The sequence below is a fragment of the Carcharodon carcharias genome, chromosome 18 (assembly GCF_017639515.1).
Source record: "Carcharodon carcharias isolate sCarCar2 chromosome 18, sCarCar2.pri, whole genome shotgun sequence".
Lineage (NCBI taxonomy): Eukaryota > Metazoa > Chordata > Chondrichthyes > Lamniformes > Lamnidae > Carcharodon > Carcharodon carcharias.
In genome coordinates, this window is record NC_054484.1 from 29,218,145 (window position 1) to 29,355,772 (window position 137,628).

At 43.2% G+C, this 137,628-nt stretch overlaps 2 protein-coding genes and 1 pseudogene across 7 annotated transcripts; all 3 read right to left on the bottom strand.

Moving 5' to 3' along the window:
- Positions 1–1,378: 1,378 nt before the first annotated feature.
- Positions 1,379–63,342, bottom strand: LOC121290731 (interleukin-10 receptor subunit beta-like). Of its 3 annotated transcripts, none has more exons than XM_041211574.1 (9): positions 63,178–63,342; positions 30,089–30,206; positions 26,278–26,441; positions 21,832–21,943; positions 12,721–12,908; positions 10,842–11,005; positions 4,592–4,739; positions 3,670–3,827; positions 1,379–1,799 (listed from the first exon to the last, which is right to left on the bottom strand). In XM_041211574.1, exons 1-9 carry the CDS (start codon positions 63,227–63,229, stop codon positions 1,488–1,490), a joined length of 1,416 nt encoding a protein of 471 aa, XP_041067508.1. In that variant the 5' UTR covers positions 63,230–63,342; the 3' UTR covers positions 1,379–1,487. The 3 variants fall into 3 exon arrangements, with proteins under 3 accessions (XP_041067508.1, XP_041067509.1, XP_041067510.1); XM_041211575.1 differs by lacking the exon at positions 63,178–63,342 and adding an exon at positions 41,036–41,066; XM_041211576.1 differs by lacking the exon at positions 3,670–3,827 and having other exon boundaries at positions 1,656–1,799.
- Positions 63,343–106,743: 43,401 nt separating this feature from the next.
- LOC121290422 lies at positions 106,744–108,249 on the bottom strand (annotated as a pseudogene).
- A 4,665-nt stretch (positions 108,250–112,914) lies between these two features.
- On the bottom strand, positions 112,915–136,919 carry LOC121290403 (interleukin-10 receptor subunit beta-like). Of its 4 annotated transcripts, none has more exons than XM_041210824.1 (8): positions 136,693–136,915; positions 130,166–130,289; positions 126,692–126,736; positions 125,116–125,291; positions 122,576–122,739; positions 117,180–117,315; positions 115,704–115,861; positions 112,915–114,431 (listed from the first exon to the last, which is right to left on the bottom strand). In XM_041210824.1, exons 1-8 carry the CDS (start codon positions 136,736–136,738, stop codon positions 114,147–114,149), a joined length of 1,134 nt encoding a protein of 377 aa, XP_041066758.1. In that variant the 5' UTR covers positions 136,739–136,915; the 3' UTR covers positions 112,915–114,146. The 4 variants fall into 4 exon arrangements, with proteins under 4 accessions (XP_041066758.1, XP_041066760.1, XP_041066759.1 ...); XM_041210826.1 differs by lacking the exon at positions 136,693–136,915 and adding an exon at positions 136,372–136,504; XM_041210825.1 differs by lacking the exon at positions 136,693–136,915 and adding an exon at positions 135,174–136,152.
- Positions 136,920–137,628: the final 709 nt, after the last annotated feature.

Below are 137,628 nucleotides of genomic sequence, written 5' to 3' on the forward strand. Positions count from 1 at the left end.
AGAAAATCAGAGTAGAGTCACCTGAGTTTTCTCTTGTTTACTAACAGCTGTAACCAATATGTCAATTTTGGCAGAGGGCTTGGAGGTCCAGCTTGACCTCAATGTAACTTAATCTGAAACAGATGGAAACATGTTTGTACTCAGAAGAGTTACACCTAGTACAAAGTTTGGGTTGGCCTAAATAGCCAAGTGGTTATGGTACTGGGTTTGTAACCCCAAGATCAAGAGTTCAAATCTCACAATGGCAAACTGTGAAACATGTAACTTCATCTGAAACAGATGGAAACAGGTTTGTACTCGAAAGAGTATCAAGAGTTCAAATCTCACAATGGCAAACTATGAAACAATGTAACTTCATCAAGAGTTCAAATCTCACAATGGCAAACTATAGAACAATGTAACTTCATCTGAAACAGATTGACCTCTTCGCTTAGAATATGGGAAGACTCGGGAGGGGATTGTGGAAAAGGAAACAAAGTTGTTGAGAAAAATGTATTTGGCTGAGTCTGTTCACTGAGATAAACACATCTTGGACTGGACGTTATTTTTAAAATCCCAATCGTGACAACCCGCACTGTTGTTGAAAATAAACAATTAGGCAGGAATTGCCTCAGGAGATCTTGGATAGATGTGGAAATGAGGGCTCATATTTTGTGGAAGCTGTAAATATCCTACCACCAAGGCTGCAAACGGGAGGCAATCTCACTTCAGTGAGCGGGGGACCCGGGACCACATTCTGCCGTTGGCAGCCAATTAAATGGCTGCTGCCCTATTAAGGGCCCTATCAGAGGGCCAGCAGCTCAGCTGCAGTACCACTAGTGGTTGCAACTATTGGGGCTGCACCAGGAGGATAAGGGTGCGCTGATGACCAGCACCCTCGAAGACATCTATGTGGGCAGTGGGGGTGGGTGCAGGCAGGCCTTCGCAATTGTGATTGGGGGGGAGGGGATGGTTCACTGAGGGCAGACAGCATGGTGGACTTCCTGCCACTTCCTCCGAGGAGGTGCCTCTGTGGCCAAAGTGCCCTAAATTGCAGAACCCCCAACCCCAGAGCCCACTGGAAATCTGCCAGGTTTTACATTAACAGGGGTGGTGTTCTCACCTTAACTACTATACTATTTACCAACTCCTGTCTGAAAAAGAATATCTAGGAGAGGGGATCTTCTGGTAAGTATTCCTCTCCAGTACAAAATGTTAGATCCAATTATTTAAGTTTTCCAATTACTTTGAGTTTTAAGATTCGTCTGTGGAATTGCTTTGTACCTTCCTCAATAGTCCTATCATTCAAAATGTTAGCAGCCTGAAGGTAGTTATGTTTTCTGGTTAATTCCTAAATGCTCTTTGTTGAGCAGTGAAAATAATGTAGATGACAGAGATACTCAGTTTCTTTTTCTTTAGTGAAAATGATTGCATCAGTACTGAGTATACCACAACTTCAGGAGGCAGACAGGAGGTCAGTGTTAATCCACCAAATCCATGCTGTCTTTTCATTCCAATGTCCTCGGTGCATCTTCTAGATTCTGTAAAGTTTTATGGGAAGCATTTTCCGTACTATTGGAATAATGTCCAGAATCTACACTTGATTGACTGCTTTGCAGATCATCCTCTTCATTATGGATCTTCCCATCAGACTTGGTTGTGTCTTTGTCTGACTTTGAACCATCAGTTTTAGTCGAATCTAGTAGTACTGAAGGAATTTCTGATTGAGAGACAATGGAGAGTTTGTCCCAATGGTCTTCATGCAGGTCGTCTTTATTCAGCGTTTCAAATATAGGTTGTTGGGATGGTTCAGTCAAGTACTGAAAAATGTAAAATTCAACTATTAACATTTATTTAGGTTAACATATTGATAATTTTAACTGAAAATGTGGGATTAATGTCATTCTGGTTCTTATAAAATTCGATAAAAAATCCCAAAAAAACAAAGTCCGCTCCCTAAAGGTTTTATTTGTCGTTTTGCGCTGACCTAACCAGCATCCATAATTTGTAACTTTGTTCCCCAATTTGTCTCCCACCCCCTCCACTGCCCATCATTCCTCAGCTAAAAGTCTGGGCAGATAATCTTCTCCTAAGCCATGGTCTGACAGTGGAAGCTTCAGAAGAGCAGCGTAATTCACATAATTGCATATGAAGATGGCTATCTACTCCACTCAGAACCTGCTTCCATGAGACATGTTACAGACAAGTGGAACAACAAAAGCCTGAATATACAGAGTGCCTGTAAAATAACAAACGTGCCAAGGTGCTTCATAAAGGCAAGACGGAACAAAATATGACACCAAGCCACATGACAGTTAGGGTTATGGGACAGTTGATCAAAAAGGTGGTCAATGAGGTGGGTTCAAACAGTGTCCTAAAGGAGGAAAATGAGGTTGAGAGGTGGAGAGGTTTAGGGTCAGAATTCCAGATGCTAGGCTCTAAGCAGCTGAAGATATGGCCACTGAGAGTGAAGAAATTAAAATCAGGGATGCTCAAGAGGCTGGAATTAGAGGACTGCAGATACCTCAGAGGAAATTATAGAGATAGGGAGGGGCCAGGCTGTGCAGGGATTTGAAAACAAGGATGAGAATTTTAAAGTCAAGACACTGTTTACTCAGGAACCAGTACAGACCAGCACAAGGTGATGGGTGGACAGAATTCGGTGCGAGTTAGGGTAAGGACAAAAGAGTTTTGGATGACCTCAAGTTTATGGAGGACAGGATGTGGGAGGCCAGTCAGGAGTGCACTGGAATAATCAAGTATAAATGTACTCAGGATTTTCCACCTAGGAAGTTCATGGTCTTAACCAAGTCAACAGGGCAAGAAGTAGAGCTGATGTCAAGATGAAAGAAAATAATTCTAATCTCTTATTGTTGCATGAATTACTAAATAGTATCTCTGTCATTCATACTTACTATGTGAGTACAGTGGAGCATGAATGCATGATTGACTGATGATCCAACATCCAAACTGTTGTAATGTAATATTCCACTCTCCCTAATTCCATATCTTTATGTATCATTTATAAAAACAAAATTATTTTATTTGTGAACCCAACTCTAAAAATTGACAAAACTGTAATAATGCCAATCTCCCCAAAATATGATTTCACTGCCTGGGTCACCAGTTACAAATAATGTTGTTAAACAACAGGAAATGGAGCTGAAGGATAAGGTAAATGTACAGCAATTTAAGCATGTTCCGGTTTATTAATAAATAACGTATTTACTGCTAACTGTAACTGCCTTATGATATTTAATACCATTGGAGTACTTTCACTTCTTGCTTTCAGGCAATTAGAGCCATGACCAAAGTCACTATCAAAAATATCTCCAGAGGAACAGAATTTCCAGATTCTTTTAAGGGGAGAAAGTAAAACCTCCCATTTCTTATTTGGTTTTCTTCTTTTCTTTAGATTTCCCCATGCCACAATGTCCATTTCCCATCTATGTTCACAGAAAGTTGACAGGCAAGCAATGTTAGGTCGAGATGATTCTCCATTTTCTGTTTTCTTGTTGAAAATGCTTCTGGACAATGTGCCCTGATGGCATGGCTAAGACCATATGTTTCCTATTAAGGAAATGTTGGGTATTTTTCTGTAATGCTATGCGGTCAAACATTAATCACTCAACCTTAAGATCTTTTAGCTGTACTGAAGTATAAATCACTGAGATAAAAGGGTAGCCATACCTCTCTTATATGTACTGGGAGACTGTAGGAAGGATACATTAGGTACTTGATGGCTTTGCGTGCATAGATCACAAAGAAGAAACAGCCCAACGTTACCACCAAAACAGCAACCAATGTTATGAAAAGGGCCTGGGCTGCTGCTATAGCTCTTCTCTTAGCTGCAGATAAAAGAAAAACAGGGTCTGGCGTTATGTGGACCAGCAACACAAGACATCAGCACTGCACAATACTCCATATGCCACCTGGAGCTGGGCTGCTAATTTTAATGTCTTGCAACTCCCTGTAATTTGAGTTCTGACCTCAAAGATAGCTAAACGAAATCAGGATTACCTCAAAGCTACTTCTGTCCCTGAAACAGAGTGCAGCCATCAGCCTGAAGTTATCGTACATTCTTTTTAAATTGAAGTCATCTTTAATTCACTTGTTCAATGTCTAGCTTCACCACTGAACATCATACTTTCAGCTGCTAAGACTCCAAAGCTCTGGAATTCCCTCTTCAAACCTCTTTGCTTCGCTATCGCTCTTTCCTCCCTAAAACCCATCTATTTGTTCAAGCTTTTGATCATCTGTTCAACTATTCTTTATGTGGCTCATTCCCAAAATTTAATCAATAATGCTGTGAAGCGCCTTGGGACATTTTACAATGTTGAAGGTGCTACATAAATGCAAGCTGTTGTTGCTGTACAGTAAACACGAGGATTAAGAGACAACAACAGCACCAACAAAGCATCGTAGAGATATGCATAACAGCGTGATTTGCCCATTCACCATGTTACTTAATAAAATTTGAAGTTTTGTGGTCAATGGAGCATATTTGCTCTCCAGCAGGAATATAATTCTGCCAAGAACATCAATAACAAAAACAACTTGCATTTATATATTAAAATTAAAATATAACTAAGAGTGAATGTAAAAATCTTACTATCAGCAGTGACATATTCACAAATCACTGGGCTGAGCTGTCCTGGCTTAGATATCTCCTGAGAATAGGCCTGTACTTTCAAGCAGTAGTTGGTCCATGGTTGGAGATCAAGCAAAACAGTTGATGTAGAAACAGTTTTATTATATTCCTAAAAGGAAATAGGGACAAGCCAATTGATTAGCATTTCTTTAACTGTTAGTTTGTGTAATAGTTGCTAGGTTGTTAGCACAACTTTGATGCACAAAATCAAAACCCGTCAACATTCCTTCATTGGAATCATCCATTCTAATATGTAATGGCAGACCAGGGGCAATAGAATTTGATATGGCTAAAGGATAAAATACTGTAAACTAAAAAAAGTATGGGCATATTTAGTTTGTGAACATTGTCAAAGTTGCTAAAGGTGAAGCTGGCAAAGATCTAGAGATACTAGAAGGCTTAGCACTTAGCATGGCGAAGTCACCGTAGAGCAGTAATCAAAAGCGTAAATGGAATCAAACTGTGCCAAACTATGTGGTCAAATTAGTAGAGTGTGAATTAGAGAAAATCATTCTAAAAGAGTATTGCTCTGGTGAGACTGCACCTCAAAAATTGTGTTCAGTATTGGTCACCAAGACTCAAAAGAGGACATTGAAGAGCGGAAGGATATGCAGAGAAAAGCCTTGAGGTGGACCTCTAGATTGGAGAACTGAGTTATGAGGAAAGACTGGAGAAACCTGGGCTTTTCAGTCTCAAAAGGCTTCTGACTTAGAGGGGGTATAATAGAGGTATATGATCATAAGCCACATGAAAAAGGAAAACCTCGAATAATATTACAAGTTAAACTATGGCAGGAAGACAAGAAAAGCATAGATCTTTGCCAGTTTGTACGGACGCCAAGAAATTCTTCACTCAAACAATGATCAACATACAGAACATAGGGTAGTGATGCAAAAACTCTGGAATAATTTAAGAAACAATTAGGTTCAGTGAGGGGCTAGATTAGACTTGTCCTGGATGGTAAACCAGAATGGATCAAATGTCCTTAAAAAAAGACTTGCATTTATATAATTATTTTCACAACCATCAAATGTCTCAAACCACTTTACAGCTAATGAAGTACTTTTGAAGTGTAATCACTGTTATAATGTAGGAAACACAGCAGCCAATTTGCGCACAGCAAGCTCTCCCAAATTGCAATGTGATAATGACCAGTTAACCTGTTTTTGTGATATCTATTGAGGGATAAATATTGGCCAGGGCACCAGAGATAACTCTCCTGCTCTTCTTCAAAATAGCACCATGGGATCTTTTAATCCACCCGAGCAGGCGTTGATTTACTGTTTCATCCAAAAGACACCTCTGAGTGCAACACTCCCATAATAGTACATTGGAGTGTCAGCCATTTGTGTGGCACCTTATTGAATGCCCTTTGAAGATGCATATAAATTACATCCATTGATTTTCCCTTATCTACCTTGCTCGCTAGACCCTGAAAAATCTCAACAGATTTGACAAATACAATTTCCCTTTCATAAAGCTGTGTTGATTCTGCCTAATTATATTGTGATCTTGGCTGGATGGTGCATGCCTTCATATCCAGGTGCCATATTTAAAAGGCACCCAGACATTTGCAATGTGAAATCGAAAACTGAGATGTCTGGAAGGGAATCTGCAGTTCCAGCTCCAAAGTTCAGTAATGCCCCCCTGCACATCTTCCTGGGCCATGTATATGTGGGAAGGCATGTACCCTACCTGCCTGATAGGAGGGGGAGGCCAAGCAGGGAAACCAATGCTGCGTGGGCATAGGTGGCCGATGCCGTCAGTGTCCAGGCGGTGCACAGGAGATCAGCCATACAGTGTCGGAAAAGGATGAACGACCTAATTTGCTCTGCCAGGATAAGTTTCTTCAGATGGTCGCATAAACCACAAAGACTCCAAAATGTCAGAGTGCAAATGCCAGTGGCAACAGCATGTCCTTCCTCACAGCCCCACTGCAATGCATCCACACTGTGGTGGAGTGCCCACTGTGCCTCCTTCACCCGTCAACAGACATGGAACAATGTATGAAAGGGGGATGGGGTGTGGGGTAAGGAGGGGAGAATGGGCTTAGGCGCACAGGGAGCCAACAAATCAGATGCCTGTCTGAGCATTCCAATTACATATGAATAGGCTCAGTGCTCTGGAGGGAACTGGTCCACAACCCTTCTGCACAATTTGCACCAGTGATGACCTGCCACACAGAACTGAGGAATGATAAATAAACCAAATTCCACTGTTCCACTCCATGCAAGATGCAACTCCTCTCAAACATGTTCTCTTCTTTGAGCAGGAGAAGCTCTGTCCCAATCGCAGAGAACGTGAGAGCAGGGGGTGGCTGGGGGGGGGGGGGGCGGCGTCGACCCAGTAAGGATTCATCCATTCAATGCAAACCTGAGGGTCAAATGTGCCTCCATGTTAGAGGCAGCTGATGATGTCACGTTCACTCTTCTATCTCACTTACAGGTGCCTCCAGGAAGAGACCAAGGCCCGAGGAGGAGGAGGTCTCCCTGTCTGGCCTCAGCACCAGCCCCAGCCCTGAGATGAGCCAGGAGAGAGAAGAGGAGAGCTCCATACCTGTTGAGGCATCACAGCAGTTACTTGCACCCTCCACCAGCTCAGGAACACACACCATGGTGGGTATTAGTGCTATTTTAGGAAGGGCCTCACAATCTGTGGTCACTGCACGGACATGCGTCCGCAGCAGGTGATGGCAGCTTCAGCCCAGCTCCCCGGCTCTTGGAGGACTGCTGGGGAAGAGACATCTGTGAGGTCAAATTCAGATGACGAGCCTCTGGAATCAGCCTTTCAACTCATGGTGGAAAGTCAGCAAGAGGTGGGGGAACATCACGCAGAGCATGCGAGTTGGAGGAGTTCGTCTGCCTGGTCTCTGATTAAGTGGTGCCCACATGTGCGAGCATGGAGGTCTTCATAGGGATGATGATGGAGACCCTAGTCCAGCAGAATGCCCATCTTCTGCCAGAGATGCACGCACACTTGCACTCCATCATGGTAGCCATGGATGATTTCATGCAGTGGCACTGTGAGATGGGAACAGGACACGTCGATGTCCCTCCAGGTGCTCTTTCCCCTCAAGGGGTCAGGCGGGGCCCTCGGGCACCCAAACGGAGGAGGAGCGACAACTGGACACCCCTGGGTCATCCGCTCAGGAATCTCAGAGGTTGTCTGCTCCCTCTGAATCCTCTTTGCCTGTGACCCCTTCAACTTTGTCCCTTGTCACCGCTGAGGGAGCAGCTGGCCACAAGGGGCCAGCCAAAGGAAGCCAGGCTCTCCAAGCCTTGGCTCTCCAGAGCATGGCCATCAAAGTCATCAAAGGAAACAAGGCAAACAGCTCCACTGGCTGTCTCCACCCCTGCTCTGGATGTCAGAGCAGCACCTAGAAGTAGTAGTAGGCCATGGAAAATCAATAAATTTTGATCACAAGTGGTTGCACCAGTGAACACAATATTGTCACAGATCATTCTGCAAATATATTCATTTTCACTCCAAAATGTCGACTGTTTTCCTCCAGCATCATTATATAGGCTTTGCGATCAACGCCCCCCTCTCCCCACCACCACTAGCAATTCTGCTGCACTCAGCCGGACCATGAGTGATTCTAGAGGGGGAAGTGCCTGTGGCAGGGCCTTTCTGGGCCTCGTGCACGCACTCTCCCGCGTATGTGGAGCCTTCATCCATCACATTCATTTCACTGGTCCTGAGCATTTTCAATGCTGTCTGCTGGGGTTCCCTTTCATGTGTCCATCTGAGCTGCCCTGCATCTCCGCCCACCCACTGATTGAACTCCCATGCTGCACCTACGCCCGTTCAGTACCAGACTCCGGTCACTTTGGCATTCACCAACATGGTAATCATTATGTTCTTTATGAGCTCCCACACCATTTTCCCTCCCCCAGTCATCCATGTCCTTTCCCTCATTATTATTGACACCCCTGGCATCACCTTCAACCTCCTTCCCATCAACTTCCAGTCTGAATCCTTCTCTTCCTGGAACGTCCAGGTAATTGCACATGCTCCCTTCCTCCCAGAGAATCCTACCCCCATCCACACTGACTTGCCCAACATCCCCCTTCCCATCCCACCGTGTGTGTGTGTACCTCCGTGCCCCCACCAACAACCCTCGCTGCCCCTTCTACCGATACCGTTGCACCCTCACCCTCCCAACCTACCAGCTCCCACTGCCCCCTGTTACCCTAACCATCCCCTCCTAACACACCCACCCTGAGTTCGCTCCCCAGGAGTCAGCTATTGACTCCACCAACCCCTCACTGTGAGCATGCTCACCTGGAGATTCTCCCCAGTTCAGATCTAGATATTCCCCCCACCAAATTGCCGCCCATCTGTAGCCCCCCCCATGGCGATGTCCCTGGAAGAATGTAGGAGTCCAACCTAAAGTCCCCGGAAGTTCGAAGCCTCAGTGAGGTTGAAGTTGCAGCGTGGATACCTCTCACCTTCTGAAAGCCACTTCGCAGATAAGACATGTGGATGAGGCTCCCCCCACCATGTGATGCACGTGTTCCTCCAGGGCCCGGCAGTGGTAGGCCTCCATCGTCATTTTCTCCTTGGTTGCCCGCAAGCTGATCAAGGAAATGGGATGCAAATCGGTTTCACACCAGCCTCCAGTGGGATTCCTGCTCGTCATGGCGGGCAGCATTGGAAGATCCCACTGCAATTTCACGCCGGCATGAAATTTTTGGACCTCCCCCTGAATTGCCCTGTTCCCCACTTGGTATTGATCCCGCTGGGGGAGGCATGGGAAAATTCCACCCTACATTCTTGCAGAAACTCTTACCTTTATTTATCTTTCTTGCTACTTTACTCTCAAATTCTACTTTCTTCCTCTTTATCAATTTTGCAATCATCCTTTGCTGATTTCTAAAGCTTTCCCAATCCTCAGGCTTATTACTCTTTTTGGCAATACTGTTAGCCTTTTCTTTTAATTTAATACTATTGTAACTTTTCTAGTTAACTATGGTTGGACCACTTTTCTCATGAAGCTTTTATTCCTCTTGGGGATGTATGCTGGTTGAGAATTATGAATTATTTCTTTAATGGAACTATATTGCTGTCCTCGACTGTTGCTGTGTCAAAATCCAGGAACTCCCTCCTTAACAGCACTGTGGGTGTACCTACATGACATGGACTGCAGCAGCTCAAGAAGGCAGCTCATCATCACCATCTCAAGGGCAATTAGGGATGGGCAATAAAAATGCTGGCCTAGCCAGCGACGCCCATGTTCCGTGAAAGAATTTTAAAAAAGTTTGCCGTTGCCTATCTACCATCATACCATTGATTCTAATTTCCTAATGTAACTCGACCAACTTGTCCCTTGTACCTACATAATTGGCTCTGTTTAAATTTAAGAGCCTAGGCCAGGATTTTTCAGTCGGCACGTGGGGCAGGCCCGATGCATCAGTGCGTAGAATGACGTGGGATAATGTCGGGGCACCGATGTTTTGGTCGGTGGGCACACAACGGAGTCGGCTGCGCGCCCACCGATAATTGATAGGCCTATTAAGGCCATTAACGAAGTAATTAATTTGAAGTTTACACTGCCGTCCAACCTAACGGTTGGCGGGCAGGTGAAAAGGCCAAGCGGCCTTTACATTTTTCCGGAAACCTCATCTACAAGCGAGATGAGGTTTCCTAAAGCATTTACGAATTAAATTTTAAAAAAAAATTCTGACAAATTAAAACATGTCCCATCTCATGTTTCATTAAATTTTTATTCCATTTATTTAATTTTTTAAAAAGCGCTTCAATCTCCCTGAGGCAGCTCGGTGCCTCAGGGAGATTGAAGCGCTTTTTCGCACGCATGTGTGAAAGAGCGCTGGACCCGACTCTCCCTCCTCCCCCCCACCCACACAGGTGGCACTGTACCGCTTGCATATTACACTGGGAGGGCTCAACCGCGTAAAATGATGGTGCAGAGCCGATCGCGGGCAACGGTCAGCTCCGCGACTGCCCCTGTCCGCACCCACCCGATGCGGGGAAAATTCAGACCCTAGTTTTGGAAGCTAGATAAGTACATGAAGGGGGGATTACAAGAAGAATATGCAGGTAGGATGAGATGAAGTAAGGCGGAAGGAGGCTAGTGTGGAGCATAGAAACCAGCCATTTAGCCCGACAGTTTTATGTAAGATTCTTTATAATTTTGTGAATCAACGTCTCTCCCCACCAGCCACAAGGGAACATTCTATAAACAACTTACCTTTAAATTTCCTTCTTCACTTTTTATCCAATAAAATACACGGTAATCAAGATCCGCATAATTGTTGCGCAGGGTAAGTCCATCTTTACTGACTGGATCCCCAATACTGACGTGTAGTTCACCTGCCTGTGAGACCACTCTGACTGTTGGAGGCCCAATCACAGCTAGAGTTTAAAAAGAGAGCAAATTGTTAGAGATCCAGTGTTTAATTTTCAGCAACATTCAGCGTATAATGTACACTGTGTTAAAAACTGTTCAATTTTCTTCTTAAAGGTTCTAACTTAAAGCTTAATTGTTTTCTTTTCCCTTTCACCCTATATTTTGCTGCTCCGGTCCTGAAGATACCGACCCATTTGAGGTTGCAAGCTCTCCAGTACCCCAGCAAAGTAGCCAAACTTTTTTTATTCTTTCACGGGATGTGGGTGTCGCTGGGGAAGGCCAGCATTTGTTGCCCATCCCTAATTGCCCTTGAACTGAGTGACTTGTCAGGGCAGTTAAGAGTCAACCATTTTGCTGTGGGTCTGGAGTCACATGCAGGCCAGACCAGGTAAGGACAGCAGATTTCCCTCCCTAAAGGACATTAGCAAACCAGATGGTTTTTTACAACAAAAAATTACAGTTTCATGGTCAGCATTACTGAGACTAGCTTTTATATCCAGATTTATTAATTGATTTTGATTAACCAGCTGCTGTGGTGGCATTTGAACCAGTGTCCCTAGAGTATTAGCTGGGTCTCTGGATTATTAGTCCAGTGACATTACCACTATGTCACCATCTCCCCTTAATGTATAAACTTGACAATGAGTTTCATCAGGCTATTTGTTTGTACAGAACAACTCCCTCTGCATACTTTCCAGATGAAGCTATTGGGATAGGGACGTGGAGCCTGAATCCAGGCCTTTGAGGCTAATGGTAGCACCTCTAGTGATGCCGTGGCAGAGATCAGCTAACTCAGCAGAGAATCTTCATGTTGACAACCATGTGGAGACATGTACCAGGCACCTTTAGGTTTGCCGTGTGCAGATACCACCCACTTTGAACAGTTAGGCCTCCAATCATGTCAGGCAAAACGGATATGTACCAAATCAGGCCATCTGGAATTGGACCAGGAATAAAAATGTTGCTGTGGCTCCAAAGACTGAAATGAGCATTTCTACCACTGTTTTGAGATGGCGGGGTCAATCCAAAGTTGGGACATCCACCTTTAGCTCTTTTTAATTAAATAACAAATGGGTTCAGTCAGTCACTTCAGTTTTCGTGGGTTCAGAGGGTTGTGGTTCATGTCCAATTCCAGACAGCTGAGCAGAGAAGGGTCTCTGGGAGAAAACTTTGTAAAATTACATCTATCATTATATTTACAATGTTGCCTTTTTTAAAAAAAAACCTAAACTGACAATCTAGTGCAGCACTGAAGGAGTGCTGCATTCTTGTCAGTGCCATCTTGCAGGTTAGAGGTTTTTTCTGTCCTCTTGGGCAGTTGTAAAAGAACCCATGATATTTTTTGAAGAAGGGCAGGGAGATTTCCATGGTGTCTTGGCCGATATGTATGCTTCAATGAACACTAAATCAGATTATCTCGTCATTGTCGCATGGCTGTCCGTGGGATGTTGCTGTGTTAAATTGGTTGCCACATTTCCCACATTACAGCGGTGACTGTATTTCCAAAATCCTTCATTAGCTGTTAAGTCATCCTGAAATCATGAAAGGCACTATATAAATGCATGCCATTTTTTAATAATAAATGATTACCACAGCTTTGCAGATCCAATCAAATACCTGTCAGAACAAATCAGCTATTCATTTGGGTATGTTAAGAAGTTAACGGTATGGAAGGTAGAAGTATTCAAGAAAACATCCCCAGTGTATGCAAAGTTCTTACTGTCTTTATATGGAGAAAACGGCTCTGTTTCAACCCAGCATGACGTTGTACTTCCACGCTCTGCTCTCACTCTTATGTAGTACTTTGCGTAGAAAGCGAAACTGTCTTGCAAATCACATTCTGTCCCATTGATACCTGTACAGTACAGTACTTCTGTCCAATTGTCATTGTTTGTTCTTTCAAAATTTCTGGAGAAAGTAAAAGATTACATGGAGAAAATTAATTAACAAGGTGATGCCTTAACAAGCTAAAATATTCTAAAGAGGTATCTAATCTTCTGTAGAATGCAGCTACATCAGAAGTGCTGCCTGGCTCAAGGACACATTGGGCTGGATTTTGCAGTTAGTTTAAAAAATCTGATAAATCACGCCAAAAGGTCATAGCTTTTACTTTTTAATAAGATGTACTGATTTGTTTGAAAAGGGATTCACATTAAAACACTGAAAGACTATGATAAATCTGAAGTAAAGTCTTACGGACTTGAAACGTTAACTCTGCTTCTCTCTCCACAGATGCTGCCAGACCTGCTGAGTTTTTTCCAGCATTTTCTGTTTTTACTATGATAAATCTTAAAACTTCCAAAAGGTCTGATTATATTAATGTTCTTAAAAGTCTATTCATTTTAACATTTAAGACAGCCTTCCTGCTGTGAGCCTCCTCAAAAAGTATTTGCGAAATGAGAGCAGGCCCCTTAATGCCTGGAAATGCCAGGTTTAAAATTTCTACATGAAAATAATTCATAATTAGTGGGCAATTAGCCCAAATTTCAAACTGATTCCGTACAGCTGTTGGAAATAGTGAACATTCAGGAACAGAGTTGGTTGGTGCACCGCAACTTGCGGATTTACACGTCTTGGTGAACATACTATGAAGTTGCTGAAACTTTCTGGTGTCTATTAGGGGCACCATAAAGTCCAAGCCTTTTAGTGCATATCAGATGATCCACTCCACATGTTAGTTGTTATTGTAACCTGGAATATATTGTGAGAGATGTTACTGTATGTCTGCTTAAGCACTTGAGCAATAATGTTCCATTTAATAATTAAAAGAAAATAGTTAATTATCTGCAAAGACTGGAGAAAGGAACTTGATGTGGACAAGATGGTCAATGGTGCAATAACATCCATCATTTCTAGGTCAATCTCTTTATAAAAACAGTTAAGACTTTTCCCCTCTGCCTTTCCTTACCATCAATAATTTAATGTTAGTCTGGACCATTGAAGGCCTTTCAGATAACTTCTAGACATTAGCAAAAATACTGCAGAACATAATCTGGCTAGCATAGATGTTCAAGATCTGCGTCATCTGTCAATACCTACACTAGGATAGATATTATTTTGTTCAGTCAGTAACACACATAATATCCACCATGCATATTTCTTGCATTCTGCTTAGTATTGAACTCTGACAGCTATTACATGATGAATCTTCCAGTCAATGAGGACCATAAAGTACTTTTAAAAGTTCAGCATTACATGGGTTATAAATATGTTCTGCTAATAATTTGATAAACACTTATAAATTTATAGCCACCACGGTTCCAAGGCTGTTTTAATGGTGTCGGGCTGTGGGGAATGGATATAATCACAATTTTCCTGTTAAGAAACCAGCATATAATTTTCTTTTATAAAAAGGCAAGATTGTAAATATAATGATAGATGTAATTTTACAAAGTTTTCTCCCGTTAATTTGGACCCTTCTCTTCTGCTCTTTACTTTAACTTCACTGAAAAAGACCTTGTTCAGATTTCTGTTTTTCCCCCTTGACTTCACTGTCTTCCTGGGACTTTTCTCCTGTTCCACTCCTTGGCTTTGGGACTTTCTGCTTTTCTTTTGGGACCTGTTTCATGCAGTTTCCTCTCCCATGTCCAGTTTCTCCTGGCACCTACTTCCAACTGAACCAAAAATGCTGATCTTGTCTCTGTGGGCCCCTCTGTTGCTAGGCAACAGGATAGTTCTTCCTACTTCAAGAGTCCTAAAACCTCATTAGAATTCAGGTATACAAACAAATCCCCTCAGAGTTGCAGGCATCAGTTTAAAATAAAACTAAAACCCAGGTTCCCTTAACACAAATACAGAAATATAAATTAAACTCAAACTTAAAGCTAAAACTTGTTCCTAACACCCACAAATGTAAACACAACTTACTTAAAACTATGATAAAAACAAAAAACTGCTGATGCTGGAAATCCAAAACAAAAACAGAATTACCTGAAAAAACTCAGCAGGTCTGGCAGCATTGGCAGAGAAGAACAAAGTTGATGTTTCGAGTCCTCATGACCCTTCGACAGAACTGTTGAAGGGTCATGAGGACTCGAAACATCAACTTTTTTCTTCTCCGCCGATGCTGCCAGACCTGCTGAGTTTTTCCAGGTAATTCTGTTTTTACTTAAAACTATCTCTAGTTCCTAACAAAAAGCAATACATTTTTAAAAAATTCATTCACGGGATGTGGGCTTCGCTGGCTAGGCCAGCATTTATTGCATTTCCCTAGTTGCCCTTGAGAAGGTGGTGGTGAGCTGCCTTCTTGAACTGCTGCAGTCCATGTGGTGTAGGTACATCCACTGTGCTGTTAGGAAGGACGTTCCAGGGTTTTGACCCAGCGACAGTGAAGGAACGGTGATATGTTTCCAAGTCAGGGTGGTGAGTGACTTGGAGAGGAACTTCCAGGTGATGGTGTTCCCATCTATCTGCTGCCCATGTCCTTCTAGATGGTAGTGGTCGTGGGTTTGGAAGGTGCTATTGAAGGAGCCTTGGTGAATTCCTGCACTGCATCTTGTATCTTTTGTGTCAATGGTGGAGGGAGTGAATGTTTGTGGATGTAGTGCCAATCAAGCGGGCTGCTTTATTCTGGACAGTGTCAAGCTTCTTGAGTGTTGTGGGAGCTGCCCTCATTCAGGCAAGTGGAGGGTATTCCATCATATTCCTTACTTGTGCCTTGTAGATGGTGGACAGGCTTTGGGGCGTCAGGAGGTGAGTTACTCGTCACAGGACTCCTAGCCTCTGACCCACTCTTGTAGCCACAGTATTTATATGGCTCGTCCAGTTCAGTTTCTGGTCAATGGTAACCCCCAGGATGTTGATAGTGGGGGATTCAGTGATGGTAATGCCATTGAATGTCAAGGGGCAATGGTTAGATTCTCTCTAGTTGGAGATGGTCATTGCCTGGCACTAGTGTGGTGCAAATGTTACTTCCCACTTGTCAGCCCAAGGCAGGATATTGTCCAGGTCTTGCTGCATTTGGACATTGACTGTTTCCAAATGCAAAAGCGTGTTCAAAGAAGGATAACTGCATTGGATACAAATGTAAACTGAAGATTGCAAGCAAAATATAAAGAAGCAATTGCAATTAAAAATAAAGAGACAACAAAGGTGTAACATAATAAATAGGTTTATCTAATATTATGTATATATATGTATAATTCCACAGGAAATAAATAAGGATAACAAAGAGTGAGTAATTGTAAGGCAGTCAATCAGACTGGGGAAATTCCATCCAGCAGGCAGTTATGAAAATTCCTGTAACTCTGTGACTGTGAGAAAATTCTTCAACTAGCACAAAACAGGCCTGATGAGGTTACTGATGATGTGAAAAATTACGCTCTGCAGACAATTTACTTGTGAATCACAAAAGAAATGGTTGGAGATCTTGCTGCCTGGAAATTTTGATGGTAATAGTCCAAGAAGCAGGCAACAACAAATACAGCTAGATAACATGGTGGAATAGGCTGGTGCTATGTCAAAGGCTAATGCAGTGCAGTGTTACAGTGTTGCAGAGACAAGAGTATTCTATACACTCCCTATATGGTGATCTATATCTCATCAACAACTCCCCTACTATCTACATTTCTACAAAAGCATGAAATCTATCATCTTTGTAATTCTGTTGAAAGGTCAGGGTACTGAAACGTTAACTCTGTTTCTCTCTCCACAGGTGTTGCCAGATCTGCTGAGTATCTCCCGTACTTTCTGATTTTATTTCATTTTTCCACTATCCCCAGTATTTTGGTTTGTTCGTAATCTGCTTGTCAGACAACAATCAGCACTGTTAACAGTACCTGATTCCTGGGTTAGCATTTCTTTAGAAACATTGGGCTGGATTTAACGCTCCCCCCACTGGTGGGTTTGAAGGCAGGTGAGGGCTTGTTAAATCCTGTGGGCAGACTGCTCACTGCCTACCTGCCCGCCCTTGCCCCTGTTGCAATTATATCAGTAGTGGGGATGGCATCAGGCAGCCTGCCCACTAGTGGGCCAATTGAGCCCCTTAAGTGGTCAATTAATTCCCACTCAAGGGCTTCATCCCGCTGCCACTGAGACTTAGCCAGCGGTGGGCAAGGCCCACTGCAAGCGCCCAGCCCAGTAGGTTATCCTATGTGCGCAGCTGGTGGGCCACCTAGGGCCATCAGAGAGTCCAGTCACATGGTTTTGTGCCCCTCCAAATTTGCCCTCGACACTACCCCCTCACCAGGGCCTGCCAGTTTGCACCCAGCGAGACCCCTGTACACTTACCCAAATCCCAATCCAAAGCCCCACGCCTGTCCCAAAGTGCTGGAGAGCTGCCAGGCTCTGACTGGCCAACAGTTCTCTGAGGCGGGACTTCATGTCCCTGAGGGGTAGAAATCCCACCTCCAATGTATTAATGGACAATTGGCTGTTAAATGACTGTGGGGCAGCTAATGTTCTCTTGGCAGGCTCCCCTATGACTTTTTTACTCAGGGGTGGGTGGTGGTGAGGGGGGTGTTGGGGAATCTGGTGCTTCAAATAATTCGACCCATAGGATCAGAAGCTTACAGTACTGAAGGAGACCATTTGGCCCATTGTGTCTGCGTTGGTTTAAAAAGAACTACCCTGTCTAATCCTACTTTTCAACTCATGGTTCATATGCTACGGCACCTCAACTGCATTTCCAAGCATTTTTTAACACAGTGAGGCTTTCTGTCCCTACCACCCTTTCAGGCAGTGAGTGCAAGACCCCCATCTCCGTCTGGGTGAAAAAAGTTCTCCTCCACTTTCCTCTAATCCTTCTATCGATTACTTAAATCCTTGTCCCTGGTTATTGCTACCTCCCTGCTAAGAGAAATAGTTCCTCCCTATTCATTTTATCTAGGCCCCTCCTGATGTTATATACTGAATTAAATTATTCCTCAGCCTCCTCTGTTCCGAAGAAAACAACCCCAGCCTATTCAATCTTTCCTCATAGCTAAAAGCTTCTATTCCTGGCAACATCTTAGTAAATCTTCTCTGTATTGTCCCTGGTGTGATCCTTGCTGTAATGTGTTGACCAGAACTGCACATAGTGCTCTAGCTGTACCCTAAATAGTGATTTATATAGTTTTAGTATGATTCCTTGTTCTTATGCCTCAAATGAAAAAGGAAAGTATTCTACTTGCCTTCTTAACCACCTTATCTACTTGTCCTGCCACCTTCAGAGATCTGTGAACATGTCACTCCAAGGTTCATCTGTTCCTCTACTATTTATTGTTAATTCCCTCGTCTTATTTGCCCTCCCCAAATGCATTACCTCACACTTCTCCAGATTGAACTTGGGTATAAAGTTTGCAGATGACATAAAACTTGGAAGCATATCAGTGGGGAGAATGGTAAGAGACTTTAGAAGGTCAGAGACAGACTGGTGAAATGAGTAGACACATGGCAGAAGAAATTTAACCCAGGGAAGAGTGAAGTAGGAAGAATGAGGAGGGACAATATAAACTAAATAGTACAATGCAGGAGCAGAGAGAGCTGGGGCTATGTGTCCACAAATCTTTGAAGGTGATAACTTGAAGGATAACTTGAGACATCTGTTAAAGGATGGGATCCTGGGCTTGATTAATAGAAGAATAAAGTATAAAAGTAAGGGAGTTATGCTAAGCCTCTGTAAAACACAGGTTAAGCCTCAGCTAAAGTATTGTATTCAATTCTAGATACCACGCCAAGATTTAGAGAGAGTGCAGAAGAGATTTACTAGAATTTTACCAGGGGACATAGAGAGAATGGAGAAGCTGGGCTTGGTCTCCTTGGAGCTTGGGGGGTTAAAAGGATATTTCATAGAGGTGTTAATAATTATAAATGGTTTTGATCGAGTATAAAAGGGAAACTGTTCCCAGTGGCAGATAGATCTGTAACTGGAGGATACAGATTTAAGGTAATTGGCAAAAGAACCAGAAGCAACTGCAGGAAACATTTTTGTATTACAAAGAGAGTTGTGATATGTAATCCACCGCCCAGAAGGATGGTGGGACAGATTCAATTGTAATATTCAATAGAGAATTGGATAAATATTTGAAGAGAACGAATATGCAGTTAAAGCACATTCGTAGTAGTCAAAATGGGATAACTAAATCCAAAGTGAAGATATTCGCTGATGATTCCACAGATTCCAGTTCCATTCTCCACCACCTAGGAGAACAAGGGCAGCAGGCGCATGGGAATGTCGACACGTCCAAGTCACACGCCATCCTGACTTGGAAATATAAACTTCATCATTGCTGGGTCAAAATCCTGAAACTATGGGAGTGCCTCCACCACACAAAATGCAGCTCTACCAAAAAACCAGCAGAAATAATATGGGTCAAAAGGCCTCCTCTTTGTTGTATCATTCTACGATTTCATGGTTAAACAAGAAGTGGAAATTTACATTCGGCTGGAACTGTGGCCAGGTTTTGAGCTCTGGGCATAGTACTGTCCTCCAGAACTATCCATTCCTCTAGCCAAGCTGTGCCTTTACAGCTACAACACTGACATCTATCTGACAAATCAGAAAATTTCCAGTTATATCCTGTCCATAAGATGCAAGACATATCTAACCAAGCAATTACTGCCCCATCTGTCCAGTCTCAATCATCAGTAAAGTGATAGATTTCATAAACAGTGTTATCAAGCTTGTTCACCAATACTCTGGTAACTGATGCTCAGGACACATTACAGCCTTGGACCAAACACGTACAGAAGAGTTGAATTCCAGAGGTGTGGTGAGGGTAACTGTCAAAAACTGCCTTGATGCCAAGAGCGGATTGTGGCAAAAGAAGCCCTAATAAAAATGAAGTCAATGGAAATCAGGAAGAAAACTCTCCACTAACTGGAGTCATATCTAACTCAAAAGAAGATGGCTGTGGGAAGGTAGTCATATCAGCCAGGACGTCACTGCAGGAGTCTTTCAGGGCAGTGTCCTGAACCCAAACATCTCAACCTACTTCATCAATGGTCTTCCCTCCATCAAAAGATCCAAAGTGAAGATAGTCACTGATCATTCCACAGAGTCTGGTTCCATTCATAACTCATGATCTCCACCACCTAGAAGAAGTGCAAGGGAACGCCAACACGTCCAAGTTCTGCTCTAAGTCACACATTAGAGATCCAAAGACACTTAAGGGTCCACGTGCATAGATCATTAAAGTATCATGGACAGGTTTGAGAATGTAATCATGAAGGCAAACGGAATGCTGGGCTTTATATCTAAAGGGTTAGAATACAAGAGATAGAAGCTATGCTCCAATTGGGACCTAGTTAGACCACACCTGGAGTACTGTGGCCTGAATTTTGTGCTCGTTGGGCACATGCTATCGGTGGACCTGGGAGTAGATGGGAAACAGTGCCCTCCCCACCGCGATTGACCCCCGGCTCAATTTCACGCTGTCCAATTATTGGCTAGCCAGCGTGAAATGCTGAGAAAGGCTCAGCAGTGCTGTTTCCCTGGTGGTGGCGGGAAGAGGGTGGGTGTCGACGTCACCGCGGGTGCTGATGAGCACTTCCACTGAGCTCCCTGAAGGCAGACAGATCCCCCAGGGAGCTGCAGACCTCCAAATAATAAAAGAAAGCACAAAAATGCTGCAAAAAATGTCCATGCAGCACAATCAAGCACCTGAAAGCATACCTCATTATTTATTTATTTTAATTTTATATCCTAACGGAGATTTCATCCCACCCTTGGATGAGGTTTCATCAAAAACGTAAAGCCTGCCTGGCTATTTGGCCCATCCGCTAACATTACGGTTGGATGGGCTATGAAAAATCGCTTACAATTGGGCTGTTAAAGAGCTTAATTGCCTGTTTAATTGGCGGCGGGCGCTCTTCCGACTTTTGCGCACGCCTGCCAAGTGAAATATTGTGCGACGGTGGGACACTTGCCCGATGTCATCTCGCAAGATTTTACACCCATTCGGGTCGGGTGCGCTTCCACGCATGGGACGTAAAATTCTGGCCTGTGTTCAGTTCTGGCCACTATACATTCGGAAGAATATATTGGTGTTGGAGTGAGCACAATGTAGATTCACCAGAACAATACCAGGATTCCAAAGGTTAATTTATGAGGAGAGATGGTGATGAGAGTATTTTTTGAAACTTAGGAGGTGAAGGGATGACTTGATTGAAGCTTTCTAAATATTAAGAAAAACTGATAGGGTCGAAAGAGAGAAACTTTTCTGTTGGTCAGGAAGTCTAGAACTATGGGATATGGCCTAAAAATTAGATCCAGATTTTCAGGACTGAAGTTAGATACAATTCTACATGTAAAGAGAGGTATAGAAGATTGGAACTCTCTTTCACAAATGGCACTGATGCTAGGCCAATTGTTAATTTAAACCAGAGATGGATCGATTTTTGTCAACCACAAGTATTAAAGGACAATGGACAGAGGCAGGGTACATGGAGTGCAGAATAGTCCAAACTGATTGTAACACCTTTAGACCTCCACTAATGTGGCTCTTTAAGTGGCTGCTTAGAGCTGTACTGCATTGACTTCCCTCCCTTCTACAGGAGAAGTACAAAGTGAAACCTTGGCTTTAGAGAAGGTACAGAAAAAATCAGCATGATCTCAGTGAATGGCAGAGCAGGCCTTAAGGGGCTGAACGGCCTACTCTTGTTCCTATGTAACATGACTTCTGGGACTCACAGTCACCCCACAGTGTCTGGTGCAAAAGGCATGGGAAGAGGTGGATGAAAGTAAGCAGCATTAGTTGTCCATTAGTTGGGGAGCTGGGAAATGGGTGTAACTGATTGCCACACCACACTTCAATATTGTTCACCACTACTGCACATTTGCCATTGGTGTTAAACTTAATTGTAACAGCAATTTCCAAGTTATAATCCTTTAAGTTGAAGTCCATTCTCTTACCCTTGGAACTGGACGGAATAGGTCACCGGGCCAAGTTGGTAAATATCTGGATCCCACTTCACGATATGTCTTATATTGAAAGAATCAACTATCACATTTTTTGGTTCGGACACTACAAACAGAAAGGGCAAACAATGGAAGTTATTAGTTTGAGAAAATAAGAACATTTTTAACATTTAAAAGTATAAATAATTTACACTGAGTCATATAAAATGTCATGGTGCAATGCAGGATAGTTTGAGTTGAAATAAATGCCTCTCTAGGTAGCAGGTCCACGCACCCCCTGGGCTTTACCAATTCTAGATGCAGCCAGTACGTTACTTGCTCGGACTGAGAAATATCACACATATATCATTTTAAAAGAGTGTAGGATTGCACCATAGTTAGGAAATGCAATTTCTCACTGATAAGATCAAGACTCCCTCCCTTGCTAGAAATAAACATGAGATTATATTTTTGGAATGGCAAAGTTAATTATGGTTCTATAAGCAACTAATTTAGATGGTAACGATATAACACATTAGTGGCTCCATTTAGAACAATAGGATGATTACAGCACACAGGAGGCCATTTGACCCGTCAAGCTAATGCCAACTCTCTGCAAGAGCAATTTAGCTAGTCCCACCCGCCTGCCCTTTAATCCTGAAAATGTTTTCCCTTCATATGTTTATCCAATTCCCTTTTGAAAGCCACTATTGAATCTACCTCCACCAATCTTTCAGACAGTGCATTCCAGATCCTAACCACCTGCTGCATAAAGAAGTTTCTCCTCATGTCACCTTTGGTCCTTTTGCCAATCAGCTTAAGTTGGTCGTCTGTTTCTCAACCCTTCTGCCAACAGGAACAGTCTATCTCTATCTACTGTCCAGATCTCATGATTTTGAACACCTCCATTAAATCCTCTCTCAGCCTTTTCTTCTCTAAAAAGAACAACCTCAGCTTCTCCAATCTATCCATGTAGCTGAAGTCTCTCACCCTGGAACCATTCTCATAATTTTTTTTGGCACCTTTTCTAAAGCCAAGGTTCCACTTCATACTTCCTCTGCAGGAGGGAGGGAAGTCGATGCAGTACAGCTCTCAGCAGTCACTTACTGGGCCACATTAACGGATGTCTAAAGATGATACAATTAGTTTGGGATATTGTGTACTACACTCTGTAATTGAGCTTACGGTAACAACAGCAGCAACTTCAGCAGTAACTTAATTTAGATGAGCTTCTGGCAATGTAGAAGCATCCCTTCCAGTCAGTAGCACAGCAACTGGCTCACAGCAAAGAAGAGGCTTCCTAACAAGTTAGGTTTATCCAAGTTAGTCATAGAGCCAGATATTACAGGCCGCTGCAGTCCCTGCACTCCCCCAATCCCGGTTAAAAAGTCAGGGGAGACGGCCCAGCAGAATGATGGCTGCCCCACTGAGATTGTAGGCCTGGTTGCCAATTAAGAGAGGTGAGGCAGCCCCTCAGGAACAGAAGGTCCCATCTCAGAGAACCGATGGCCAAATAAGCACCAGCAGCTCTCCAGTACCGGCAGCGTCACCAAGAGCAGAGGCCACCGCCATTACCGAAACAAAGCTGACAGGAGGCAAGCTGCACTGGATCCAGCCCAGCAAGTGAGTCAGGAGCCTCCCCAGGTGCGAGGTCAGCAAGCCCTGCCGAGAGGGTTTGGGGTGAGCAGAGGGAAAACCCAGGGAGGGGAACATTGGGGGGGTGGGGTTAACAGCTTGGAGGGAGGTGGGGGGCCTTCCATGGGTCTAGAAGATTGATAAAGGAGGGACCCTCCTCCGCCAGCAACCTGCACAGGGAAACCTGGGTGCTTGGTGTCATCCTCCCGCACAACCAGTTAAATCCCTTTGATAGCGAGATGAGGCCCTTAAGTGGGGATTAATTGCCAATTTACGGGCCTCAGTTGACACACTGACAGGTGGGCTGTCTGATACCAACCCTACTGCTGGTAAGATTGTGGTGGGGCCAGGAGTGAGCAGGTAGGGGGCAGGCAAGTCGCCCGCTGGATTCTACATGCCTCCTGCCGTCAAACCCGCTGGCGGGGGAGTGCAAAATCCAGCCCAGTCTTCAAACTCACTGTTCCACCTATTCACCAGAGCTACTGCCTCAGCTACAGGAGCACTTCATAGTAGGACATAACATGCAAGATGCTCATAAGGTAGAAGAAGCTCATAACATACGAGGTGCAAAGTCACCAGCAAACATAGTCACCATTAGCACTGAAAACCTTAATAAAAATAACTCTTAATATAGCTCGAGGGAAATTGGTCAGATATTCAAGGAGACATGATGCTCTCTGTGAGAAACTGTAAGCCCTGTTGCATAAAAATGATGGCAATTTGTGATCTAGATTGATGCTAGTAGTGTCTGGCAGTTAGCTGATTATCCTTCAGTTTTCTGTCTGACTGCACAGCCGCTCAATACCACTCAAGCTCATCATTAATTATCTTAACAAGGTGAATCAGCTTCCTCTTCTTTGTTAATCTATCTGCTTTTTTGGAAGGGAAGATATCTTCAGAGGAAGTTAGGAACACAGTCAGATAGTCTGCTAGTGCTTTCTTAGCACTAGTTATCACTCTTAACTACAATGCTATGTGACACATATTTAATATTTAATAGAACATTTGAAAAAGGTGGAGTGCCAGAGGACTGGTGGATAGTTAGTTACACTTAGACATAAGATGAGAGATAATACATGTCTGGGGAACTATAGACCAGTCAGCTTGACATCAGTGGTAGGAAAAATAATGGAATCCCATCTAAAGAAGAAAACAGAATAACATCTAGAAAGCAAAAAACATAATAATGAATAATCAGCGTGGATTAAAAAGGAAAAGCTTTGCTTTATCAACCTCATTGGATTCTTTGAAGAGGTAAGAGAGAAAATAGACAAGGGTCAGGATAATGTGGTAGATGTAATTTATTCAGATTTTCAAAAGGCCTTTGATAAGGTGCCACATAATAGACTAGCAAATAAAGTCAAAGCAGGCAGAGGTAAGGGACAAGTGGCAGAATGGATAGCTAGCTGGCTGCAAGGTAGAAAGCAGAAAGTAGGGGTAATGGGGAGCTAATCAGAGTGGCAAAGAGGGAAAGTGAAGTCCTGTAAGAATCAGTGCTGGGATCACTGTGGTTCACAATTTATATTAAATATTTAGACTTAGGAATTAAAAAAAACTTGCGCCTACACTAGCTTGGGGAAAATAATAAATACCGAGGAGGACTGCAAGAACTTAATAAGGACATTAATAAACTTGTAGAATGGGCATATAAATGGAAAATGATATTTTTTATTCTTTCATGGGATGTGATATTGCCCCATTTTCAACATAGAAAAGTGTGAAGTATCACATTTTGGTAAGAGATAAAGGTCGCTCATTACTTGGAAAATAATTGTTTAAATGGGGTAGAGGGCAAAGAGATCTGGGAGAACAAATAGACAAATCGCTAAAAGTAGCATTGCAGATTAATAGAGCAATTTTTAAAAAGGGCTTATTTCTAGAAGAATAGAATTGAAAAGTACAGAGTTTATGCAAAGCTTGTATCCAAACTTGACTGGATCACATTTGAAGTACTGACAATAGTTCTGGTCACCATATTGTGAAAAGGATATCAAGGCACTGGAGCAGGTGCTAAAAAGATTTACATGGATGATACCAGAAATGTGAGATTATGCTTATTAGGATGAATAGGCTGGGTCTTTTTCCTCTTGTACAAAAGAAGACTAAGGGTTGACCTAATGGAGTCTTTAAAATTATGAAAGATTTTAATAGGAAGAGCTTCAATATAAGATGTCACCAAGAAATCAAAGGGGAAATTCAGAAGAAGCTTCTTACTCAGGCAATAGTGAGAATGTAAAACTCAATACTAAAGGGAGTGGTTGAAGTGAATAGTATAGATGCATTCAAGGGGAGGCAAGACAAATATAAGAGGGGAAGGGAATGGAGCTTTATGCAGATAGAAAAAGATTAGGAAAGATGAATGGAAAGAGGCTCGAGAAGAGCATAAATACCAGCATCAACTGTTTGAGCTGTATATTCAAAGTAATTCTGTGCAACGCTTGCTGATGTACAGTTCCAATAATGCTGACAAACTTCTGGTACTTGGTCCAATGACTATTCACTATCTGTGACTTTAGATAGTAACTTATTATACCATGGAAGGCATGTTAATGGAGTCTGATTCCATCCACACATAGCAATACTTTAGCAGAAGAAATCTGGCTGAATGTTTCCCTTCTCCATTAGCACCCTCCCAAGTCAGCAGGAATCGAGGATTGAACCTAGGACCTTTAGAGTCTGTATGGCACTTTAACACAGATCCAATCAAATGCTGGTCTAATTGAGCATTAGGAATTTCTCCACTCAATGTTAAGTCTTGCTGTCTGAAAAGCAGAACTATTCAAGAAACAACTTACACATATGTCAGCGATGTTTTCTATCTCTTACCTGCTTCAACCCAGTTTGATGTTTCATTTCTATGTTCTGCCCTCACTCTTAGGTTGTACATTCCATTCAAAGAGATATTGTCCAACAATTCACATTTTGTTTCAGTGATGTGCGTACAGTTCTGTACATTCGTCCAACTCCAATTGTCATTACTTTTGAAAGTTCTGGACAAGGAAAATGCAACAAGAATGACATTTAATCAAGTGATGTCCTAAAAATTGCATCTCAATCTGATCTAAAGAAAAGGTTAATCGCCTGAAGGAAAAATATCAACTCAGAAGCTGCAGTTTACACTACTGCTCTGCACAAGATCACATTTAGTTAGGGTGCAACTTTTCAGTTTTTGATGCCCTACTTTAGGCAGGATGTCAAGGCCGTGTGGAGGGTGCACAAAGGATTCACTGAACAGATATCAAGATCAGAAGCTTTAGTTATAAGGACAGTTTAGCAGAGCAACTGCTCCATCCACTAAAGCAGAAAAGGTTAAGAGTTCTGCTACAGGTATTCAACATTATTAGGCTTTTCATAAAGTAAGTAGAGAAAAATAATGGTCAGTGAGTTGATAGCTAGCAGGCGTAACTTTATTGATTTTACCAGAAGGAAGAGTTAGGCAAATTTGTTTTTACATACAGAGGCCTGTTAGAGTAAGGAATTGCCTTCCAGAAATACTGGTGAAGGTAGAATCCAAAATAGCTTTTACAAGGGAAATAGGTAAATATTTGTAAAATGGATGTTTAAAAGGGTACTGCTGAAGGGCAGGGGAAAGGAACTATGTGACTATCTCTTTCACAGAGTTGGTGAGAGTGAAATGAGCTGAGGTACCTATTGTGCTGCAAACTTCTGTAAGACGCCCTGGTTTAGTTTGTGTATCATTTCTATTTTCTTTTCAAATGATTCCTCCTCCCTGTATCAAGGCTGAGAAGGTTGAGCAGCAAAAGTTTCTCCAGCCAACGTTTCTTTGATAAAGCGCAAACTTCCCCAGAACGTCAGCCAAGTTAGCAGAAAACCTCAAAGGGCTGCCATCAAGGGCAGGATGCCAGGTGGGAGGTTTACAGTCAGAAGTTGTATACCTGCTGGGTGATCTCATCCCATAGAGGGAAATGAAATTCTGGGAATTACCTACACAAGCCACATACATGAGAGATACACAAATTTTAGGCATGAAATCAGAAAATCCCACACAAGACTGCAGCCCAACACAACTCCAACTTCCTTCCCCTTTTGCTCCTTTCAATGTCTCATTTCCAATTCATTCTTCTGTCTGGAAAGCACTAGTTTTCTTGGAAAACTCCACCCCCTGTTCATGTTGAAAGACCCATTCTCCATGAAACCAATATTCTATAATCTGTGAAAGACCTACTCCACATTCACTGTATAATCTCATACCTCATTCTCTCCAAGAACTCTGCTCTCCATTCTCTGATTAAGCTCTCCACATGATCTCTGCACACGCCCTGTTCTCCATTCTCTCTGAGAGCCACAATCCCTATTCTTTTTGAAAGCTAGGCTCCATATTCCCACTGGGAGTCTCACTTCTTGGTTTCTTCCACATATTCTGCTCTTTTGCTCTCCCAAGTCCCCATAAGATCTTTCGAAGGTCCTACTCACTGGCTGATTGAAAAGCTACCAGCTGTAAACAGTGTAAAGGGAAAACTTTTAAAGAGACATTGTGGGAGCACAGGCCCCGCAAGTACCACAACAGTTCAAGAAGGAGGGCCAGTATCACCTTCTCAGGGCAACTAAGGATGGGTGCTGAATGCAGTCTTGCCAGTGTTAACCACATCCTGGGTACACATGACAAAGGAAAAATAAGTAAAGAGACAATTTTGAAGTCTTCTTTGTCATAATCCTAGTTTGGAGACACCAATGAACCAATCTGCCCCTAAAATGACCTGAGCACTGGTTTCCTGTTGACATCCAAGTCACAGGCTGGAAAGGAGGCAGCAGTCAGGAGAATGAAGAAATCTTGGCTGGCCCTGTCTCCATGTTCTGTCAGAGCCAATGTCTGAGGCATATGTATGTTCCTCCTGCCTCGAGCCCCCTCAGGAACTGGTTATAGATTCCGTTCGGGGCAGAGACCAGGTCCCATTTGACTTTACACTACTACAGGACTTATTGCACCTACTGTACCCCTCTCCCATTATGCCTCAAGTGTCAAAGAAATTCAGGATCAAATCATATAATCAAACAATGAATTTGTACATTCAGAGAGTACCATGTATAATGAAATATACCCATGTCCCAGAAATTCTGATTCATATTTGACATTAGAACTGTATAGAAAGGTAACTATCTGTCACATTAAAGCTGTCCAAAATAAATGAGCAATAACTCCCCATCAGCTGATTCCATAATGCAAATGCATAAAAGATTCAACATCACTGGGGTCACTTGTACACTTTCTGCACTAATAACTTAGACCGATAGTTAAACAGCACCTCCCTCCCCATGATCTCTTCCACCAAGAAGTTCAAGAACAGTAAGGTCATGGGAACACTTAGCACCGCTGAGTCACACATTGCCCTAACTTGGACATTCACAGTGGGTCCTTCATCATTGCTGGTCAGAATTCACTACCTAATAATATTGTGAGGGGGACATTAGCACCAGAAACACAGCAGCACAATAAGGCCTACCATCATGTTCTCACGGCAACTAGGTTTGGACAACAAATATGCAGCTTTACCAAAAACCATTGTGATTCCAAGACAATCATCCCTGAAGCACAAACAAACCCTGCACTGGCATCCTTCACCCTGCGTACAAAATTCATCCAAATTGGGAAAAGGATTAACTGATTTTAACTGTGTCTTTTCCTTTGCAATTGACTTGAAACAGTTTCTTCAGCTCCAAATCTGTTATCCATCCCTGACTGCAATAACATGTCTTAACTTGATTTATTTTCATGGAATGTTACTTCATAAGTCTGCAGTACTTCTTTCACAATGAATTACTTTCTGAACTGTACAGAATATTATGGAGGAAATACAGAATGATGCATCATTTTTCTTGGAATCAGTCAAATAAGGATTAATTTTATACGCATACAAATTCTCAATGTTCAGCTGGTGATTGCAACTGTCTAAGCTGAACATATGTGCTTTATGACTAGTCAAATCCCTTACTTGAAATATTCCTGGAAATCATTCCTTACTGATGTGCTACTGCACATTTATATACACAATACACTGACTGACCCAATAACTCACTACTGCAGTACCCTTCTGCATGTTGTTATCTGAGTGTTAATTGCCACTTAATAAAATTGCTTCTCCTGTTGTTTATTAGAGTGTCTTTTCAAAAGAAAAACGTAGGTAGAAAGTCATTATATACACACACACAAAACAGCAAATGGTAAATGATTCTAAGACAGTAGCTCAGGGCTGAGCATGTAGCATACATTAAAACTGGTGTAGGGGATGAATTATGAAACTAATTTAAATTTCTTGTTTGTGAAATTGTTTTACACTTTTTTATAGCTATACACTGTTACCAACCATAACAGATCTGAACCCCTGGTGGGTAATGGAAACTGGATGATTGAGAGTCAGCAAATTAAGATCTTGCACTTAGGGAACATCAATACCTTAAGCTAGGAAATGAAAAGATAATTTAATTTTTGAGGTCTGTGCAATTGATTTTTATCAGGAAGGATGACAGTAAGGGTGTTACTGTGCTCAGCAATGTGGCACCACTGCATATAAGGCCCTGTGTAAGAATTATTCCTGGATAATTGGGAAAGTTGAATAAAGGGGCGATGGATAATGTAGCCTCCTCTGTAGCTGTTCTAAGTTAGAACACAATCTCTTACCTTTGAACAGAGTATGTCACTGAATCAACTTGAGAAAAAACAGAATCCCACTTGAGGATACGCTTCCATCTGTCAGAATCAATGCGTAGGTTTTCTGGTTCCAGGATCTCTCCAAGCACTGTGTAAGCAGAAAGAATGACATTAAAAGATGTTTTAATCCGAAAAAATGAAACATTTTTTGAAAAAAGAGAAAGAAAGCTAGACATGGGTTCAGCCAACTTGGAAACAGAAATTTCTAAGTTGGCACAATTCCCTGTGTTTAGATCTGGCGATAATTTTACACATTAACACAGCCAGCAGGGAGTCTTGTGGGCACCACAGGCTTAAAGTTGTCCCTCAGTCCATCAAAGGCAACACTTGAGCGCTGGTCTTGGGGGTACAGACCCAATTAAATGCAGGTCATCTTAGCATCTAAACATCAAAACATAGTTTTTCCAAGCATATTTTATTGAAGAGGAAATCCACAGAGGGTCCATTAATATTTCATATAAGGGTGGTCCTTAAGTTTAAGTTTTAATTAAATAATGTGAGGTTTGAACTGCACGTACATAGATGGTCGTCTATATTTGAAAAGCACTACATGTTAATAGGGACAAGACTGTTCTTGGGTTAGAGGACTAGAGGAGTTGGGTGGAGATATCCACACCACACTATGGGCAGAATTTTCTGTGCCTGCTGGCGGCGGGCGTGATAGGTGGTGTGAGTGGACAATATGGCACGATTGGTTTCATGACAGCAGGAAGGCAGGCCGTGATTGCCCGCTCAGCGCCACGTTTCCCGCCATCAGTCATCGGGTACCTCATTGTAATACATCAGCATATCATTATCAGGCCATTCCGCCAGACTTTTGCTAGATCGTCCATACACATCGGCAGGAAAGCATGCTGACATAAAAACAAAAAAGCCGCGGATGCTGGAAATCCAAAAACAAAAACAAAAACAGAATTACCTGGAAAAACTCAGCAGGTCTGGCAGCATCGGCGGAGAAGAAAAGAGTTGACGTTTCGAGTCCTCATGACCCTTCGACAGAACTTGAGTTCGAGTCCAAGAAAGAGTTGAAATATAAGCTGGTTTAAGGTGTGTGTGTGGGGGGTGGAGAGAGAGACAGAGAGAGAGGAGTGGGGGTGTGGTTGTGGTACCACACCCCCACTCCTCTCTCTCTCTCTCTCTCTCTCCGCCCCCCCACACACACACCTTAAACCAGCTTATATTTCAACTCTTTCTTGGACTCGAACTCAAGTTCTGTCGAAGGGTCATGAGGACTCGAAACGTCAACTCTTTTCTTCTCTGCCGGTGCTGCCAGACCTGCTGAGTTTTTCCAAGCACGCTGACATGTTTCACAACAGCACATAAGTGCTTGTTGGCCTGCACTTTGGGTGAATTGGGGATGAGTGCACAGCAACGTTCTGCAGAGCTCGCCAGAGATGCCTGTTGGTTTGCAGGCTTCAAGCATGCTGGGGGTAGGGGGGGTGGGGGGTTCGTGGTTAAGTACCACCCTGCCCTGGAAGCGACTTTTGAGGGTGAGGGGGAGCGGGGAGGAAGTGCAGCCTTGCCACTGAGGTGACTGGTGGTCGGGGGGGGGATTGGTGGTTAAGGGCAGTCCTGCAGTTGAAAATGGCACACAAGCATTCGGGGTAGGGGCTAGGGAAGTGGCCACACATTCAGGAAACCTTTAGAAAGTGACCATTCCTCTACAACTGAGTTAGTTCAGGTGCAGCCACGTTGATATGATTGGGGTCAGGGTCCTAGGTTATCTGCCCACTCAAGCAATGCAGAGGCATCAAAGTGTCACCAAGTTCTCCAGAGCTTTCCCCACATAACCCCCCAACCACATGTTGGATGTTGCATTGTTGGATCCTCACTTGGTACAGCAGCGCCGACCTCACCATCAGCACAAAACCGGTCCAGATCCTCGCCAGCCAGCTGGATGGCTCTGTTTTCAAAGTCTATGTGGACCTTGATTTTGGGCATTCTGCCTCTGGTCTGTGACCTCTCTCTCTCTTGTTGTGTACCAGCTTGTCCTGCATGGATAGAGATGAAGAAAGTGTATGCAGGATGCCTGCCAGGCCAGATGACAAGTTTATGGCCTGTGTGGGTGTTGAGTGGTTCCATGGACAGGATGAGGACAATGACGGTGTGAGAGAGTGAATGGTGATGCCCCTTGAACCGGCAGTGAGCGCGGGCCCTATGGATGTTGATGGGTTTGTGATTGTGTGAGTTGAGAGTGATGAAAAGAGTGACTTAACCTGGCGGAATGAAGGAGATCATTCATCCTCTTGCGGCACTGGATGGCTGTCCTCTTTTGCAGGGCACTGGTGCTGACCACTGATGCCACGGCCTCCCAAGCTGGACAAGTGCTGTTGTTGCTCATCCAGACCGGGGGCAGAGGGCATCCCGGCGGGCCTCCATGGCATCCAAAAGTCCGTCCAGGGACCCGTCGCTGAACCTGGGGGCTGCAGTCTTTTTCAGTTTCAGGGCCATGTCTTCTGTGCAGCAGTGGTGAACTGGAAGCACTGAGATGTGCGCTTGCGGCTGAACTTTAAATATGGCACCCAGTGCGATGCAGGGGCGGGGTGATGGCTGGCAGGCGAATGTGAGCCTGCCTGCCATGGAAAGGGGTGTTTCCCGGGAGTGCATAAATAATGAGGCGGGTTCGGCACGATACGGTGTAAAAACCCGCCATTGCGGCCGGCGGGTCAAACAATGTTTGACCCGCCCGCTACCGCACTTTGTGCAAATTTGGGAAAATTCCGCCCTATGTGTGGGTTTGTACATTCGCGTGATTACGTATTAGAGGATCCCAATTTGAAGCCCCTCACTTTCAAAACATCCTGACATGAATAATTCCTTTGAACATGAAACTCACCTTGAATGCATTCCAGTTTATGCTGCTAATAAATGACATGAGCACTGCTGTCACCTGACTGCCATAACTCCATGCTCCTTTAAGCAACAGAAAGGTAATGCGTAAAGGTTGGCTGTGAATGCCTTGATAGTATGGAGACTATTTATGGATATGTGACTAACCAAAGGGCTGGTTAGGTCAGTTGGCTAGATGGATAGTGTGAGGTTTAGATTAACACCAGGAGCACAGGGTTTGATTCCCATTCTAGCTGAGGTAGATTTGAGACCTGCCTTCTCACCCTGCCCTGTAGTAGAATCACAGCATAAGCTGTGGTATGACGACCTTCGGATAGACGAGGATACTACATGGAGAAGAAAATTAGGCTGGTCATGATGCTTTTCTTCTCCAAGTTTCCTTCTAGTAGGGGAGTGGGGAACATTCCTTTTGAAAGAGAAACTACCGCAGCTTTTGGGTGATGTAATGGTATCACATTTACTTCTGTATTTTCCCTGTAGTTTGAACTGATGTTTTGCTTCAGTTGGTGGAGAGAAAGTTCAGAGGGTGCCCTCCCACCACAGAATACCATAAGGAAAATTACTAGTGGGCATCAGCCTTGAATCAGTGATAATATTCTCATCTCTGAGTCAGAAGGTGGTATGTTCAAGTCCCACTCCAGAGATTTGAGTACATAATCCTTGCTACTACTTCAGTGCAGTACAGAAGGAGTGTTACATTGTCAGAGGAGCAGCCTTTTGGATTTGGCAAACTGAGGCCTTGTCAGCCCTCTCAGGTGGATGTAAAGGATTGAAGAGCAGCACGAGAGTTTTCCTGATGTCCTGGCCAATATTTATCCCTCAAATAACTTCACTCAAACAGCTCATCCAGTCATATATCTCACAGATGATAGGGCCTTGCTGCACACAAATTGCCTGCCAAGTTCCTCTACATTAGGGAAGTGAATATAATTCAAAAGTTGATTGGCTATAAAACCCTTTTGGGCCAAGGTTGTGAATGGCACTATATGAATGCAAATCTTTTGCTGCCAGCATGTAGGCAAGGGCCTAAAGACTTGGGGGAGCAGCCAGGTCTCTTGCACTGATGACTGAACATTGAGGTTGTTAACCTCCATGTTCAGGTTCAGAGTGTCTTCGTGCAGGTTGGTCTTACGCACGGGAATGGCGAGCAATTAAGGTGAGTGAACAGGTGTGGCATATAGGTATCAGTACACACTTTCATTCTCATAGTGGAGATTAGCTGCCCCCACCCCACTTTTTAAAAAGTCAGCTGATCTCCTTATTGGCTCTGAAGTGGACAATTCAATTTTGGGGTTGGCTGCCCAATAATTTTGACAATTAAAAAAAAGTCAGTAAATATCTATTTTTCAAATTGTGAAATTTGAACCAGGAAAATCAATCACACAACTTCTTAAAGAAATACTCTTTCCCCTTTTTTCTAGGCTGGGCAACAGGTTTTAGGCAGGATTTTAGAAAGACTCCTGCAAAACATTTCCAATACATTTATTTCATGATACTACATTCGCCTGTGTACAGTGTAACGAACAGAGGCCCGAACAATCCCCATCCACCACTACTCTCCTCCGTCTGGCTGAACTTGTTCTCACACTGAACAATTTCTCCTTCAACTCCTCTCACTTCCTCCAAATAAAAGGTGTGGCTATGGGTACCCGCATGGGCCCCAGCTATGCCTGTCTCTTTTTGGGGTATGTGGAACATTCCTTGTTGCAGTCCTACTCCGGCCCCCTTCCACAACTCTTTCTCCGGTACATCGATGATTACTTCGGTGCCGCTTCATGCTCTCGTCAGGACTTGGAAAAATTTATTAATTTTGCTTCCAATCTCCACCCCTCCATCATTTTCATGTGGTCCATCTCTGACACTTCCCTTCCCTTCCTTGACCTCTCTGTCTCAATCTCTGGTGATAGACTGTCCACCAATATCCATTACAAACCCACCGACTCCCACAGCTATCTCGACTACAGCTCCTCACACCCCGCTTCCTGTAAGGACTCCATCCCATTCTCTCAGTTCCTTCGCCTCCGTCGCATCTGTTCCGATGATGCTACATTCAAAAACAGTTCCTCTGACATGTCCTCCTTCTTCCTTAACCGAGGTTTTCCACCCACGGTCGTTGACAGGGCCCTCAACCGTGTCCGGCCCATCTCCCGCGCGTCCGCCCTCACGCCTTCTCCTCCCTCCCAGAAACATGATAGGGTCCCCCTTGTCCTCACTTATCACTCCACCAGCCTCTGCATTCAAAGGATCATCCTCCGCCATTTCCGCCAACTCCAGCATGATGCCACCACCAAACACATCTTCCCTTCACCCCCCTTATCGGCATTCCGTAGGGATCGCTCCCTCCGGGACACCCTGGTCCACTCCTCCATCACCCCCTACTCCTCAACCCCCTCCTATGGCACCACCCCATGCCCACGCAAAAGATGTAACACCTGCCCCTTCACCTCCTCTCTCCTCACCGTCCAAGGACCCAAACACTCCTTTCAAGTGAAGCAGCATTTCACTTGCATTTCCCCCAACTTAGTCTACTGCATTCGTTGCTCCCAATGTGGTCTCCTCTACATTGGAGAGACCAAATGTAAACTGGGCGACCGCTTTGCAGAACACCTGCGGTCTGTCCGCAAGAATGACACAAACCTCCCTGTCGCTTGCCATTTCAACACTCCACCCTTCTCTCTTGCCCACATGTCTGTCCTTGGCTTGCTGCATTGTTCCAGTGAAGCCCAACGCAAACTGGAGGAACAACACCTCATCTTCCGACTAGGGACTTTACAGCCTTCCGGACTGAATATTGAATTCAACAACTTTAGGTCGTAAGCTCCCTCCCCCATCCCCACCCCCTTTCTGTTTCCCCCTTCCCTTTTTTTTCCAATAAATTATAAAGATTTTCCTTTTCCCACCTATTTCCATTATATAAAAAAAAACCCCACTAGAGCTATACCTTGAGTGCCCTACCATCCATTCTTAATTAGCACATTCGTTTAGATAATATCACCAACTTTAATTTTAACACCTATGTGTTCTATTGTACTATTGTCGTTGACATCTTTTGATGATCTGCTTCTATCACTGCTTGTTTGTCCCTACAACCACACCCCCCCCCTCCACCTCTTTGTCTCTCTATCTCTCCGCCCTCCACACACACACCTTAAACCAGCTTATATTTCAACTCTTTCTTGGACTCGAACGCAAGTTCTGTCGAAGGGTCATGAGGACTCGAAACGTCAACTCTTTTCTTCTCCGCCGATGCTGCCAGACTTGCTGAGTTTTTCCAGGTAATTCTGTTTTTGTTTTGGATTTCCAGCATCCGCAGTTTTTTGTTTTTGTTTTTAACATTTATGTTCTTCATTATACAGGTTTATTAGCATTTGATTAAGCGCCAGATAGACATAAGTCCTTTCAAAAACAGCCAATGATTGTAGGTCTTATGCTAAAGCTAGGCCTGAGGAGAGACTGTAGCTTGCTTGTCCGATTCTGATAGGCTGCTGACACTCACTGTCAAAGCTGAAGTATCAGAGGCTGAGCTATATTCCTTGTGCATGTTCTTGTTCGGAAAGGTTAGTAGAAAATGGGAATGGAGATGTAAGAAAAGTAAACAAATTACTGTAAATAAGTATGGAAACCTTATTATACAGTAAAGTTACAATATGACAGATACATTTGTTTTGGACAGTAGTTCTTATTACAGGATTCATTTTCACCGAGCTTTACTTCCTCTTTCGACTTTACTCTCAGTCCCTGGCCTGCAGGCTGTTCAGGTGACCTGAACTTTTTTTTTAGTACATTTTGACCTTGGAATCATGCTGTGAAATATTGGTAAGGCAGATATTAATATGTTCGTGTGAAACTCATTCTCTGCTATTGTAAACAGAAGTGAAAGCTTTGAATTTCCCACTTAATGAACAATGCCTTCTTGTAGGCCTGAACTTGATTTGTACTGGTGGGATGAGGTCACATAAAAGGGTTGTTAAAGCATGCAGGTAAAGTTTCTTATGAAGAACTTTACTGTTTATGACCTGTGAGGACACAGTCATTCACTAGCTGCATCTGTTGCTGCATGTTGTAATAGATTTGACTGAAAAACTTATCAAAATTCTAAACACCACATTGTAAACATTTGCTGACATGTAGTGCCTGCAGCAGTGGGAGGACCAAAAAGAGCAAGAACATATTGCAGAAGAATTCTTTCAGAAGCAGGTCTTGTGCTCTTCATCCATGTGACTGTGCTAGAGCTATCTACTCAAATACATTTATACAATTCACTTCAAGGATTAAAGGGGAAGCCAAATAAATATAAGAAGAAAGAAAGACATAGACATATCTATTGATGGTGCTGGCAGGAGGGTGGGATGAGGCTTGTGTGGAGGGTGAATATTCAACCATGGACTTAGTGGGCTGAATGGTCTGTTTCTGTGCTGTAAATACTGTGTAGTAATCCCATCTCACTCTTTTGTCACTTCTTTCCACACTCTTCTTTTTCAAAAGCTTATGCAATTCCATTTTAAATGACACTACATTTATCAGCCTCAATAAATAGCCACAATGTCCTCAATAACATTCCAGCCATGATGCAAAAGTGGGAGAATCTAGAATTAGGGGTCATGGTTTAAAAATAAAGGGTCGTCCATTTAAGACAGAGATGAGGAGAAATTTCTTCTCTCAGAGGGTCTTGAGTCTTTGGAACTCAAAAGGCGGTGAAGCAGAGTCTTTGAATGTTTTAATGGTAGAGCTAGATAGACTTTTGATAAGCAAGGGGGTGAGAGGTTGTCGGGGATAGGTGGGAATGTGGAGTTGAGGTTACACTCAAATCAGCCATGATCTTACTGAATGGTGGAGTAGGCTCGAGGGGCCGAGTGGCCTACTCCCACTCCTAATCCATATGTTTGTATGTTCTTTTAACTCCCCCTTTTGATCTTGTAGTTTTCATCCTCATCTACCTTCCTTTGTATCAATTCACCAACCAGTTAAAAGAAAGATTACATTTATGTAGCACCTTTTACAACCTCAAGATGCCCCAAAGCACTTTACAGCCAATCAAGTACCTGTGAAGTGTAGTCGCTGTTGTAACACAGGAGACATGGCACCAGTTTGCGGATAGCAAGGTTCCACAAACAACAATGAGAAAATGACCATATGATCTGTCCTCTACTTGTTGACTGAGGAATAAATGTTGACAAGGACAGCGGGTAGAGCCATGAGAGCTCCCTTGCTCTTCTATGAAATAGTGCCATAGCACCTTTTATGTTCAGCTGAGAGAACTGATGGAGCTTCATGTCTCATCTGAATGGTGCTACCTCCAACAGTGCAGCACTCCCTCAACATGCACGAGAGTGTCAGCCTAGATTTTCTGTACTCAAGTCTCTGGATTGGGGCCTGAACTCACAACATTCTGACTCAGAGACAAAAGTACCACTAACTGAGCTGAACCAAACTTTCATCATTGAACCTTAAAAGAACATTGAAAATAGCATGAACAGGCCTGAACGGTGTATATAAAACTGACCAAGGGAAAATACACCAGAAATAATAAATAATTCAACAAAAGGTAACATGAAAAATAAAGCAAAGCATCAGTAATGAAAACACAACAGTAGTCTGAAAGATAAAGAGCAAGACATTCCTAAGTGGAAGGGAAAGCAGAGAGGCTAGGGAAAAAGAATGTAAACTTAAATAGTGGCTTTCACCTCCTCATGACATCCCAAATAACTTCACAGTCAATGAATTACTATTTGAAGTGTAGTCACTGCTGTAACATAGGCAATTACGATAGTCAATTTTTAGACAGGCATGGATAGAGGGAGTAAAAGTTGTCAGAGGTAGATAGATAGAAAGGATTATTCAGTAAGCATTTTGTTTAAAATGTTAACCAAATGGGTTTAAAGAGAGAGTAAAAAAGTAAAAAGCTGAAAATTTTGGAAAATTGAAAACACTGGAAATACAAAACAGGTCCATTTGTATCTGAAAATAAGCATGAGAAAGGTCAGTGTTTTGTATATAGAAATGGAAACTGGAGGGCAAGTTAGCTGCTGTATAGGACTGAACAAAACAGAGAGGGAGAGGCAGGCAAGAGACTAAGGTCAAGACTCAGGTATACAGACAACAGCTGCGGAGGTATTTAATAAAATTGAAAAATAAATTTAAAATGGTATTCAGACTCAAGCTCACTCTCATTCTGTACCTCTTGTGGCTCTTCAGTTGAACACTCTCCCATTCCTAATATTTTGTCTTGCATTGTTCCATCAAATTTAACACAAGCTTCAGGAGTATTGGAGCAAACTCATTGAGGCCATGGTCCTGCCATAATAACTAGTAGGATGAAATAGCAGTTTAGAGAATTGGGGAATGTTAGAGTAATGGCCTTGTCTCTGACCAGCACTTTCACTCAGTGAGGATGTGTGCAAGGCTTGCAGTATCACCGAACTTAGCCTAGTGGTGCTCCTTACTGCCTAAAACCCTGCACCCTGCAATCCTCGGGCCAGGTTTTCAACTGCCCTTAAGGATGAGAAGGGGAGCAGGTGCACTTTGAAAATAGTGCTCTTGGATGACATTTCAGTATCCTGAAACCTCCGGGACATGCTGGGATCTGGGGGATTCTACTCCGGATCAGCTGCAGTGCTGCCTGTTCTGCAAATTGTATGGCGATACTAACTGGATGCCGAGCTTATCTCCGGCCCAGTCAGGGCATTGACGATAGCGTTGCATGAGTAACACACAGATGTTGTAGGATAAGGAACTGGAAATTATCCAGGCATCAGATTCTCAAGCCTTGAGTGAAATTCAAGCCTACGTCTTAAATTAAATTAAATTTCGAGACCTCAATCCATTTTCTGTCATCCTCCTTATTCCTCTCCATTTTAGAAGATTCATTTTTGTTTCCCTCTAATTTTTTCACCATCATGTTCCGTTATTTTCATGTTATTTTTGTCCTTTAAAAGCTTTTCACTTGAATGAACTAACATGGGTTCAATAAATTTTAAGTTATCTTTTCATATTACAGGCATTGATAAGTATGCAACTTGACCTTGACCAAAACACAGAAATTGTTGCCAGGGTTGCCTTCAGCAAAGCTGTCAAAAGAGACAGCAACATTGTTACATCAGACATTCAAAAAGAAGCTGAACATTTCTAGAGATGTTAATATGCACAGACACACAAACAGTATTGTAAAGCAAAGCTTCAACTTCATCTGTAAAGAACGCAGGCTACATTTGCCTGCAAAAATAGAGCTACATTTCAGGCATAGATAGCAAAGGAATCACCAGCCACAGGATAAGCTCACTGAACGAGAATTTCAACATTTCTTAATCCGTTTATTCATGGGATGTGGGTGTCTCTGGCAAGGCTAAAATTTAATGCTCATCCCTAACTGCCCTCGGGGAGATAGTGATGAGCCAGCTTCTTGAACCGCTGTAGTCCATGTGACATGGCTACACCCACAGTGCTGTTAGGAAGGGAGTTCCAGGATTTTGACCCAGCGATAGTGAAGGAACGGCAAAATATTTAAAAGTCAGAATGGTGAGTTGGAGGGGAACTTTCAGGTTCTTATGATTCTGCTGCCCTTGTCCTTCTAGTTAGTACAGGCCACAAGTTTGGAAGGCTAAAAGAACAAAAATAACATGAAAATAATAGAATATGGTGGTGAAAAATAAGAGGAAACAAAAAATGAATCTTCCAAAATGGAAAGGAATAAGGAGGAAGACAGAAAACACCTTCCAAGAAGGAAGGAAGCCTTAGCAAGTTGCTGCAGTGCGTCTTGTAGATTGTACCCATAAGCCTGGATTTTGTGGTGCTAACAGTAAAGCTGTCATCTTTCGCCACTGAAACTGACAGCAAATTTGAGAGTTCACACATGCATAAAGTAATGCAAAAGTCCATGCAATAGTCAGTGCAACAGAAGTTGCTGTCAGTGATTCTACTCTCCTTCAGAAAACGTACAGTTGAGGCCCCCTCTAAGTGCAATCCCTAAGCAATCAGTGAACGGTTGAGGACTTCCACATTTATATCATCAGTCTTGTTTTTAAACACCCTTGAAAAAGTTACACTTTACTGAAAAAGGTTTTTTCTTACAGTGTATGAATATCATAACTGGAGGCCCAGTTAGCTCAGTTGGCTAGCATATAGTGCAGGTTCAATTCCTGCTCTGGCTGAGATAGACTTGGGACCTGCATCCTCACCCTGCACCTGAGAGTGGAAGACAATGGCAAACCATCACTTTAAAAAAAAGGCTCAGGATAAAGCATCAGCAGGCAATGAGCACACATGACAGGAAATAAATTCATAATTACTTTTAAACATATGCAGTGGACCCGAAAAGCTAATTTTATATCTGTGGAATGTTAAATTTCTCCATTAAAAGAATATCCACAAGGATAAAAGAATGCCCACATTATTAAAAATAATGTTTCACAAAGTTTGTCATTTTAGCTTCTATCTCAATCCAGTCATAATCATTTATTTTGTTATCCAAAAATTTAACTTAAAAGTGATGGATAATCAGTGCTTTTAACTTCTTGATCTGCCGCCTGAGAGAATACTTCAATGAGATTACCTGGATACCTTCCTTGTTGCTGACATCACTGCAGCTGGGTGTCTGAAGATCCCCTTGGCTTGGCTCCATAGGGAGGGGATGTCTGTGCCACAGAGATTGCTACATCTTTGTGGGCAGCAGCGTTCCTTTGCAAAATCCAGCTAATTACAATACATGAGGGGAATTTTCTCACCTTAATCCCTGGCCAAAAGTCAGGACTGCAGCGGGTCAGGAACCCAGTGCAGGAACAGGTTTTGCCGAGGCTCTTTAACTGAGCCACGGCATGATCATCCAGCTTCCAGGTTCCTGGCCAATCAAAGAGGACAGGCAGGATGAGACACTGAATCTGTCAAAGGGAGGATATCTAATCAAAGGGACCATGCCATGGTTAGAATGGCTCAACAGCATTTGGATTTCTGAGGCTTCAACAACCACAGGAAACAACCATAGGAATGGAGAGAAGATGGGAAGGCTGCTCCCTGGGTTTCTCAATCTCACTTGGAGGTCCTTTTTTCATTCATTCATGGGATGTGGGCATCGCTGGCTAGGCCAGCATTTATTGCCCATCCCTGCCTTCTTGAGCCGCTACAGTCCATGTGTTGTAGAAACACCCACAGTGCTGTTAGGAAGGGAGATCCAGGATTCGGACCCAGCAACAGTGAAGGAACGGCAAGATAGTTAGGATGGTGTGTTACTTGTAAGGGAGCTTGCAGGTCGTGGTATTCCCATGCATCTGCTGCCCTTATATTTCTAGGTGGTAGAGGTCGCAGGTTTGGAAATTGCTGTTGATGGAGCCTTGGTGAGTTGCTGCACTGCATCTTGTAGACGGTACACACTGTTGCCACTGTGCATCGGTACTGGAGGGAGTGAATGTTGAAGGTGGTAGATGGGGTGCCAATCAAACGGATTGCTTTGTCCTGGATGGTATCAAGCTTCTTGAGTGTTATGAGAGCTGCACTCATCCAGGCAAGTGGAGAGTATTCCATCACACTCCTGACTTGCGCTCTGTAGATGATGGACAGGCTTTGGGGAGTTAGAAGGTGAGTTACTCTGCACAGAATTCCCAACCACTGACTTGCTCTTGTGGCCACAGTATTTATATGGCTAGCCCAGTTCAGTTTCTGCTCAATGGTATCTCCCAGGATGTTGATAGTGGGGGATTCAGCAATGGTAATGCCATTGAACGTCAAGGGGAGATGGTTAGATTCTCTCTTGTTGGAGATGGTCATTGCCTGGCACTTGTGTGGTATGACTGTCACTTGTCACTTGTCAGCCCAAGCCTGGATATTGTCCAGGTCTTGCTGTGTTTGTACGTGGGCTGCTTCAATATCTGAGGAGTCGCAAATGGTGCTGAACATTGTGCAATTAACTGCGAAGATCCCTACTTCTGACCATATGATGGAAGGAAGGTCATTGATGAAGCAGCTGAAGATGGTTGGCCCTAGGACAATATCGTGAGGAACTCCTGCAGTCTGTCCTGGAGCTGAGATGATTGACCTTCAACAACCACAATCATCTTCCTTTGTGCTATGTATGACTCGAACCAGCAGAAAGCTTTCCCCTGATTTCCACTAACTTCAGTTTTGCTAGGGCTCCTTGATGCCACACTCAGTCAAATGCTGCACCTCTGGTTTTCAGCTCTTTTGTCCATGCTTGGGCCAAGGCTGTCATGAGGTCAGGAGCTGAGTGGCCTTGGTGGAACCCAAACTGTGCATCAGTGAGCGGGCTATTGCTGAATAAGTGCCTCTTGATAGCACTGTCATCAACATTTTCCACCACTTTGCTGATGATCGAGAGACGGCTGATAGGGCAGTAATTGACCAGGTTGTATTTGTCCTGCTTTTTTGTGGACATACCTGAGCAATTTTCCACATTGCCAGATAGATGCCAGTGTTGTAGTTGTACTGAAACAACTTGGCTAGGGTCGTTGCAAATTCTGGCACACAAGTCTTCAGTGCTTTTGCTGGAGTGTTGTCAGGGCCCCTAGCCTTCACAACATCCGATGCCTTCAACCATTTCTAGATATCGTGTGCAGTGAATCCTGCCATGGTATCTGAGGGACTGCAGTGAGGTGAGCTCTCCCAAGACTGGGAGGAAGCAGACAACCTCTCCATCAAGCAGACGTGGACGGAAATAGCCAAGGAAGTCAGCAGATGTGAGGTCCCTTCAATCTAGAGATGGTGGACGAAGGTGCACTCTCCTCAGTGTGGCATGATAATGAAAGGCATAATACTTTCAGGTGTCAAGTCCCAAACTCTGACTTTCACAGCCTTCTCCTGCACAGCACTCTTCAGAAAGACACACCTTGCAGCTCCACTGATTCCTCTCTCCTCAGGAACCTCACCAGCTTATCTCAGCCTACACTTATCCATATCCTATTGCCTTCTTCTACCCCTGCCTCATAGTCATCCTCTTCAAATCCATACAAGCCATTAAGACCTTGAACTTGAATAGTGGCTTTCACCTCCCCATGATATCCCAAAGAACCTTACAGACAAAGAATTACTGCTCAAAGTGTGGTCACTGCTGTTACATAAGCAATTACAAGTGTCTGCTTTCTCTCCTTGCAGGAAAAGGGCATTACAACCTCAGCGAGAGTCAGAGACCTGAGATGGGGCTGCCTTCCAGTGAAGGCACCTTATTAGTCATTGACAATGCATGCCTGCCTGCTTCACTGGGAAGGTGTCTTTTTCCAGCAGGCCACAGATTTCAGCAGTGACCTGCTGTGAGGACCTGACTCTCCTGAGGCACTGGTACTCAGCAGAACTGATCCTCTGCCTGGAGACCCTGTGTTGAGTGTCTCGCCTCCATTCCAGTGGGCCTTGGGTCCATCCCTTCTCCCCTGTTGAGGTGCATATGGCCGAGGGAAAAGCAGCTGGTGGTGATGCTGGTGTTGCCCCTGGGGCTACTGGTGATGGTGTTGCTGCTTCTCTTGCCCTCATCAGAGGTGCAAGGTGAAGTTGCATAAGCTGCTCCCATACTATGGTGAAGGCTGACAGCAGGGAAGTGCAGCTGGAGGTGAATGAAATGCCAGACAGGTGAAATGCCTTCCAAGAAATTGGCAATTACCTATCGAGCAGTGATAGCACAGTCTAAGAGAACGAGTGCTTTGAATGACAGCCTCTCACCTGGCCATGGCTGAAGCTCTTCAGTATAACCAACCAAAGCCTTCCCAGCTGGTCACTTTCACTGAAGTAGCATTCCCCACTGTGCAGTCAGCTGATGAGTTGCTGACAGGTCGGGAAACAGGTGCCCTGGCAGTTAGAACAGAATTGAAGGTTTAAAAAATACTTAATTACCTATTATAATATTTAAATACTTCACCAGACAGCTACACAAGGCATCCTCGATCATCTTCACCCTCACCCCTGTGACCAGAAGTGGAGTGATGACAGGATCCTGACCGGACGTCACTCTTAGGGGATTTTACTCCTTGCACACATCCAAACGCCCCTCCCCTTTGCCTGGGGAAATTTCTCCCTACATTTCTGTCTGGGATTCCCCCACTTTGGAGGTTTTACTTGCTGAGCATTCCCATTTTTCTCCCCGGTCTCATGCCAATCTTTATTTACCCCAGCAACTACACCCCATTCCCATCCTCATCAAAACGTGCCACTGTCTGTACCACAAATTCATGCTAAAACTAAAATAAAGGAATTATCTGTGAGGTGAGCTTGACACAAAATAAGCACAACTGTAGTTCCCAAATTTCTCATCACAGAAACTCAGAAAAAAAACCCAATGCCAAAGGTTTCCAAAAAAGAACAAATTTGCAGAACAGATATTTCACATCTTTCACAGAAACTCCCCATCTTGGTTTAATTGATCAAAAGAATAAAAATCCAAGTATTTTGAAGTGCATGTTCAGAGTTTGTTATGCAGCCACAATGGAAAGAGAAAAATCAACAACTTCATAAGGAATTAGTGTTTATTTTCCCACAATTTTAAACATGTTGGGGGCACTCTGACACAACTACACCGGCCTCCCACTCTTGTTCCTTTTGTGCTCAGAGGTTCCCCTCCACCTGTCTATGTGGTATATTTTCTAATCAGCACTATTCTCATACAACCTAGGAACATTGGAGCAGGAGTAGGCGATTTGGCACTTCAAGTAGGCTCCACCATTCAAAAAGATCATGGCTGATCTGGTTGTGATCTCAGTTCCACTTTCCTGTCAGGGCCCCATAACCCTAGACTGCCTTGTCTAACAAAAATCTGTCTAACTCTGCCTTGAATAAATTCAATGTCCCAGCTTCCACTACTTTCTGGGGAAGATAATTCCACACACCAATGACCCTTTGGGAGAAATATATTCTCCTCATCTCTGTCTTAAAAGGGAGACTTCTTATTTTTAACTATGCCACTAGTTTTAGTCTCACTCACAGGAGGAAACATCCACAGGTATCCACCCTATCAAGTCCCCTTGCATTTAATGGGGGGAAAAATACATTCACGCAATGCCGCTAACCAGACTGATGTTGACCCCCCAGCAGAGTGCGGGGTACTGCTTGAGTAGCATTCTTTAATGAGATCAATGAAGATTATCTGCATTCAAAACTGCGAATAGAAATCTAGCACAAGAACATTAAGCTCTTGGTTAGGGACAGGCTGGTCAGGAAAAACAATGGTCCTGTGATTCTCCTGATCACTCATTGTATCTTCAGCACAAAATCCTGGAGGTAATGACATTACTGACCATTTTTTTGTCATTTAGATCACTTCCCCTGGGTTCCACCAATCTCTCCCATTGCACAATCCTGTAAAAATTCCAGGCACAGGCATAAAAGTTTCCCTTAGCACAGATTCCTCCTGTTTCCAAGACTCAAACTGCAGCCCCTCCCCCAAAGATCAATCCTCCCCAGTCTCTGCAATCTCTGAGATCTTGCTACCCAATGTCTTTGAGACAAGCTCTCTATCCGCCCTATATTTCCAAGATTTCCCCCTCTTTAAGAGAATAAGAAGCTTAAAAGATTTATAAATGTTGTTACTTAAATTCACTCAGTCACATCCCTACAGCAAATCTACACCATACCATTTAATTGTATTTTGAGTGTCCCTCCTGTGTTTGCCTTCACTTTGCTTGGCATCTTTTAAGAAGACAAATCTTTGATTAAAGAAGTTAATCATTCCTCTCAAGCTGCCTTGCCTCTTTAACTCTCCCACCCTTTGGAAGGCCCCTTCGAATTCCTTTGAAGTCGCTCCTTCTCCATATTCATTGTTCCACAATAAGCTATCTGTACTTTATCATGACCCACTGAACGCCTCTCTTAATTAAAACAAAAACAGAATTACCTGGAAAAACTCAGCAGGTCTGGCAGCATCGGCGGAGAAGAAAAGAGTTGACGTTTCGAGTCCTCATGACCCTTCGACAGAACTTGAGTTTGAGTCCAAGAAAGAGTTGAAATATAAGCTGATTACCAATGATTACCAATCCCTTTTCATTCATTTTCCAAGTCTAAAATGCAATGCCACAACAATACCTTGTATTTATATAGTATGTTTAACATTGAAGCACCCCAGGATGCTTCAGAAAGGGGAAAAAACTGAACACCATGCTAAAGAATGAAATGTCAATGAAACTGAGGATGGAAGAGTGTTGAAGAAGTTTATAATTGGTAGTGAAGAAACGCCGAGGTTAAGTTTGCTCTCTAAGATGAATCTGGAGTGGCGAGTGCTTTTGGTAGAGGTGACTAAGGTACAATAGCACTTGATGTGGCCCAGCCAAATCTGATGTTGGATGGCCAATCTAACAATGCATCTTACATGCTCATGTCATATGAGGAAGCAAAGATGGGGTGGACCATCTCAAGGGAAACAGTCACAATGAGAAAGAATAAAGGTTTTTCTGCAGACAAGGGTTTCAAAGGTAGCAGTGAAGGAATAGTTCGCTAAATTGATAACTACATAAGTATAATGGAAAACGGCTGGCTGATGTAGGATTTTGAAAGTGCAACTGTCAGCAGCTTGAATGAAAGTTATTCCAGAGGCAACTGCAGATGAAAGTGGGGTTGGAAGGGGTTAAGGAGTCACAGGCAGTGGGGGATAAAAGGAAGTGGTCAGAGAGGCCCTTGTTAGTGATCAAGACCATGGGAACAAAGATCCCACAGGACCTGACAAGGTCAAGGGAGTGAACGAATGTGGTTTGAAGAGGAAAATACTACATAGCGTTCCACAGTATAGAAACAGGCCATTTGACCCAAGAGGTTTATGCCACTCACAACAAAAACAAAAACAGAATTACCTGGAAAAACTCAGCAGGTCTGGCAGCATCGGCGGAGAAGAAAAGAGTTGACATTTCGAGTCCTCATGACCCTTCGACAGAACTTGAGTTTGAGTCCAAGAAAGAGTTGAAATATAAGCTGGTTTAAGGTGTGTGTGTGGGGGGCGGAGAGAGAGAGAGAGAGAGAGAAGTGGAGTGGGGGTGTGGTTGTAGGGACAAACAAGCAGTGATAGAAGCAGATCATCAAAAGATGTCAACAACAATAGAACAAAAGAACACATAGGTGTTAAAGTTGGTGATATTATCTAAACGAATGTGCTAATTAAGAATGGATGGTAGGGCACTCAAGGTATAGCTCTAGTAGGGTGGGGAGAGCATAAAAGATTTTTAAAAATTTTTTAAAAATAATGAAAATAGGTGGGAAAAGGAAAATCTATATAATTTATTGGAAAAAAAAGGAAGGGGGAAACAGAAAGGGGGTGGGGATGGGGGAGGGAGCTCTCGACCTAAAGTTGTTGAATTCAATATTCAGTCCGGAAGGCTGTAAAGTGCCTAGTCGGAAGATGAGGTGTTGTTCCTCCAGTTTGCGTTGGGCTTCACTGGAACAATGCAGCAAGCCAAGGACAGACATGTGGACAAGAGAGCAAGGTGGAGTGTTAAAATGGCAAGCGACAGGGAGGTTTGGGTCATTCTTGCGGACAGACCGCAGGTGTTCTGCAAAGCGGTCGCCCAGTTTACGTTTGGTCTCTCCAATGTAGAGGAGACCACATTGGGAGCAACGAATGCAGTAGACTAAGTTGGGGGAAATGCAAGTGAAATGCTGCTTCACTTGAAAGGAGTGTTTGGGGTCCTTGGACGGTGAGAGAGGAAGTGAAGGGGCAGGTGTTGCATCTTTTGCGTGGGCATGGGGTGGTGCCATAGGAGGGGGTTGAAGAGTAGGGGGTGATGGAGGAGTGGACCAGGGTGTCCCAGAGGGAGCGATCCCTACGGAATGCCGATAGGGGGGTGAAGGGAAGATGTGTTTGGTGGTGGCATCATGCTGGAGTTGGCGGAAATGGCGGAGGATGATCCTTTGAATGCGGAGGCTGGTGGGGTGATAGGTGAGGACAAGGGGGACCCTATCATGTTTCTGGGAGGGAGGAGAAGGTGTGAGGGCGGATGCGCGGGAGATGGGCCGGACACGGTTGAGGGCCCTGTCAACGACCGTGGGTGGAAAACCTCGGTTAAGGAAGAAGGAGGACATGTCAGAGGAACTGTTTTTGAAGGTAGCATTATTGGAACAGATGCGACCGAGGCAAAGGAACTGAAAGAATGGGACGGAGTCCTTACAGGAAGCGGGGTGTGAGAAACTGTAGTCGAGATAGCTGTGGGAGTCGGTGGGTTTGTAATGGATATTGGTGGACAGTCTATCACCAGAGATTGAGACAGAGAGGTCAAGGAAGGGAAGGGAAGTGTCAGAGATGGACCACGTGAAAATGATGGAGGGGTGGAGATTGGAAGCAAAATTAATAAATTTTTCCAAGTCCCGACGAGAGCATGAAGCGGCACCGAAGTAATCATCGATGTACCGGAGAAAGAGTTGTGGAAGGGGGCCGGAGTAGAACTGCAACAAGGAATGTTCTTTATGGGGTATGTGGAACATTCCTTGTTGCAGTCCTACTCCGGCCCCCTTCCACAACTCTTTCTCCGGTACATCGATGATTACTTCGGTGCCGCTTCATGCTCTCGTCGGGACTTGGAAAAATTTATTAATTTTGCTTCCAATCTCCACCCCTCCATCATTTTCACGTGGTCCATCTCTGACACTTCCCTTCCCTTCCTTGACCTCTCTGTCTCAATCTCTGGTGATAGACTGTCCACCAATATCCATTACAAACCCACTGACTCCCACAGCTATCTCGACTACAGCTCCTCACACCCCGCTTCCTGTAAGGACTCCATCCCATTCTCTCAGTTCCTTCGCCTCCGTCGCATCTGTTCCGATGATGCTACATTCAAAAACAGCTCCTCTGACATGTCCTCCTTCTTCCTTAACCGAGGTTTTCCACCCACGGTCGTTGATAGGGCCCTCAACCGTGTACGGCCCATCTCCCACGCATCCGCCCTCACGCCTTCTCCTCCCTCCCAGAAACATGATAGGGTCCCCCTTGTCCTCACTTATCACCCCACCAGCCTCCGCATTCAAAAGATCATCCTCCACCATTTCCGCCAACTCCAGCATGATGCCACTACCAAACACATCTTCCCTTCACCCCCCCTATCGGCATTCCGTAGGGATCGCTCCCTCCGGGACACCCTGGTCCACTCCTCCATCACCCCCTACTCCTCAACCCCCTCCTATGGCACCACCCCATGCCCACGCAAAAGAAGCAACACCTGCCCCTTCACTTCCTCTCTCCTCACCGTCCAAGGACCCAAACACTCCTTTCAAGTGAAGCAGCATTTCACTTGCATTTCCCCCAACTTAGTCTACTGCATTCGTTGCTCCCAATGTGGTCTCCTCTACATTGGAGAGACCAAACGTAAACTGGGCGACCGCTTTGCAGAACACCTGCGGTCTGTCCGCAAGAATGACCCAAACCTCCCTGTCGCTTGCCATTTTAACACTCCACCTTGCTCTCTTGTCCACATGTCTGTCCTTGGCTTGTTGCATTGTTCCAGTGAAGCCCAACGCAAACTGGAGGAACAACACCTCATCTTCCGACTAGGCACTTTACAGCCTTCCGGACTGAATATTGAATTCAACAACTTTAGGTCGTGAGCTCCCTCCCCCATCCCCACCCCCTTTCTGTTTCCCCCTTCCTTTTTTTTCCAATAAATTATATAGATTTTCCTTTTCCCACCTATTTCCATTATTTTTTTAAAAATTTTTTAAATCTTTTATGCTCTCCCCACCCCCACTAGAGCTATACCTTGAGTGCCCTACCATCCATTCTTAATTAGCACATTCGTTTAGATAATATCACCAACTTTAACACCTATGTGTTCTTTTGTTCTATTGTTGTTGACATCTTTTGATGATCTGCTTCTATCACTGCTTGTTTGTCCCTACAACCACACCCCTCCTCCACTTCTCTCTCTCTCTCTCCGCCCCCCACACACACACCTTAAACCAGCTTATATTTCAACTCTTTCTTGGACTCAAACTCAAGTTCTGTCGAAGGGTCATGAGGACTCGAAATATCAACTCTTTTCTTCTCTGCCGATGCTGCCAGACCTGCTGAGTTTTTCCAGGTAATTCTGTTTTTGTTTTTGTTTTGGATTTCCAGCATCCGCAGTTTTTTTGTTTTTATCTCAGGTTTATGTACATTAGCTTCCTCCCACCTTAATTCATCTCACCCTATCAACTTATTTTTTCTTTTCTCCTTCGTGTACTTATCTAGCTTCCTTTTAAATGCACCAATGCTATTCCACTCAACCACTCAATGTGATTGTATGTTCTATATTTCTACCATCTTGAATTCCTTATCGGGTTTAATCGTGACTATTTTATATTTTTGGTCCCTAGTTCTTTCTACCCCACCAGTAGAAGCATCTTCTGTACTTTTATCTTATTGAACTCCCATATAATTTTTTAAAATGTTATCAGTTACATCTCAGTGTCTACATTCTTTCTTGATTGCTGTATCCTTCAATTCTGGTGTCATCCTTTCCCCAGCATCTTTTTTGTAATATGGAGTCCAGAACTGTGCGCAATACTCTAAGTGTAGTCTCTCCAAGACCCAAGATAACCTTGGGAACAAAAACAGAGAGTGCTGGAAACACTCAGCATCTATTGGAAGAATTGCTTTAGGAACATATTGGGGAAGGTTCTTCCACCAGATGGGGCTTTACTTGTTATTTAAAATTTTAATCAATCAAATATAAGTTGTCTTGATTGAGTAAATGTTGTTTTGAATATTGCTGAAAAAAGAGACATGTCTAACCTTTTCATCTTGCACTCATCAGGAAACTCACAAGAATACCAATATAAGGGAGAAAACAACAGTTTATACTGTATGTGAAGAGAGTGTACTGGAAGCTACAAATATTAATATACAGGTTCCCGTTCTTTGCAGAGAGAAAGATATGTATATACATTGCATTGCGCCTGTTTCAGCTAAACAAATTAAGTAACAACCATTCACTGACTCATTCCTCAGGGCAATGCCTTGACCAATCAGGGTCAAACTGCCTGGTTTAAATTTCAAACAATGCTTAGCAGTTAATTGTCAGTCACCATCAGTGGTGCATTCTCCATGGCAACACCACTTGCCAACCAATCAGCACCCTCTTCATATACAGAATAAATTGTTGTTTCCACCCCTTATATTGGTATTCTTGCGAATGTCCTGATGAGTGCAAAATGCAAAGCTTAGACATTTCTCTTTTTTTCAGCAATACTCAAGTTCTGTACTACCAAATGACTAAATGTTGATTTGAGACATTTCCTGTTTTCATTTCTTCAGATGTGAAAAGTACATCAGTTGGGATTAAACACGTTCATAGTATAGGATAACTTTGTCTTATTCCTGAAAATTAATAGAATGTCAGAATTTCCTCATGGACATTCTGGGAATTAACAACTGGTAATAATTTGGACATGAAGTAAAAGGATCTCAAGCATATTATCTTGAGACAGCTAGCCAAATTACACAATGTGAGTGGATCCAACAGTTTAGAAGTTAACTGATGCAACTTATTCTGTATCTCAATTTATGTCACTCCTAGCCATGACCCCTTGACACTAGGTGAAATGTGGATAAACAGAATATTGATTAAAAAGCCAAGATTCCATTTGTCATTCTTGCTGGTCAGGCAGATACATGTTAAAGTATAGGCCAGGATATAGGTTTGGAGTTTCATTCTGTTTTCTTTGTGAAATAATGAGGAAGTACAAAGTGAGTTTGCTCTCATTTGTTGACTCTTTAATCTCAGCTATGGTGCCATGGAAAGGATTAAATGGAGGCCAAATATTTCTCTCTAGAAAAGTTTAATACACAGGAGATCATCCCGGCCTGCTATTATGTACTTTATAGTTTCAGAGCATCACTGATAGAGGTTTATGAGGTCTATAACTAAATTATCCACCTCGAGAATTATTCTGGTACCATTACAGTGTAGAATATTACAAAACTCATCCTTGTATACGGAGGGATAAATTAAATGGGTACGGGCAAGAATGTTTTCATTTTTTATCCGGGGAGGGGTCATTTAGGAGTCAGTAACCTTTCAGTCTATTTTCCACTGGGCATAAAATTCTCTTTGTGGGCGAGAAACTGGATTTTGGGCAAATTCCAATATTTAACCTGAGTGGAAGATTGTCTGCAGGCAGTACTCAAAGCTGTCCAACTGAAAAGGACTGGCCAGGTCATCCGTCAATGTTAAAGCTATTGCCGTTAGCAGAATTTAGCTGTATTCTGAGTGGATTTAACAATATCGCATATGAGGCAAATAACTGTTCCCCAAGATATATCATTTTATTGATAATGAAAAGCATTGTCAAGCTACTTTTCACCCATTGCAAATACATATACAGATTAATCATTGATTCCAGTACATATTGCTGAATGCTGGTTTTCCATAACATATAAGGTAGGCCCATACCCTGAAGGCTCCCAACCTCCAAGTCAGTCAATAACCATTAGGATCAAATGGTCTAAATCAGGGCACTTCAGCCCCAACAATGTGTGAGGGCATGTAATATAGGTGGTGGGTGGGGGGATAATTTTGGGTGGAATTTTTTCCCTAAAACATACTCATAAAATTTGTAAAAGTACATTACAAAACATTTCAATTTGAAAATTACAGGAAGTGCAACGCAATTCAACTTATTTCTATACAGCATGTTCTACTCTTAGCTGCCTCTATACAATTGTAATGCTCTTAAAAATTACAATATAGCTTCCCTGTTAGGCATACTGCCGCAGGCAAAACATTTCAAATTGAAAAATTACAGAAAGTGCAATGAAGTTCAACTTTTCTCCATGCAGCATGTTTCATTCTTAGATGCCTCAATACAATTTCAATACTCTTGATATTTACAATGTACATTCCATGTCATTTTTACAGCTGAGAGGTTCCACACATTTTCTAGCGCTGTGTATTCTGGCAGAAAGGTCTTAAACAGTAACCTCTCCCCATCGTGCCTCCTCGAAGCCTAAGTTTCCCTCCATGCTATGGAATTCTAACTCCACAATGTGCAAATTCTTCCCTTGGAAGATTCTCCACTCAGTCAGTCCAACTGACATTCTTCTTGGCTCCCAGGTTGGTTGGGCAGCACTCTGGAGTAGGCTGCAGCCTCAGCCTCGGGTAGTAGACCAGCAGGAGCATGGCCGGGAGATAGGGTATGATCATTAAAAAACGGTTTCTTTTTCTAGAGAAAAGAGCCCCAGCCTATTCAATCTTTTCTGACAGGTATAACCTCTCAGTTCTGGTATTATTCCAGTAAATCTTATTCACATCTTCTCCAGTTTCTCTGTAAGCTTTTTATAAATCAGAGGCTGAAAGTGTCCACAGCACTTGAGGTGCAATTATCCAAGATTCTACACAAGTTTTGCATAGCTTTTAATGATCTGTGTATCTAGACCTACAAATTCCTTAGTTCCCCTATCCCATTTTGACACCTATTCTCTTTATTTTCCCTATCAAAGTGTATTACCTCTTATCTAGAATAAGGTTCAAATTTGCTAATTACCCTCCCCTTCTTCAACCTTCCTGCATTTTGTGACAGTCCTCCTCTGGTGATATCTGCAAATTTTGAAATTGGATTTCTGATTCCGGCGTCCAAATTATTTGTGTAAATGCTGAACAGTGGCCCCAGCATCGACCCTTGCAAAACATCACCTCCCACCATTTGCAATCTGAGTAATACAATCTTTAATCTCTGTTTTGCTACTTGGTCCTCTGACAGCCCCCTGAGTTTAGTTATGAGTCTACTGTGTGGTACCTTATCAAAGGTTTTTTTTGGAAATATTATATCTGCTGGATTCATAAAAGAAAACTGACCAATTGCAAGGGTCTTGGTCTCTATTTTTAATCACCTTTTGGAAGACTTGCTAAACCAGTCCTGCCAAGTACCTCGAGCCAAGAATTATCTGCCACAATAGAAATGCTGCATATTAGGAGGTCAGCCAAATCACTTAATTACTATTTAGTCTTTACAGAAAGTATTTCAAAGCATAGCTCACTGGTATTTTAATCACCTGTTGTCTCATGGACCTTTCTGAAATTTGTACGGATACACTTTGCATCCAAGAATCAACATTTAAAAGTAACTCAAAAATGTCAAAATGTAACAAGTGGAAAATTTTAGGATTGTACCATCATTAAAGTTTGGGTGGATGTTCTGAATAAAGGTCCTGATTTAAACATCAGGATTTAAAGAGAACATTTCAGGTACATTAGCCACTGTTGGGGACATACGAATAAAGAAAAATATACTTATTTTAATTATTTAAGTTTTACATCTTTTCCCCATTCAGTATCCACACTCTAAACACGAAAAGCAAAAAGCTATTCTCGCCGAACTACATGTTGGTTTATTTGTGTGTAAGGAAAAAAACTATTTATTTTCCAGAAATCAATTAAAAACCCCTTACTGCACCCTCTGCATAGACAATCCTTTTCAAATGTTTTCACTGGTGATGCACACTTTCTATCTGTACACCTTAAGCATTTGCTCTCATACAAATGTATCCTGTAAGTGACCATATGTAAAGCTCCAGGAAATTCACCAATGTTTGGCCTGTTTTCAGCACACATTAGATACTACACTCCAATGCATCGCAGCAGTCACTTCCCACTGGTTTATTCTGGGAGACGCAGATTTGAAAACTTTTGCCAATTTACAGGGAAACCTTCTCAGTAAGTAATCACAATATGATCTCAAGCTATGCCTACTTGCAGGAGGTAAAATTAAGATTTATGACTTTAAAGAAGAAACAGCACTGTTCCACGTTTGCAACACAATACTAAACTGGATAATGACCATAAGACCATAAGACATAGGAGCAGAAATTAGGCCATTCGGCCCATCGAGTCTGCTCTGCCATTCAATCATGGCTGATAAGTTTGTCAACCCCATTCTCCCGCCTTCTCCCCGTTATCTTTGATCCCCTTACCAATCAAGAACATATCTCAGTCTTAAATACACTCAATGACCTGGCCTCCACAGCCTTCTGTGGCAATGAATTCCATAGATTCACCACTCTCTGGCTAAAGAAGTTTCTCCTCATCTTTGTTCTAAAAAGTCTTCCCTTTACTCTGAGGCTGTGCCCTCGGGTCCTAGTCTCTCCTACTAATGGAAACATCTTCCCCACGTCCGCTCTATCCAGGCCTTTCAGTATTCTGTAAGTTTCAATCAGATCCCCCCTCATCCTTCTAAACTCCATCGAGTATAGACCCAGAATCCTCAAACTTCCTCATATGTTAAGCCTTTCATTCCTGGGATCGTTCTCGTGAACCTCCTCTGGACCCTCTCCAGGGCCAGCACATCCTTCCTGAGATACGGGGCCCAAAATTGCTTCCAATATTCTAAATGTGGTCTGACCAGAGCCTTATAAAGCCTCAGCAGCACATCCCTGCTTTAATATTCTAGTCCTCTCCAAATAAATGCCAACATTGCATTTGCCTTCCTAACTACTGACTCAACCTGCAAGTTAACCTTAAGAGAATCCTGGACTAGGACTCCCAAGACCCTTTGCACTCCAGATTTCTGAATTTTTTTCCCATTTAGAAAATAGTCTATGCCTCTATTCTTCCTACCAAAGTGCATGACCTCACACTTGCCCACGTTGTATTCCATCTGCCACTTCTTTGCCCATTCTCCTAACCTGTCCAAATCCTTTTGCAGCCTCCCCGTCTCCTCAATATTACCTGTCCCTCCACCTATCTTTGTATCATCTGCAAACTTAGCCAGGATGCCCTCAGTTCCTTCAGCTAGATCATTAATGTATAAAGTGAAAAGTTGTGGTCCCAACATTGATCCCTGCAGAACTCCACACCAGCCGCCAACCGGAGAAGGACCCCCTTATCCCCACTCTCTGCCTCCTGCCAAACAGCCAATCTTCTATCCATGCCAGTACCTTGCCTCTAACACCATGGGCTCTTATCTTATTGAGCAGCCTCCTGTGCGGCACCTTGTCAAAGGCCTTCTGGAAGTCCAAGTAGATAACATCCATTGGCTCTCCTTTGTCTAACCTACTTGTTACCTCCTCAAAGAATTCTAACAGATTTGTCAGGCATGACCTCCCCTTGATGAAACCATGCTGACTTTGCCTGATTTTACCATGCATTTCCAAGTATTCTGAAATCTCATCCTTAATAATGGACTCTAAAATCTTACCAACAACCGAGGTCAGGCTAATTGGCCTGTAATTTCCTGTATTTTGCCTCACTCCCTTCTTAAACAGGGGGGTTACATTAGCGATTTTCCAGTCCTCTGGGACCCTCCCTAACTCCAGTGATTCCTGAAAGATCACCACTAACTCCTCCACTATCTCTTCAGCTATCTCCTTCAGAACTCTGGGGTGTAATCCATCTGGTCCAGGTGATTTATCCACCTTCAGAACTTTCAGTTTTCCTAGCACCTTCTCCTTTGTAATGGCCACCATACTCACCTTTGCCCCCTGACTCTCTTGAACTTTGGGGATGTCACTCGTGTCTGCCACTGTGGAGACTGATGCCAAGTACCTATTCAGTTCCTCCGCCATTTCTTTGTTCCCCACTACTACTTGTCTAGCATCATTTTCCAGCAGCCCAATGTCCACTTTTGCCTCTCTCTTACCCTTTATATATCTAAAAAACACTCTTGCAATCTTCTTTTATATTACTGGCTAGTTTACCCTCATATTTAATCATCTCCCTCCTTATTTATTTTTTAGTTGTCCTCTGTTGGTCTTTGTAGGCTTCCCAATCCCCTGGTTTCCCACTGCTCTTCCCCGCATTGTATGCTTTCTCTCTAGCTTTTATGCTGTCCCTGACTTTCCTTGTCAGCCATGGTTGCCTCGTCCTCCCTTTAGTATGCTTCTTCTTCCTAGGGATGAATTTTTGCTGTGTCTCCCAAATTACTCCCAGAAACTCCTGCCATTGCTGTTCCACTGTCTTTCCTGCTAGGCTCATCTCCCAGTCAATTCTGGCCAGCTCCTCCCTCATGCCTCTGTAGTTGCCTTTATTCAACTGTAATACCGCTACATCTGGTTCCAGCTTTTTCCTCTCAAATTGCAGGGTAAATTCTATCATATTATGGTCACTTCCTCCTAAGGGTTCCTTCACCTTAAGCTCCCTTATCAAATCTGCCTCATTACACATCACTAAATCTAGAATCGCCTGTTCCCTAGTGGGCTCTACCACAAGCTACTCCAAAAAGCCATCTCTTAGGTATTCCACAAATTCCTTTTCTTGGGATGCACTACCAACCTCATTTTCCCAGTCTACCTGCATATTGAAATCCCCCATGATCACTGATAATGCATAATGCTCCTTGTTCTAATGAAACAAGTTATCATCCAAGTTACGATGAACAATACCATGGGAGGCTTACTCAAAAAAGAACTTCTTGTGGCACTAATGTGAATTTCGCTTTCCAAACCAACAATCGTTACACCCTATCAGGTTGATTTTGTCAACCCACTGCCAATTAGTGTTCAGCTATGGCATTGAAGGTCCTTCTAGGGCAAGCATGCCAAGCATTCTAGAGCTAACAAAGCAAAGAAGGTTTTGCTAGCCTGCGTTTGTGCACAGGATGTAAGAATGTTGCATTGCCAAGGATATTCTATACGGGGAGGTAGCATGTGCCAACAGACCAGCAGGCCACCGCAAGCTCTGATTCAAGAAAGCTGTCAAAAGTGACATGAAAGCGCCCAACACCAATCACATCGTGGGAACTCTAGCTGACAACTGATACAAATGGCGACACCAGCTGTGGACAGGAGTTTGCCACCACAACGGAGCACCAAAGCAGATGGCACCTGTGCAAACAAGGTGTCAGCACAATTCATCCCACGCCACTAGCAAGGGACAGCTTCATGTGTAGCACGCCTTGCCTTTCCAGAAACAGCTTGCTCAGCATCAAAAGAAATGTGGCAGATGACTCCATCTGACCTCAAGGCTGCATTCCCATCATCTTTCGCAAATGGAAGGATGCCAACCGATTGTGGGCTCATGCTAGTCAAAAGATGAATTTGTACTGCTTAAACTCATTTCCCTCGGATCGATCAAGGTCATCAGAAAACTAAGATTTTCCTGCCACTGAATCTCAGTTAGATTTAAACAAAAGTCTCAGGAGGTGAAAGATCAATCTTTTAAAACGTTGCACCACCCAGTCCCTTGTGGTTTAGTACTCTTGACATCTTTGACAGCTGTATTATACATTCCATATCTATAGTACTTGCAGCTAAAGAGGAAGTCTCAAAATCAGGGCACGAATATCAATGTGAGGATAGTAAACTGACACCCATAGTTAAATCATAAGATTACTGAAATGTGCTAGATCAAACAAGTTTCTGCTTGTAGGGCATCTCCCATCCTTCACCTGGCTTGGTCCTCCATCGCAGATTTATTAATAATATTGTTGTTCACTAAAAGAACATTACTTAAAAACATCCACCATAAGATAATAGAAGAAACCAAAAGTATAAATGACCAAAACTAGATATGCAAACAACATACCCTTTTTAAATGCATGGCATTAGTTAAAGGAGGAACCACAAAAGGAAACAAAGGCCAAGTTTTTAAACATAATTATATCTTCTAAGTCAATGTAACATGTGAAGACTTTGCCTTACACCAAATAATAAATAAATATGCAGACAATCTAAACAAATTAAAGTCTCAGCATGCCTGCTACGTCAACAACATGCTGTATTCACATATTAATCTGTGTTCAATTTTATAGCAAACTATACATCCTCAGCTTTATATCAAGTCACATCTTAAAAGAGCACGTTGGAAACATTTCCAACTAAACAGTACTTGTAACAAGTTACACTGTCACATAACATCATATATAAAAGCGCTGGGCAATGACCATCTCCACAAGAAAAAAAACCAGTCTTTGACTTGCAACTGCACAACCAAATGCAAGGGTTGGGGAGGGGGCAGGGGAGGGGAGATGGGGGAAGGGGGGATGGGGGGAGAGGAGGAGGGCGGAGAGGAGGAGGGGAGGGGGGGAGGAGGGAGGGAGGGGAGGCGGGAAGGGAGCCGGGAGGAGGGGTGGAGATGGTAAGGGGGTGGGAAGGGGTGACGGGAAGAGGGAAGTGGTGATACGGTAGGAGGGAAGGGGGGATGGGAAACAGGAGATGGGAAGGGGAAGAGGGAAGGGGGAAGGGGTAGAGGGGACAGGTAAAGGGGAATGGGGAAAGGGGGAGGAGAAAGGGGGAAAGGGAGGGAGTGGGGGAAGGGAAAGGGGAAGGGGGAGACAGGGAAAAGGGAAGGGGGAACGGGGAAAAGGGAAGGGGAAATGGGGAGGGGGAAGGGGAAATGGAGAGGGGGAAGGGGAAATGGGGAGGGGGAGGGGGAGGGGGAAATGGGGGAATAGGGGAAATGGGGTAACGGGGGGAAGGGGAAAGGGGGGAGTGGGGGAAGGGAAAGGGGGGAGTGGGGGAAGGGAAAGGGGGAGTGGGGGAAGGGAAAGGGGGAGTGGGGGAAGGGAGGACGGGAAAAAGGGAAGGGAGGACGGGGGGACGGGGAAAAGGGAAGGGGAAGAGGGAAGGGGAAAAGAGAAGGGAGGAGGTGGAAAGGGAAGGGGGAAGATGGGAGGAGGACTGTGGGGAGCTGGATCGTGGGGAGGTGGAGCAGTTGGATGGAGTGTGTGTGGAGGGGGAGTGTGGGACAGGGAGGGGGGAGTGTGGGACGGGAAGCAGGAGGAGTATGGGACGGGCCGGGGGGAGTGTGGGACGGGGTGGGGGGAGTGTGGGACGGGCCGGGGGGAGTGTGGGGAGAGGGGAGGGGAGTGTGGGGAGAGGGGAGGGGAGTGTGAGGAGGGAGTGTGAGGAGGGGGGGAATGTGGGGAGGGGAGGAGGGAGTGTGGGGGAGGGGCAGAGTGTGGGGGGAGCGTGTGGGGAAGGTGGGGAGTGTAGGGAAGGGGGAGTTGTGTGGGAATGGGGGGAGTGTGGGGGTGATTGTGGGAGGGGGGAGTGTGGGGAGGGAGGGAGTGTGGGGAGGCGGGAGGTGTGGGGAGGAGTGGGGGGAAGTGCGAGGTGGGGAGGGGGTATTGTGGGAAGGGGAGGGGGGAGTGTTGGGAGGGGAGGGGGAGTGTGGGGAGAGGAGGGGGCAGGGGAGGGGGGAGTGTGGGGGACGGTGAGGAGGGGGGATAGTGTGGGGAGGGGGGAGTGGGGGGAGGAGAGTGTGGGGAGGGGAGGGAAGTGGGAGTGAGTGCGGGGAGGGGAGGAATGTGGGGAGGGGGAAGTGTGGGGAAGGGAGGGAGGGGAGGGGGTGAGGGAGTGTGGGGAGGGGAATGGGGAGGGAGCGTGGGGAGGGGGGAGTGTGGGGAGGGGAGAGAGTGCGGGGAGGAGGGGGAGTGCGGGACTGTGGGGAGGGTGGGACTGTGGGGAGAGGGAGTTGGGGAAGGGGGCGAGAGGAGAGGAGGGGGAAGGGGGCGAGAGGAGAGGAGGGGCAAGGGGCGAGAGGAGAGGAGGGGCAAGGGGGCGACAGGAGAGGAGGGGCAAGGGGGCGAGAGGAGAGGAGGGGGAAGGGGGAGAGGAGGGGGAAGGGGGCGAGAGGAGAGGAGGGGGAAGGGGGCGAGAGGAGAGGAGGGGGAAGGGGGTGAGAGAGAGGAGGGGGAAGGGGGAGAGGAGAGGAGGGGGAAGGGGGAGAGGAGAGGAGGGGGAAGGGGGGAGAGGAGAGGAGGGGGAAGGGGGGAGAGGAGAGGAGGGGGAAGGGGGAGAGGAGGGGTAAGGGGGGAGAGGTTGGGGGAAGAGAGGAGGGGAAGAGAGGGAGAGGAGGAGGTGCGTGAGAGGAGGAGGGGAGGGAGAGGAGGAGAGGGCAGAGTGGGAGAGGAGGAGGGGAGGGAGAGGAGGAGGGGTGAGGGAGGGAGAGGAGAAGGAGGGTGCAGTGAGGGAGAGGAGAAGGAGGGGAGGGAGGGAGAGGAGGAGTGGGAGAGAGGGGGGAGGGGTAGGGAGGGAGAGGATGAGGGTGAAGAAAGGAGAGGAGGAAGGGAGAGGAGGAGGGAGGGAGAGGAGGAGGGGGAAGTGAGGGTTGGGGGGCTGTGGGTTTGGTGAGGTGAAGTGAAGAGGGGAGTTGTGGGGATGGAGAGGGGTCATGTGGGGGGTGGAGAGGGGGCATGTGGGGGGGTGGAGAGGGGGCATGTGGGGGGGGTGGAGAGGGGGGATGTGGGGGGGTGGAGAGGGGGGATGTGGGGGGGGTGGAGAGGGGCGATGTGGGGGTCTAGAGAGGGGCGATGTGGGGGGTGGAGAGGGGCGATGGGGGGGGGATTTTTGAGGGTGTAGGAGGAAAAGGGTGTGGGGATGAGATGGAGTGATGGTGTGGGGAGGGGGTGGAGGGTTGGGGGAGAGCGGGTGGAGATGGGAGGAGGGAGGTGTGGGGACAGGGGAGGGGTTGTGGGGATGCAAAGGAGGGATTTGGGATGGGTTGGGGATGTGGGGAGGGTGGAGAGGATGTGATGATGGCAAAGTGGTGTGGGGAGGGGGCATGGGGAGGGTTAGGTGGTGTGGGGAGGACGCTGAGGGGTTGGGGTGGGGGGCGAGGGGTTGGGGAGGAGGTAATTTGTGAGGGTGTAAGAGGGAGTGGGTGTGCGGATGGGGAGGGGTGGAGGATGTCGGGATGGTGAGGTGTTGTGGGGAGGGGTGTGGAGATGGGAGGAGGGGAGGGGTGGGGACAGGGATGGGGGTGTGGGGAGGGGAGAGTTTGGGGATGGTGAGGTGGTAGGGGCAGGAATGGGGAGGGGGGAATGAGTGAGGGTGTAAGAGGGAGAGGGTGTGAAGATGGGGAGGGAGAATGAGGGGGATAATTTGGGGAAAGATTAGGGTCTATGAACAAAGAGAGCCTCCTGGGGTGATTTATATCTTTAGGTGAGGAAGGGAAAGAGAAACAAGGCTGAGGGGGTTGGGAGGTAGCAGTGAGATGTTTGACATGAAAGCCGGGCCCAGCTCCCATTGTCTCGGTCTGGATCTGAAATCCTCCGGCGGTATTTGCGAGAACTCAGGCTTTGAGTGTTAACAATCTCCAGCTCGACACTGCGGCGGATCAGCGGCCCAGTCCCAGCGTCTCCTGGCCCCGGGGAGCAGGGATTCCGGGGTCGCCCACTCGGCTCACCCTCACCCAGAGCCCCGAGCTGAGCCGCCCTGTCTAGCCTTCAGCCCCACCGGAGCATCGCCCGGACTGGGGTTGGACTCCGGAGCCGGGCAGATTCCTGCCCCCATTTCCACTCAGAGAGAGAAAAAAAAACCCCCTCTCCATTCCCAGAAGACAGAAGCAGGAAAAGGTCCATTAGGTACAGGCTACCAAAGATCAAACTCTGCTTACCGATCGCCCACAGAAAGCCGAAGAAGGAGATTCTGTACTTCAGAGCGATCATGTTGTCAGCTCTCGGTGGATCTATTCAGTCTCCGCCCCGGGTGTTTGTCCTTTACAGAGTCGGCTGGTGGGGAGTGTCAAACCTTCACTACCCCCTCGCTGCTTTCCTAAAGTGACGAAGCGCAACTGGGACCGGAGCCAAAATACAGGCTTCAACAAAAACAACATCCTCTTGGTGAAAGATCCCCTGAGTTTCTCATGCAAAAAGAAACTACGTTTCTTAAACAGTGAAATGCCAGCCAAAGATAAATACGCTCATTCTTCAACCTTCAGCTGCAAACAGATTTAGATTTATATTATAAAGAGGTCATTTGAGACACTGGAGGATGGGACCAGTAATGGTTATACCTATCAAGCGCGGATGAACAAGCTGGGGCTCTTTTTCTCTTGAGGCTGAGGGGCGACCAAATAGACGTCTTTAAAATTCTGAAAGGGATAGAATGAGCAGGAAGAGTGCTTCCAGTTGTGGGGAAGAGCAAAGTTAAAGGCCATCAATATAAGATAGTCAGCAAGAAACCAAATAGGGAACTCCGAACTCGAACTGGCCTCGGGAGCCAAGGTAAATCGTGAGAAGACCGCAGCCATGTTCTTTGGGAACTGGGCTGATCGATCATTTGTCCCCTTAGTCGTCAGGGCTGACGGCCTGAAGGTGCTGGGGATATGGTTCAGAGGGATCGGGGCATGCGTTAGAAATGTCCATGGTGCAAAGAAAACTGGGCATGTGGGATCAACGCTCCTTCTCCATTGCGGGTAAGAACCTGGTCATCAGGTGTGAGGCACTCTCACTGTTGCTGTATGTGGCGAAGGTCTGGCCCATTCCAGACTCCTGCACGATGGCGATCACCCGAGCCATCTTTCGCTTTATCTGGAGGTCGAAAATGGATCATGTCCGCAGGGACACAATGTACAAGCCTCTAGATAAGGGGGGAAAAAACGTGCCCAACATTGCCCTCATACTTGTGGTCAAAGGTGTTTCTCTGCATAAGTTTTTGATGCAGCTGCATCAAGATGTGCGTAGACCCTCGGTACGCAAACACTAAGTGTCACTATGTGCTGAGATTCTACCTTTCCCCGGTGTTGCGAAGGATGGGTCTGGCCACGTTGCCGCAGAACACTCCAAATAGTTGGACCGTGCCACACCACCTGTCCCTCGTGGAAAAATTTATGCAGAGAAACACCTTTGACCACAAGTCCACCAGGCAGTGGTCGGCATGTAACGTCTTAGAGGCCCGGTGGGAAAAAGGAGAGGGTGGATCCTGTGGGATGGTTCCCCAAGCAGACTGTCAAAGTCATTTGGCAGAACGCCTCATCGCCAGAACTCTCCAACAAGCACCAAGACGTAGCTTGGCTGGTGGTGAGAAAGGCCCTCCCTGTCAGATCCTTCCAACATGCCAGGAGTCTCACCCCCTCAGCACGTTGCCCTTGAAGTGGCTGTGGTGGGGATGAGACCGTTGTTCACCTCCTTGTGGATTGTGCCTTTACAAAGAAGGTCTGGAGAGAGATGCAGTGGTTTCTGTCGTGGTTCATCCCGAGCAGTTCTGTGACACAGGACTCTGTGCTCTACCGGCTGTTCCCAGCGACACACATCGAGACAAACATTAACTGCAGCTGGAGGATCATCAACTCGGTGAAAGACGCTCTTTGGTCTGCCCGAAACTTGTTGGTCTTCCAGCGCAAAGAGTTGTCCCCGACTGACTGTTGCAGATTGGCACATTCCAAAGTCCAGGACTACACGCTGAGGGACGCACTAAAGCTTGGGACGGCCTCCACAAAGGCGCAATGGGGAAAAGTCGTTGTCTAAGACATTCATGCTGCACTCTGAGGTGCTTCAATACAATTATAATACAATTAGAATTCAATGCATATATTCATTGTGAGCTGTACAGCACCGAGGGCCTGGGAACTATTGAGAACCCCTCGGGCTGTACAGCTCACAATGAATGTATGCATTGAATTCTAATTGTATTATAATTGTATTGAAGCACCTCAGGGTGCAGCATGACATATGTTGATAACTCCAATACCATTGTCTGATTGTCTGTAATGACCATCTTGAAATGATTGTAATATTCACTGATTGTATTGAAGCACCTCGTGATCCATGTGTAAAAGTTGAAGCTGATTGCACTTTTTGTGATGGCCATTTAGAAATGTTTTGTAATGTTCTTCCAGATATTTTATGAATAAAGTATATATATATTTTTTAAAACTACCCAGAGAGTGGTGAAAATGCAGAACGTTACAGCATGGGGTGTTGCTGACAAGACAGGATTTATTGCCCAGAACAAATTGTCCTTGAGGAGGTGATGGTTCACTGTCTTCCTGAACCACTGCAGTCTCCCTGGTGAGGGTACATCCCAGCGCTGTTAAGTAGGGAGTTCTAAGATTTTCAAACAGCAACAATGAAGGAAGGGCACGATATTTCCAAGCCAGGATGGTGTGTGGCTTTGAGAGGAATTTGGAGACTTTGATGTTCCCATGTGCCTCAGCCCTTGACCTTCCAGGTGGTCCAGGTCACATGTTTTGATGCCGTTGAAGGAGCCCTGGTGAGTTGCTGCAGTGCATCTGGTAAATGGTACATATGTCTGCAACAGTGGTGGAGGGAGTGAATGTTTAAGGGGTGGATGGGTGTTGATCAAGCATCTACTTTGTCCTGGGTGATGTTGCCCTTCATGAATGCTTTTGGAACTACACTCATCCAGGCAAATGGAGTCCATTACGCTAAGCTTCAAGTACATATCCGAGTGCTTTTTAAAAGTAATTAGTCAGTGAGTTCAAGGTCCCACCATCCTTGGGATGAAAAATTTTTACTCCCCTCTAATCCTTCTATCAATCAGTTTAAATCTATACCCGCTAGTAATTGGACTCTCTGCTAAAGAAAATAGACCCTTCCTATCCACCCTAGCTGAGCCGTTCATAATCTCATACATCTTAATTAAAAATCTCTACTCAGTCTTCCTGCTCCCATCCACACTTTCCTCACAGATAAGATTCTCCTGTTCTGGCATCATCCTCATAAGTTTCCTCTGTACCCCCTCTGTGTTTCTTTGTTTTGTTTGCCCTCTCCAATTGCATTATGTCAGACTTTTCCAGATTGAATTCCATTTGTCACTTTTCAACCACTTGACTAATCCATTGATATCTTCCTGCATTCTACAACTTTCATCCTCACTATCTTCAACAACCATCCTTGTTACCTCCTCAAAAAATTCAATCAAGTTAGTCAGACACAACCTTCCCTTAAATCCATGTTGACTGGCCTTGATTAACCGGTTGCTTTCTAAATGATTAATACTATCCCTCAGATTTTTTTCCAATAATTCGGTCACCACTGAGCCTACTGGCCTGTAATTACTCAGTCTATCCTTTTTTCTCTTTCTAAATGACCAGATATGGCAGGATTACAGAACTTTGATCTGATCTGTTGATTGCGGGATCTCTTAGTTCTGCCTATAGCATGTTGCTTCTAATATTTAGCATGCACATGTGTTGTAGCTTCACCAGCTTGGCATCTTATTTTTCAATATGCCTGGTGCTGCTCCTGGCATGCTCTTCTACACTCTTCTTTGAACCAAGGTTGGGCCCTTAGTTTGATAGTATTTCTGGATTGAAGGATATCCAGGCCATCAGGTTACAGGTTATGGTGGAATGCAATTCTGCTGCTGTCTCACAGAGCCTCATGGATATCCATGCAGCTGTGAGCAGCAGAACCTGTTCTGAATCTATCTCATTTATCACACGATAGTGCCACAAAACACAATGGATGGTGTTATTAGTGTGAAGATGAGACTTCATCACTAGAAGGACTGTGCAGTGGTTACTCCCACCATTACTGTCATGGACTTGATCTGCAGCCAGTATGTTAGTTATTTTTTGCCCTCTTGGTTTCTCACCACTCACCAGGCCCATTCTAGCAGTTATGTTCTTCAGTTTGGTCAGTAGTGGTGTTCCGGAACCACTCTTGATGATGGACATTGCAGTTGTCAAAACTTGAATAGCGTGATGGTGGAGGATAGATAATGAAGTCAAGTCTTTAATCACATGGGTTAGCTTTTATTTACAGAAATACATATGCTGTGCACATCCAATTGTACAGCCCTCTTTCAGCCGTTTCTATATATATGGAAACAGGTGAGTCCTCAATGAATACCCTCCACTTTTTTTAGTTCTTTCATGGAATGTGAGCGCAAGGCAAGCATTTGTTGCTCATTCATAATTGCCCTTGAGAAGGTAGTGGTGCGCCACCTTCTTGAACTGCTCCAATCTATCTGGTGTAGATACACCCACCATGCTGTTTGGATGGAGGTTCCAGGATTTTGACCCAGTAGCAGTAAAGGAACGGTGATGGATTTCCACGTCAGGATGGCATGTCGCCTGGAGGGGAGCTTGCAGGTGGTGGTGTTCCCATGCTTCTGCTTCCCTTGTCTTTCTGGGTAGTAGAGGTCATGATTTGGAAGGTGCTGTCAAAGGAACCTTGGTGAGTTTCTGCAGTGCATCATGTATATGGTACACACTGCTGTATTTGATCTGATGCCTTGAGACTTCATGAAGTTCAGAGTCAATGTGCACTGGTGTTGGTGAAAGTGAATGTTTAAAGTGGTGGATGGAATGCCAAACAAGTGGGCTGCTTTGTCCTGGATTGTATCAAGCTTCTTGTTTGCTGTGGAGCTGGCCTCATGCAGGAAAGTGGAGAGTACTCTCGCCACAGAATTCCCAGCCTTTGATCTGCTCTGGCAGCCACAGTATTTATATGGCTAGCCCAGTTAAGTTTCAGGTCAATGGTAACCCCCTTGGAAGCTGATAGAATTTGAATTCAATTAATAAATCTAGAATTAAAAAGCTAGTCTCAGTAATGGTAATCATGAAACTACTGGATTGTCAGAAGAGCCCATCTTGTTTACTAATGTCCTTTAGGGAAGAAAATCTGCCATCTTTACTTGGTCTGTCCTATATGTAACTCCAGCCCCACACAATGTGGTTGACTCTTAATTGCCCTCTGAAATGGCCTAGCAAGCAACTCATCTGTACCAAACCACTACAGAAAAAGTCCACCTGAATACAATCAACAGACAACTGATATAAAACTAACAGTGGTTCCCCACCCAGAGTACATTCTGTGCCCTTGTTGCCCTCAATGCTTCTTCCAAGTGCTATTCAAGAGGGAGGAGTCCTGATTCATCAGCTGAGGGAGGGCAGTAAATGGTATCAGCAAGAGGTTTCCTTGCCTGTTTTTGATCTGATGCCTTGAGACTTCATGAATTTCAGAGTCAATGTTGAGGACTCCCAGGGCCATTACCTCCCAACAGTATACCACTGTGCTGGCACCTTTGATGGACCTGTCAAGCCGGTGGGACAGGACGTACCTTTGGATGGTGATATTGGTTGTAAAATATGATGCAGTAAGTATGACTATTTCAAGCTGTTTCTTGATTAGTCTGTGGGACAACTCTCCCAATTTTGGCACTAGTTCCCAGATGTTACTGGGGAGGGCTTTGTAGGGCTGGCTGGTCTGAGCATGCCTTGGTCATGTTCTTCAGAACTGAAGAAAAGTGTCATGACAGTGGATCACAGCCCCAAATTACTTATGGACATATTGAACTTTTTCAGTACGTGTTTTTTCCAAAAAAAAGACATACAAGCAAAAGATGGCTGAGAATGTGAAGTAACCACTTCCTGGAAAATTCCTATGTGGATTAAACGTAACTGACTAGTCCAGACAGCATGGAATGTTGCACCTAAAAAGGTCTCAAGGCCTACTTTTGACAGAGACACTTGAAAGGGAGAGATGCAATGCAAAAGGATGAACTGTAATCTGTGTTGAGGAGACAATGGAGACTGACCACCATCTCAGCAGAAACCATCTCCTAATAACTAATAAACTTACGCTTCCTTTGACTCAAGAAAGCCTAGTTAAATTGGCTCCTTCCAAAACATAAATGGACCTGGGCTGGGAAAAGGTATCCATGGGGGAAGGGATCCTTTTTAAATTAACCTTGTTGCGGCCAACAGAGGGGGTTGAATAAAGAAGGGGAGCTAGCTCATTCATCCTCACCCAGAAGCATAACAAAATTGGGGTCCAATTTGGAAAGTTAACAATTTGGCATATCTTGTTCAGCATCATAATGAATTGGGGGATCTCACCCGAGGACCAGTTGCAAAAAGAGTCAAATTAAGCCTGAAATGTTATCTCTGTTTTTCTCTCCACAGACACTGCCAGACCTGCTGAGTATTCCCAGCCCTTTCTATTTTTATTTTTTATCATACTTAATTTTCCTGAAGCTCTAGGTTCAAGTCCCGTTCAGGACTTGACGGCCAAGGAAGATGTGTTCATAATGCATACAGGTTGAGTATCTACTTGTATCAGCTTGTCAATCCTTGCAATATATACCAATGGCAGGTGATAAGAGCAGGAGAGATTTCTGGTCAGCCAGATGGTGAAAATAAAATTGGAGCTTCTAACATCACTACTTATAGTGCTGGGCTACCAGATGCATGTTGCCACAGCAACCTGGACTCCTTGGGGAGCTGGTTGGCTCAGTTGGCTGAATGGCTGGAGTGGACCAGATAGGTGTTAACACCAAAGGATTCAATCCCCATTTCAGCTGGGATAGATTCAGGACTTACCTCCCTGCCCTACCCATGGTGGAGGTCGAGGTACAGTTGGTTGGACCTGCCTTCAGCAGAGGATGGAAGCAGAATGTATCATTTTAGTGCTTGGTACAAGCGACTTAACCACATTTCTATGGGCTGGAGTCACATGTAGGCTAGATCAGATAAGAATGGCAAATTTCCTTCCCTAAAGATAGGATTTTATCATGGTCACCATTATTGATGCTAGTTTTAATCCTAGATTTATTTAATTAACTGCATTTAAATTCCCCAACTGTCATGGTGCAATTTGAAGTCGTGTCTCCAGATCATTAGTCTAGGCATCTGAATTACTAATACCAGTAATATAGCCACATTCGTATCTGACATCTCAATCTAGTTAAATCAAATCCTGTCTGGTTTTGGTGAAATAAATATCTAAAAAATTCTGGAAACAAGTATAGTTCAGTAAGCATTCATAAAGAGGAGATCTTGGTGTAAACCCCTTCCTCAGAATTGAAAAATGAAAGATGATTTTTTTCTACATTTACAATTCGCTTGGTTTTGCAGGATATAGATTGAGCACAGTTTCTGGTGAATTGTGAAGGATAAGTTTTAAAAATCTTTCATTATGCCAGCTTGGACATAAAGACTTGCATTTGTATAGTCTCTTTTATAATCTGAGGCATCCCATAGTTGTTATGGTGGAAAGGTGGCAGCCAATTTAGCTAGGTTCAGCAAACAGCAATATGCTAATGAGTAGATAATCTGTTTTAGTGGTGTTGGTTGAAAGATACATATTGATCAGGACACTGGGAGGAATCATAGAATGGTTATAGCACAGAAGGAGGCCATTCAGCCTGTCATGTTCTTGCTAGTTCTCTGCAAGAGAAACTCAGCTAATCCTACTTCCCTATGTCTATCTTTTCCCTATAGCCCTGCAAATTTTTTCTCTTCAGATAATTATCCAATTCTCTTTTGAAAGTCACATTTTAATCTGCCTCCACTACGCTCTTGGGCAGATCCAGATCCTAAACACGCCTGCATAAATAAGCTTATCCTCAGTCGTCTTTGGTCCTTTTGAATTCACCTTAAATCAGTGACCTCTGTCATCCTTCTGCCAATGGCGACCTCTCATGATCTATCAAATCTCTTATAAAATGACATCTATCAAATCTCATCTTCTCCAAGGACATCAGCACCAGCTTCTCCAATCTTTCCACGTAGCTCAAGTCCTTCATCCCTGGAACCATTCTTGTAGGTCTTTTCTGCATCATCTCTAAAGTCTTCACATCCTTCTTAAAGTGTTGCCCAGAATTGGACACAATACTCCAGTTGACATGAACCAGTGTTTAATAAAGGTTCACCATAACTTCCTTGCTTTTGTACTCAATGCCTCTATTTATAAAGCCCAGAATCCCAAATGCCTTATTAACTGCTTTCTCAGCACATGCTTCCACCCTAAATGATTTGTGCACATATACCCTCTCCCCCACCCCCCGCAGGTACCGCTGCTCTGCACCCCCTTTAGAATTGTATCCTTTATTTTATATTGCCTGTCCTCATTATTTCTACCAAAATGAATCACCTCACACTTCTCTGCATTAAATCTTATCTGTGTAGTAACTGTAGCTTTAAGGAATGTAGTGACTGTAGCTTTAAGACTTATTGTACTGTGTGGCAGTGTGAACGAATCAGCCCGAAGTGTGGGGACCCTTAGGGGTGGTGTTTGCATCTAGTTCTGGTTCTTGATGGAAGCATGTAACTGCTGCTGAAGCTCTGTAAATAAAGTTCATTGTTTCTTATGAGAACACTTTCTGGAAATTCAAGTCTATAGCAATCTGCCACATGCTCTGCTCATCCCACTGGCCTATGTCCTTTTGAAGTTTATCACTACCATCCTCACAGTTCACCATACTTGCAAGGTTGTGTCATATGCAAATTTTGAAGTTGTGCCCTGTGCACCCAAGTCTAGGATCATTTATATAGATCAAGAAAAGCAGTGGTCTTAATACTAAGCTCTGGGGAACCCCACTATTTACCGTTCCCCAGTCTGAAAAAACACTTCTCACTGTGTCCTATCACTCTTCCAATTTCATATCCATGCTGTCACTGTCCCCTTTATTCTATGGGCTTTAACACTGCTGACAAATCTGTGATGTGGCACTTTAACAAATGCCTTTTGGAAGCTCATGTACACCACATCAACAGGATAACCCTCATCAAGCCTTTCTGTTGTCTCATCAAAAAACTCGATCAAGTTGGTTGAAAGCAATTTGCCTTTAACCAACATGTGTTGGCTTTAATGTGATTGTTAATTTTGTACCAAATTATTGTTACTAAGACCTTTCCCAGCACTGAGATTAAATTGACTGTCCTGTAGTTGCTTGGTTTATCCTTACACCCTTTCTTGAATAAGGATGCAACATCTGCAATTCTCAAGCATCACCCCTGTATGTAAGGAAGATTGAAAGATTATGGCCAGTGTCTCCATAAAATCCAGCCTTACTTCCCTCAGTAGCCTTGGATGCATCTGATCCGGTCCTGCTGACTTCTAAATGTTAAGTTTAGCCATTCTTTCTAATGCTTCCTATGACTTTGGCAGCATCTTCTTGCATGGTAAGGGAGACGCAAACTACTCATTTAGTATCCCAGCCGTGCTCTCTGCCTTCATATGTAAATTTCTATTTTGGTCCCTAATCAGCTCTATGCCTCCTCTACCAACATTTTACTATTTTATGTGCACGTAGATGACTTTTTGATTCCCTTTTATGTTAGCTGCCTGTCTCATCTCATACTCTCTCTTTTCTTCTCTCACTTTCCCTCTAAACTTATATTCAGCCAAGTTTTTTCTTGTATTATCAACCTGACATTGGTCATATGCACCTCTTTTCTGCTTCACCTTACTCTCTAGCTTTTTTCTCATCCAGGAAGTTCTGGCTTTGTCCAACCTACTTTTCCCCTTCTCAGGATAGTACCTGAACTATCTTCTGTTTAAAGGCAGCCCTTTGTTCTGTTTCAGTTTTGCCTGTCAATCTTTGGTTCCAATTTACGTGGGTCAATGCGTTCTTTGAAATAATGCCATGCAATAATTCACATCCACCTGAGAGTGCAATAAGGGCCTCAGTTTAACACCTCATCTAAAAGAAGGCACTTTGGCAGTGCAGCACTTCCTAAGTAATACACTGAATGTCAGTCTAGACGTTGTACTCATGTCTCTTAAGTGGAACATGAACTAACAATTTTGTGACTCAGAGGTACAAGTGCATCACTGAACCACAAAGAAAAAAAGCACAACAAGCACACTGCCCTATATTACTGCATTTTCAATTTCTTTCTGTTGCTATATAAACTGGATTCAGAAATTTCGTTTTACACTTAAAGTTGTTCATTGTAACTTGTTCAAGAGTAGACTTTGAAACTGATTGAAATTTTGTTTTTGCAATCGACTGAAATTTTGTTTATTTTATTGCATATGAAGTTGAGAGAAATACTGTAATAATTTCTATCTCACTTATTTAATTTTAATTCTGTATAAAATTATTGACACAAAGGAAGATAGTTGTGTTGTTGGACGTCAATCATCTCAGCTCAAGGATATTGCCACAGGGGTTCTTCATGGCAATGTCCTCATGTCAACCATCTTCAGTTGCTTCCGGTCCATTCTAAGGTCAGAAGTTGATGATCGCACAGTGTTCAATCCCTTTCGTAACTCCTCTGACAATGAAGTTGCCCATGTTCACATGCAACAAGACCTAGACAACATTCAGACTTGGGTTGATAAGTAGCATGTAACATTTATGCCACACAAATGCTAGGCAATGACCAACTCCAACAAGAGAGAATCTGACCATCACCCCCATGACATTCAAAGGTAATTAATATTGATGACCCCTCCCCCACCACCCCAGCATTAACATCACCGCTGACTAGAAAGTCAAATGGACCAGCTATTTACAAGTGCAAGTTGGAGACTGAGAATTCTGCAACTCACCTTTTGATTCCCCAAAGCCTATCCATCATCTACAAGGCGCAAGTCAGGAATACTCTTCACGTGCCTAGATGAATGCAACTCAAATAACACTCAAGAAACAAAACACCATCCAGGATAAAAACACTTGAGTAATGGCCCATCCACCACCTTAAACATTCACTTCTTCCACCGCTGGTGCACATTGGCAGCGGTGTGTACCATGTACATGATGCACTGCAGCAACTTGCCAATGCTCCTTCAGCAGCAAACCTGCAACCTTTACCACCTAGAAGAACAAGGGCAGACACATGGGAACACCACCACCTGCAAGTTCCCCTCCAAGTCACATAGCATCCAAATTTGGAAATACATCGCAGTTCCTTCCCTATTGCTGGGCCAAAATCCTGGATGGTGGGTGTACCTGTACCACAGGGACTTCAGTGGTTCAAGTAGGCATGTCACTACCATCATCTCAAAGGTGACAAAGGATGGGAAATAAATGCTAGCCTTGCCATTGATGCTGAGGTCCCATTAGCAAATTAAAAGAGGTTGACCATTGGCAATGGAACCACAACCCGGCAAGAAGTCAGAACCTCAAAACAGAGGAGAGGGAAGGGCAGAATTTGTTTGCAAAAAAGGAGAAATGGGGAATAAATAATTGAATTGGTAAAAGTCCTGGGCCTTGATATGTACAGGAGGCAGAGAGGGACTGGGAAAAGCTGAAAGCAGCTGAAGAAGGCAGCTAGGCCAAGATCATAAAGGTTCTACCGATTTGATGACTGGACCTCAGTATCATTTTTTATTCAATTTCATATTTGACAGCCAAAATCCAGGTTGGCTGGCTATCAGGTGAGAAAACCAGAGGCAGGAGATCTCAGTCTTTTGGGGAGACTTTTGGAGACAGTTGCTGAAAATTGGGGCCTGTGGGTGCAAGTGGGGGAGGGTGTGGTTCAGATTGCAGGAGAGATTAGAGAGAGGCCACTATTGTCAGAAGGGAGGCCAAAGGCTTCCCTGATCGGCCCAGGGAAGTACACCTACTTCTCCTAGGCCATGAGCAGTGCTATAAGAGGCAATTAACTTTTGGGGCCAGCAGGTAAATTTAAATCAGTATCTATAATATGTTAAAGTGTCCTGCCTCCCTAAGACAGGCCACTCGCACCCCATATTATCCGCAAGCAGAAAAGCAGCGATGTGTGTGTATTGGGAAGGGGCGGGGGGGGGCAAGGTTTCAATTTCCTGTTTTTTTCAGGGCTTAAACCACCCCCCTCCACCCAGGCCTCCTTCCACCCGTCGTGAGGGAGTTATTATCGAGACTCTAAAGTTGAATCACCTGCCCACTATTTGTTCTGGAGAAAAGGTCTGAGGAACCAAACACATGTAGAACAAGACAAAAAATATTCTCTTTACCAGTCTTGTTTTATATATAGAAAAAAAATTAAAAATTAAAAATAATGTATTAAAAAATTGCATCTAAAACATTAAGATACTATTAGATTAATGTGCAATTGAAATATTTTCTATTATTATTTCAAATTCCCTTTAGGTGCTAACTTTATCTCAAGTTATTTGACTTGTGACAAGTCTTTGAATTGTAACATATACTAAGGAAATCAATAAAAGGGAAGTTTCTGTCACGAGTCAGCTATTTTTATTCTCTGTAGTTTTTGTTCGTTTCAGAGAAAAGTTTTCACCACATGCCTGCCACCTGTGATGAATAATTTACCGCTGGACGGCAACTGATCTATCGCCTACAACAACCTGTGTTTACATAGCGCCTTTAACATAATAAAAAATTCCAAGATGCTTCACAGGAATGCAATCAGGCAAAAATTGGCACACAGCCAAAGCAGGACACTTGAGGATGTGTGACCAAATGCTTGGACAATTAGGTAAGTTTTACAGGAGATAGGGTGATGTAGAGGTCTAGTCTACAGTGTTTGGAGCCTAGATAACTGAAAACGTGGCTATCAATGATGGGGTGAAGGAAATAGGGGATGCACAAGAGGTCAGAATTGGAGGAACACTGTGTTCTCAGACGTTTGTAGGATTGAAAAAGGTTCCAGAGACAGGGAGTGGGGTGGCCTCACAGGGATTTGAACACAAAAAAGAGAATTTTAACTTGGACTGGGACCGTAGGGGTAAGGGTGAATGGAACTCGATGTAAGTTAAGGTAAGAGAAACAGAGTTTTAGATGAGCTCAAGTTTATGGTTGGTGGAAGATGGATACCAAATTTGTTAAATTTTTCCTCTTGTCCTTTCTTTACTTCTAATAGTTTGTGTTGATCTTCTTAGTTCCCTGTGAGACTTTGTCACCCATTCGTATAAATAATCTGAACTGAATTAAAACAGTATGTGCTTGATATGTTGGCATAAATCTCCCTTTTTGATATACAACATAGCGTGTTCCTATATATTGCCCTTCTTTATTAAAGGAATTGATTTCTTGGTGGGATGTAGCTCCTTGAATGCTTGCAACCCCAAATACCTCAGCCAGATGACCATCCTTGAGGCGTGAGGTTAGACAGTGAGTATTAAGGCTGTATAGAGCCCAGCTTGGCAGTCATCTTTGCCTGACATTTTCTCTCTCACACAAGCAACCTGTACTCACAACTTTGCAGCACAAGACACTTTTTTATGTCCTTAGCCCAGGAATAGTGAATTGAACTGTGGTCCCTGGGATACCAGAGAAAAAATCTGAAACCGACCTGGGCAGCACATTTACCAACCAATCTACTGGGGTGATACGTCTAGATAGATTCTGTCCCTCTTGATAGCAGTTTTATTTTAGTAATAATGCTGACTTTTTTTTTGCAGAGGGCATGGGCATTTAGTCCCTTGAGCCTTACTCTGCCATTCAGATGGCTGATTTATACCTTAGCTCTATTAACCTGCCTCTGCTCAGCATCCTGTGCTTTTCGTACCTGGCAAAAATCTATTCAATTCAGTCTTGGAAGCTTCTGAAATTCTCGTGCCAACATCCCTTTGGGGGAGAATTCCAGATTTCATGTGCAAACAGTCTCATAGTGAAGCAAGGGTGCTTTTTTTAAGGCTGGGTTATTACTAGAAGGAGCTTTACTGTGTATCTGGTCCATGCAATACCTGACCAATATTGCAATAGGGGCTAAAAAAAACTATTCTGTTCTTCAACACCGATATCCCTTACCTTAACAATCACCAAAAAATTCAAAACACAAAATACAAAATACAAAGCAACTTCCCCTAATGGTCACTTGTGCACTAACCAGTATAGAGCTGAACCATAAATGTAGGAAAGTCCTAGGTTTAATCCTCAGTTTGTATGGAATTACCAGTTTATAGTTGGGGCAGCACCATACAACTAACTTCTCCTTTGTTTAGGAAAGGGTACTTAATTAGCTACATTTCTCCGTTCTGACTATTTTCTAATGATTTGCTTGAAAGGTTGCCAATGTGTACTTTGCGTAAGGACAGAACAGTATTGCTGAAAAAAGAGACATGTCTAATCTTTTCATCTTGCACTCATCAGGGCACTCGCACTCAGATGAATTCTTCTTCCTTGACGTATTCTGTACCACAGTCTACTGCAAGCCTACCTTCACTGGTCAATACATGTGTTGGGATTCTTACAACTCCACATGTTGTAAGATTGGTCTTATCGGCAACCTTGTAATTAGGGCCTGATATATTTACTCACCATGCAAGCTTAATGCTGAAATAGGGCTCATCAATGGCATCCTGCAGGATAATGGCTACCCTGATCAGATCATTTCGCGATGTATATCATACAATGACCAATGGCCGTCACTTTCGGCCCTGAAACATGCCCAGTCTACCTTGGATTACCCTGGAAGGGCAAGGTATCTCAAAAATTTGAGCAACACCTGAAGCCAGCTGTTTCAAGCTGCTACTATGCCACACAAATATATTCACCACTAAAAGGATGCTGCTGTGAAGCTAAAAATACATCCTGCTTATCACACAAATGAGTAATGTGGTAATTGAATTTCAGCGCCAGTGTGATGCTAGGTATGTAGGCCATACATCCCAAAGACTGGCGGATCGTATCAAACAGCATGTCCCAGCTGCTGTTTAGAACAGGCAAGATACAAGCTGTACCCAACCGGCCCATGCTTGCAAAACTCAAAATACAGTGTCCGACATTAGATATTATTCCATGATTGGACAACATTTGCTAAATAATCCTCAATGTGCTAAGAATTACGCTGACAACCAATTTAAGATTGTTAGTTGGGTTCACAGTGTGGCCCATTCACATGAACTGGAAGCCACATATATTAATACATAGGGCCCTGTTCTTTGCAGACAGAAAGAATGTGTACATACACTGCAAATTTCAGCTAAACAAAATAAGTGACAGCCATTCACTGATTCAATCCTCAGAGAAATGCCTTGACCAATTGGGATCAAGCTGCCTGGTTTAAATTTCAAACAATGCTTGGCAGTTAACTGTCAGTCACCATCAGTGGTGCATTCTCCATGGCACTGCCACTTGTCAACCAATCAGCAACATATTCACATAAAGGCTAAATTGTTGTTTTCCCCCTTGTGTTCTTGCGAGTGTCCTGATGAGTGCAAGATGAAAAGCTTAGACATGTCTCTTTTCTCAAAAATACTCAAGTTCTGTACTACCAATGACAGAACAGCTATATCAGCCTGTCAATATCAACTACTCAGACCCACAGATGAAGAATAGCCAATTGGGTGAGATAAGGCATCAAGGACCTTTGCTAATGTAACTATATGATAGAGCTAGGAGATGGGAGAAAAGCTTCAAGTAAAAAAAAAAATCCTTTACAAGAAATCACTGGTTTTATAATTGGGGAACTGACTACTGGCATATGCAGCTTGTGAATATGCACTGGGAAATGACATAGGAAGTAACAGTTCTCGATGCTTAGCTTTTGATTTGCACATAAAGAAATAAATCCACTGGATGATGGGAAATGTATTCTCCTGCATTTCCCTTCTGTCTGGAATGTCCAACAGGATAGGTGAGGGACTGGTCCCCCCCCCCCCCCACCTCCTCCTCCACCGCCTACACCCCTTGACACACTCCAGAACTTCATTTACAACGTTTTCATTAGTCGTACACCCCAAACAAGTGGTAAGAGGCAGTTGGTTGGCAGCTGGCTAGTTAAAATCACATGTCCCATAAACCACCTACCAGTTTTATGGTAGTTAGTAGGGTGTGTGGTTGGCAGGGGCAGGGTGGTGGATTGAATCGAGGTATTAGCAGGGTCTCGGGAGCGGGATAGGGGAAGGGCAGACTGCAAGAACAGAAGCTGAGTCTTTCCAGCTGCTCCTGGCCCACCAAGGAAAGGTTAACATCTAACCTTTTGTGGCCTCTTTGATCCTCTTGGATTGAGAACCATAAGGCCCTGCTTTCATTGAGCAGGGTCCTATGGGTCTCAATTTGACCACATGTGTGATACACCTTCCCGATTTAGGCAGTTGCCTCGTTTGATGCCAAAATCAGTGGTAGTATATTCTCCTGCATGAGTGAACAGAGCAGATATTAGACCTGCTCTTTTTAAAACGCTTCCTGCTTGGTTTCCATCAAATCTCATGAAGGGTTCTGCAGGTATCCCACTGGAGTGCAGTGGCAGACCAGTCAATCCCCCATGGAATTGTAGCCCCATGTTTTTTCCCCTATCATTCCTCAGATTAAGTCTATTTAGACACTGACCTTTATCCTGAATAACCGTGGCCTTCATGTGGCCTCATGGAAGAGCTCCTCTGAATGAAAACAGGAGATTGAATTAGAGTGCAAAATGGAATGAACTGAACTGTAATGGCTCATTCCCTGCTTATTCAAATTAGATGCAGATAGGGGAAGCACATCAGTGACTTCAGTAACACATATATAAATTCTCGGATTCGAGGTAAAGATATCCTTGCCTTGCTCAATTTATATTATTTATATATCTTTAATTGCTTAATTTTGGCCCATCCACACAAAAAAAACTTCATGGCCTTTATGTTCTGCTCATACTTCAAGTTTCCTTTAACCTCTTTTAAACAGTCATTTTCATAATTTCATATTTGCTCTTCTGATTATCTAGAGAAACATAGACTGTATAATACTCCCAGCTGAATCCTGGAATACAATGAAATTTACGCTACTAACCAAAAAATCTATCAGTTCCCATGGGGGAGAAAGCATTTTTGAGTATTATGGCTTCAGGCCTCATTTTAAAGTTAAACCATTTGCACTGATGTGAAAGACACTTTCGGTTCTATGTTAGCATTTTAAAGGAAGTGGCTGTAGAGATAGTGGGGGCATTAGTCAAAATATTCCAGAACTCACTGGATTCCGGGAGGGTCCCAGTGGATTGGAAACCCGTAAATGTGATGCCGCTGTTCAAGAAGGGAGGAAGACAAAAAACAGGAAACCAAAAGCCACTCAGCCTAACATCTGTCATTGGGAAAATGCTGGAGTCCATTATTAAGGAAGAAAAAGCAGGATATTTACAGAATCACAGAATCTCACAGTGCAGAAGAGGCTCTTTGGCCCATCGAGTCTGTACTGACACACGAGAAATAACTGACCTACCTACCTAATCCCATTTACCAGCACTTGGCTCGTAGCCTTGAATGTTATGACGTGCCAAGTGCTCATCCTTTCAGAAAAGCTTAATGCATTCAAACAGAATCAAATTGGTTTTCTGAAAGGGAAATCATGTTCGACAAATTTGTTAGAGTTCTTTGAGGATATAACAAGCAGAGTTGAAAGGGGAACCGGTAGATGTAGTGTATTTGGATTTCCAACAGGCATTCGATAAGTTGCCACATAAAAGGTTATTGCACAAGATAGTAGCTAACGGTATTGGGAGTAATATATTAGCATGGATTGAGGATTGGTTAACACACAGAAGACAGAGTGTAAGGATTAATGGGCCTTTTTCAGATTGGAAAGACGTAACTAGTGGAGTGCCACAAGGATCAGTCCTAGGGCCTCAATTATTTACTATCTATATTAATGAGTTGGAGGAGGGGGCAGATTGTAATGTATCCAAATTTGCTGACAATACAAAAATAGGTGGGAGGGCATATTGTGATGAGGACATAAAGAATCTGCAAGGGGATATAGATAGGTTGTGAGTGGGCAAAATCTTGGCAGATGGAATTTAATGTAAGGAAGTGTGAGGTCATGCATTTTGGTACGAAGAATCAAAAGGCAGACAATTAGTTAAATGTAGGGAGACTCCAAAAAGGTATAGCACAGAGGGATCTGGATGTTATTGTGCATGAAACACAAAAGATTAACATGCAGGTGCAGCACGTAATTAAGAAGGCAAATCATCTACAGAAGGCCTGTATTGCTAGGGGTTTGGCGTTTAAAAATAGAGAAGTCTTGCTACAACTGTACAGGGTGTTGGTGAGGCCGCACCTGGAGTACTGTGTACAGTTTTGGTCCCTGTATCTAAGAAAGGACATATTGGCATTGGAAGCAGTTCAAAAGAGATTCACTAGGCTGATTCCTGGTATGAAGGAGTTGACTTATCAAGAATGGCTAAAGAGGTTAGGTCTTTATTCATCAGAGTTTAGAAGAATGAGGGGTAATCTTATTGAAATGTACAAGATTCTGAGGGGGCTTGACAGGGTAGATGTTGAGAAGATTTTCCACTATTGGAATCTCAAACCAGGGTACATAATTACAGAATAAGGGGACACTCATTTAAAACTGAGCTGTGAAGGAATTTCTTCTCTCGGAGGGTAGTGAATGTCCGGAATTCTCTACCCCAGAGAGTTGTGGAGGCTAGATTACTGAAAGTATTTAAAGGGGAGGTAGAGATTTTTTTGAAATATTGGGGAGTTGAGGGCTATGAGGAACTGGCACAAAAGAGAAACTGAGGCTTGGGGCAGATCAGCCATGATCTTACTGAATGGTGGGACAGGCTTGAGGGGCTGAATGGCCTACTCTTGCCCCTTTTTCTTATGTTCTTATGTTACGATCCCTGTATAGACAGATAACTTTTAAAAATATATTTGATTTCCCAGTGACTGACTTAAGGGAATTGCCCCAACAACATTTCACATTTTAAGACTTCTACTGTAACAAACAAACCAAAACCTTGATTCGTTAAACATTACATAATAAGCAATTAATACTCCAAAGTAAAGAAAAGATATCTCTTATTAGTATCTTAACATGACCGATAACCGCAAACCATGCTTATACATTACAGCACAATCGTCGCAGAATTGCAGTCTTTACAGGAAAGTTACTCCCAGCTTCCAACTGGCTCACTTCTCTTTGTTTTGCTGAATCATAATGTCCAGTGACTGTCAAAGGTAATTTTCCTCTATCTTCCAAGAAATCCCAAACCAACCTTCAGAGCAAGGCTCATTCTGGTGATTCCTTTGCCCAATCACACCAAGACAAATCTTCCAGCATCCTTAAATTTTCTTGGGATCAGTCTCCTTGATCAGAGAATGTCTTCGCACCCACGTCTGGTAGGTAACAGAGAAATAACATTTTCCCCTCTGCTGACCACAGCAAGTGCTATTCTTGTCTCTCTCTCTGGTCAGTTTTTTTTTTAATCAGACTGCCTGACAGTCTGTAAGTCTATCCATGGTGAAGCCACTTGCCCTGTACTTTGTTCTCAGGCATTAAACCTGCATGTGGATTTCAATATAACTTGACCTGGGCCTCCCTGTCCCCATGATAACCAGGCAACACAGGATTGTCATCAGGTGGAACCAGTAGCAGGTCACGTGATCCTTTACAGTACCCCTTTTTTTGAGTTAAAGAAAGTTTAAAACATAACCTATCATAAAGCCTCGCGTTCACAACACCTAAGAGAAATCAATTTCAGTCAGGTGACTTTTTGTCACTGGTTTGAAACATTAACTTTTTTTATTTCTCTGGTTTGCTGAGGATTTCCAGCATTCTTTGTATTTCAGATTTCCAGCATTCACAGTATTTTGCCTCTAAAATTGTTATGTTCTGTACTGGCCCTCAATGTAGCAGCAGGTTTCAATTTTTTGTCAGAAACTCATTGTATCCAGGGTTACAATGATTTATGACTATTCTGAAATAAAAACAGAAAATGCTGGCAACGTGCAGCAGGTCTACCAGTATCTGAAAAAGGAAAGAACTGTTTAATATTTTTGGTAGAGAACAGTTCTGATGAAGGATCTCCTCCTGAAGAATTGACCTCTTCTTTGTCCAAATGCTAAATGATCTCCTAAGCATTTCCATAATTTTTTGCCTTTTTTTCTCATTTGTAGTTAACATTTCCAGAAATTGCAGGATTTATTTTTATTTCATGTCTATGGCCTGTTCCTATTCAGTTCCATCTCTCTTCACACACACATCATCTTTCAGTGGTAACACTCTCTTCTCTAAGTTAGAAGATTGTGGGTTCCAGCCCCACTTCAGAGCTTTAAACTCAAATTTAGGCTGACACTCCAGTGCAGTACTGAGGCACTTCTTCCCTCTCTCTTACATCAACTAACTGCTCTGGTATTCCCTCTTTACAATCTTTGTCTCTTCATTTAGTTTTCTCAATTTGAAAAAACTCGCTTTTGAAACATTCACCTATCTTTTCATTACTCAGATGCCAATGAACCTGCTGTCTATTTGTAGACTTTCTTGTTTTATCTTTAATTTCTTTCAACTTTTTGAAGTTTTATTCTACTGCAATTCTCAAACTGGCCTGCAGTGTTTGCTGTAGAGTACCTTCAGCTGAAGTCACAGCTGTCACTATATTGCACTCTGCCTCTGAAATGGAATTAGGCAGCAAATAATTGAAAACATGTTCTGTGGTCACCTAAGGGCAGCTGCATTGAAACTGGTAACTTGGCAGAGGCCGTTGAGTGTTCTCCTGCTTGAAGTTAATTGTAAAAAATATTTTTAATTGTTAATTAAATGGTAAGTTTTTAATTTGACAGATTGGTAACAGTGGAATTGTAAAAAAGGAATTGTAATGGCCATCATTCCTTTAAGTAATAAGTTATGAAATAAAAAATCCCGTTGCCTTTTATCATGGTAAGTATTTGGCTCAAAATGTTTTTGGTTCAAGGCCAAACATTATTCCTATATATGTCAAAAATCAGCACAAGTGCAGGAAAACAAAATCAGAAAATGACAGAGAAGGGCCATGGTGTCCACTACAATTGGATAAAAATATTTAATTATTAAAACTGACACAGAACTCAGGTGGCTGATAGCATGGCCGCAATGGTGGTGGTGGAGGGGGCTGAAGAGAGGGGGAAATGCACAAAAGGCTGGAGTTGCAGGAAAACAGAATTCTCAGAGGGTTGTTGGGCTGGATGAGGTTACAGAACTAGGGAATGGGGGAGCCATTGTAGGGATTTGAACATATGGACAAGAATTTTAAAGTAAAGACTTTAGTAGACTAGGATCTGATATAGGTCAGCAAGTACAGGAGTGATGGACGAGCCTCTGCCTTGTCTCCTCCACCCTCACCTCCAACAAGTGCAGTGAGCTCATGAACTTCTTTGTTACTAAGATTGAGACCATCCGAACATCTGTTCAGTTGAAGGGTCATTTGGACTCGAAACATTAACTGTGCTCCTCTCTGCAGATGCTGCCAGACCTGCTGAGCTTTTCCAGGTATTTTTGTTTTTGTTTTGCTTCTGCTGCTTCCCTCTCTTCCTCTCACCCACCTGACCAAATTTTCTCTAAGATTCCACCTTACCCTAGCCCGCACCTTTCCCCTCATGCTCATTTTGGTCCATGAGACCCTCCTCTTGCTACTTCTACCCTATTCCCACAAAATTTCTGACTATCCAACCTCTTTTCCTGATATTGTTAACACTTCTCTCTGTTCTCCTCCTTATTCAAATCTGCCATCTTCACCCCTCTCTTGAAAAGAATAACCATTGACTTGCTACCACTCATCTTCAAACTCTCTTTTCAATCCAAAGTCCTTGATTGTGCTGTCACCTCTCAAACTATGCCCCTCTTACCCTTCAACTGAGTGTCCAGCCCTGCCACAGTGGTGAAGTGGCCCTTATTAAAGTTCTACCCTCTGGAAACTTGAAACGATCCATAGCTCTGCTGTCCATGTCCTAACTTGCACCAAATCATACACCCCTGTCACCCCTGATCTACGTTGGAACCTTGGTTAAGCAATGCATTGATTTTAAAATTCTCATCCCTGTTTTCAGAACCTCACCACCCCCGCCCCCCCCCCCCCCCCCCCCCCCCCCCCCCCCGCACCCCACCTTATCTCCGTAATCTCCCCCACCCCTACAACCCTCCAAGATATCTGTGCTCCTCCAATCTGGTCTCTTGCGCATTCCCGACTTTAATCAAACCACTATTGGCGCCACTCCTTCAGCTGCCAAGGTCCTATGCTCTGGCATTTCCTCCCTATGCCTCTCTGCTTCTCTTTTTTCCTTTAATCTTAAAACCTACCCCTCTGATCAAGCCTTTGGGCCCTACTATTTCCTCACATGCCTTCGTGTCAAATTTCATTTTGTAACACTCCTCTGGTGCCTTGGGGTGTTTTACCACATTGAAGGTGCTGTATAAATACAAATTGCTGTTTGTTGAGATTTATTGGGTGTTTGGATATGGGCAGCAGAGTTTTAAATGAGCTTAGGTTTATAGAGAGTGGAAGATGGGGGTCTATAAATACATCCTCAAATAGAACACAACATTAAAATGGAGATAAGAGCAGTTTCTATTCTCTATTTCCCTTTTTTATAATTCTGTTCTAATTTTATCCTTCCTCTCATTTTCACAGATTGTTCATTTGTGAGCAGAATGAATAAATTGTTAATGTCTTCTGTCATGGCAGCTGATGCAGTGGTGCATGCTTCTTGAAAGGTGAAAAATAAGTAACGACTCAAGGGAATAACATTAACCTCTTGGGGAACTGTGATCTGGTGTCCTAGCAAGGATCACACACCTCAGAGTTTATTGCTCCTGACAATATTGCACATTACACTGGCATTTCTTTGGCCATTATACACCTTAAACCAATGTGCAATGACCTAAAAACATCAGAACAAAAACATAGGTTCTTTCTGTTAATGCATAACTTCTAACAAAAATTTCAAATTGTGCAGTAAAGTGAATCTTTGAATCTTCCGGTTTTTCTGAGGAAACCAGAAGCTAGTTGTAGAAGGTCGAGCAGGAGCAGCAACATGTCACAAAAGGAAATATTGTGGGCAACTTGAAATGTAGCCCAAATAAATTGTGCTTTGTAACAGTCACTGTGTCCTCCCTAAAACAGGAAATGTATACGCTGCTTTAGAAATATTTCTTAAAGTCTGATCTGGATTTTGTGATGAAATCATACTTTGGATTTTGTGGCATAGTGAATTAACACACTTTGGTGGTAGGTAACCCGAAATTATAGATAAAAGTCTTTCCTTTCTGCCACCTATTATCTAGGTGAATTTAAAAGTACCTGAAAGTTCTCCAGGTGGAATAACGGCATTGTTCAACCTGGCGCTAAGGTTCCAGATTCAATTCCTAGTTTGTGCAGTATTAGAAGTGAAATCAGGAAGCTCATTTTCACACTAATGGTAGTGCAAAAGGGAAATGTGCCCCTCCTGACCCTCTCCCCCACCAACTGCCACCTAAATGCTATGGTCACTAATTCAGTTGAAGTTTTCAAGACCAAGATCAGAAAATTTTTATTGGGTAAAGTATATTGGGAATATGAAGCAAAAGCAGGTTAAAAGCAATTGACGTACAAATCAGCCCTGAATGGCAGTACAGGAATGAAGAGCTATATGGTCTATTCCGGTACTTATATTCTTCACAATGATCAACAAATGATCAAAAATGATGCTATTCTTCTTACCATTTTACCAACAAAAGTATACATGCATAATCTGTACCAATATGAATATTGAAATCACAAATCCATTGTGTCCATTACTTATTTTTTGTTTATTACTATGAAATAAAAAGATCTACAATCCACAATGGATTCCCAATTAACTACATGAGGATAATGGCTAATATATTGGACAATACTGTATTTATGGAATCTTGGGGGAAAAATTCATTCATCTATCTCAGAACAAAGAGGAGTAGGTCTACCTACCAAACTGAAAGTCTATACAGTAATAGTCCTGCCCACTCTTCTCTATGCATATGAGGCTTGTGTATGAGCATCATGCCAAGTAGGTCAACCACTTTCACTTGAGCTGCTTTTGGAAACTTCTGAAGCTTAAATGGCAGGACAAAATACCAGACACTGAGGAGACACAAGCTGGCATGCCAACAGTCACAACTATGCTGGGCTGGTCATGTAGTCAGAATGCCTGACACTTGCTTACCAAAGTGAATCTTCCATGGATAGCTTGAATCTGGGGTGGTCAAAGGGATATTCAACTGCCCGCAGTATCCTGTCCTATTTGCTGCAGAACTTTCCAGCCTTAGCAGTCGCCTATGTGCTCACCGGACCTCTATCAAACACTGCAGTTGATGAACATGGTCATCTTTGCCTCGAAGGACGAATAAGACATTTATGTACTAGGCGGACTTGCCTCAATTTACTGAGGACCAGGCAGTGCTGTGTGCCACCACCTCAATAGCATTCTTTAATGACGTCATTTCAGAATACTGCATGGGCCACATAGGCAATGACCTGCAGCGTGGGTCTGAAATCCAGAAGTTGTTGTCAGAGAAAACACACTTTGCCACAGGATACATTGTTGCAGGCCTTGCCAATAGACTTGGCTGTGACAAGTGAACCTATGGTACTTGCCCACTAGTTCTGCACTAAAAATGGTTGAAAAAAATTGTACGAGTGCATTCAGCAGTAAGTGAATTTTTAACAGTATAGTATGTGCTAATTAATACTGAACACTATCTCTGATGCTGAAAAAATTATTCAAACAAAAAACAAATCCCTTCAAACAAAAATTAGTGTTGGAGATTTAATTTTTTTTCCACTTTTTGAGTCTGTATCTTTATCCCTCTCCCTGAATGCCACCTGTATTTTCCAATCTTCATTTCACTTTCTATACATCATTTAAATCTAATTTACATTTCCTGCTTCATATTTCCTGGTTTGGATTCTCTATGTCTCACTTCAATCTGATTGGTTGAAGAGCCTCACTGTTGCTTGCTCTGTTTATGGACACCATCAATTCCCCATAGAGGGTGGTGCCAAATTAGAGGAAATATTCACTGAAAAGCCCATGGAAACTCTGTGGGCAGTTGTCAGCGAGATGAATGGTGAGTCATTCTCATGGGGATAAATCAATTTTGCATTGGCTCCTTCAGCCTCTAGCTAGTGGACGTCTGAGCTTGCATTGATGTTTAATGTCAGAGGGTCTGCAGCCATGGCAAAAGGGATGGCAGATTTGCAACCTCTTTCTCTGTATCCTCACTGGAAGAGGGAAAGCAAGGCCTCTAGGCTATTGGTGCACATAGTGGATGCAAAATTTAAGTAGATGATTTTTAACCCTGTTCTTGAATGTGTCAAGAAGTCCATTTGTCTTGAGTACAGCAAGAAGACACTTCCTCTGTTCATTTCGGATCACAATGACTGTGTACGCAAGGAAACAGTTGCAAGATGGAATAAGGAAGTACAAAAGCAAAGGCTAGGTTCAGAGAATATTCACTAGATCTAACCTATTATCAAAAAAAAATTATGTCAAAGATTTAGAGGGTAAGACAGGGAGAATGGCTGAGAGGTTTCCTCATCTACACAATATATTGATTGTTCTCATGATCTTCCAATACCAGGGGGAAATAACTTGATTTCAGACCAATTAACAAAAACACAGGATTGAAAAATAGTGGAGAGGAATCACTATTCCAGGAAATAATCCCCAAAATTGATATAGTCTGTTAAGGGAACAATACTTCTTAAAAAAAATAGAATTGCAATTTCCAAATGTATGCAAAAACAATATTTTCAGTAAATTTCTAGTGAAAGTCATTAGAAACTAGAATTAGATGAGTCCTCAGACCAAATACACATTTCATTAACTTGCAGCAATCTAAAATTATATTTAAAATTAAACTTTGCTAAAATTTAAAGATACTAAAAAAAAGAAAGACCTCCATTTGCTCATGCCTTTCACAAACTCAGAATGTTCCAAAGCATATTTCAGCCAATGAAGTACTTCTGGAATGTCGTCACTGTTATAATGTAAGAAGTGATACAGAAGTCCACCTACAGTGAGAGAACTTTGACAAGAATCTTTTTATGGAAGTCTGCTGAAGAACTTGTTGCTACAGAGCAGTTGAATAAATTTAATGAGAGGAAAAACCTATAAGAAAATAGTAATGATACCATATACTGGAAGTCTCCACAAGTTTAAGGACTCTGGAAATCAAATTATTTGATTAATTTGGTTTGATTAATGTTGTTTGACGCACAGTGCGCTGAACATAAATTGCATTATTTGTGAACCAATACTGAACAATTGATAGGTATTTGATAGAGGCAGACTGTAGCACCCAAAGGTTTTAACCTTTAAAATTCTTTTCAGAAAAAGGACCCAGTTGCTTTATAGCATTTCTGGTTTAAATTGCTTCATTTGTGTTGTGGTTGGTATTGTAATAGAAGCCAAGAAATGTTTGTGTGCTGCTTTGATCAAAAATGGTACAAGTCCAAAGCCTCACAATGGGCTAGAAATTGGTCTGTGCTGCATTTTGGGTGTGGGGTCACATTTGTGATCTGCCCCTGCCTGTTGCCATCAATGAAGACAGCTTGCAAATCTGGTGCTGCATCCTCATTTATCTGATTGTAGCGTAGGTTCAAGTGGGGCCTGTGCTGCTAGCTGGCCTGCACTCAGCAGGGGGCCCAGCAGTGTGCGCTGATGGCACTTGGTGCAGCCAACCTGTTCCTCTTAAATAAAAACAGAAAGCGCTGGATAAACTCAGTAGGTCTGGCAGCATCTGTGGAGAGAGAAACAGAGGGCGGGATTTTCTGGCCCTGCCCTCCACCGGGACCGTCTGGTCCCGATGAAAGTCAATGAAGTTTTGGCTGGCCTGCCGCATCCCCCTCAGCAGGTCTCACCATGGCGGGGCTAGAAAATCCCAGCCAGAGTTAACTTTGAGTCCAATATGACTTTTCTTTGGAACTCATCCACAATATGTTGCTTTAACTTTACTGCTACTCTTAAAGTCAGCATGTCCTGCACTGAATTACAGGACGCTGAATGTTATTGCTGCAATCTTGAAGAAGGAAAATGGGATACCGGGACAGAGAAAGGGCTCCCAAGTTCACAGATGTGGTGTTGGAGACCTTCGTTATGGAGGTGGAGAGGAGGAGCGATGCCATGTTTGCAGGGTAGGGAGGTTGTGGATGGTGTTGGATTAGTGAGGAGGCACTCAAGAATTACCCTCAGAAGGGAATGGGAGCAGGTGGTCACTGAGTTCAATTCCAGAGTCGTCTCCTGAGTACCTGGCAGCAGTCCCATAAGAAGTTTAATGACCTCACACAGGTAGTCAAGGTCAGTAAATGCATGTTCAAGTGACATCTCCCACCCGCCACACACCAAGCTCTTGTACTGTTCAATGTGCCACATACCATCACTCACCCAGCAGCACTCCCTGCGCTCAGGACTCATGCTTAACACCCAGATACTTCACCTCAGCCACACACACTTTTCGGTACTTCCGCTGTTTCCACATACCTCCAGCTATTTAGGTGCGTCAGGCACATCATCCAAACACAGTGCGACATAAACACTGACACTCTACCCTCCCTCTTGTCGTACAAGGTAGCACAAAATAGAAGGAAACAGAGCCAAAGTTGGGGACAAGGGCGCCTGCGTCTCCAGAGTACAACAGAGGAGGTGATTCTCTACACCATGGGATTGGTTGCTCATCGCATCTGACCCCACAGAACATTGAAGATGAAAGTATGTTACGGCCTATACCTCTTCTCAACTCCAACCTCACCTACTATCTGGCATGATGAGCAAGCTGCAGATGGTGTGACTGTGGACCTGTTGCTTCCCACTCCACCTGCCTTCTCTCACCCCAAACTTCGTCTTCTGATTTTTTGTTTTCGTACACCCAAGAACGGTCACCTACCCATCCACAGAAGCCCAAGGAGGAAGAGAGAGAGATCGATCAACAACACAGCACTGATTAAGAGGATCCATCATTTGATCTGGCTTCACAGCTGTTGGCACTGGAAGATACTGGCATGGCACACACCTTGGCTGTTGGCCTAAAGTTGGGATCAACAGGTGATGAGTCACTAGACTCAAAATGGGCTACAGCCAGGCCAGGGGTAAAGGATGGTTCATGCACCAGTTCACCAGAGAGCACAGTCCCAGATGATTTCTGCTACAGGGTTCTCAGATGAGAACCTTGATGGGGCAACATACAGGATAATGCTGATGAGAGTGAACATGAAGAAACTGGGTGCATTGGCTGATCTGCCCCACAGTCCCCAGTCACTGTCAAGGAGCATGGCTAAATCAACCTCAAGTTGCCATATGGCATCGCATGGATTTTGCCCCCTCTGCGGCCTCTGCTCCATCTCCCTGTCATGCTGCAAACCCAGAGGCAGTACAAGTACGCTGCAGCCTTTGTGTGAGAAGGTCATCCAATCCTCTGTCCTCCCCATGAGGATGCAGTAACACTCTCTGTCAAATCCAGGAACTCACCACATCTCCAAAAACATTCCAAAGCACTTCCAGAGACTGCAATATTATTTTGAATTACCTTATCTGCAGGTTGGGTGCCTAGCCCTTTAAAAAACATTTCTGGGTGCCTTTTGTAGCTGAAGGGCTTATTGTTTAGTGAATGACAGCTGAATACATTGAATGGACCTGACTGCTCCAAGTTTGCATATGCAGCATCAAATCAGCCATTATGGCTGAGTGGCATCATGACAACACCAGACAGAGGCTTCTGGGGCACACAGTCCATACCTGCTCAGGCCTTCTTCCCAGCATGGGGCACCCTGCAGGCCATATTTGAGGCTTAGCATGCCCCACTGGGACATGCCCCACTGGGACAGCCTTTGGCTTTGGTAGCATTGTTGAAAATGTTCTTGCAAAAGTCGACTGTAAATCTGAGCCAGGGCTCTAGGCTAAAGCTCAGTGGTGATTAGTGTAAGTTGGACTTAGCTGAAAAGGTTCAGAAGATTGGAAGCTGGGAGAAAGAGTGGACTAGATCATGAAAGTGATTTTTAAATTGTTATTTAACTGTATAATCTCACCTATTTTAGACTTTAATCTCAGAGGATTAAGTAGATTCTTCAACCCATGAAGAAGCAACAACATTTTTATAACATGTATTTATAGCAGTCTAAAACGTCCTCGAGACATACAATTAAAATAGAAGATAATAATACAGGTTAGGTGGCATAATAGAGATTTAATGTTGAATTATTTTTGCAAGCTTATTACTGCCATCAAGTGGTAATATTAAGAATCCTCATTAGAAAAAGATTTGTATTTATTTAGCATCTTTCATGAATATGGGATGTCCCAAGAAACTTGACACCATACAGGACAAAGCAGCCGACTTGATCTTCACCCGATCTACCACCTTCAACATCCACTCCTTCCACCACTGACGCACAGTGGCAGCAATATCTACGATCTACCAGATGCACTGCAGCAACTCACCAAGGCTCCTTTGACAGCACCTTCCAAACCCGTGACCTCGACCACCTAGAAGGACAAGGGAAGCAGATGCATGGGAGCACCGCCAGCTGCAAGTTCCCCTCCAAGCCACACACCATCCTGAAATGGAATTATGTCACCGCTTCTTCACTGTTGCTGGATTAAAACGCTGGAACTCCCTTCATAACAGCACTGTGGGTGTTCCTACACCACATGGACTGCAGTGGCTCAAGAAGGCAGTTCACCTTCTCAAGGGCAGTTAGGGATGGGCAATAAATGCTGGCCTAGCCAGCGGCACCCACATTCCGTGAAAGAATAAAGAAAAGTGTTTTACAGCTAATTAAGTACTTTTGGATTGTATACACTTTTGTAATGTAGGAAATGTGTCAGCTAATTTGCACACACCAAACTCCCACAACGTGATTATCACCAGATAACCTGTTTTTTTATGATGTTGATTTGGGGGAAAAATATTGACCAGGACACTGGAATAACTCCTTTGCTCTTTTTCAAAATAGTGCCATGGGATCTTTTACCTCCACCTGAGAGGGCAGACGAGACCTCGGTTTAATTTCTCATCAGAAAGACTGCACCTACAGCTGTTTAAAATCCTGACCTTGAGCACATTTATCAGGTAAAAGTGGTTAAAAACACCAAGACGCCTTTGTGATCCACACCCATTCCATGTTTATTTGTACACTAGGCTGGAAATGTGCACTATAGCAGGCCAGAGTGAATGAACTCTGTGCATCCTTATTCCAAGATAAAAGTTCCAGGAAGTAACGCTCTAAATATGTTAAACTATTATCTTGCTGCAATATGCCATAATTTTTTCGGACTTCTGCTCTGCTCTACTGATACTCTCAATGAAACCAAGAGAAGTTTATTATCATAACCCTGCTCTATCCAATCACAAAGGTCTGTCCTTTGTCATTAATATATGTGAGGAAGAGCAAGGGTCCCAACACTGACCCCTGGAGAACTCCACAACAAACCTTCCTCCAGTCTGAAAAACATCCATTAACCACTACTCTGTTTTCTGTCACTCAGCCAATTTCATACCCACGTTGCTACTGTCCATTTTATTCCACAAGCTATAACTTTGATCACAAGTCTGCTGTGTGGTATTGTATCAAATGTTTTTTGGAAGTCTATGTGCACGTCATCAACAGCATTATCCTCATCCTTCATCAGCCCTCTCTGTTACCTCTTTAAAAAACTTCAACAAGCTAGTTAAATACAATTTTCCCTTAACAAATTTATGTTGGCTTTTCTTAATTAACCCACATTTTTCCATGTGATTATCAGCTTTATCCCGAATTATTAGAAGTTTCTCCACCACCAAAGTTAAACTGACTGGCCTGTAGTTGCTGGGCTTATCTTTACATCCTTTTTGAACAATGGTGTAATGTTTGCAATTCTCAAATCTTCTAGCACCACCTCAAGTCTAAGGAAGACTGGAAAATTATGGCCAGAGCGTCAAAAATTTTTCTTTCATATTGCCTTTGGTTCTGTTTTTATTCACCTTAAATTGGTATCCTCTAGTTCTCAACTTCTCCTCCAATGGGAACAGTTTCTCCCTATTTACTCTGTCCAAACCCTTCATGATTTTTAACACCACCTGATGTGTTGTCACGCCAAAGTAAGTCAGTGAGCACAGGAGAAAGGGGATACCATGTGCTAAAATTGTCTGCGATACTAGCCGAAGAATCCTGCATGTCAACTAAGAGCATAGGCTAAGCGCTCACAATTTCTTTGCCCTTCACTCTGCTAGTGAGAGTTATTCAGCAGGGAGGGTTAAATAAATGGATTGATCCTGCAGACAAAGCACACATGGCAACCTGGGAGGTGGTGGAGAGGACCATTTGGGTGCTTACAGCATAGGAACATAGGAACAGGAGAAGGCCATTCAGCCCATCGAGCCTGCTTCGCCATTCAATATGATCATGGCTGATTGAACACTTCAATGCCTTTCACCCACACTATCTCCATAACCCTTTACGTTATTGTTAATCAGAAATCTATAAATCTCTACCTTAAACATGCTCAATGACTGAGCTTCCACGTCCCTCTGAGGTAGAGAATTCTAAAGAGTCACAACCTTCTGAGTCAAGAAATTTCTCCTCATCTCAGCCCTAAGTGGCTTCCCTCTTATTTTGAAATTGTGTCCCCTGGTTCTAGATTCCCCAACCAGGGGAAACATCTTACCTTCCATGTACCCTGTCTATTCCTTTAAGTATTTTGCAGGTTTCAAAGAGATCACCTCTCATTCTTCAAAACTCTAGAGAATGCAGGCTAGTTTTCCCAATCTCTATTCATAAGATAGTCCAGCCATGCCCGGATCAAGCCTGGAGAACCTTCGTTGCACACCCTCTATGACAATAATATCCTTTTTGAGGTAAGGGGACCAAAACGTCACACAGTACTCCAGGTGCGGTCCAACCAAGCTTTTATACAATTGAAGCAAGATTTCAATACTCCTATATTAAATCCTCTTGCGATAAAGGCTAACATTCCATTAGCATTCCTAATTGCCTCCTGCACCTACATGGAGAGCAGACCTGCATGAGAAGGGCAACAGCGGCGGAAGATAAAAAGCAACGGCAGAGAGCCCCTTCAACCTGTTTCTGCCTGTCAGATCCGAAGTGTGATGTCAAAGGAAAACAGATAGGTGATTGGTTGGTATCTCTTCCGTGTCTCTTTTGAGAGACCACCCAAGTGGTTTAAATCAGGAGACATCATTACAGCTGAAGAGTACAGTTAAGAAATTCACTTTGAAAATTTTAACATCCAAATTAATTAATTAATTAAATAGAATAGGGACGGCTGGGCAGGTGATGTGTTGCAGCTGTGGTATGTGGGCTGTGGTGGACGCTGGTGTGATCCACGGTGACCACATCTGCAGCAAGTGTTGGCTGCTCGATAAACTTCGGCTCAGAGTTGATGAGCTAGAGTCCGAGCTGCGGACACTGCGACACATCAGGGAGGGTTACCTAGGCAAAAACAGAATTATCTGGAAAAATTCAGCTGGTCTGGCAGCATCGGTGGAGAAAAACAAAGTTGACGTTTCGAGTCCTCATGACCCTTCAACAGAACAGTTGTCGTGGTCCACCTAGGTACCAACGACATAGGTAGGATTAGGAAAGAGGTTCTGCTGAGGGACTATGAGCAGCTCAGGGCTAAATTAAAAAACAGAACCACAAAGGCAATAATCTCTGGATTACTTCCTGAGCCACGTGCAAATTGGCGTAGGGTAAATAAGATCAGAGGGGTAAATGCGTGGCTGAAAGATTGGTGTTGAAGAAATGGGTTCTGATTCATGGGGCACTTACACCAGTACCGGGGAAGGAGGGTGCTATTCCATTGGGATGGGCTTCATTTGAACAATGCTGGGACCAGTGTCCTGGCGAATTGTATAACTAAGGTTGTAGATGGGACTTTAAACTAATTAGTGGGGGTGGGGGTTCAATTGAAGGGAAGTTTAAAAAATCAAAAAGAAATGAGAGAGCAGAGGTGCAGGGTAATGAAGAGGCGAACGATAATCAAAGTGTGACAGGAAGGGGCAAAAAATATAAGCAGAAGAGCGCAGTAGAAATCAGAACCAGAATGAGTAATAATAGTAAAAACTCAAAGCTTAGGCTTTTTATCTGAATGCATACAGCATTTGTAACAAGATAGATGAGTTGACGGCACAAATAGAAATAAATGAATATGACATGATAGCTATTACATCGATGAGGTTGCAGGGTGGCCAAGACTGTGAACTCAATATTCAAGAGTATTCAGCATTCTGGAAAAATAGGCAAAAAGGAAAAGGAGGTTGGGTAGCTTTGTTAATAAAGGAAGGTATCAATGCAGGGGTGAGTCATGATATAAGCGCAATAGATTGTGACAAGGAATCAGTTTGGGTGGAAATAAGAAATAGTAAGGGGAAGAAATCATGGTTAGGACCCATCCAAAGGTCCCCAAAGAGTTGCCTCACTGCAGGACAAAGTATAAATCGGGAAATGACGGAGGCATGTAAGAAGGATGTTACAATTGTCATGGGTGATTTTAATCTGCATATTGACTGGACAAATCAGATTGGCAGGGGTAACATGGAAGATAAATTTGTAGATTGCATCAGGGGTTGTTTCTTAGAGCAATACATTGCAGAAACTACCCAGGAACAGGCTATTTTAGATCTAGTAATGTGCAACGACGGAGGAAATAAGAGATATCATAGTTAAGGACCCTCTAGGGAGTAGCAATCACAACATGGTAGAATTTCAAATTCAGTTTGAGGGCGAGCAACTCGGGTCTCAAACCAGTGTCTTCAACTTAAATAAGGGCAATTACAGAGGTATGAAGAAAGAGTTGTCTAAAGCGGGCTGGGAAAATAGACTAAGGAGAAGGTCAGTGGATGAACAGTGGCAAACATTTAAGTAGATGTTTCATAACATTCAGCAAAAATTTATGCTGGTCAAAAAGAAGACTCGATGAGAAGGATGAACCACTCGTGCTTAACAAAGGTGGTCAAGGAGAGTATCCAATCAAAAACTAAGGCATACAAAGCGGCGAAAACTAGTGGTAGGCCAGAGGATTGGGAATTTTTTTTAGGAACCAGCAGCGGATGACTAGAAAGCTCATAAAGAGGGGGAAAGTTGATTATGAAAGTAAATCGGCAAGAAATATAAAAACAAACAGCAAGAGCTTCTACGTATAGATAAAAAGAAAGAGAATGGCTAAAGTGAATGTTGGACCCTTGGAGGATGCAACTGGAAAATTGATAATAGAGAACAGGGAAATGGCAGATAATGTAAACCAATATTTTGCATTGGTCTTCATGGTGGAGGACACTATAAACATCCCAAAGATATCAGGTAAGCAAGGAATTAATGGGAGGAAAGATCTTGTAACAGCCTCTATCACAAAGGACAAAGCATTTGACAAATGGCACTAAAGGCAGACAAGTCGCCAGGACCTGATGGCCTGCATCCAAGGGTTTAAAGGAAGTGGCTGCAGAGAGAGTGGAGGCTTTGGTCAAAATATCTCAGAACTCATTGGATTCTGGGAGGGTCCCAGCAGATTGGAAAACCGTTAATGTGTCGCCCCTGTTCAAGAAGGGAGGGAGACAAAAAGCAGGAACCTATAGACCAGTCAGCCTAACATCTGTCATTGGGAAAATGCTAGAGTCCATTATTAAGGAAGAAATAGCAGGACATTTAGAAAAGCTTAACACAATCAAACAGAGTCAACATGGTTTTGTGAAAGGGAAATCATATTTAACATTTGCTAAAGTTTTTTGAGGATATAACAAGCAGAGTTGACAAAGGGAAACCGGTAGATGTAGTGTATTTGTATTTCCAGAAGACATTCGATAAGGTGCCATATAAAAGGATATTGCACAAGATAGGAGTTCACAATATTGGGAGGTAATGTACCAGCATGGATTGAGGATTGGTTAACACACAGAAGACAGAGAGTCGGGATTAATAGGTATTTTTCAGGCTGGAAAGACGTAACTAGTGGAGTGCCTCAAGGGTTAGTCCCAGGGCCTCAAACTTGGCAGATGGAGTTTAATGTAGGAAAGTATGAGGTCATGCATTTTGATAGGAAGAATTAAAAGACAGACTATTATTTAAATGGAGAGAGATTCCAAAAAGTGCAGAACAGAGGGATCTGGGTGTTCTTGTGCATGAAACACAAAAAAGTTCGCATGCAGGTGCTGCAAGTAATTAAGAAGGCAAATAGAATTTTGGCCTGTATTGCTAGGGGGTTGGCATTTTAAAATAGGGAAGTCTTGTTACAGCTGTTGGTGAGGCCGCACCTGGAGTACTGTGTACAGTTTTGGTCCCCCTATTTAAGAAAGGATATTGTAGCATTGGAGGCAATTCAAAAAGAGATTCACTAGGCTGATTCCTGCGATGAAGGGGTTGATTTATCAAGAATGACTAAACAGGTTTGGCCTTTATTCATTCGAGTTTAGAAGAATGAGGGGTGATCTTATTGCAACATACAAGATTCTGAGGGGGCATGACAGGGTAGATGTTGAGAAGATGTTTCCACTGGTGAGGGAATCTTGAACTAGGGGACATAATTACAGAATAAGGGGACACTCATTTAAAAATGAGTTGTGAAGGAATTTCTTCTCTCAGAGGGTAGTGAATGTCTGAAATTCTCTACCCCAGAGAGTTGTGGAGGCTAGATCACTGAAAGTATTTAAAGAGGAGGTAGATAGATTTTTGCAATATCTAGGAGTTGGAGGCTATGAGGAGCTGGCACGAAAGAGGAGCTGAGGCCTGGGCGGATCAGCCATGATCTTATTGAATGGCAGGGCAGGTTTGAGGGGCCGAATGGCATATTCCAGCTCCTATTATGTTCTTAAGTTAGCTTTCAGTGACTTATGGACAAGAACACCCAGGTTCCTTTGAACATCTACACTTTCTAATCTCTTACCATTTAGGAAATACACTGCACATCTGTTCTTCCTACCAAAGTGTACAACCCCACATTTTTCCACGTTATATTCCATCTGCCATGTTCTTGCCCACTCACTAAGTCTGTCCAATCCTCCTGTAGCCGCTTTACATCTTCCTCACAACACACATTCCCGCCTAGCTTTGTATTATCCGCGAACTTGGATGTATTACATTTGGTCTCCACTTTGGTTCGCCGGAACTGCTTGGGGCCTGCATCGAAAGATTCCTTCCAGGCCCCAGCAAGGTGCAGCTCTGGCGAATTCAAGGAGATCACGCCCCCTTTTATACAGCACTTGCTGCCATCAAGTAGGTAAGTTTAAAGGGCCAGGGAACTTGACAGACCGGGAGAAGGTAAGTGACCAAGGTAAGTGGATACGATTTGCGGGGTGGGGGTGTTTGGGGGGGGGCGACCAGAGGCTGGGGTGCCCAGAGTGGGCGCGACCGGGGGACTGGGGTGTCCGGAGGCCTAGGGTGCCCAAAGCGGGGGCGACCGGAGGACTGGAGGAAGGGGGGGGGGGAGTGGAGGAGGGCTGCGGCTCACCCTGAGCAATTCCTTTTTACATACCTAGAGAAGCTTTTACAGTTCGTTTTAATGTTTTTTTGCTAGATTACATTCATATTCTATTCTCCCTTTCTTCACCAGTTTCTTGGTCTTCCTTTGCTGTATTCTAAAAACCTCTCAAACCTCATGTTTACTACTACTTCTAGCAACTTTATAAGCCTTTTCTTTTAAACTTATACAATCCCTAACTTCATCAGCCATGGTTGACTGACTTTTTCTGGGTTTTTGCATCCTGAAGGAACGTATAGGTGCTGTAAGCTATGTAATAGTTCTTTGAAGACTATCCATTGCCTGTGTACCTTTTAAAATATTTTCCCAATCCACCTCAGCCAATTTGTCCCTCATGCCTTCATAATTTCCTTTGTACAACTTTAGCACCCTTGCTTCAGAGTGAAGGACTTCGCTTTCAAACATAATGTAAAAGTCTATCATATTGTGGTCATTCATCCCTAAAAGTTCTTTTACAAGATTATTAATTAGCCCTTTATCTTTAATGTTTTGCCTTGTGTCTCCTGCACCAGCAGATCTCCCTGCGAGTAGATCAGTCCATTTAAGATGTAACCCTTCCAACTTGTACAGGATCCATCTGTCCCAGAACTGGTCCCAATGCCTCAGAAATCTGATGCCCTCCCTCCTACACCAGTTCTCCAGCCACATATTTAATCAATCAATCCTCCTATTCATTTTCTCCCTAACACATGGCACTGGGAGTAATCCTGCGATTTCAACTCTTGAGGTCCTGCTTTTTAATTTCTTTCCTAACTCCCCGAAATCTGCTTTCAGGACCCCATCCCTCTTCCTACCTATATCATTGGTGCCAATGTGTGGCCACGACTTCTGGCTGATCCCCCTCCCCTGAAGGATGTCCTGCAGCCGCTTCATGACATCTTTGACCTTGGCACGAGGGAGGCAACACCACATCCTGGAGTCACGTTTACTGCTGCGGAAATGCTTGTCTGATCCCCTGACTATGGAATCCCTTATCACCATTGCCCTTCCATTCTTCTTCCTCCCCCTGTACAGCTGAGCTGCCTGTGGTGCCACAGGCTTGGCTCTGGCTGCCCTCCCCTGAGGAACCATCGCCCTCATCAGCATCCAAAACGGAAAACAAATTAGCAAGCAGGATAGGCTCAGGGGACTCCCGCACTACCTGCCTGGCAGTCACTGATTCCCTCTCCAGCTGTACACTTCTCACCTGTGTTGTGACCACCTCTCGGAGCGTGCTATCCACGGTAGTTCTCTGCCTCGTGGATACACAACAGTGAGTCCAGCCCCTGCTCAAGTTCCAAAACCTGGAGCTGAAGCTTGTGCAGCTGGTGAAGCTTCCTACAGATGTGTTTGTCAGGGACACACGGTACATCCACAACTTCACACATACTGCAGGATGGACACTCCACTAGGTCGAGCTGAACTGCCATCACGTAACTCTAAAAACTATTTATTACACTTAGAGTAAGTAAAATGAGTAGAATAAATTACTAGTAACTTAACTTTACTACACTTATGCTAACTTTATCTTACTTTGGTTTACTCTATTATTTTATTTCACTTTGACATGATTTAACTTTACTTTCCTATTACTAGTGTTCCTTACTGAAATCCAAGTAGTTCCTTTTTTTTAATAAATGATACGTTTTTCTTGTTTTAAGTTATTTAAACACATTCCCTAACAGCAGCTTCTCACCAACCAATGAACTTACAGGTTTCCTGTGATGTCACTCTTGGATCGTTTCAAACTCAGTCCACAGCCCAAGTCAAGGTGTCCCTCGCAGGTCTAGCTGTCTTCGCTCCCGGAAGGTGAGTGAAGACCCCGAGCCTCGCCCTCTATTTATCCACTGCGCGAGTAGAGGTGTCCCTTGCAGGTTCGGCTGTCTCTGCTCCTGCAGGCTCATGGATTGATGGTGGAATCATGCAGTGCACCCCTGATGAAGAAGTGAAGATTACATACGAACATACAAATTAGAAGCAGAAGTAGGCTTCTCGAACCTGCTTAATAGGATCATGGCTGGTCTGATTTTAACCTCTACTCCACATTCCCACCTACCCCCATAACCTTTCACCACCCCCCCCCCCCGCCCTTGCTTATATAACTGTGCCTTAAAAATATTCAAAGACTCTGCTTCCACCGTCTTTTGAGGAAAAGCTCCAAAGACTCACGACCCTCTGATTGTAGTGGTGTCCTCCGTGTCTGGAGCAATGATGCCAGGGACTGATCCCTGTCAAAAACAGAATTACCTGGAAAAACTCAGCAGGTCTGGCAGCATCGGCGGAGAAGAAAAGAGTTGACGTTTTGAGTCCTCATGACCCTTCATTTTTCCAGGTAATTCTGCTTTTGTTTTGGATTTCCAGCATCCGCAGTATTTTGTTTTTAACTGATTCCTGTGGAGCTGTGAACGCAAGAGACAACAGGCAAGATTGCAACAATCAGTGGAACTTTTATTCAGTTGAAGTGTGATGCAACGAACAGCCAGCAAACATTAGTCTATAAGCAAACGATTTCACAGAAACAGTAAATCTTTATCAATGACTAATATTGGGAACACATTGATTCAACAAGAGGCAAATATAGAAAATTGAACTGTTAAAAACACAAAATGATCTCGTGTAAGTTATGTGACTAGCTAAGAAGGATGTGACTGTGAAATGCTGCCACCAAGTGTCAGCAGCATGATACTTCAGATTGTCACCACGGTGAGTGCCACTGGGAAGCAGGATGGGGCATGGAATGCACTGACTTTATCTGCAGGGTGACTGTTGAAACCTCTGCACAATCTCCTGGCAAAGGGTGTCCAGCCTGCACCCAATTGTCTCCAACCTGCTGCAGATCAGGCTCAACTGGTGTCTGATGGACCTCAGAGTTTGCACATATCTGTGGTGCTCTTGGCAGCAGACTTTTTCTCTTGCATAGATCGCTCTAATCCTACTCCCACTCCTGAGCTGACATCAACCATACCACACTCGGATCTGGCCCTGCATCTTCTCCACCCAGCTGACTATACTGATACAGTGGAATTGGACCTTTGGAGACACTTGTCAGACTGCTCACGAGTTTTTTTTTCTTTATTCTTTCATGGGATGTGGTCATCACTGGAAAGGCAGCATTTGTTACCTATCCCCAATTGCCCTTGAACTGATTAGCTTGATGGAGCCATTTCAGAGGGCAGTTAAGAGTCAACCACACTGCTGTGGATCTGGAGCCATGCATAGGCCAGACTGGGTAAGGATGGCAGATTTCCTTCCCTAATGGGCATTAATGAACCAGATGGGCTTTCATAACAATCATTGATAGTTTCATGGTCACCATTACTGAGACTAACTTTCACATCCAGATTTATTAATTGAATTTTAAATTCCACCAGCTGCCATGGCGGGATTTGAACCCAGAGCGTTAGCCTGGTTACTATTCCAGTGAATTTACCACTGCACCACCATCTCCCCAGTGGGATGTGAATGTGATGATGCATCGCTCTTGGGCAGGGTGTGAGAAAAATAACCACTGTATTCCTTTCCCTCCACATTAGAACCATCACACCGCAGTGTGAGGATGGGAAAATCTGTACCCACTTGACCTTCCTCCCAGGACAACCAGCTCCCCCTTGTTGGTTGCTCCTGTTTCCCTCTGTGGGTAACTTAGGGTGCAACAGACACTGGAAATGATCTTTGTGCTTTACCACAATTTTTTAAAACTGAAATTAAGGTTTAAAAGTAGATCTAAGGTGATTTCATAACAGGAAGCCTTAATTTCTGTTCTGACATCTATTCTCAGATTGTGTTTGGTCAAGGAAGAAAGCCATTGGCTGCGGCGCAAACATGGTCCCCGATTTGATCTTGAGCTCACTGTGCTGCTCCTTTATGCAATCTGGTTAAACTGAACCAGATCCTTACAAAGAATTCAGCCAGCTAGGAGTTCTGCAGGTAATTTGGGGTATTGGTTTGAAATGCTAATTGAGAACACTGTATAATTCAAGAATCACAATGAGTATTATTGTTTGCTGATTATACATCCTATTATTAATTGCGGAATTTAAGGATTTTGGGCCATTTTTCCACAAAAAATAAATTGGCATGGTATATATTAAAATGCCATTTAAAGTGAACTCACAAATGCAGCTTGCAGCTGGGGCTGGAGGAAAAAGATTCATGATGCAAGCCAAACAAACTAACCGTCACTGCTCACGATGTTCTCTCCTCTACAATGGTGAGGCCAAAACTAGATTGGGTGATTGTTTTGCTGAACAGTTCCATCCAGTTTGTAAGCAGGACCCTGAACTTCTGCTTTCTTGCCATTTTTAATTCACTGCCCTTACTCAGACCTCAACCTCCTACACTGTTCACATGAAACCTAGTGAAATTTCGAGGAACAGTACGCCATTTTTCAATTAAGTCACTTTACAACCTTCCAGATTCAACGTTGATTTCCATAGCTAGTTCATAATCACAGCCCCCATATTTACATGCAGCAGCCGTTGGTTCTGCTGTTGCCATTTGTAGCTTCTCTAGATCCATCTTTTGTTTTTTTTAACGTGACATCATTTTTTACTTGACATCAAGGCTGCATTTGACCGAGTGTGACATCAAGGAGCCCTTGCAAAACTGGAGTCAATGGGAATCAGGGGGGAAACTCTCCAATGGGTTGGAGTCATACCGAGCACAACGGAAGATGGTTGTGGTTGTTGGAGGTCAGTCATCCCAGCTCCAGGACATCACTGCAGGAGTTCCTCAGGGTAGTATCCTTGGCCCAACCGTCTTCAGCTGTTTCATCAATGACCTTCCTTCCATCATAAGGTCAGAAGTGAGGATATTCGCTGATGATTGCACAATGTTCAGTACCATTTGTGACTTCTCAAATACTGAAGCAGTCCATGTCCAAATGCAGCAAGGCCTGGGTAATATCCAGGCTTGGGCTGACAAGTGTCAAGTAACATTCATGCCATACAAGTGCCAGGCAATGACCGTCTCCAATAAGAGAATCAAACTCACAAATGCACCCTTTGATGTTCAATGGCATTATCATCACTGAATCCCACACTATCAACATCCTGGGGGTTACCATTGACCAGAAACTGAACTGGACTAGCCATGTAAATACTGTGGCTACAAGAGCAGGCCAGTGGCTAGGAGTCCTGTGACGAGTAACACACCTCCTCACTCCCCAAAGCCTGTCCACCATCTACAAAGCACAAGTCACAAGTGTGATGGAATACTCCCCACTTGCCTGGATAAGTGCAGCTCCCAGAACAATCAAGAAGCTTGACACCATCCAGGACAACACAGCCCGCTTGATTGGCATTACATCCACAAACATTCATTCCCTCCACCACCGATGCACAGTAGGAGCAGTGTGTACCAACTACAAGATGCACTGCAGGAATTCACCAAGGTTCTTTAGACCGCACCTTCCAAACCCACGACCATGACCATCTAGAAGGACAAGGGCAGTAGATAGACGGGAACACCACCTGGAAGTTCCCCTCCAAGTCACTTACCATCCTGACTTGGAAATATATCGCTGTTCCTTCACTGTTGCTGGCTCAAAACCATGGAACTCCCTTCCTAACAGCACTGTGGGTGTACTTACACCACATGGACTGCAGTGGTTCAAGAAGGCAGCTCACCAACTTCTGAAGGGCAACTAGGGATGGGCAATAAATGCTGGCCCAGCCAGCGAAGCCTGCATCCCATGAATGGGATTTTGCCTTTTGCCTTGTACCATCATCCCTTTTCTCATTTCATCACTCTTGCTTTTCATCTCATCACTGGCCTTCTTCCCTTTTGTTCTTTCGTCCCTCCCTCTAGCCCTTTCTCTCTTGCTTATAAACTGTTAAACCTCTGTCTTCTCCCAAATCTGATGATTGCCTCTCTACACACATGCTGTCTGACCAGGTATTCCCAGCATTTTTTTCTTTTATTTCAATCATTGAAGCCATTATCCTGAATTATCTGGAACAATGAGGAGAGTTTCATTAGCCCTGCCACCCAAGTTTATTGTATTGATAACAATATCCATTTTGAAATCATTCATTCAAAAATCTACATCTTAGGATGGGGTAGGGGAGGGCAGGCAGTAGCAGGCTCAGTAACATTTTCCTTCTGCCCTGTCTCAGTTCCTCTGCTGCTGAAACCTTCATCCATTCCTTTACATCTAGCTGTGACTATTCCAACACACTCTTGGATGACCTCCCATAATCTACCCTTTGTAAACTTGAGATCATCCAAAACTCTACCACTCATGTCTTAACTTGTACCAAGTCCCCTTCACCCATCACTCCTGTGGATGCAGCTCCTTATTGATTCCCAGTTGAGCAATGCCTCAATTTTATAATATTCTTTGTTTTCAAATCCTCCATAGTCTCTCCCCTCTCCGTCTCTGTAATCTGCTCTAGCCCTGCAATCGTCTGAGATATCCGCACTCATTTAATTCTGCCCTCTTTTGCATCCCTGATTTTAATCGCACTGCCATGGCAGCTGTGCCTTCAGCTTCTCGGGTCCCATGCTCAGGATTTCCCTTCCTAAACCTCTATACCTCGCTACCCTCCCTTTAGGTATTACTTAAACCTACCTCTTTAACCAAGCTATTGTTCATCTGCCCTAAAATCTGCTTATTTGGTCCAATGTCAAATGTTGTTTAATAACGCTCCTAAAGTGCTTTGGAACATTTTACTACGTTCAAGTCACTATATGAGTTGTTTTATGGCAGCTCTGCTGTAAAATCATAGGATCTGATTGGCCTCAAATATCGCATTGGTCACCTGGGAGATACGCTTGTGGACATCAAATTGAAAAGTCCTGCAGATGTCTTATGAGGAAAGGTTGAACAGGTTGGGCCCATACTCGTTGGAGTTTAGAAGAATGAGAGGTGACCTTATTGAAGCATATAAGATTTTGAGGGCACTTGACAGAGTAGATGCTAAGAGGATGTTTCCTCTCGTGGCAAAGTCTAGAACTGGGGGCACAGATTAAAAATAAGGAGTCTCCTATTTAATTCTGAGATGAGAAGGAATTTCTTCTCAGAAGGTCCTTAATCTTTGGAATTCTCTTTTCCAGAGAACAGTGAAGGCTCAGTTAGATTTTTGATCTACATGGGAGTCAAGGGTTATGAGAGACAGGCAAGAAAGTGGAGCTAGGATCAGCCATGACTTTATTGAATGGCAGAACGGGCTCAAGGAACTGAATGACCTACTCCTGATTCTATTTCTTATGATCTTATGAGTCAGGGTAACATGCAATAATTTCTTGTCTTGAAAAGCTTTAAAAGTAACATATGTTCAATGTCAGTTCCAACAAAGGCTGTATGTTGCAGGCCAGTATTTCATCTGCTAACAGATATAGCATGGTGTGCTTTGTTTTGTATGTTACAGGCAGTGTCAAAGAATTAAATAAGTCTGGTATCACTACCCTGTTAGGACATGTTTATTTTCCAAAGTACTGTACACGGTTCCTTGATTCTATTATTTCAGGTACTTTCAACATGTTCAGATAATGTACAGCTTGAGTACATATCAAGGATGAAAGCAATGACAGCTAGTTGAATGTTGCCACAGATGGTAACAAAAATAGTGCCATAAAAGCCTCAAGATTGTGTGTATAACTTCATGAGATAACAGACATCTATCTAAATATATAGAAAAATGTACTGTTGATTTGATATAATTCACATATATTGGTGCTCCTAGTTTAATGCAGCAGGATAAATCTTTCTGGCTAATTCACTGTATGGTTATATAATGGACTTCAACAGATATGCAAACTTACCCATTAATACCACTTATCTTGTGATGGTCCTCATGTGTACTGATTAAACAGCCTCTTCTCACCACTTTTCATTAAATGCAGGGGTTCAGAACATTTACTTCAAAAAGGTCTGAAATCACATTCTTGACTGTAAGGTCACTTAGTTCACCAAATTGACATACCTGTGATGGATCTTCTCCTCTGTAACTACCACAACCCGCACTCTGTGCTTGTCCTCTCCCAACTGGCAGCTTATAGCTGAAGTCACCACCAAATCCAGATTGTTAAACATACTACCATACTATGCTTGTGGCCAGAAAAGACTACCTTTACACCTGCATTCTCAAATCTCTGCAGAAGGTCCAGCCGTTTTGACTTTTCCAGGTTAAAATAGTTACTCTCTTCTTCAGGGCTCTGGAGAAATAGAGGGATGTGCTGGAACACAATCACATGTTTGCTTTTCAACTGTTGAGCAGCAGCAAGTTGGTTATCCAGCCAGAGGTCATGGGCTTATTTTAGTTCAGGGCAATTGGAGGCATTTAAAAAAAAAACTGGAAGTTCAGTACATGGAAAAACACTCCCCCAACCCAGAAACTGAAGTAATCATCTCCCCAGCTCTTGCAATATTCAGAAATAATGCCTGAGGTTGGGGTGTTTCCTATATCATGATTGCCACTGACTAATACCAATGGAATGCTAGAATCAATGCCCTTCAGAACATGCTTGAAGTCAAACGTTTGCTCATCATGCAAAGGTATATCTGGCATTACATGAATAAGATCTCGACAAAGGACAAAGAACTCGGGTTTCAATGTTAGCTTGTTGATAGCCTGCACTGCTTGCTCTGTGAGCTTGATCTCTTCCTGCCATTCATCACCTCCATTAGTGCAACCTCCAATCTTCCATGCTTTAGAAAGGCCAAGCTGTGGATCCGCTCCTTGTATGAAGTAGAAAGGTCCTTTCCAATCACTTTCTTTCCCTTTCCTTAGCCCCTTGAAGCGCCTGCAATGGGCTCTGTGGAAAATGGAGTCCTCTGTCTGTGCCTTGTCTCACCAGTATTTATCAGTTCCACCTACTGGAAGATTGGAAAAGTGCATGAGGGTGCATACAAACATTGTGATGCCCAGTTCATCTGACAAGTTTCACATGTTATGCTATCATACATCCATATATTAGGTAGCAAAAGTAAATTCATGACTGTGAGTAACCTAACTCTGTTTATGGTGAGGCTAATTTGAGAAAGTTTAAGGCAGAAAGTTGGAACTAAAATCATGTTCTCAATGTTTTGTGTGCTCTATGTTCTTTTTATTCATTCATGGGATTTGGGCATCACTAGCTAGGCCAGGATTTATTGCCCATCCCTAATTGCCCTTGAGAAGATGGTGGTGAGCTCCCTTCTTGAACCACTGAAGTCCACATGTTGTAGGTAGTGCTGTTAGGGAAGAAGTTCCAGATTTTAACCCTGTGACAGTGAAGGAATGTTTCCAAGTCTGAATGGCGAGTGATTTGAAGGCAAACTTCCAGGTGGTGGCGTTCCCATCTATCTGCTGCCCTTGTCCTACTCGGTGGCAGCAGTCATAGGCTTGGAAGGTGCTGTCTAAGGAGCCTTGGTGAATTCCTACAGTGCATCTTGTAGATGGTACACACTGCTGCTACTGTGTGTTGGTGGTGAAGGAGGTGAATGTTCTGAATGGTGTGCCAATCAAGCGGGCTGCTTTGTCCTGGATGGTGTCAAACTCCTTGAGTGTTGTTGCAGCTGCGCTCATCCAGGCAAGTGGGGAGTATTCCATCACACTCATGACTTGTGCCTTGTAGATGGTGGACAGGCTTTGGCGAGTCAGGAGGTCAGTTACTCACCACAGGATTCCTAGCCTCTAACCTGCTCTTGTCACCACAGTATTTACATGGCTAGTCCAGTTCAGTTTCTGGTCAATGGTAACCTGCAGAATGTTGATAGTGGGGGATTCAGCGATGGTAATGCCATTAAACGACAGGGGGCGATGATTAGATTCTCTCTTGTTGGAGACGGTCATTGCATAACCCTTGTGTGGCACAAATATTACTTTCCACTTGTCAGCCCAAGCCTGTATATTGCCCAGGTCTTGCTTCATTTGGATATGGACTGCTTCAGTATCTGGTATTGAATGGTACTGAACATTATGCAATCACCAGCAAACATCCCCACTTATGGTGGAAGGAAGATCATTGCTGAAGCAGCTGAAGATGTTTGGGCTGAGGACACTACCCTGAGGAACTCCTGCAGTGATGCACTGGAATTGAGATGTTTGACCTGCAACAACCACAACCATCTTCCTTTGTGCTAGGTATGACTCCAACCAGCGGAGACCTTTCCCTGAGTTCCATTGGCTCCAGTTTTGCTAGGGCTCCTTGATGCCACACTCAGTTAAATGCTGCCTTGATATCAAGGGCAGTTACTCTCATTTCACCTCTGGAGTTCAGCTCTTTTGTCCCATGTTTGAATCAAGCCTGTAATGGTCAGGAGCCGAGTGACCATGGGAGGACCCAAACTGAGCATCAGTAAGCGGGTTTGATTTGTCCTTTTTATTTACAGGACATACCTAGGAAATTTTCCACATTGCCAGGTAGATGCCTGTGATGTAGCTGTACTGGAACAGCTTGGCTAGGGGCGCAGCAAGTTCTGGAGCACATCTTCAGTACTATTGCCGGACCATAGTCAAGGCCCGTAGCTTTTGCAGTATCCGTTGGCTTCAGCTGTTTCTTGATATCACGTGGAGTGAATCGAATTGTCTGAAGACTGGCATCTGTGATGCTGGGAATCTCCAGACCTCCACTCAGCACTTATGGCTGAAGAGCATTGCAAATGCTACATTCAGCGCCCTTGCCACCCTCGGCTTCCTCCAAGTGGTGTTCAACATGAAGGAGAACTGATTCGTCGACTGGTGGTGGGGGTCAGGGGGGCAGCAGGATGCTTCCTTGCCCATGGTTGGCCTGATAACACAAGATTTCATGGGGTCCTGAATTGATGTGGAAGACTCCCAGGGCAACTTCCTCCTGACTGTATACGACTGTGCCACCACCTCTGCTGGGTCTGTACTGCCAGTGGGACAGGACTTACCCAGGGATGGTGATGTCTGGGACATTATGTGTAAGGTATAATTCTGTGAGTATGACTGTCAGGATGTTGCTTGACTAGTCTGGGAGGTAGATCTCCCACTGTTAGCACTAGACCCCAGATGTTAGTAAGGAGGATTTTGCAAGATTGAAAGGGTTTGCCATTGATGTTTCTGGTTGTTCCTAGATCGATGCCAGATGGTCTGTCCGGTTTCACTCCTTATTGACTTTTTAGCAGTTTGACACAACTGAGTGGCTTGCTAGACCATTGCTGAGGGCAACCACACTGTTGCGGATCTGGAGTCACATGTGGGCTAGACAGAGCCAGGACCCTAAAGGGCATTACTGAACCAGATAGGTTTTTAACAATAATTTAATGGTCATTAGACTTTTTAAATTTCAGGTTTTTTTATTGATTGTATTCATATTTGACCATCTGCCGTGGTGGGATTCGAACCCAGGATCCGAAAGCATTGCCCCGAGACTCTGGCTTACTAGTCCAGTGACAATATCACTATGCCCCAACCTACCCTTAGCAGCTAGTTGTAAATAGTGTATTATATTGTCAAATCTGTATAGTGACGCCTTATCTAGTAGGATCAATCTATGAAAATTCTAGCGTGAAGTTTTAATTGGGGTAATTGCTAGTCCCAGCCATTGCACCATGGCAAGAATAGATCGTATAAAATGTACACCTTTCAGATTTCAACGGACAAGGTCTGCTTACACTGTATACAGGCTACTATCAAATGCTTAAACAGCAACCTTTAGAAATCCACTTTTAAATCACAGGGCACTCATACATGCATATACTAAAATTGGTGCAACTGCTTTTGGCATCCAATGCTGCTACAGGCAAATCTATTGATGCCAAGTCCACTCACTGGAACTAAATCATAAAAACTTTCCGGGCCGTAACTTCCGACTTGCGTCGGAAAGTGCTGGCCCACAGAAATTAGAAGAAATAAATGCACACTTGCCTGAACTTGAAAATTGCATTGCCACTTCGGCTCGCGGGAGTTGATTGGGGCCTGCATCGAAAGACTCCTCGCAGGCCCCAACAAAGTGTAGGTCTGGTGAATTCAAGGAGACCACTCCCCCTTTCTCATAGCACTTGCTGCCATAAAACAGGTACGTTTAAAGGGCCAGTGAGAAGGTAAGTGTCCAAGCTAAGTGGATATGGTTTGGGAGGTGGGGGTGGGGAAAGAAGAGCCCAGAGATGTGTGGGATCCGGAAAGAGGGGGGGTGGGGTGTGTCTGGAGGTCGGTTGTGCGTACGGGTCTGAGGTGGAGATCCGTTGTCGGGGGTGGGGGGCGGTGGTGAGGTTGGTGTGGGGACGAGGCGGGATTGTTGGAGGTCGGGGGAATTGGGGGGGGGGGGGGGGGGGGGGGGGGCAGAGGGAAATCCCGCGGGGTCGGTCTGGGTCTTTACAGTAGTTACCCAGAAGTTAGAAAAGTTTTTAATTCTTCTAACATTTTCTGGGTAACTATTGGTCTAACCCCAGCGGAACCGTCCAATGTTTGTGATTTAAAACCGCATTTTTGGATGGTTCCCAGCACAGCACAATTGTCCAGAGGAAGTTGGCACCTCTGGGCAATTGCCATGAAAACTCTTGCCTGGGAACTTGCCAGAGATATTCCCCAGCGCATCTTTAGGGTACCCCCCAAATCCGATGCTGGGGAGCTGAGAAGTTACAGGCCTCTATATTTTCCAACTGATAAATGCAATAACTGAGCCAAAAAGATCATGTTAAATGTCATGCTTTGTTAACAGATCTTAGAGCACCACAACTAGCCTCAAGGTACCTGAGTTAGGGAAGGTAAAATCTCCAAGGTTCGTGCTCCCCATCAAAAGTGCATACGTAATGTTGGGTGAGGCCAAAATTAGTTTGATGTCCCAGTTCACTGACAGTCATTGTCTAAGGTCAATCATGAACAGTAACCACTTGAGCACAATACTGAGCACGGTAACTGGTGTCCATGAATCTGCACCTCAGCAAGAAGACAACAGTTCGATAAAGGGCAGAAGAAAAATGGACTGTAAATAGACCCGATTTGTTAGAAAACAGGGTGAAAAAATGGACTAATTATAAACTGAGCTTGGAGAACTTTCTCCCCTCTTGGAAAAAGGCCTTGGTGGGGAGTGCACAAGATTGACAGAGGAATTCCAAAAGTTTAAATCGACGTGATCTGAAAAATAAGTGGCTTGAAACTACACGATGAAAATTCTATTATTCTTGCACACCCCATGAAAGGAAATTCTTGATCCATTACAATGGAGCATGCACTGATGACTGTTTAGAATCCCTGACAACATTGTTTTAAAGTTTCATTTTTCTCCAAGGCACATCCAATACGGCTGTGATAAGGAAGGCTATTGTTCCAAGGTTGGAGTTCTGTTAAAGTCTGATTCAACCCTCTGTTCTTCCTCACACACCTTTCAATATATGCCCTAGGACAGCAATCCTAAACAGGAACAAGACTCTTTTTCCCTCCCTTTCTTGTGCACTTGGAAGCACATTGGAACATTTCATTGGTAACCTGGCTGAGGTGGGTTCACACAACAGGAAACAGGTAGTGGCCTACAATCTGCCATTCCTTATGGTTCAGTACGACAACATGCATTATCTGAAGGAGTCATGGAATCTAACAGTGATACCAACAGAGAAAGAAGCCATATGACCTATCATGCTGGCTCTTTGGTACAGCTATCCAATTAATCTCACTTTCCCAACAGCCCTCTGAATTTTTATTCGTTCAGATATTTATTCAATTCCCTTTTGAATTTCAGGCAGTACATTATGGATTCTATCAGCAATAGCAAAATTAAGATACTTACATATTTTAAAAAAATCTTAAATTACTTTAACACTGAACATGTGACATAATTACATGAAAATATTTTGACATAGCTTCTGCGCCTCCTACAGTAACAGTGCCTCTGTCTAGGATTTCAAGTCAGTTTCATGGTGGCTGCATTAACAAATAAAAGAGGCATTTGATTTTTATATCACGTCTACCTTAGCTATGAAAAAGATCCAGTTGTGCAATTAGAAACTTGATTTATACCTAAAGTGGGCATTTCAGCCTGTATAATACTAAGGTGAAGTAGCAATGGTTACAGGTCTGTCAATTGAGTGGTAGAAACAATTTGTTACAATGAACTAAGTTATTACTTTAAAAAAATATTCTTTCACAGGATGCAGGCAGCACTGGCTAGGCCAGTTAAGTGTCACCCTTCCCTAAATTCCCTTGAAGGTGGTGGTGAGCCACCTTCTTGAACCACTGCAGTCCATGTGGTGTAGATACTCCCACAGTGCTGTTGGGGAGGAAGTTCCAGGATTTTGACCCAGTGCCAGCGATATAGTTCCAAGTCAAGGTGGTGCGTGGCTTGGAGGGGAACTTGCAGGTGATGTTCCCATGCATCTTCTGCCGTGTCCCACTAGGTGGTAGAGGCTGCTGGTTTGGAAGGTGCCTGTTGAAGGAGTCTTGATAAGGTGCTGCTGTGGATGCGGTAGATGGTACATACTGTTACCTTTGTGCATCAGTCATGGAGGCAGTGAATGTTTAAGCTGGTGGATGGGGTGCCAATCAAGCGGCTGCGTTGTCTTGGACGATGTTGAGTTTCTTGAGTGTTGTTGGAGCTGCACTCATCCAGAGTGGAGAGTATTCTTTCAAACTCCTGACTTGTGGCTTGCAGACGGTGCACAGGCTACGGGGAGTCAGAAGGTGAGTTACTCACCTCAAGATCACTAGCCTCTGACCTGCTCTTGTAGCCACAGTATTTATATGGCTGGTCCAGTCCAGTTCAGTTTCTGGTCAATGGCAAATCCTAGGAGGTTGATATTAAAAGCATTTGAGCACCATAACACGAAATAAGCTAGGAACAACTCTTCTCTCAAACACACTCGCTTATGGCAGCTTGAGCAAACATTTATCTGAAAAACAAAGTTGGGGCTCAATGGAAGTTTTAATCACAAAAGTACATTATGTAGATCTAATTCTGTTAACGTTCTTCCCTCCAATTCTTCAGTACCATCACTCTTGGAACTTCCTCCATTAGAAAACTGTCCAGAATCTATACTGGTTTGACCACTTTGATCATTTTTCTCATTCCCAGTATTTGGTAAAGTTAAGGAACTAGAGTATGAAGTCAAGCTTTTGGTTTCAAGAATGACCTTGAGCTCGTCGCAGCACTCCTCGACATCTCCTTCAGATGGCAGCTTAAGGAAGGCACTCTGGGAAGGTTCACTGAAATACTGCAACAGTAAAACAAAAGGGAAGAGGGCAATAAACAGGACTGTAATGGGTGGCTGTAACAATTTATACAAAACTAAGATTGTGTCCTTTAAAAAAAGGAAAAGTCTACCATTCGTACTGCATATTTCACAAACCCAGTACATCTTGAGTGCCTTACAACCAATAAAGCATACATTGAGGGGTAGTCAGTGTTGTAATGTAGGGAACTATGGCAGTCAATTTGCTCAGAGCAAGGTTCCACAAACAGTAATGAGATACAGGATCAAATCTATTTTAGTGATGTTGGTTTAGGAAAATAAATTGGCTAGGACACCAACAGCACACCCTGCTCTTCTGAGAGTAGTACCTTGAGATCTTTAATTTCTATCTGAAAGGGCATACGGTGCTTTGGTGTAACACCTCAATTGAAAAATGCACCTGCAACAGCACAATAGTTCCTCAGTGATAATAAAGGCCAACACTCTGGTGTATGTGCTCCAACCTCTGGAGTGGAGCTTGACTCTACAACCTTCTGATTTAGAAACGAGAATGCTAAAACTAAACCAAGATCAGCATCTTACAAGTAAGTAGATTCTAGATAAGCAAACATGCCTGTGTTTTTCACCTTTTGCCATGAATTAGATGTGACCAAGTTGCAGGTCAGATGCTGGGACAACGACCACCAACTCCAAAGGTTTGCATTTAAAAATATTCCCCATATATTTTGACAGTCTCCCTCTCCAGCTGTTTGGCATTGGGGTTTCTGGATTTATGAAATCTAAATTTATGAAATCAGGACCCTAAATGCCATTTTTTTTTTATTCATTCACAGGATGTGGGCTTCGCTGGCTGGGCCAGCATTTATTGCCCATCCCTAGTTGTCCTTGAGAAGGTAGTGATGAGCCGCCTTCTTGAACTGCTGTGGTGCATATGGTGTAGGTATACCTACGGTGCTGTTAGGAAGGGAGTTCCAGGATTTTGACTCAGTGACTGTGAAAGAACGGCGATATATTTCCAAGTCAGGATGGTGAGTGGCTTGGAGGGGAACCTTTCAAGATCGACGTCAACACACCAAGACTAGACTGTACTCAGTAAGAAAAAGTCCTCAAAACTCTAAATCATGTAAATAATGTGCCATAACTATGAATCCAAATAGAATGTTTAATGCAATTTACATAAACCTGCATTAATTTTCTAAATAGTTTGCACCATGACTTCAGATTTTTCCTTCTTTTAAAAAGTTTTATTCTGAAAATAAAATTCAACATGCAGATTTGAAATAGGACACATACCTCTTGTAAATGCTCTGGCAAAATGTGTGGAGGAAAGAAGGCATACTTTATGCATCTGTATGTGCCATATACAAAGAAGAAGCATCCCAATACCACACCAAAAATAACCACTTGTGAGACAATGAAGGTTACACCAATCTGCCACAATTGAATAGTACCTTTAGAAAAATAAAAATATGATCAGTTTTACATTTTCACTTATGGTCACTATTTCCTGATAATTTCACAACTTATATTTATAGAGCAACTTTAACATAATAAACCTTTCCAAGGCACATTATAAAACAAAATATGACACCAAGTCATATAAGGAGATATTAGGTCAGATGACTAAAAGCTCAGTCAAGGAGGTAGGCTTAAAGGAATGTCTTAAAGCAGGAAAGTAAGATAAAGGGATGGAGATGTAGGGAGTGTATTCCAAAGCTTAGAGTGTAGACAACCGAAGGCACAGCCACCAATGGTGAAGCAATTAAAATTAGGGGTGCACAAGGGGCCAGAATTAGAGTGCTGATAGCTTGAGGGCTGTGGGACTAGTGGAGGTTAAAGAGATAGGGGGATTGGGGGGGGGGTGTGCAAGGCCACAGAGAGATTTGAAAATAGAGTAAGAAGTTTAAAATCAATAAGCTGTTTGAGTGGAAGCCAATCTAAGTCAAAGTCAGTGAGAAGGGCAATAGGGGAATTGGAATTGGTACAAGACATGGGCAGCAGAGCTTTGGATGACTTCAAATTAACAAACAGAACGTGGGAGATTAGCCAGGAATGGGCTGGAAAAGTCTAGTCTAGAGGTAACAAAGACATAAATGAGGTTTCAGCAGATGAGCTAAGAAAGCGAAGTCGGGTGATGTTACAGAGGCAAAAATAGCATATGAGACAATAATGTATCATCAAATTATGTTACGGCAAAACACTCCACTACCACTGGATGCATAGTTCAACGTGAGAGATTTTCCTTCAGAATGGAGGGTAAGAGTGTCTAGGCATAATATGAAGCAATAGTGATGCGAATGGTAACAAAGTAATCTGCCAGCTTGTTGGATGATTCAAGGAGGCTGAAATAATCAATTTTTGTTCTTTCCAATTGGGTTTCTCTTTAATACTCCAGCTGACAATCTGACCAAGGCTGGCTAAGTCGAGTGCCAATCCTTTGAAACAAATTTTTGAGTTACCAGGCAACCCCCAGCAAAGCCTCCTCCCTTCAACTGGGAAGATCATATGATTTAGTTGAAAAGAATGTTTCACTGTCATAACAAAGCCAGTATGTTCTTTCATGAATCCAGATGAAATGATAGCTCAAAAAAGTTGCAGTATGAAATTATTGAACAAGAACAGTGGCCTGCTCAATCATTTAGCTAGGAAATGAAACCTGGTATGGAAGTACGAAAAGTAAGAGAATGAAATGCACCTCAAGGTAAAAGGGTGAGGTAGGCAATGCAACCTACTACTAATATTTTAAAATGTAAATAATTAAAAGCATACCTTTAATCTTTTCACATACAACACGACTAAGCTGTCCTTCAATACCATATATAACGCTGACAACCTGAACATGCAGACAGTATGAGATCCAAGGTTCAAGTTTCAATGATATCGATTTACCAGTGCTGTTTTTCATCTGTAATTAAGTAATTTAATACAGCATTATACATGAATTTTAACACAGTTTGCTATGTTACCTCTCCAAAGGATTAGTTTAATACATTAATTAGGTTAAAAGCATTTGACCCTGCAAAGTTTATTTAAATCAATTTCCTGTTTTCGTGCAGTGTTTTTGAGAGTGATATATCTGCATTCCAACCAGTCAGCACTGTAGCGCATATAGCAACAGATAAGGGCCTAAACTGACACATTAACAGAAATATTGTGTTCTCCTATGGGGAGTATGGCCAGCAAACAAAATTGTATTAGTAACCCACGGCATTCATGACTAGGAAAAAAAAAGGCATTATCAAGTTTATTTTACAGAATAATGGAAGGGCATTTTGGTGAGCAATCACATCACTATGACATACTGATGGGTAATGTCCTGACAGCTGGAATGTTTCCAAGTGAAATTAGTTTGCATCATCTTAATCCAGTCCTTAGCAATATTTTTGGGGACTAAAACCGAGGGGGGAATGCAGTCAGAGTAAAATTATTGTATGGAAATAAATAAAACAGAAAATATACCCATGAAAACTATAAAATGGCTGGAACTATAAAGTGAATGCTAACATGTTTCTTAATCTCAAGAGTGGCGGCAGGACGACACAGCTAGGTCCAATCCTGTCAACACACAAACAGCAGAGCTAGAAGTCAGCAGTCTTGGTGGAAATTATGTGGTCTTGAAAATATGTTTATATTTATCAATTCATGCAGACAAGTTCAGTGATATGCACTTGAAGTTAGGAAACAACAGATATGTCTACCAATATGAAAGATATGCACTTCCATAGCATCTTTCACAATCTAAGGATATCTGGAAGCACTTTACAGCTAATGAAGTATTCTTTTTGAAATATAGTGACTGTTGCAACATAGGAACAGTGACTGCACTTCAAAATAAAATACTAAGAAAGAAATATGGGGGTTGTAGTTGATGGCTCTTTAAAAGGTACCAAAGTAGCACGAGCTGGAAAGAGAGAAAGAAAATTATATTTAGTTTGTATTACTTGGAACAACAATCAACCATAGCAAGATGTAAACTTAAACTATTTAAGGCTCAGGCAATATTTGCACTTGGGGCTACAAAGTCCAATTTTGATTCTTGCACATAGTGAAGGATACTGAGATTTTGGAGAGGAGACACAGGAGGGATACCAGGATGATCTAAATCTCTTAATTACTTGGATAGGTTCCAAATAGTTAGGTTATTTACATTAAAGGTTATTTGATTAAAGTTTAAAAAAAATGGCATGATTGACTACTTTCAGATTAGACAGGTTAAACACGATGGAGGGTCATCAACCTGAAACACTGGTTTTAACTCTAAACTCATTCACTTACACAAAGTTAAAATCAGGTCCATTAACTGTTTATCTCTCCACAGCTTCCTGCCCTGCTGAGTGTTTCCAGCGCTCTCTTTTTTCCTTTAAGTTAAAAATCCAAATTTCTTACTGTTCCGATTAAGTCAGAGGGCTGAGGCTATGGGGGGATTTGAAAACAAGGATAACAAAGAATTGTAATACTATGGGGTTGCCAGACTGGAATCCAATTTAGGTCAATGAGCACATGGGGATAGATGAATACAAGTTAGATTATGAGCAGTAGAGTTTTGGATGAGCTTAAGTTTATGGAGGGCGAAGGATGGAAGGCCAGCTGGTGGGGGTGGGGGAGGGGCAGGGGAAAGCTTTAGAGCAGTGGCAGACATAGGCAACATTATGTTTGTGGAAGTAAGCAGTCTTGGTGATGGGATAGATAGAGTTAGAAGTTCATATTGGTCAAAAAGGATGCCATGTTTGTGAATAGCCTGGTTCAACTTCACACAGTGGCCAAGGAGAATTATTCTAAGTTGCTAATTAGCTGCAATTGTAGGAATTATGAGCAGCCACAATCTCCTAGAGCTTACTCAACTGTTTTGGGAAATTGGCATGATTTTTTTTTCTCAAGAGATAGCATTGCTGGGGTTTGGAAAGTCTGTTAACTGGATGAAGCAGGCTTTATGGGCCCAATTGCCTTGATCTTGTTAAAAATAAATGAGACCATAAGACATTGGAGCAAAAGTAGGCCATTCGGAACATCAAGTCTGCTCCGCCATTCAATGAGATCATGGCTGATCTGATAACCCTCAATTCCATTTTCCTGCTTTTCGCCCATAACCCTTGATTCCCTTACTGATTAAAAATCTATCTCAGCTTTGAATATACTTGATGACCCAGTCTCTGCACCCCTCTGCAGTAAAGAATTCCACAGATTCACTACCTTCGGAGACCTCATGCTGAGAATATACCCTCTGGTCCTAGGCTCTCCCACAAAGGGAAACCTCTCCGCACCTAACCTGTCCAGCCCCCTAACAATCTTATATATTTCAATAAGGTCACCTTTCATTTGTTTAAATTGCAATGAGTACTGACCCAACGCACTCAACATCTCATAAGAAAATTTCTCCATAACTGAGATCAATCTAGTGAACCTTCTCTGGACTGCCTCCAATGCCAGTATATCTTTCCTTAGATAAAGGGGACCAAAACTGTTCACAGTATTCTAGGTGTGGCCTAACTAGTGCCTTGTATAGTTTTAGCAAGACTTCCCAATTTTATATACTATTCCCTTTGAAATAAAGGCCAACATTCCATTTGCCTTCCCTATTACCTGCTGAACTTGTATGCTAGCTTCTTGGGATTCATGCACAAGGGCTCCCAAATCTCTCTGTGCTGCAGCTTTCTCCATTTAAATAATATTCAGCTCCTCTATTCTTCCTGCCAAAATGCATGACCTCCCACTTTCCCACATTATATTCCATCTGCCAAGTTTCTGCCCACTCACTTAACCAGTCTATATCCCTCCACAGACAGTTTATGCCATCCTCGCCACTTGCCTTCCCTATTTTTGTGTAATTCGCTAACTTGGCGATAGTACATTTACTTCCCTGATCTAAGTCATTAATATTTATTGCAAATAATTGCGGCCCCAGCCCTGATCCCTGTGGCACTCCACTAGTTACAGGTTGCCATCCTGAAAATGCCCCCCTTATCCCAACTCTGTCTTCTATTAGTCAGCTAATCCTCTATCCATGTTAACATACTACACCCAACATCATGGGCTCTTATCTTATTAAGTAGCCTTACATGCAGTATTATATTATGCATTTCTAAATGTTATGCTATAGCATCCTTTATAATAGACTCTAACATTTTCCCAGTGATGGATGTTAAGCTAACTATAGTTACCTGTTTTGTGTCTCCATCCCTTTTTCAATAAGGGTGTTATATTGACAGCTTTCCAATCTTCTGGGAATTTTCCAGAATCTAAGGATTCTTGGAAGATTACTACCAGTACATCCACTACTTGTGTAGCTACTTCCTTTAACACCGTAATAAAATATTAGTTCTGATGGAGTCCAATAGTTCTATTTTTATTAGCACCATCAACTTCATTTAGCTCAATTACCACTCCAGATGACAAACATAAACTATTCCCTGGAAAAACTCAGCAGGTCTGGCAGCATCGGCGGAGAAGAAAAAAGTTAATGTTTCGAGTCCTCATGACCCTTCAACAGAACTAAGTAATATTAGGAGAAGGGTGAAATGTAAGCTGGTTTAAGGTGGGGGCAGATAGAAGTTGGGGGGGGGTGGGGGGGCGGTGTGGTTGTAGGGACAAGCAAGCAGTGATAGGAGCAGATAATCAAAAGATGTCACAGACAAAAGAACAAAGAGGTGTTGAAGGTGGTGATATTATCTAAACGAATGTGCTAATTAAGAATGGATGGCAGGACACACAAGGTACAGCTCTAGTGGGGGTGGGGTGGAAAGACTAACAGGGCATAAAAGGTATAGATTTAAAAATAATGGAAATAGGTGGGAAAAGAAAAATCTATATAAATTATTGGAAAAAACAAAAGGAAGGGGGAAGAAACGGAAGGTGGGTGGGGATGGAGGGAGTTCAAGATCTAAAGTTGTTGAATTCAATATTCAGTCCGGAAGGCTGTAAAGTGCCTAGTCGGAAGATGAGGTGTTGTTCCTCCAGTTTCCTCCATCCCCACCCCCTTTCCGTTTCTTCCCCCTTCCTTTTGTTTTTTCCAATGATTTATATAGATTTTTCTTTTCCCACCTATTTCCATTATTTTTAAATCTATACCTTTTATGCCCTGTTAGTCTTTCCACCCCACCCCCCACTAGAGCTGTACCTTGTGTGTCCTGCCATCCATTCTTAATTAGCACATTTGTTTAGATATCACCACCTTCAACACCTCTTTATTCTTTTGTCTGTAACATCTTTTGATTATCTGCTCCTATCACTGCTTGCTCGTCCCTACAACCACACCCCCTCCCCTTAAAACAGCTTATATTTCACCCCTCTCCTAATATTACTCAGTTCTGTTGAAGGGTCACGAGGACTCGAAACATCAACTTTTTTCTTCTCCGCCAATGCTCCCAGACCTGCTGAGTTTTTCCAGGTAATTCTGTTTTGGTTTTGGATTTCCAGCATCTGCAGTTTTTAAACTATTCCATCCTGTTTTAGGATAATGGTTGGCCAAATTTTCCCTCCTTCTTCCACCCTCCATAAACATAAATTCTGCTGCCTGGATCCTAACTTGCACCAAGTTCCGTTCACCATTACCCCTGTGCTTGTTGAATGACATTGGCTCTTTATTGAGCAATGCCATGATTTTAAAATTCTCATGTCTGCTTTCAAATTCCTCCACTACCTCAGCTCCGGCCTCCACCATCTCAGTACTCTCCTCCAGCCCTACAATCCTCCAAGATCTTTGTACTCCTCCAATTCTGGTCTTTTGTGCATTCCTGATTTTAATTGTTCCACATTGTCAACTGCGCTGTTGAGGTGCTAAAAAAATGGAACTCCTTTCTTATACCTCTCTGTCTCTTCTTTTTTAAGAAACTCCTTAAAATTTACCTCTTGACCAAGCAAATATCCCCATCAGTGTTAAATTTTGTTTGAAAACATTCCTGTGAAGTACCTTCAAAGGCATGATATAATAAAAGGCAAATTGTTGTTGCTCTGGCTTCCCACTCCTCCCCTAAAGGGAACAACTCTAACAAAGGTACATCCTACATTTCAAACATGAATAAATACATATTTGTGTTTTTTTAATATAAAGAAACTTTACTTGTGTTCCAAAGCACCATAACCCATTAATAGATGTGGGTAAGAGAACTGTTCACTTTTCTAATACAAGGTTAACACGTTATAATACAATTTTGCTTCTTGGAACATACATTTTTAAGTTCATGAGAATGTTTTTTCCAGTAAGTTATCCTGTATTTAATATCTTTATAAACCTCCTGTATGGATTGATGATTTTCCGTTTCGGGGCCCAAGATGTAGACATTAAGAAAACTGCCTTTTGAGTCCACCTTTATTGATGGAGGACCAATTTTATCTGTAATTTAAAGAGAAGTTTTAATACAATGATCAATTGCAGAATTACAATAAGTTAGCACATATAAAACAGGTAAATAAAACATTAAAATAACTCTTATTCTTTACCACTACCATTAACAATCCCTTTGTCGTGTGTCTGTAACATCTCTGTCAATGTCTCCTTAGCTGTCACCTATCCCTGACCTTCCATCTCGTTCCACCTGCTCCACCCCCTCTTAAACAGTATAAAATCCATCATATTTCTACTTCTCTTGAGCTCTGAAGAGTCATACAGACTCTTAACATTAACTCTGTTTCTCTCTCCACAGATGCTGGCAGAGCTGCTGAGTTTTTCTAGCATTTTCTGTTTTTATTTTAAATAAAAAATCAGCACCTTCTCTCATGAATAATGAACACGAATGATTCAACCATTCTATGTTAAATCTTATTATAAAACTCTCACAAGCCTATTATTTACAACCTGATCCTAGCTGATTACCCATTTTAGTCAGAAGTTCAAAAATTCAGATCTACCCACTGTCAGAATTATTTTCTGATGAAAGGTCACTGGTCTGAAACGTGAACTGTTTCTCTATTCACAGATGCTGCCTGACCTGTTGAGTATTTTCAACATTTTCTGTTTCCAGTGTGAAATGAACAATGTAAACCATTTCCAGATGGTCGTGGTAGTCAGGTACAGCTGAATGTCGTTAGCATATACGTGGAAACTGACACTGTTTTTGGATGATGTTGCCGAGGGGCAGCACATAGATGAAAAATAGGAGAAGCCAAGGACAGACTTTGTTGCAGATAGTTTCTGACTACTATAGATAAGAATGGAACCAGTCAAGTGGAGTTTCGCCCAGCTGCAGGATGGTGGAGAGGGATTGGAGGATGGTGTCGTCAACAGTGCCAAAGGCTACAGACAGGTCAAAAAGGACAAAGGGAGGTATTTTACCTTTGTCACAATTGCATAGGATGCCATTTGACTTTGATGAGAACTGTAGCAGGGCAGAAACGTAAATGGATGGATTGGTGGTCTGGGAAAGACAGCCATGGATTTGGGAGGCAAAAACGCATTCAAGGATTTGAGAGAAAAGGAAGGTTGGAGATGGGCTGAATGTTTGCAAGGACAGTGGGCTTTTTTTTTGAGGAGGGGTGATGATGGCAGATTCATAGGAGAGAGATACAACACCTGAAGAAAGAGAACCATGAACAATATCAGGAAACATGGGTGCCAGGAGGGGAAAGCAGGATTCGATAATGCTTTATGGTCAGACAGATCTGGCAGTGAATGGCTAAGCCAGTTGTCCACCAAGTGTGTTCAAAACTGCATCCCTTGAACTTAAGGAATCAGAGGTAAGGGCTGTATTGGGGGAATGGCCAGGGTAAGTGAGGTTAATGCCTTTAGAAGGGACTATGGCAAGGGTAGAGATGAGGGTGTGGTTAAGTAAATCAGTAACTGCAAAAATGTTGGGGTGAACAGAGGTCAAAGGCTAGTCAGGCTAATCTACCATGCCCACATTGTTGTGTGCTTCCAGTAGCTGTCATTTATCATCAAGTGCTCGAGAAGACATTTAACTTTCAACATAATGAAAGCATTACAAACAACAGCTGAGTTGAAGATCTACCTTTGACCAACTCTGAGGTTCTCATGAAAACGCCACTGATAAAGAAATCTGCTCAGCTCAACTAGGAGGTTGAGTGACATTTGGTGTTGCTCAGAACCTTCCAACAAGGAAGTCTGATGGTTTCAAAGGTTCTGGTGTGAAATGAACATGGTAAATCATTTTGGACCCAAAGTACTCCTAATTTGTCAATCCTACTCAGATAGGTCACAGAATGGATAGTGCAGCAAATGGAAAAACAATATACTGAAGTAGTATCTTTGGAGGTTGAAGCAGACTAAAGGAACTTTTTCTTTGCATCTAATCATAACTTATCTGAGCTGATAGTGCATAATACTTTAATTAGGGCACAGTGTTCGTATCACATTGAAAAAAGGTTAGTATTCCTCAATCTTGATGTGCACAAAATTACTTTTAAAAAGCAACACATGGCATGCCAAGTTAAACTGAATAATTTACTTAAGTGTTCAGCTTAAACATTCACAGATGGAACCTATAAAAATACACTTTACATAATGTGTTATGCTGCAAAATCCTATATTAAATAATTTTGAAACATCTTTGTTTAAGTATCACAGACAACTTTGTTGCTTTAGATACAAAACAAAATAATGTTGGCTTATACTGAATATGCACTTGATATAGGATCCTCGAAGCTAGTGGAGAGGTTTGCATCCCACCAGAATTGTCTAGGCTTGATCTCAGATCCTAGAGGTGAAAAGCCAAGGGGGGCCAAATATGGTTTGAATTTTTAAAAAATTTCTTACTGTGCTTATAGGGAATAAAGGGTGATGAAGTCAACCAGGCCGATGTTTGATTCCCTCTTTGTGCTTGTAGGCGGAGGATATATTGTCCAAAAAAGAGGATGTCTGTTGAAGTGAAATCACACTCTGTATGGCTGATGCTTTCACATCCCTTCACATCTGTCCAGTTTCTAACATAGCTAAGAAGAAACAAGGAACAATTTTGTAAACTGCTACAAATATAATATTTAAAAGATTATGATGTTTTGGGGCTGTGTTTTTAACTTAGGAAAAAATGAAAGGGGTTATGTAACCTGTTCTGAACTTTGCCTAACAACAGGCCTGTGTGACATGGCTGTTCAAAGTTAAAGGGAGGCCTGGGTTATTTTGCTGGAAAGAAGGTGTAACACAAGCAGTGCCTGTGTTTACAGTGGTTAGACTGCTAGTCTCCAAAAATCCCAGAAAGGTCTTGAGAATGTTGGGTTCTAAATAGTTATACTTTAAATTGTCCATTTACTTCCAAGGTAGAATAGAGTTGGGGTCTAAAGAATAGCTAATTAGCATTTCTACCTGGATTCAAGGTCCTTGTGATTCACATTGCCATGGAGATAAGCTTTGAGAGGGGAAGGGTTTTTAAGGTATTTCTGAAAACTCTCACACACAGGCACAGGATCGGGAGAGAGAGAACAGTTAAAGGTTAAAAGTCTCTATGGTTCACTGCGCAGGAATGCTTGTGGTAGCTCGTGCTTGGATTGAAGAGAACAAGTTCTTGAGAATTTGAAACAAGACTGGAAGATTTAGCCTGCGCTAGAGGAAGAATCTCCTGGAGAAACACTCACTTTGAAAGACAGGTCTGGGATGAAAAGTTATCAGGCTAGGAAAGGAAAAGAATGGAAAGAAAGCATTAGGAGCTTAGAATCATATTGGAATCGTTCATATTGGAGAAGTGAGTGTTTACTTAAGGGGCAGAGTGAGTTTTACCATGGACCCTGGGATTTTCAGTTGACTTAAAAGTAAAAAGGTAAAGTTCTGTTCTGTAGTTTGAAGTATTAAGTTGCCCACTAAAATAGTGTTTAATCAATGTTGCTTTCAGTTAGTTTGTTTGGGTAACAACTGTAAACCTTGAAATCTTGTCAGCTGATCCTTTAAAATGGTCTATGAGAATTCAACTTTCTTTTTATAGTTAGTTATGGTCTCTTTGGGGATCATGGTAAAATGATAAACTTGATTACATTTAATGGATAAAGGCTAGCATTCTTTTCGGACAAGTTGAAGAAACATTAAGGCAAGTACAACCTCATTCAATAACATGCAAAATAGCAATGCCAAGCATCAAGCCAATCTCATGTTGTTCATGGTGAACCTTATAGGTGCTAGTCAGGACCATTGCCAGAATAAGTCACCCCAAAAATTAGGAGGAGGAATGAGATAGGAAATACACTTCCAGATATAGAAAAGGGTACAGTATTGAAAACGCAGGCATGCAAATTAGTTTAGGAAATTACAGTTTGAGTACTATACCCACACCATTATTAAAGGTCAGTTCTACTATCATGATTATGTTTTTAGCATGCTCACAAAGTTTTACACACATACTTACATATTTACGTTCATTGTGTAGTTTACCTGTTCCGCACGGCGTAGTCTAGCAAGACCAGAGGACACAAGTTTGAATAAATTGAAAATATATTTTACACAAACCTTTTATACTCAGGAATAGAATATGCTGACAGGCAGGTTCACAGATGTAAAAATCAGAGGAATTAAAACATATCTACATGCTAGCCTGGGAGCATTACAGCAAAAACAGACAACCTTTTGTGCTGTTTGGTCCTTTTAAAAAAAATTTATTCATGGGATTTGGGCATCACTGCCTATGCCAGGATTTATTGCCCATCCTTAATTGCCCTTGAAAAGATGGTGGTGAGCTGCCTTCTTGAACCGCTGCAGTCCATGTGGTGTAAGTACATCCACAGTGCTGTTAGGAAGGGAGTTCCAGGATTTTGACCCAGCTACACTGAAGGAATGGCAATATATTTCCAAGTCAAGATGGTGAGTGGCTTTGAAGGGTAACTTCCAGGTGGTGGTGTTCCTGCATCTGCTGCCCTTGTCCTTCTAGATGGTAGTGGTCATGGGTTTGGGAGGTGCTGTCTAAGAAGCCTTGGTGAGTTCCTGCAGTGCACCTTGTAGATGGTAAACAGTGGTGGAGGGAGTGAATGTTCATGAATGGGATGCCAATCAAATAGGTTGCTTTGTCCTGGAATGTGTCAAGCTTCTTGAGTGCTGTTGGAGCTGCACTCATCCAGGCAAATGGAGAGTATTCCATCATACTCCTGGCTTGTGCCACGTACATGGTGGGCAGGCTTTGGGGAGTCGGGAGGCGAGTTACTCACTGCAGGATTCGTAGCCTCTGACTTGCCCTTGTAGCCACAGTATTTATATGGCTAGTCCAGTTCAGTTTCTGGTCAATCATAACCCCCAGGATGTTGATAGTGGGGTTTCAGCGATGTTAATGCCATTGAATGTCCAAAAGCGATGGTTAGATTCTCTCCTGTTGGAGATAGTCATTACCTGGCGCTTGTGTGCCACTAATGTTACTTGCCACTTGTAAGCCCAGGCCTGGATATTATCCAGGTCTTGCTGCATTTGGACATGGACTACTTCAGTATCCAAGGAGTTGTGAATGGTGCTGAACATTATGCAATCAGCAGCAAACATCCCCACTTCTGAGCTTATGATGGAAGGAGGGTCATTGATAAAGCAGCTGAAGACGGTTGGGCCTAGGGCACTAACCTGAGGAACTCCTGCAGTGATGTCCTGGAACCTAGATGACAGACCTCCAACAACCATCTTCCTTTATGCTAGGTATGGCTCCAACCAGCGTACTGTTTTCCCCCTTATTCCCATTTACTCCAGTATTGCTCTAGCAAATCTGCCAGTCATGAATTTCAGTGCTGGTGTGATGCTAGGTATGTAGACTGGACATCCCAAAGACTGGCATACTGTATCTAACAGCATGTTACTTCAGGTGTTCGCAACAGGAAGGTACCGAACATTCCCAGCCAGCTCGTGCTTGCAAAACTCAAAACAGTGTCCAACATTAGATGTGATTCCACTATTGGACAACATTTGCTAAACAACCCTGAGTGTGCTAAGAATTATGCTGATGACTAATTTAAAATAATCAGTCAGGCTTGCAGTGTGGTGCACTTACACATGCTACGTGGCTTGGCCTAAATAGCCAAGTGGTTATGGTACTGGGTTTGTAACCCCAAGATCAAGAGTTCAAATCTCACAATGGCAAACTATGTAACTTCATCTGAAACAAACGGAAACAGGTTTGTACTCGAAAGAGTTACACATGCTACGTGCTACATATATTAATACACAGGACCCCATTCTTCGCAGACAGAAAGAACATGTACACACATTGCTCCTGTTTCAACTAAATAAATCCCCAGGGGATTGCCTTGACCAGAGTCAACCTGACTGGTCTGAACTTAAACAAAGCTTGACAGTTAACTGTCAATCATCAATTAACTGGTGCATTCATCATGGCAAAACCTCTATCAATCAGTATTCTCTTTTCATGAAGTATAAATAGTTGTTCACTTTATATTTGGTGTTCTTGTGAATTGTCTTGAAAGGGGCAAGGTGAAAAGCTTCGACAATGTGTGTCTTTTTTCAGCAATACTCAAATTAAGTTTAAATTCCACCACCTGCAGTGGGATTTGAACCTGTTGCCTACAGTGCATTAGCCCGAATCACTGGATTACTAAGCTAGTGACATTACCACTATGCCACTAACTCCCATTGGGCTTACTAGGTGCAAAGGGAGTAAGGGAAGCAAGTGATTTCTCATAATAATCCCACGCACCCAACACTAAGGAGAATACTTAATGATGAGAAACCAGAGACTTGAGTTGACACCATAGCTGTTCTAATTCACTTCACCAGCTCTTCATATCCTCATTTGTTTAGAACTGTCTGACCACTACCAGTATGAGATGTCATCAGTTTTCACTGGGTTGTATAGAGGAAAAATTTCTTTCAACATAAATCAGAGTTTGCCATATGGTTTTTCTCATCACCAGAATCTACTGGGTTTCATCCTTTGGTTTATTGATATTTCTATTCTAGCTGTACTACTTTGCAACAAAGCCTAAGGTAGATCTGATTCTGACCATTAAGAGATGTACTAATTAGGAAGAAAACAATTAAGTTGTAAATGAAAAATTTAACACATATGCTCTTTTTGCTGTCAAGTTGTGAGCTCTCATAAATTTTGCATTCATAAGGTCTGCTTAAATGCATCCTTTCAAAGCAGGAAGATCAATCCTTAGCTTGGTCAATGAACTGAAATAGTTTGCAGCGTAAGTATCTTACTACATAGGCAACACAGGCAAACTGCTGTGCCTGACAATAAAAACACACAATAGAAAGCTCTTCACATATTCTTGAGGTACAAACAACTGCATCACTGCTTCTTTCCCACTCAGTTAAAACCCTAAACTACACCTTTATCACCTGAAAGGTCAACTTCTTCAGTTTCTTCTTCCTAGTCTTCTTGCCTTCACCCAATAAATAAAATATCCTCAACTTGCATAAAGTTGTGCACTCCCATCAGCACTGCTCTGATCAAATTCCACTGTCTCCATGTGCCCCAATAAATTTTTAAAGATTTTCTCTATTGTTTTCAAATCCCTCCATGGGCTTGAACTTACCCCAGCTCAATGATCATTTCAGCCATTTGCATGTGCTAATGTCTTATGCTCCTCCAAAGCAGTTTACAACACATTCCTCACTGACCTCACTTTACTACTGATATCTGTTAATCACTTGGTCTCTGGAACTCCCTCTGTTAATCCCTCTCCCCAAACGCCCTCTGGAAAACCCATCTCTTCAATATCCTTTGGTCCCTACTCATGTTTGTTTCCCTCTTCCCTGGCACATATTTCCACCTTCGTTTCTGCACCGTAGAGTGCTGCAAGATGTCTTTCTATATCTGAGAATTGTTACAGAAATGCAAGGGTGTAAAAAGACAACTTAGAAATAGTAATAATTTTTGGCTTACCTTTTGTACTGCACAGTATAGTTCACACTGTAATTGCTTCTCTGCACATCATCCCATTTAAGCAGATACTTTAGATTAAAAGCATGAATCTGCATATTTGTAGGCATCTGTATTTCTCCAAATGCTGTCAAAATAAATAAAAGTCACTGAATCTTATATGTACTTCAAAGTAATAAACACTAAACAACTCCAAAGGTTTTGATCTTCTCTAAACAAGCAGAGACTTTGTTTATTAACAAGATTTTCAAATAAAAAGAAACATTCCCTTTCTTCCTCTTTTTCTAAAGGATCAAGTTAAAACCAAGATTAATAGCAATAGTGCACTGATAAAGTGAAGGCGTACTCACTCCCTAGCTCTCAGTTACTGAGCTTCCAGCACATGTGCAAACTCCCGAGGTGGTTCTTCGTTTCAGACCAGTAATGATGGCAAAAAGCTGAAACTGTATATACTTGTGTAAAAGTCAAATTTTTTTTAAGGCCACTTTTTAAGGACAAAAGTCATGGGTCATCTATTACATGGCTGATGTTTGAGGGGTCGACATGCATGCTTGATTTGGGTCACAGTGAATGGACAAGGTGACCTCCAGTAGCTAGGAAGTTGGGAATTCACAGAATCTCACAGTGCAGAAGAGGCTCTTTGGCCCATTGAGTCTGCACCGACATGTGAGAAACACCTGACCAACCTACCTAATCCCATTTACCAGCACTTGGCCCATAGCCTTGAATGTTATGATGGGCCAAGTGCTCATCCAGGTACTTTTTAAAGGATGTGAGGCAACCCGCCTCTACCACCCTCCCAGGCAACACATTACAGACAGTCACCGCCTCTGGGTAAAAAAGTTTTTCCTCACGTCCCCCCTAAACCTCCTGCGCCTCATCGTGAGGTTATGTCCCCTTGTGACTGACCCTTCAATTAAGGGGAACAGCTGCTCCCTATCCATGCTCCTCATAAACTTGTACACCTCGATCAGGTCGCCCCCTCAGTCTTCTCTACTCCAACGAAAACAACCCAAGTCTATCCAACCTCTCTTCATAACTTAAATGTTTCATCCCAGGCAACATCCTGGTGAATCTCCTCTGCACCCCTCCAGTGCAATCACATCCTTCCTATAATGTGGTGACCAGAACTGCGCACAGAACTCCAGCTGTGGCCTCACCAAGGTTCTATACAACTCCAACATGACCTCCCTACTTTTGTAATCTATGCCTCAATTGATAAAAGGCAAGTGTCCCATATGCCTTTTTCACCACCCCTCTGCCTTCAGAGATCTATGGACACATATGCCAAGTCCCTTTGTTCCTCAGAATTTCCTATTATCATGCTGTTCATTGAATACTTCCTTGTCAAATTACTCCTTCCAAAATGTATCACCTCACACTTTTCAGGGTTAAATTCCACCTGCCACTTATCTGCCCATTTGACCATCCTGTCTATATCTTCCTGTAGCCCAAGACACTCAACCTCACAGTTAACCACCCGGCCAATCTTTGTGTCATCCGCAAACTTACTAATCCTACCCCCCACATAGTTATCTATGTCGTTTATATAAATGACAAATAATAGGGGACCCAGCACAGATCCCTGTGGTATGCCACTGGCTTCTTGTCACTAAAGCATCCTTCTGTCATCACTCTCTATCTCCTGCAACTAAGCCAATTTTGAATCCACCTTATCAAATTATCCTGTATCCCTTGTGCATTTGCCTTCTTTATAAGTCTCCCATGTGGGGCCTTGTCAAAGGCTTTGCTGAAATCCAAATAAACTACATCAGCTGCACTACCCTCATCTACACACCTGGTCAGCTCCTCAAAAAAGTCAATCAAATTTGTTAGGCATGACCTCCCTCTGGCAAAGCCATGCTGACTATCCCTGATCAAACCTTGCCTCTGCAAGTGGAGATAGATTCTCTCCTTCAGAACTTTCTCCAATAGTTTCCCTACCACTGACGTGAGACTCAGTGGCCTGTAGTTCTCTGGCTTACCTCTACAACCCTTCCTAAATAGTGGAACCAAACTAGCTGTTCTCCAATCCTCTGGCATCTCCCCCTTGGCCAAAGAGGAATTAAAAATTTGGGTCAGAGCCTCTGCGATCTCCTCCCTTGCCTCCCTCAGCAGTCTGGGACACAAATCATCTGGACCTGGAGATTTGTCCACTTTTAAGCCTGCCAACACCTCCCATACCTTGTCACTCTCTATATCAATTTGCTTAAGAATCTCGCAGTCTCTCTCCCCGAGTTCGATACCTTCATCCTCATTCTCTTGGGTGAAGGCGGATGTGAAGTATTCTTTCAACACTCTAGCAATGTCATCTGGCTCCACCCATAGGTTACCCCCCTCAGTCCCTTATGGGCCCTACTCTCTCCCTGGTTATCCTCTTCCCATTGAAATACTTATAGAATATCTTGGGATTTTCCCTACTTTTACCAGCCAGAGCTTTCTCATATCCCCTCTTTGCTCTCCTAATTGCTTTCTTAAGCTCCACCATGCACTTTCTGTACTCCACTAATGCCTCCACTGAGTTGCTTCCCTTGTACCTGCTAAAAGCCTCTCTTTTCCTTCTCATCGTAACCTGAATATCTCTGGTCATCCATGGTTCTCTGGGCTTTTTACTCATTTCTATCACCCTAGAGGGAACATGTTGAGCCTGTACCTTCCCCCATTTCCTTCTTGAACCCCCCCCCCCCATCCCCCCACTGCTCCTCTGTAGATTTCCCCACAAGTAGCTGTTCCCAGTCTACTTTGGGCAGGTCCTGCCTTATTTTACTAAAATCCGCTCTCCCCCAATCCAAAACATTTTTTTGCAACTTGTCTATTTCTTTGTCCATAACAAACTTAAACTGTACCATGTTGTGGTCGCTATCGCTAAAATGCTCCCCCAATACCATGAATTGCTAAATTCATTTAAATAGTATTCAACCCATCATAAAAGGGAGCTGAAGTCTGTTATATAAACTGTTGAAACCCAATCCTCTGCTCATTAATCTTAACCATATACTGCTGGCAAAAAAAAAACCTAGCCTGAAATTGTCTTTCTACTGCTTTTTATAAAATATCCTTCCTTGGTTACAGTTTTTCAGTGAGTCCACCTTCTAGTCTTGCACTATGGAAAGTTCCAGACTTTCCTTTTTTAAAAGGAAAATAAATCAACATTTATAATCTGTTACTAACCCATCACTGTAGTTATCTCTTTGTAACTTTTATGACAACCAGGGTTTATTTTTTATGATTGTTACTCACATTGAGAAGTATTTGATTGGTTTCACTCTTGCCTTTCCAATTGTAGCCTTAACATTTAAAACAATGGCTTCTCTCTTCCCAACTCCGCATGCCTTTTGGTAACAATCGTCAACTTTTACAAATCACAGGTTGACTTTCACATGAGATTGACTATTACACGAGTATAAATTGTAGTTTCGTTGTTACTGCTACTGCAAAATGCAACCAAAATGCCTGAATTTTGACTACAGTTCTTGCATGTGCCAAGGAGAAAACACACAAAACATTACATTGATAATGGTACCTGATGTTGTATTGCTCAATCTTGATAATCTATCTATTTTACCTTTGAACAAAACTAGATTAAATGCAAGTACCACGACTGCAGTTCGTGCTCAATATCAAATATATAAACTTGTGTACCTGAATCAGATTATAATGGGTGAAGCGATCAAGTTAATAGCTATAGAATTGAGGGGTCACAAAATACATCGTGCTCCCTGTTATTTATAGTGGACATGCAATAACAAAGGACACCTTGTTAGCGGAATTGAAATTAGTGTACAATCTGAGTCTACATACATTAGTCTTTACATGTAATGTACAGCAGTTCTTTAGGCGCAGAAGTGAAAACAAGTACAATACAAGTAATGAAAGCAATCTTCTTCGGCTGATTTACGTCAAACATGAGATCAGTGGGTGGTGGAATAAGATGTTTCATGCATGACTTTGCCCTGCAAAGATTTAAGTGGATGACTGAGAAGGATGACTTTGGAGGAGACAGCGAAGGTGCTTGCAATTTCATTACTAAGAGAAATTAGTTTCAGAATTACCAAGTATTTCTTTAAAAAGATTTCTATGCTGAACTCTCAACTCCTGAGTGTCAGAAACCAAGGCAAGTGTCAAACTCAGCATTACAAGCAGACTGAAAAAAAAACTGCTTCTAGTTTTTGACAGGTGCCATACGGAACAAATTTCAACCAGAACATTCAATGGCTGGTAATGAGTTACAAGAAGTAATTGGAATTGCTGTGATACATAACTTCACTTTTGTGATTTGTGGCATGTATATCAGCACAAACTCAAGATTGCAATACTGCTTTAACTTCATTATTAGCATCGCTTCATAGTATATATAGTTTGCTTTTAAAGCAAACCTATCCCTTATTAACCACAGTGTAAGATATGGGCAGTATGATGCTGCTACACAGGATTCAAAGTCAGAATGTACCACATGACTAATTTTATGTATGTAGACTCAAAACTGTCCAGTTCAATGATAGCTAGATTAACAGTATTTGAATAAATAATTGTAGGGATTTTTAAAAAAAACCCTCGCAAACTTTGATTAGAAATAGAATATGTTGGAAAAGCATAACAGACCAATCAGCATCTGAAAAAAGATTCTCTCTCAACAGAATTCGAGGTTAATTTTGATGAAGGATTACATACAAAATCTCAATTTCTCAGAGCAACCCATTGTATTTTCCTAGTATTTTCTCTTTTCACTTAATTTTCCTAATGAACAACCTTCTTTCTACAAAGGTCATACATAGGCTGATCCATAAAAACTAAGATCTCCACCAATAAACTGTGTAAGATCAGCAGCATTACCAAATCTATAAAGAGAAACAAAATAAATGCATGACTGAGTTACATTAAAATGTACCATAAGTGAGTGATACAGTGGCCAGCAGACAAGTGAAAATAAGGAAGGCCACTTGGCCTATTTTAACATCTAGAATTCATGGTGTTTTTAAATGATTCCAAGTTTTCGTCCCTACTACCCTACCTGGAAGTTGACTCCATTCGTGAAAACGTCCTGACATCAATTCTAATTTGCCTTTTAACAGTTTGAACCCATATTCTGCTGTCTTACTGTCATAGCTTTTCCACTATGACCACCATCATGTATCTCTGGACCTTCAATCACCTTTCAAAGCCAAAAAACTAAAGTTTCTCCAGAGTTTCCAATTGATTCAATTGTCTGATGCTAGGATTGGAATGGTTTCCTTGTGTCATGGTGATGCAAACTGGATACAGCACTCTATAATTCTAGCATGACCTTCTACATCTTGTTCTCCATTCCAGCCAAGTGGATCTAATTTCTGTTTGCTTTGTTGATCAATGCTCTGCTGTAATGGGGCAAGTTGGGTCAACTAAAAACGTAAGCTCTCTCAATTTCAGCCTGAGCTTTTTCAACACCACTCACATTGTACTGGCATCACTGCACTTCACGTGTCCCTATTAAAATTTCACACTCTTACCCGAAATATTTTCACCAATTTATTTTGTAGTTTTTGAATGGCCTTAACCGTGGGGTTTCAGTCCCACACGTAGCAAATTCTCCTGAGATTTATAATCTTTTAAGTGATGTTTTCACTACTTTTCCTCGGTCTCTTATTTCTTTGAATCTAATATTTCTGTCCCTCTCTTTATTTCACTTTCCATAGCTGATCTGAATCTATTTCACCCACTCAATAATTCACACCGTTTCTTTTTCAACCCTTAAATCTCACTGGCTGAGGGGATAAACTGTTGGCCCCATCCTATCGCCCATGCTGTTGTCATCTCACACTAAAACTTTCCGGGAAAAAGAAAAGTCTTGAGTGGAAGGATGCAGGGAAAACGTCTGCGTCTCAGCACACAACACAAGATACACCTGCTCTAGTAAAGTCAAAGCTAATATTTAAATGGGGATTAATTGGGTTTGCCCTCTAATCTACATTGACACACACGGTGAGGCATCAGATAACTGGAGCATCACTTGAAGGGCAGATGGAAAAATTGTAGGCGAGAGAATAGAAATGTTTGCCGAGCAATCGTTTCCAAACCCTTCATCTAAGGCTATTAAGTAAATACGCAATAAAAAGACACCCCGCAACTACTGGAAATCTGAAATTAAAACAAAAAATAAGGCTAGAAATACACAACAGGTCTGTCATCAGAGGTGGTTTCAGGTCTGAACAAGGGTCTATTTCCAAACCCACCTTTGATACGGTGGGGTGGGGAGTAGCCTGGCATTTTTCTGTCCTTAATCACAGGTCCGTGTTCAATACACGTTTGAGTCCAAATGGGAAGAAAAACCCTGAAGCCACAATCCTTTTAACACTTGAGCACTAAGTTGAGTAAAATAAAAATTAAAATGACAAACATCAGCTTAATTAAAAAGAGGCGGTGTCGTCCACTTGATTTCCAAGCTGGGAAGCTCAGAGTTTGATCCCAGCTGAGTTGGGGGGGGGGGGGGGGAATGGCGGCCAGTGCCTGAAGCCAAGAACCAAGAGCTGGAGGGAGGGAAAGTCAGGCCTCACCTTGGAGTGTTAGCACTGCCGTTAGAAAGGCCCAGGATGGTGCCATGCTGCGCTCCTCTTCCTGCCCCCGCTCGCTCCCCCAGTATCTAAATACAGGTTTTCTACAGCCTCCATGTGATTTACAGGAAACACTGCGCCACAAACTAAACTCATGTTTCACCACCAGCAGCAAAACATTGGTCAGCCGCCCCGCCCCTAGCGTCCCGGCCGAGTCACTGCGCCATCGACGCTCACTCACACTGCTCCCAGCGTCCCGGCCGAGTCACTGCGCCATCGCCGCTCACTCACACTGCTCCCAGCGTCCCGGCCGAGTCACTGCGCCATCGACACTCACCCACACTGCTCCCAGCGGCCCGGCCGAGTCACTGCGCCATCGACACTCACTCACACTGCTCCCAGCGGCCCGGCCGAGTCACTGCGCCATCGACACTCACTCACACTGCTCCCAGCGGCCCGGCCGAGTCACTGCGCCATCGACACTCACTCACACTGCTCCCAGCGGCCCGGCCGAGTCACTGCGCCATCGACACTCACTCACACTGTTCCCAGCGGCCCGGCCGACTCACTGCGCCATCGACACTCCCAATCACACTTCTCCCAGCGGCCTTGCTGAGTCACTGCGCCATCGACACTCCCACTCACACTGCTCCTAGCGGCCCAGCCGAGTCATTGCGCCAGCCAGTCAATCTGCCCCTTGCAGCCCAGCTGAGTCTCTGCGACACTCCCACTCGCACTGCCCCTAACAATCTGAAATTTAACGTATCTCCTCCCACACTCAACAGCACTAACATTGCTGAATTCCTCAGCATTCAAATCCCGTGGGCTACCTCTAACCGAAAAATGACTGGACCAAGCCATTGTGAGTAGTGAGGAGTATAGGAGATAATTTGCTGCTGGTTGCTTATTTGAACTTGACAGCTTCATCTCTGTTCTGAG

What these genes read in the sequence shown, in the direction of transcription:
- LOC121290731 (XM_041211574.1), bottom strand. Translation starts at nt 63,229, where the DNA reads ATGATCGCTCTGAAGTACAGAATCTCCTTCTTCGGCTTTCTGTGGGCG. An exon ending in ATCAAACTGGGTTGAAGCAG is followed by an intron (nt 21,944 to 26,277) that starts GTAAGAGATAGA and finishes TTCTGTTTGTAG; the next exon opens with TGTCCGAACCAAAAAATGTG. An exon ending in GTTTTCTCCATATAAAGACA is followed by an intron (nt 11,006 to 12,720) that starts GTAAGAACTTTG and finishes TTTAAACTCTAG; the next exon opens with CTGTGATTGGGCCTCCAACA.
- LOC121290403 (XM_041210824.1), bottom strand. Translation starts at nt 136,738, where the DNA reads ATGGCACCATCCTGGGCCTTTCTAACGGCAGTGCTAACACTCCAAG. An exon ending in TATACTGTGCAGTACAAAAG is followed by an intron (nt 126,737 to 130,165) that starts GTAAGCCAAAAA and finishes TGGTCTTGCTAG; the next exon opens with ACTACGCCGTGCGGAACAGG. An exon ending in TGCCAGAGCATTTACAAGAG is followed by an intron (nt 114,432 to 115,703) that starts GTATGTGTCCTA and finishes TTACTGTTGCAG; the next exon opens with TATTTCAGTGAACCTTCCCA.